The 144,179-nt window shown below is 37.4% G+C and overlaps 8 protein-coding genes and 1 pseudogene across 12 annotated transcripts; 2 read left to right on the forward strand and 7 right to left on the reverse strand.

Moving 5' to 3' along the window:
* The first annotated feature begins 6,236 nt into the window (after nt 1-6,236).
* Nucleotides 6,237-17,506, forward strand: LOC148844182 (reticulon-like protein B22). Of its 2 annotated transcripts, XM_088959277.1 has the most exons (4): nt 6,237-6,737; nt 8,364-8,505; nt 11,245-11,314; nt 17,224-17,506. In XM_088959277.1, exons 1-4 carry the CDS (start codon nt 6,556-6,558, stop codon nt 17,337-17,339), a joined length of 510 nt encoding a protein of 169 aa, XP_088815403.1. In that variant the 5' UTR covers nt 6,237-6,555; the 3' UTR covers nt 17,340-17,506. The 2 variants fall into 2 exon arrangements, with proteins under 2 accessions (XP_088815403.1, XP_088815402.1); XM_088959276.1 differs by lacking the exon at nt 8,364-8,505 and having other exon boundaries at nt 6,345-6,737.
* Nucleotides 17,507-24,720: 7,214 nt separating this feature from the next.
* Nucleotides 24,721-29,843, reverse strand: LOC148844183 (bZIP transcription factor RISBZ4-like). 3 transcript variants are annotated; one of them, XM_088958247.1, is made up of 6 exons: nt 29,423-29,843; nt 26,341-26,461; nt 25,962-26,172; nt 25,796-25,871; nt 25,555-25,680; nt 24,721-25,367 (listed from the first exon to the last, which is right to left on the reverse strand). In XM_088958247.1, the coding sequence occupies exons 1-6, from the start codon at nt 29,735-29,737 to the stop codon at nt 25,038-25,040; spliced, it is 1,179 nt and encodes a 392-aa protein (XP_088814373.1). In that variant the 5' UTR covers nt 29,738-29,843; the 3' UTR covers nt 24,721-25,037. The 3 variants fall into 3 exon arrangements, with proteins under 3 accessions (XP_088814373.1, XP_088814374.1, XP_088814372.1); XM_088958248.1 differs by having other exon boundaries at nt 25,962-26,136; nt 29,423-29,833; XM_088958246.1 differs by having other exon boundaries at nt 25,962-26,256; nt 29,423-29,823.
* Nucleotides 29,844-50,472: 20,629 nt separating this feature from the next.
* Nucleotides 50,473-52,110, forward strand: LOC148844184 (pentatricopeptide repeat-containing protein At2g29760, chloroplastic pseudogene; annotated as a pseudogene).
* A 6,546-nt stretch (nt 52,111-58,656) lies between these two features.
* LOC148844185 (F-box protein At5g07610-like) lies at nt 58,657-60,331 on the reverse strand. The gene has a single exon (XM_088957152.1). The coding sequence runs from the start codon at nt 59,896-59,898 to the stop codon at nt 58,693-58,695; it is 1,206 nt and encodes a 401-aa protein (XP_088813278.1). The 5' UTR covers nt 59,899-60,331; the 3' UTR covers nt 58,657-58,692.
* A 2,861-nt stretch (nt 60,332-63,192) lies between these two features.
* On the reverse strand, nt 63,193-63,939 carry LOC148844186 (F-box protein At5g07610-like). Its single transcript, XM_088959515.1, has one exon. The coding sequence runs from the start codon at nt 63,937-63,939 to the stop codon at nt 63,193-63,195; it is 747 nt and encodes a 248-aa protein (XP_088815641.1).
* A 27,033-nt stretch (nt 63,940-90,972) lies between these two features.
* On the reverse strand, nt 90,973-92,601 carry LOC148844187 (F-box protein At5g07610-like). The gene has a single exon (XM_088959010.1). It carries the CDS (start codon nt 92,485-92,487, stop codon nt 91,108-91,110), a length of 1,380 nt encoding a protein of 459 aa, XP_088815136.1. The 5' UTR covers nt 92,488-92,601; the 3' UTR covers nt 90,973-91,107.
* Nucleotides 92,602-95,597: 2,996 nt separating this feature from the next.
* On the reverse strand, nt 95,598-101,812 carry LOC148844188 (protein transport protein Sec61 subunit beta-like). 2 transcript variants are annotated; one of them, XM_088957738.1, is made up of 3 exons: nt 101,676-101,812; nt 97,076-97,127; nt 95,598-96,037 (listed from the first exon to the last, which is right to left on the reverse strand). In XM_088957738.1, the coding sequence occupies exon 3, from the start codon at nt 96,023-96,025 to the stop codon at nt 95,768-95,770; it is 258 nt and encodes an 85-aa protein (XP_088813864.1). In that variant the 5' UTR covers nt 96,026-96,037; nt 97,076-97,127; nt 101,676-101,812; the 3' UTR covers nt 95,598-95,767. The 2 variants fall into 2 exon arrangements, with proteins under 2 accessions (XP_088813864.1, XP_088813865.1); XM_088957739.1 differs by lacking the exon at nt 101,676-101,812 and adding an exon at nt 101,449-101,619.
* Nucleotides 101,813-112,311: 10,499 nt separating this feature from the next.
* Nucleotides 112,312-113,942, reverse strand: LOC148844189 (F-box protein At5g07610-like). The gene has a single exon (XM_088959836.1). The coding sequence runs from the start codon at nt 113,822-113,824 to the stop codon at nt 112,523-112,525; it is 1,302 nt and encodes a 433-aa protein (XP_088815962.1). The 5' UTR covers nt 113,825-113,942; the 3' UTR covers nt 112,312-112,522.
* Nucleotides 113,943-114,563: 621 nt separating this feature from the next.
* On the reverse strand, nt 114,564-126,800 carry LOC148844190 (Mitochondrial substrate carrier family protein). The gene is made up of 6 exons (XM_088958549.1): nt 126,637-126,800; nt 126,363-126,488; nt 125,656-125,750; nt 122,955-123,288; nt 115,530-115,767; nt 114,564-115,174 (listed from the first exon to the last, which is right to left on the reverse strand). The coding sequence occupies exons 1-6, from the start codon at nt 126,658-126,660 to the stop codon at nt 114,924-114,926; spliced, it is 1,068 nt and encodes a 355-aa protein (XP_088814675.1). The 5' UTR covers nt 126,661-126,800; the 3' UTR covers nt 114,564-114,923.
* Between the last annotated feature and the right edge of the window lie 17,379 nt (nt 126,801-144,179).

Genomic DNA, 144,179 nt, shown 5'->3' on the forward strand with positions numbered 1-144,179 from the left:
ATCCTTACAATATTTTGGAAATGACATGTGCGTCCCTTGTCTTCTCGCACACGACTCATTTGGTTTCTCCCTCTCTCTCTCTCTCTCTCTCTCTCTCTCTTGCTCTCTCTCTTTCTCTCGCTCCCTCCCCTTGTCTTCCCGCCATTGCCACTACTTATAGTGGCAGCTCTCTCTCTCTCTCTCCCCTATTCCCGGTTCTCTCTCTCGCTCTCGCTCTCTCTCCCCCTTTCTCTATCTCTCTCTCGCTCTCAGGGGATTGAGGGTTTTATCGTGCTCTTGGAGGCGGGTTACCGATGACTAATCCCTTGAGAGGGCTTTTAGTCCTTATGATGAGATCACCGAAAATGGTATGTGTTCATCTGTATCCTATGAACACAAATGGCTTCATCGGTGGGATCGCATGGCTTCTATTGAGAGAGCTTTAACAGTGTTCATGTGTATTTTGTTACCCTTATCTCTATTACTCTAATTGATCATCAGAAACGACAGGTGTCTCTATCTTTTTAGAGGCGTATATCTATTGATTTGGGTTCAAATCTTATGTTTCTCTCTCTCTCTCTCCCTCCCCTGTCTTCCCACCTTCGCCATTGCCCCACTTTAACATGTAACAACGGTGGTTTGGTGAATAATAATAATAATATTTTTATTTTGTTAATTATAAATTATTTTTGTTAATTATTAATTATTTTAATATTTTTTTATTAAATATTAATTATTTTTATTAAATTTATTATTTATTAATTATTTTAATATATTTATAGTCATTATTTTTAATTTTAATCATTTCATTTATTAATTAGTAATTATTAATTTATTATTTCTTATTTGTATTGTTTCAATATTATTTTGCAGTTGAAAATTATTTTTTATGAGATAATGCAAATTGATCCAAATAGTATGTTTTAGGGGTAAAATAGTAAAATAAGTAAATTTCAGATGGTAAAGGGTTGATCCAATACAAATAAACTTATGGATTCATATCCTCTAAAAAGTAGAAAAGCATCATGCATCTTTTTAGATTTCAAACACTTTTAATATCTTTTTAACTTTTCATATCTGAATTTTCAGATTTATCAAACGCCACCTAAGTCTAACTAAGAGCATTCATTCAGTTGATAAGAAAACTCAATTGATACCGAAAAGAATATAGAAAGTGAATTGGTTAGAGAGCAGGAATTTGTTGATGAAAGCCCTTAGGATTTTATGTTTATGATTTTTTCTTGATGCAGCTGGCAGGATGCTCTGATCCTCTCATTGTATAAAAATGGAATATAGAAAGAGATGTTTATTTAATGCTGCTAGTAAACATAAAATGATATCATTGAGATAATAGTAGTGTTTTCAAATCATCGTTGACCCGCCATCAACTTGGTCAGTGACCTATTGATTTGAGCAATCAAAACATTAATCCATTCGATCTAGACAATGGTTTTAGACCTTTTTTATTTTAATTATTTTTTAATTAATTTATTTTATAAATTAGAAAGGACCATCCATTTAAATCTGGTAGTGAAATCGGATCGGTTTTTAAAACCTTGTAATAGAATTTTCGTAGAAATGAATAATTAAATGTCATGTATCAGGCATCTATCAGTGCACAAAGATCAAGTTCAATGATGATCAAACACAAGGCTTGCCTTATTAAAGAGGGCAAGCCAACCATAAACCATTAAACCTTTTAATTCAGAGTTGATGAGGGTTAATTTGGCCCAACCTGTTAGCAAGCAGACACTTGGAACGATCTACTGATAGGATGATAATTCCACATTTCCTGCCGCCTCAGCCAGGCAAGTCAACTTGGGTACCTCAGGCACCTCGGCCAAGATCGAGGTCCAAGCAGCTTGTGATGGCCTGACCTGCTGAGGAGACACGTAGCCCACTTCTAGAATTTGGCCAGCTGTCTCTGACCTTCTTGGGATCATGGTGCATGCCTGCAAAGCCTCATCCTCATCTCGCTCGAATTGGGCGGACTCGATAAGGCTTATCAGCTCACATGAAGTCCATCTTCGGATGTTGAACGAACTCCTGGTAACACGGGTCAGGGATCTTGGAGGTGTTTTATAAGACCTATGACAACTCACCTATATAAGAGATTCAACCCCAATGTTACAAGGTACATGTGATTATTTCTCACTAGCTCTCTTACTTATAAGCTATCAGCTCTCTCTAAATCTCCTTCACTAACTTAAGCATCGGAGTTCATGCACCATGAGAAATGTACATAATGCCTTGAGCAATATTCTTTTGATTGGCAAAAAGGCTACAAAATAGGGGTAAGCCTCCCCCTAATTAGGTTGCTACTTGGGCTGGGTTGAAGTTAGCATTTGTCATATTTTGAGTTAATAAGCTAAACCCAAATCCAATGTAGTTGAAATTATTTAACTCGAACAACCCAATTTGCATTTGTGCCACAACCTCAAAAAGCCCCTATCCCGGTCAATCAAGACAGGATTTGATGTTGGCACTATTGTTGTTTCTATCTAAAATGTTTTGGGTTGATAAATATAAATTATTGTTTCTATCTACGTCAATACAAATTGTTATTTCTAATTCAAATATCGAAATTGACGTTTTAGATATAAGCATGAACCATCAGTTTCAATCATGCACGTTTCTATGAGAGTGACACCCATTATTAAAATGGGAATGGTCAACATAACCACTATATCATAACCATCCATTTTAAAAGGGTAGACATAAAGGTAGAATAAAGGATAGTGGCTGCTGCAACAAGGACTGAAAGTTCCTTGGCACAAGAATAAGAACATATGCAGGGGATGCTTGGTCTCCTGATTCTCCTCTCTATATATCCGGGTTAATTGTTTTAATTTTAATGAAAACCTTATTTTAAGGTAAATAAAATAAAATAAAATAAAATAAAATAAATCCAAAAGAAAGGTAAAAGTAGGCTTATTATCCCTAGTAGAACAACAAGTTGCTAAAGGGTTTTTGGAGGCCCAAGATTACAAAAAAAAAAAGAAAGAAAAGAGGTCAAAATAGGTATTACAACTTCAAACGGCTATAATTAACTTTAATCTAGACACCCGTTTCCAATGGACGAATTAAAACATAACTAATTGTTTTTTCTTTTTGTGCTTTTTCATAAGGTAATTATAATTACATAGTTATGTACAAAATTCATGTTAGTTAGTTGGAAAGGTGCATAAAGTGTGGTGGAAAGCTTATAACATTGTCAAAAGATATTAGACTCCGGTGGGCCTCATTAGAAAATAAATTTTGTAAAGGGTATCTTCATATAAGAAAAATAAAAAAGTGGGAATTTTTTTTTGTTATTTAGGTATTATAATCAAAATTTTAAAAGGCTAAAGGCATAGGCATAGTTGAGGCGTAATAGCACAAAAAGGTGAGTTGTAGTTCTCAAAAATCAAGAAAAAAATGAATTAAAGTCTACAAATGAGAAAAACAACATATAATATACCAAGTTTAATTAGGATGATGGAAGGTATAAGTATCCATAAAATAGAAGCTTATCTATGAGCAATTGTTCTAACTTTCAAGTATTAAATACAATAATAATTACAAACATTTTACATTTCATGTTTGGAAATGAAATATTTTGAAGTTATTCAAATTATCAATTTAAAATAAAGAAAACATATGAAGAATCATCCACATAATGAATATTATAAATTTATTAGGAAAAGAAATGAGACAAATAATAAACTTGGGATGTTAGAATTAAAATTTTAACAAAAAAATGTTATATTTAGAATTTTAACGAAAAAAAACAACATACCACTCGATTTATCCAAAAAAAAAGTTAATAACTTGATTGACCCTTTCCCTTTTAGACAGTAGATGGAGATTGATCAAAATACACATATGGTCCATTGACCATACTAGGGAGAACCTGCAGTTGTACAAGTTTGATTCCATTCCACCGTACTCAAAGGAATGTTCAGCCGCCCACTCAGATATTGGGTCATTGGCAAATTGAATACAAATGGGGATTGCCTTCTCAAACCTTGAAATCCCAATCGCTAGAGAAGGTGGGATTCAAATGGGCTCTTTTTATTTATGTTGGGATTATAAAGGTATAAATGAAAAATTGCTGGTAAGGCCTTAACTATTTTAGTGGAAACTTGGGATTGAATCTCATCTAAGGCTTCATTTAGATCTGATCTAAAACATTATTAGTATAAAAGTACATTGGTGATATTTTACACTGAACCATATAATAGATAAGGTCTTACATCGATTCACGATGTAAAACTCCACTCCATCCGAATGCACAAAAAACAGAATCGGAGTTGAGTTTTACATCAATCATAATTACACGCTCCTTCCAAATGCCTATAAAACCGAGCCGATGTAAATTTTAAATGGATTCTTGATTTACATCACTTCGAAATGCAGCCTAAGGTTTGGCCCCAAATGCCAAATAGTCAAGATGGTAACTTGGCATCTTTTCAAGTTCAATCCTAGGAAACCACAAGCTTTCCATCATTCCATGATGATTCTAGATCTCCTCTTGTAGGTACATAGTGCTCATTCAATCCCTCACAGAACATTCAACACCGTATTGATACCACATGGATGCATGCGATCAGCCTACAGTTAACTTTTCTTTTGCGATTAACCCGCGATGCACCACAGGCCTACAATGAACCAACAGAGCGCATCGCAGGACCACGATGAGCCCGCGGTTTACTGCACGCCCTTGATGACTCCACTCATAGCCCGAACCAAGGCAAAACCAGGCTGAACCCACGATGAGACCCGTACACGCTTAGACCCGCAATAAACCCTCAATCGAAGGAATGAACGGTAAACCCGCCAGACGGTGACGTCATTAGTTCCACGTCAATTAAGGCACGCAAGAGGTGGTAGTACACATGAGTAATGAGGGATCTTGGGTGAAAGGAATGTCGATCCTCAAGAAGATCCCCAATGAGACATGTGGCAAAACCTCAGTGGTGCACTTAATGATTGACAAACAAGTAGAATATCCCCTTTTCTAATAGGAGACAAACACCTATGTTTCCTACCTTTTATGATCTCGGGATACCCCCCATAAATATAGATCATCCTCGTAGTGAAAGTCACTTAGCAATCAAGCACCCTTTGCCTTTCACTCCCAACTCTACCACTCAAACCCAACACCCTAGCCTGAGATCTAATCCTACTCCAACTCTTGGTCTTTCTCTGTCTTTCAAAGAGACCGCTCCCCAATCTAGCCTTACCCTACCTATAGTAGAATAAAAGTTGTTCTAACACGCTCCAATGTGATTTGTATTAGCACATTTCAATCATGGTGAAAAAAAAACCCATTGGCCTACCAAGAAAATCAACTAAGACCGTGCTCCAAAAAGATTTTTTTGCTGAAAGACCGTGCTCCAAAAAGAGGTGAGAGGCTCGATTCGAGCTTATTTCAGTTAACTTTCCATATTGATACCACATGGATGCATGCGATCAGCCTACAGTTAACTTTTCTTTTGCGATTAACCCGTGATGCACCACAGGCCTACAATGAACCAACAGAGCGCATCGCAGGACCACGATGAGCCCGCGGTTTACTGCACGCCCTTGATGACTCCACTCGTAGCCCGAACCAAGGCAAACCCAGGCTGAACCCACGATGAGACCCGTACACGCTTAGACCCGCAATAAACCCTCAACCGCTGCGATGCCACGACTCGTTAAGAAACCATGTCCAGGCGCAACCTGCGCACGCAACATCGAAGGGACGAACGGTAAACCCGCCAGACGGTGACGTCATTAGTTCCACGTCAATTAAGGCACGCAAGAGGTGGTAGTACACGTGAGTAATGAGGGATCTTGGGTGAAAGGAAGGTCGATCCTCAAGAAGATCCCCAATGAAACATGTGGCAAAACCTCAATGGTGCATTTAATGAAAGTCACTTAGCAATCAAGCACCCTTTGCCTTTCACTCCCAACTCTACCACTCAAACCCAACACCCTAGCCTGAGATCTAATCCTGCTCCAACTCTTGGTCTTTCTCTATCTTTCAAAGAGACCGCTCCCCAATCTAGCCTTACCGTACCTATAGTAGAATAAAAGTTGTTCTAACACGCTCCAATGTGATTTGTATTAGCACATTTCAATCATGGTGAAAAAAAAACCCATTGGCCTACCAAGAAAATCAACTAAGACCGTGCTCCAAAAAGATTTTTTTGCTGAAAGACCGTACTCCAAAATGACATGAGAAGCTCGATTCAAGCTTATTTCAGGAAGTTAAAATTGGAACTTTGCTTGTTTTCACCTGCTCAAGTCTCTTATTTGCCTGAAAAGATACGTTTCCAACCAAACGATCTTTAAGCTGCTAAGATCGTTATGCTCATTACATCTTTCAAAAAAAATTGTCAAACAGTACCATAATGTCTTATTTGACTGTCCAGCCCGTTGAAATTGGTTTTGATTTGGACGGGTCCAACCCAAACCGGTCCATTGATATCCTATTCGGAAATCCGCCCAACGTCCGATCGGTTTCATACACTATTTACAATCAACTCCAAAGAGAGGACACGATCACACGAAGGACTGAAAGAGAGAAAGGCGAGCGGTGGAAATCGTATGGATTGCCGTTGCCGAACGGAAGTGGGGAAACCGTTGTTTCTGTTGATATGTGGGACCCTCGTCTACTATCACTGTGTCTACCGGAATTCGAGTCTCGTCTCGCTCGTCTCCGACGTCTTCATCGTCCTCCTCTGTTCTCTCGCTATTCTCGGGATGCTATTTCGACAAATGAACATATCGTATTTCCTCTCTGTTCCTTGGTTTTTCTCTTTTGCGTTTCTTTCATCTTTGTTAATTAGGGTTTTAATTGAGGCCTCAATGTCGAATTCCAGATAATGATATATGAAATTAAGGCCAAATTCTGGAGAGCTTTTCTAAATTCATTTCAATTCAAAGGGTTGGGGGAGGGGGTTAACGGCATATGGAATTTCAGTTTATCTCAATATGAGGGTCTTTGTATAAATTTATTTCGGGTTTTGGTCTTATATTAGATTGAATGCTGGTTTTTGGTTTTAATTTTGGTAAATCCTTTTCTTTGTTTCCGGAACATTTTCTAATGCTGGGTTCTTGTCTGAGGCTTAGTTTTAAGATTGAATGCTGAATTTTGGGTTTTGATTCTGCTAATCTTGGTTTCTTTGTTTTGTTAATTAAGACTAGTTTAATTCTAATTATTCCAATATTCATTGGTAATCTTAAAAGTTGGTAAATGTAAAAAACTCTTCAAGTAATCCTTTTTCACTATACAAAGGAGGGGAAAACGAATGTGGAAGTGCACAAGAGCAGCAAATATGTGTGGAGAGGAATGCTAGAATTTCTGAAGATAAGAAACAATCAAAAGAAACCTAATGAAAAGCATCTAAATCAAAGTCTTGCCTTGTATCAAAACTTTAGAAGCTTTCGCCTCTTGCTCAATAGATGATGTCATGGGGGGGTGGAACAATGATCTACTACAAGATCTTAATGATGCAATGGATTTCTATGACTTTTAACCTGATCAAACTGGACTTTGATGGCTGCAGAATTGGAAATCGGGTTCCAGGCCCAACAGGCTTGGCTTCTGTATTTAGACAGCCAAGGATGGGGGATTATTAGTAGCCATCTATTCAGGTCCTTTAGGCATTGGAGACTACATAAAAGCTGACATGGTGGTAGTTTTATGGGGATTGGAGTTGAGTGGGTCACTACACATCAGAAGTTAAATTGTGGAGGGGGATTCCAAAGTGGTGGTACAATGTCTGAAAAACTATAGTGAAACTGTGTGGCAGACTGGCAGTACAGAAATGACATGACAGAATTTAGGAAAATGGAAAAAGATTTGTCAATTGTCTACTCAGGGGCTAGAAAATCAACAGTTGTTTTGGCTCGTCCATCAGCGAAGCAATGCACCTATAGGGAGCAAATGTTTTGGGGACTTTTGTAAGATTATCTCTGATGCATTTACAAAAGCAAAAGCAAAGGGTTAGGTAGCTAGTGCCATCCTAAATTTGGGGTGCTCATTGTATATTTGCAATTCTTTTAATCATAGTCAATAAAATTTTGCCATTGCTAATTACAAATTTCAGTGGACATTTGGTTTTTTCTCATTGTGTATGTGTTAATGAGCTTTATATATATTTTGTGGTTTCTGTTTCTATACAAAAAATTTGGGTTTCTATTGTAGTTGGATACTCATGGGTTTTGAAATTATTTTGAATTTGTTGTCCAAATCTTCTAATTTAGTTACAAGAAGTTGAGATTGAACTTATTGCTTGGTTAGATTGTCAATTTTTCATTTCCATCACACTCTTTTCTGGTGGAATGTTTTTTCTACTTGATTTAAATTCTAAACTTTAAAATTCATTAGTTGTGGTGGGATTTTGTCATAGGGTACCTGTGGATCCTTTAGAGTGGCAAATCTCTCAGGATACTGCCAATAGTGTTTTTGCTTGCTTGGCTAATATGGTTGGAGCGGCTGAGTCTGTCCTGAGGGTGGCTGCAACCGGACATGACAAGAGACTGTTTTTTAAGGTCGGTATTGGTAACAAAACAAATTTTATACTTGATTCTGTGTTCACAGTGACTGTTTTTAAATGAGTTACCATCCTATATATATATATATATATATATATATATATATATATATATATATATATATTTGTTGTGAATTTTGTTATGGGCCCGGGAATAGGATCTCGTCACGGGTCGGTCCACGGGGAAAACCCTCTGTTTTCCCTTGTTCCTCCTTGCTATTGATGGACCTATCTAGGCGCCCTAGTAGTGATTTGTTCAAGAGATCACCTAACTCTCCTTTACTCTCTTTCTTGACTGAATTCAATAATGGTGTCTCCTTAAATAGGAGATTACAAGAGTCCTAATCTTAGGAGTCTCCTTGCTGAATAGGGAGACTTCCAATTCTATCTTGCTAAGGATAAGATAAGCTAATCCTAATCTGATAATAAGATAAACTAATCCTAATCTGATAACAAGATAAACTATTCCTAATCTGATAATAAGATAAACTAATCCTAATCTGATAACTTACTAACAAGATAAGATAAGAGCAATAGAATAAGATAAGAACAAGCAAGATGATCTAATCTAATCTGGCGGTGGGTCAGGTTCCTGTTGCTGCCGGCGGCGATGGTACGTCTTTCCGAGGAATGCGTCCATAACAAATTTTGATTTATTAGTACTTTGTGAACATTATGGAAGATTAACAAACTCATGCAATTCAATAAAAAAATTGATCTAATCCATATAAAATGTTTTATTTTACATACATCATTCACACTTGTTATTTTTCTGCTATTTGTTATGCTTCAACCTTATATGAAAGCTATTGTATTAGAGATAATTTTATTTGATTGAATTCGCTATGAAGGATGAACATGAATTTTCTTTTCTATACATAATTGTGTTGATTGGTTGGAAGATCCAGAGGGAGGGGGAACATATTAGTTAAGCCAAATTCTACTGGCTGAGGCAACTTTCGAAGCTTTCATTGTTTGCATTCTCTTTGCTAGAATCACATATGATACCTGTTTGATGAAAACAGTTGTGGTGGACTGTCAATGTTGGCGTGTGATGATGTCAGACGTGTCTTTTTTCAACTGAAATTCTGCATAGAAAGATAGCCTGGCCCTAGTAGACAAGATAATGGAATAGGTGGTGGAATACTAATCCTGGAGCTGTGATACCTGGACTCTTTGTTTTGCTTTCAGCATCCATGGTGAGCAGGATACAACATGGGTGTGTGTATGGAATATGTATTGGATTGATCTTCTACCTGAAGCTAAATTTTGATGCATTGGGGCTTTGGCAATATAATTGTTTAATTGGACATTTACCTGACATAAATTATTAACTGATGTGTTTAAAGAAGAAAATATTGCAAACTTGCAATTAAAAGTTGAATCCTGAATATGTACAGTGCTCAACCAAATATTCTCAATTAACCTTACGGAATGTAATCTCATTCAATCACTAATCAGATCAAGGTATTTATCTCTGATCAGCAGGGGAATATATATTTATCTCAGATCAAGGTATTTCATTCAATCACTAACCAGATCAAGCGAACAACAAAACATGAAAGAAAATAAATAATAAAGAGAAGCACCCTACAGTTTAACTAGTCAACCCCAATAAACCAATAGAGAAATGGAAAACAGCCACTTATCACTGGTTGACTATTTTGATTTATAATCTTCAAATTACAAGTTCATTTATTGCATCTTATTGTTAATACTTGCCTTTTGGATTTCAACACTGGACTTTGCATGACAAGGTTTTGGAATCTTTCTTCTTTCCCACTTAATACATTTCAAATTTTATAATACATTTGAAATGTATTATAAATTTTATAATAAGGCCATGTTTTGGAATCTTTCTTCTTTCCCACTTAATACATTTCAAGGTTTTGGAATCTTTCTTCTTTCTTCTTTCCCACTTAATACATTTCAAATTTAATAATAAGAAAAGAATGAAAGGAATGAAAGAAACAATGGAAGCTAAATATGACAGTTTTGGGCTTAGATGCTAGTGCTACAAGCATGACCTGGATGCTGCCCCCTACAATTTCCAACCTCGAAACTAATAGATGAATTATAAAATTGGTTCTGTCTTTGGATCTGGAGTTTTCTTACTTCTAAAGATGGCATAAGGGTTTTCCATTGAGATAATAGTTGTTATTGTTACCAATTGTCAAAACTTTGTTTCATCATCTCAACTGTTGGAATAGGGTGCAACTTTTTCTGCTTTCTACTTGTGGTTGATTCCCACTTTTGACTATACTTGTGTTGGATTTTCTTATAAATGGTTTGGGCTCCAGTTCAAGCAATATACAACCTTAATGGAACAAGATGCAATGAAGAAGTCACACAAACATGTATATGTATGGATATAGTTACTGTTGTGTCTAATGTATCCAGACCAAAGCACTTGAGCTTACATGATATAAATCCAAAAATGTGTAATGAATGGGTTTGATTAGTAAGTTGACCCCATATAGTTGGGATAAGGCATGGATATTGATGATGAATGGGTTTGATTAGTAAGTCCTTGAAACTTAGGTTGATCTCAGGTTGGTAAGGCTAGGACTGAAGGCTTATTTCTCAGCATTGAGATAAGATTTTTCCCTTATCTAGCATCAGATGTAATTCATGTTATAATGTGTTTTTTCTTTAATATTGTTTTTACTTTCATGGCTGAAAGGCCATGGTGGAAGACATGAGTTAGCTTGATACTTTTGTTTATATTTATTTTCAGGTGGTTATCATTCTTTACCTGCTCTCAGCTTTGGGACGATTGGCTTCAGGTGCTACAGTTGCTTATGCAGGTATCTATAAGAGTTATTTTTCTTTCTAGGCTAACTGGTGATTAGTATGCAGATTTGCTGGCTATAGAATTTCTTTTTTCCTTTTTTTGGTGTCATATTTTAAGGATGCATGTTGGTAACCCTATTTGAAGAATTTAGACTGCTTCAGGCCTGGTCCCTCAGGCTGAGCCCCTTAAAATTTTATGAAATGCTCAACGTGAGCCTGCCTAAGTTGCACTCTTATCAGATTTTTCTTCATTATGTGGTCTTCTGCTCAATGCAGTTTTAAGTCTACCATGCACTGCATATTCTCACTTCTCAGAGAATGTTTTGGATGTAAACTGGTTCAGATTACTGCTACTCTCCCTTCTAGGACTACTAACCCCATGTACTCTCATGGGCAAGCTAGATTTTTACACTAATTGTGTAATGGTTATATTGTAACTATCTTCTGTTTTCTTTTGTTCTAATAAAGATGTGCAGTTTAAGGATGCTAGTTGTGAAGATTTAGTGAGGAGAGAGGAGGAAGAGAAAGGAGAAATTTCACAGGAAAAATTTGTTGGTCATAGTCCTCTCATTAGTCTTTATACTAACAGTATAACACACATAAATTACAATATTACTTGTATTGGCATAATGACTAAAATACACTTGCAACATCAGCTCTCTCACAGTCACACTTTCCCTCAATCTAGGCATAGATGTTACACCAAACTTACATAAGTTATCTTCTAACCTGGACCATGGTATACCCTCTGTTAAACAATTAACCAGTTGACCTTCAAACTTGACAAAAAATATAACATTTCTCCACTGGCAACTCTTTCCTGAATGAAGGGCCACTTATGTGTTGGGTGCAAAGTGCAATCATGCTGTATTATGTTATTGACATTATTTATAAGTATCAGTTATTTATCAAAAATAATATTTATAACTGCCTAATTATCATAATGTAGTTTCATCTAGCCCTTAAAACTGACCACATAGTTAAAAAAATGAAAACAAACTTAGTAAAATTTTCAACCATAGCAACTCTAAAACCCCATGGGCCATTACCTTGTACTTAGCTTTAGTACTTGATTTGGCAACCATACACTGTTTTTAGCCCTCCAAGATTGCTTCCAATGAAGGTACAATGTCCATAGGTGGGTCTCTTATCATCAAGTCATCCTGCACAAAAAACATCACTGAAAAGCTTTACTTTGGGATATTCATATGAAGAACAAAGTAAACCCCTCTCTAGAATACCTTTGCTCAAATTACACAATATCCTGTTAGCTAACTCAGTGATTTAAAAGGCACATCTCAGGTGCGCCTAGGCGCACAAGCAAGGTACATTTTGGGGTATGTTCCTCGCCCAGGTCCTAGGCGCATGCCTGGTGCGCCTAGGCGTGCGCCTGATGCGCCTTGTGCCTCAGCCCAGGCGCGCCTTTTTAAAATTTTGCGCTTTTTACTCTGAGAACCCCCTATTTGCTAATGTTGTTCATTCATTCCTTGCAATAAAATATCTTCTTAAAAGGCAATGAAAGTTATAAAATCATTATTTTTCATGTGAGAAATAAAAATTCCAGACCCTACATAGACTTGTTTGGGCTTGCCTCGAGGGGCGTGGTACAAAGGCGACTCATAGAATCAAGAATGCAATATGTTTTACATCACATTCGCTACTTGAAGCAATGCAATTAAGGAAGAAAAGAGATTGTGGATTTTACATGCTTGAAAATGCTTTATATGTTTTTTTTTATTGTTAAATTTTCACTTGAATATGCTTTACATGTTATGTTTATGTATTTTAATTTTAGGTAATAGGTTTTTTAAAACATTTATTTTAAAATTTAAGTTTATATTTTTTCTTAACATTATGTTTAATATTTTTTGAAATTTTTGCATTTTTAAAATTTTTTGGCATTTTTTTTTGAATTTTCTGACTTATTTTTTTTTGATTTTTTAGCTTTTTTTTTTTTTGTAATTATGCGCCTTGCTTAAAAAGGCACGTGCTTCGCCTTGCACCTTGCGCCTCAGGCACAAATTGGCCCTTGCACTTATTTTGTGCCTTGCGCTTTTAAAACACTGAGCTAACTACACTAGCAGCATATGAAATGTCACAATTAGTGAGAAAAGGTATAGATGTTTTTTTCCACCAGCCTATGGTAAACACCTTTGTTTAGAACTACATCATCCTCATCAAACATACCTTACAATTATATTCAATAGGAGTATTAGTTGGCTTATCTTCCAACTTCTTGACATCTTTTAAAAATCAAGAACATATTTTCTTTGAGAAATAAAAATGCCCTTTCTTGACCTTGCAGCCATCTAAGATCCCCAAAATTCTTAATCTCAAGTTTAGTGGAAAGATATTACTTCATTATGGTAATCTCTAACATGTTATTTCCTATCACAATGTCATCAACATAAGCTATCAGAATGGCCACAAAGCAAGCGCCTTGTGAATGGAGTATGATTTGTATGATATTGCGTAAATTCATGAATTCAACCTTCTAAATAGCTCCTCTAAATCTGTCAAACTAGCCTTTAGGAACTATTTCAAACCAAGGTTCAAAATGTCGATACAGTCCGATAGGCCTGATGGGGCATATCAGACTTTTCAACAGGGCTCTCTATATATTTTTTTTTAGTTTTTTCTTCAAAACTGTTCGCAGGGGGGGGAGGTTCTTATAAGGCCTATCTACTCCTGAAATAGGTAAAACCCTTTTGCGAAATTTTGATCCTTGTTTCAAACCATAAATTGACTTCCTCAGACTACATACCTAGCTCTAGCTTTCAGGAATAGAGACATTGTAAATTTCTATTAAGAAATCTATTCTTCACAGGATTACAGCCATCTGATATGGAGCCCTAGAGACATGTGCAATAAAGGGACAATAGAACTAGAATAGAGTTAATTGTATCAACTAGAGCAACCATCTCTCATTCTCTTGATATATTTTCCTAATACATAAAATAAAGAGAGAAATGTTATGAAACCTTTTTTCTGAAAAATGGAAGTTGAAGATTTGAGCTTGACATGAGCATTATGAGACCTTTTTTTTTTTTTTTTCTGAAAAAGAAAAAGAAAGCACAAGTAGTTAAGAGTAAAGACTTCATTACCTCCGTCATGAAGATATATTTCCTGATAAATAAGAACTTAAGAAGTAGAGGGCTTGCCACTGATAAAACTCTTCAAGTATATGGGATTATGGGTCTTCTTATGGACTACTGTGTGGCTTAAATCAATTGGCATTGCTAAAGGTAAACAGATTTTAAATAGAATATTGTAGTTGGTTAAAGTGTTGCCAAGGCATTTTAAGGTCCAATGTCTAGATGACCTACGCAGGTAGGATAGATAACCTATTATAGTGAGAGTGAATAAGTTAGGGTCATTTAATTAGACACCCCCTATGATTTCACATATTTTTACTAAAACCTACCTTATAGTTTGCAACCACTTAACTGACCTTCCATCAGGAATAGTTTGTATTTTCGTGTGGGAATGACCATGTGACCTCTTGAATAGAAAATGTGAATGGGCATGGTCCTAGGCTTTTTAGTCCAGAAATATAACGTCTCATATCAACCTTTTAGAAACAAAATCTGGGGGCAAAATCAACATTTTTTTTCTTTTCTTTTACAGATCAAAAACATCATTTCCTACTCCAGTCAATGAAAAAAGTGATGAGTAAACTTTGGCAGATGGCTTAGCCAAGCAAGGGGTGGAGAGGGAAACTTTGTTCTGGGCACAGTTGTAAACGGTAGGTTGTTGGGGAGAGACAAGATTGTCTCTCAATGACTTTGTGTGTATCTTGTACCTTTTATATCTATCCTTTTTAACTTTTGGTATAAGTGAAGTAAAACGGTTGCAAACTGTAGGGGGTGTCTGTAAATAACCTAATAAGTAATTATACTCTCATGCATACATTGAAGGGAGCGTGTATAACACATTTTAGGTTGATACAAGGTTAACTAGACCTGAAAATGGGGATCCTAATCCCATTCCACGTGTCTTACTTTGAAGTAGGAAGTTTGTTCAAGGATCTCCTGAAATATTTTCCCTGAAAATCAGGTGTACCATGGCTATCATTTAACCATCCAGTGATTTAATTTAACATCTATGATACCTAGGTACCTGTACATTCCTACTGAACTGGTGTCGGACTGTCAGATACAATACTTATTGGATACTGCATGGATGTTTCTAGATGTACTTTATAGCATTAAAATTTTCAAAATGTGTACAAGTATTATTTTTTAACACATCATACTACAAAAAATCTGCACATATTAGCTTCATAAACTAGATCTAAAAACATGATATAAGCACATTACATGCCATCTGTTGATAAAGCTGTTATATTTACAGGCCAGCTGTCTTTTGTTCTAAACAATTAGGTATTTTGATATATATATATATATATATATATATTTGTTTTTGTTGCTTAGGCAATGCCTAGGCAGTGCCTGGCTGTCTCAAGGCCCCTGACTACACTGGCATATTAGTGGGTGATGCATGTCTGGAAGAAAAAAAAGTAGGACCTGGTCTTATTTGTAATTTCTATATGGGAAAGCCACATGATAGGATGGAATAGAATTTATTTTTACACATGCTTTTCCACGGAAGAGGAAAACATATTTTACCTTTAAAAAAAGAAAAGAAAAAACATACTTTTCCTTAGAAAAGGGGCCATTGCTTGGTGCAATGGTAAAGTCCACAGCTGACAAGCGTGAAATTACAGGCTCAAGTTTGGGAGTGGACAACTTGTGCAGAAGTTGAAAAGGTTATCTGGTCCGCCTGTCAACTTGTAAAGAAGAAAATAATAACCAGAACAAATAGAGAAGCAAGAACAAGACATTTAACAGATCTAACGTTATTTGGATAAGCAGCCTATATCCATGGGAGAGAGCAACAAAATTCCACCCTCAATAGTCAAAACAGAGTCAAAGAGAGTATAAATAGGAGAGACAACATGTTAGCCACAGCCCCATCCAAAATAGAAACATTACATCTCACTTTAAGTCACATAACCCAAACATAGCATATAAGTAAAATGGCTAAAACTACTCAAAACCAAAGACCTGCTGATGTTAACTATCTAATCTCTTGAGTTAGAACTGTTGAAAGGTTTTGAATTAGGTAAGGGGGTTGGTGGTCCTCACTTCCAGATTGCTGATGACATCTATTCTGCATAGAGGTACATGGCCCATGTCTTGTCAACCTTATGACTCTTAATCCCTTGTCCTGCTAACTTTATAACATCCTGAAATATAATTAAAGGGTATCTGGCTTGTAGACAAATTCAGGGAAAGAATAGCATTGTGTTTATTTATGTAGGAGAGCATGAGATGAAAAGATTATGTTTACACTAAGATGTAGACAAGTTAATTAGCTACTTATCTTGGGTATTGAATTGATCCTTTTTTTTCATTTCCATAGTGGGAGGGCTAGGTTCTTGTGGTTCTAGGATTTGGTATGTCTGTTCATATTTTTTGGGATGTGGACGTTATTTTCTGGTTGGCGGTTCTTCATTTTATGTACTTTTTGGCACATTACTGCTCATGAAGGGCAATCAAGCATCTCTTTTTAGGGGAGATAATTGGATAATTGGGTACTAAGAACTTTGTCTCAGCACGTTTAAATAAACCAACCTTTTGAGGGAAATGATGCATCACATGCCTTTTCATATGAAAGATGGATGATCCCCCATCAAGTGAAACAATATTCCCCTGTTAAATTCTCCATCTTTTTCATGAACCATAATGCATTTGCACTGAAGCTTTTACAAGACATGAGAGACTCCACCATTTTGTGATACTTGATGTTTTAAGCAGATTTGAATTATTTATGGCGTTTGTAATCTAGTATCAGTCTCAAACACTGTAAAACATATTTATAGGTTCAAATTCAATTTCTCACTGTATATTTGCTGGAACAGGGTTGTGCTTGTTTTGTTTGTACGTCTTTTGCCAAAGCCCCCAACCGATCAGCGCATGTGCATCTCAGTTTCGTGGGAGAAGAGATTCCACAAGTTCTGGCCAAGACATCATGTAGGCCTATTTTTTTGAGAATCGGTCATTGTAAGTAGTGGTTATATTATCATTGTTTGTATGAATACTTAGGAATAGTAACTAATTCTGGGTTGTAGCTCACCAGATTTTGAATTGTATCAGTGATCTTTCTTACCAGAAATGGACTTTGAAGAAATACTTAATGTGCAATTAAGTGTATTGCCACCGTACCATACTAGCAATGACTTGTGCGATGCATGGGCTGCTGTTTAAAAATGTATTTTTTTAAGGGAAAAAAAATGGAGGAACACCAGTTCACCAAAGTTTTAGTGGAGACATGGGATAAAATCCCACTGCCACTAGGGTTTGGGGATTAAGGAATTGGGGATGGAAAACTGTGCTTTGCATGAGATCAATAATTAAGTTTAAGAAAAATCAATTTCAAAATTGAACTGATAAAGATAATCAAAGGCTGACATAACAGTCCATGAAATAAATATACATTAAATTAATAAAAAAGAGAAAATTTTATAACTCATGGAAATAAGTACTGGTTTCCTTATACTTTTATAGAAGTTGGATCGCCCTATGTATTGGTGGGAAAATTTGCGTTTTTGACATAAGTTTGTGGTTAAGATAGGGTTCGTATTTAGGTTGGCCCCTAAATTAACCCAATCCATCTAATTTACACTATTTTATTTGAGAAAAGGGGGTTTTATTTAAGGGGAAAAGAGGGATTTAATGGGGGAGGGGGGAGGGGAGATTTTATAAACATTGAACATTAAGGAGCGAGAGAGAGAGAGAGAGAGAGAGAGAGAGAGAGAGAGAGAGAGAGAGATAAATATGGGTTTTATGAAAAACAATGAAGACCCATGATGGTTTTAACTTTGACCTTTTAGTTTTTTTTTTATTGATTTAGTTTAAAAATAAATATGTACATATGTGAAAAAGGAGATGAGGTACTTGTGAGCTTTGTGGGGAGAGAGCGGGTATATAATGAATAAAAGAAACAGTTAATAATGCAATAATGCTTTAGATCTCCTATATGAGGCAATCCAAAGGTCATTGTTACCATGATTATGCCAACTTCATTAACGGCCTGGAATCAAGGTCTAGAGTATTTATCATAAGAGTATTTGAAAAATTAATTCTAGGAAACATACGGTATGGACTTGGCAAGTGGATACAATGAAATGATTTAGGGCAAATGGGTATGTTATGAAAACTGATACAAATGCATCAACAACACTAAGCTTAAAGCTCAGATGATTGACACATAAGAAACATATAATAGTTAATGTAAAGTAATACCCTTAAATAAAATGACTTCACCAATAATACACTAATCAATATCTCAACCTTTAATTTATTAAAATCGCAATAAGACACTTTGGTAATTATTATAAATTAAGGGGAGTGGCTTGGGCATGTCTCTGAAAGATGATTGATCATTAAATGCAAAAATCCTAGAAGTAAGAGAAGGTAAAAATTCAAAATTTTTAATCAATTCTAAAGTTGAAATCTCATAACATGGGAGAATAATTTTCTCTTTTGGATCGTTTAGGTCTATTTAACCATGCAAAATCAAATCTTTGGATACGAACTAAGTAAAATGCCTGATCTATAATGTCCACGAGTGTAGAGAGATTTAAGTGGTAGTTCACACCCATGTTTTGATGCTGCTAAGAAAGATTGAAACATTTTGAAAATGGCACAACACTAGGGTTTACAACTCTAATCGATCTCCAAGATTTTCAGCAACAATGGTGATGTGTGTACCTACTTGGTTGGTTTTTCTTATTCAAAATGGTTCCAGAACAATGTTATAATGGGTGAACGATAGGTCTGGTTGAATGAGGTTCTAAATCCCTAGATAAGTCTCTCACAATGGATGGTCGACTTCAGCTATGTGGGGAGAAAGAAAACTTAACTTGACCCCCCCATGTTGATCTTCTTTCGTAGACAAGAAAGGGCTGCAAGAATTCTCTACTAATCCAAATAGTTTTGCTAAGTAATTAAGAAAAGGGTTTCTTGCAGATAAGGGCAATTTTTGCCTTGAATATCAATAAAAAATAATATTTTTATAAAATAATCAAAATAGAGTAACTTTTATTAAAAAACATTAAGAAACGACAATGACATTGTTCATTGTCTTCCTCTGCCTCTTGTTCATCCGAATACACTGTTCATGCGAGAGGCGGAGTAGGGCACATGCGCGTTCTTCTTCACAGTTACTATTCTAGAATCGCAATGACACCGTTCTCTTGAAGCTGAGCATCGCATCGGGTTTGAGGTTATCTCTCTCTTTTTGTCTCTCTGGATTCAATGTTGTTGCAGAGGTGAAGAATGAAGAGGAAAAACAGATCTTACAGCACACGTGGTGTAAAGAATGCAAGTTGGTTTCCAGATCCAAGAAGCTTCGGGTTTTCCAATTTCTGAATCAGGAAGCTTCAGCACACGACGCCATGAGAGACGGAGACTCGCTCGAGATTACCTCAAACCCGATGTGGGACTTTTGAGAAGTTAAAGCTTCCTACATCTTTATGAAACTTTTGAAGCTTTATAAGAGAGATAAGAGGCCTGAAACTTTTGAAGCTTCGGTGATATTTTTCAAAGTAATCACAGAGGCAGAGGAAGAGGAAGGGAATGAACATTGTCAAAGTATCCATTACAGGAAACTCTATAAATCATTCTCTGATCATATACTTTGATCCCAAAAAGATCTCACGAATTGGCATATCAAAGATAGACAAATCTGATATTTGCTTGATGCCAATATAAAGTCTAGTGATTAAAGTTAACATCCAATTGTTCCACCTATTAAAAAGTCTAAGAACTTATTGGGTTTTGTCCAATTCAGTGTTTTTTTTTTATTTTTTATTTTTGCAAATACTCATTCTCACACCTTAAGTCACAGCATGCACTTAGCTGAAATCCTTTACTCCACTTGCGTAGTGTGAAAGTGGCATCCTTGTCAAGATAAACTCCCAGGTTTATCCACTAGTTGTGAACATTAACTTATATTGCAATAACTATGTTGTTTCATATATAATACTAATGTGAACTGCCACGACATATGAAATGAATAAACTTTTATTCATAATAAATGTATAAATAATAGTTCAATTAGAGCTGAGGGCATACACTATCCAATAGTCTCTAACAAAGTATTCATTGATGACAATGACAAAAGTGAAAAAGTAAACTTGTTTTTCATCTTTTAAAATATATATCATCTTTATTTTATTCCATGGAAACATCTTTAATTTCTATGAAATGCTTAATTTAGAATATATCCTCTTCATTAATCTTAATTTTAGTGTCATTGTCTCTGATATTTCTAATACTTTTACCAAAATTGCAATATATATTGTCTTGATTCAATTGTCTAAAAAGCTTTTGATCATAAAGCATTCCGATTTTCTAATTTCTAGCCCACATTGTCTTCTCAACCAATACTATTTGATGAACAAGCAACGTACACCATGGGACTTCCTTTTCTAAGTTCTAAGGTCTTCCATTTTTTAAGTTCTCATGTTAGTTATTTCTTCTTTATACATATCTTAATATACTTTCCTGAAATATATTTATTTCCTAAGATTCATTAAATGAATTCTCCAGTAACCCTATCATACGATTTTTCTAATTATTCAATAAATATCAAGCGAAGATCTCCCTTTTGTTTCCTAATTAAATAAATTATTAATCTACTAAATAAGAAAAGATAGATTCTATCGTTGATCTCCTTGGTAGGGGTAGACACTAATAGAGTTTTTTGCGAGTTATTTAAGCTTGGCTCATAAAAAGCTCAATTTGGCTTGGTGTCAGAGCCTAATATATAGGTTCCTTTGCTAATTGAGTTAAGCTCAAGCCCAATGAAGTTTGATTGACTCATGAAGCTCGCAAGCCTAATCGAGCTTATATTATATATAATATCTTTATTTTTTATATGTTTAGTTTTTATTTGTTTTTTTTACATGTCTATTTTTTATTCTTTTATAAAGCTTGGCCCATTGTTGAGTTCAAGCCAAGCTGAATTCCAACATATGAGTTTTGGGTCAATTCAAATTTGAGCTCAAGTCTCTAACTCAAATTGAGCTCAAGATTTTCTACTGAACTGAGCTTGAATAGCTAAATATTTGGCTCGACTCGGCAATATTTGAACTTGTCTTGACTCGAATCCACCCCTGCTCCTTGGAAAGAACCCAAACTAGTTTTTTTTTTTTTTTGGTTTACTAATTCCATGTCTTAATTGTTGTTCAATCACCCTTTTTCAAAGCTTCATAGTTAGGCTTAGAAACTTATTATGTATCACATTTGTTCTTATATTTATATCATTACATTTTTTTCCTCTACTACTCATGAAGCATTTTCATTGCTTTTAATAATCATATTTAACAACCTATAGGGGATGTTCACTAGTAAACATGATTTTGTTTTAACTCACTTATGCATTTTCAAATATCTATTAACATACCACCAAGTCCCAATCCTACATGCAGTTTTTAAGGCTTTCTTCTCTTGAACCCCAATTCTACAAATATATCTATGGTTCTACTCTCCACAGAGCTCCTAAGATCTATAGATTTATGCCCCTAAGGACAAATAACTTATTTTTGCAATTCTTTAGAAAAATCCATATATATCTATATAAGAAAAAGTATCATAGTTCCAACGACAAAATGAAACATCTGCAACAAAATGCACAGAATCATTCTAGATTATTTCATGTTTTTGCTATGTACTTTGGGTCAAATATGTTTTTCAGAAACACAATAAGAATATAAGATGCAAATGTGTATACACTTTATGGAAATATTTGTGATATATGGAAAATATATGCCATGTGGCAAAATTTGTGAAACATGGCAAATTATATATTATGTGGCAAAATTTGTGACATATGACAAAATATATATATATATCAAGCTTGATGTCTATCGCAATGTGGCAAAATATATGTCATATGGCCTTAATTTGTGCCACATGTCACAATTATAGGTCATGTGATATTTTTGTATTCTAAATTTCAACATATGATAAACTAACATGTAGAATTTATCTTGTCCTATACTCCTATATAGTAAAGTAACATTTTGTAACCAAACATGCACTATTTATGTTTTTGCTTTCAAAATCTTGTTTTGAAAATAATATTTATCAAACTACGAAAGAACACAATAAAACACAAAACATGCTTCATGCTTTTATATTTTGAAAAAAAAAAGTAAAATCTCATCTAAACACAACCTAAATTAATTTTGGTTACTTTTAATTCAAGTTTGACTTTATTTTATTTATTTGTGAGATGTAAAATAGGAAGTAAAATGATATTTGGACAGTGTAGACAATTTGCTCCACTTCAGAAGGCAATTTGGTAACTTCACTGGATGACTTGGGCACAACGTACAGAACTGTAACGGTTGAACATTACATGTGGGCCGAGATGGTCAGACCATGAACGCCCATGTACTTAATGCAGGCTAATGGCCAACCATGTGGTAATGGTGCTGCCATTACGCCCATTACGGGCAGAGAGAGTAGACCAATATAGGAGCCGTTATAGGATCTATTACCTTCAGGTAGGGCTGCAAGTTGGGTCAGGTTAGGTCTGGTTGAGGCCAATCCTAGTCCAATCCTAAGTTCTAAACTTCAACCCTAACCTTAACCTAATCCAACCTTCAACCCGACCAATCCAATCCAACCTTCTTCCCATCCTTTACAACCTCATAAAATTTCTCGATTTTAGATCTTAACTCAACTTTCATTATATATATATATATATATATATATATATATATATATTAATCCTATGTTTCGTTAGTATTTGTTTGTTGATGTTATTTTTTTGTTCTTTTAGTATAAAATTTAGAAAAATAAGTTTTAGAAATGACTATAGTTTATTATGAATTATGACTTATGATAGCTCTTTCTTGGGCAAAAAACAATATAGAGGAGATGAAGAATAAAATTTTCAAAAAACATAAAATAATGTTATTAAGGTTTTAGACTTTCTGATTAGGATTAAGTAAAGTGATTATCTTAAAAGAAATACATGATACTATGTGGGGCTATACAAATATCATGTATCTAAACAAATCAATGTATGCAATATATTACATGCAAGTCGGGTTCGGGTTCGGGTTGGCTAAGGGGTTAACCCTAACTCAACCCGAAGTAAAGTTGGGTTCATGAATTTCAACCCTAACCCTAACCCGAACGTCAACCCAACCCAACCCAACTCAACTTTTTTGGGTTGGGTTAGGGTTGGATTTGGGTCGGGTCGGCCCAAGTTGCAACGTTACCTCCAGGACCACCACTAACAGCTCCCTCTATAAATAGGTGAACTTGCATCTCTATTATTTACCAAGTTTTTCAGCTGATCCTCTCTTCTAATACCTTGCTAACTTAACCATTGGAATTTCAACCCTCGAGACATCACCCTGAGGCCTCTAATTAGGGGTGAGCAAATGGGTAGGTTCTACCTAGAATTGAATGGAACCAACCTCGAATCGGTCTTGAACCGACCCTATCCAATCTATTAAAGGGTTGGGTCTGGTTCCAAATTCTTGGAATTAACTGAGCCCTACCTAGGCCGGTTCCAAGGTCTAGGGGTTTACCCTACCCAAACTGACCCAATGAATCAACCTTGGTTGGCCTTGGTGGAACCTACCTTGGAATCAAACTTACCTTGAAATAAACCCCAAAATACATTTGGAGATGTGAAGATTTGAACCCAAACATTTATGGTTACAAAGGCCATGGTCTCATTTGATCATATGTTTTCATTTTAATATTTGAATGTGTACATTAAGTAATGTAAAAGGTAATATCTATAAGATTTAAATTACAAGTTTTGAACCATATAATGATCATCTACACATTAAGTTAATCAATTTAATTAAAAATGATAATATAAGTTTTAAACCATATATTATATTTATTATAAAATCAAGTTTTTAAAGAACATGATTCTTTTTTTTATTTCTGAATGGGAGAGTAAAGAAAGAATAGACTCCACGGATAGACCCTAGAACTGACCCTAAAACCACCAGGTCAAAAAATTTGAAACCAACCTTCACATGATAAGTTCCGGTTCCAAAAACCTGGAACCAGCCCCTACAGGGTAGGTTCCAGGTTTTTTCCATGGAACCGAACCGAATCCACCCATACTCACCCCTACCTCTAACAACTATTTGTGATCATGGATGATATTTCCGCCATGATCTTCAAACGAATTTTAAATTTTCTCCCTGTTTGTCGAACCAAGCAGCATCAGTGTGGTCCCCACCTTATACCAAAGAAAATGTAGGTAGAACCATAGAAGGGTTACTTGTTTAGTGATGTAATTAGAAGTAAGATGGTATGGTCCCACTTTATATGAAAGAATAGAGGTAGGAGAAAGGTGGTGTAAACTTTGCACATCATGTAAAATTTGCATTTTCCTATGAGTGCAAAAGAGACAAAAATTACAAAATCTGTATCAAAGAGGAGTGCAATCATAATTACAAACAAATGGATGCAAAACTGAACTGGGTGCAAATTTTGTATCCGGTTCAGATTTACACTCCACACAAACAGACCTTAAAATGTTTTAGACAAACAAGTTACTTTCCTTTATAGTTAACTATAATTAAGTAAAGAAGAAAAGCTAAACAAAAGTCTAATAGACCCAGAAAAGCAGGTATTAGGAACTTCATGAGCAGACAAAGCACCTATAGATGGACATCACATGTGATTCTCATGGCCAAAACTCAGCCATGCAGCTGAGATGGTCACTGTCAATTTTGTTCTGTAGATGTTCCAAGCTTGTCATCCTTTGGCATGGTGGTTGGTTCCAGTTCAGTCTATTCTTGATGCTTCCATCAGTATCACCATTCCCCGATCCAAGCGCTGCTATCTCTCCGTAAGCTGTGTCTTCACCTTGGTTATCCATGCTTGCTAAGACCTCTGACGCGCGAAATAACTGGTTGGTATTAAGTAACTGTGGCGAATTGGAATGGCTTTGAAGGAGATAATTCAAACTACAAGTTAGTGAGCCTCGAGTAACAATATCTTCTGCCAATCTAACCTGTAAATTAAAAAAAAAAATGCAGTTTTGATTCCTTCAGAGAATGTTCATAAATTAGTAATGCAATGGAGCCACAGCATAATAATCAAATTTTAATGAGGCTGAGAGAAACCCCAAATGTATGGGATTGCGGATTCCTGTAACAGATGATGTAGAAAATTGTTGCATTCGGATGGTTTTTCCATACCTTCAGTCTCAAAGCTTCAATATCAGATTTAAGCACCCGATTATCAGTAGCAGCTTCCTTGAATTGTTGACTTGCATCGTTGAACTTCTTGTACAGAGTTGCATTTTGTCCTCTTAGTTGATCAAGCTGGTACAGTAGAGAAAAAGAAAATGGACTCACAGAAGAAGAAGACAGAAGAAGAAAAGTAAATTAATGAAAGTTTCCTTTGAATCTATCATCACAAGTTAGGTTTAATTAAGACCTGCAACTCAAGTTGAGCCAAATGTGCTTGCTTTTTCTCCCTCGAACGTCTAGCAGACAATCTATTTGACACTATCCTGAAACCAAATCAGAAACCTCATTGAGAAAAACTGTAATAATAAATCAAAACCTATCAGTTTTAACTCATAAACAATATTGTAATGCACCTCCTAAGGCGTTTGGAGTCAGTGATGCTGTTGCTTTGTTCACATGACCCAGCTTCTATTTCGATGTCATCCTCATCTGATTGCTCCTGTGAAGAACCACTAGCTGCTCCCCGTCCTTGGGTATCTACACTTTTGGGTTGATTTGCAGAAGCGGGGCTTCCAGCTGATGCAGTTCCTGTGTACCCAAATGTTAAACTAGATGCAGGACCACCTGTAAACAAGTAAAAACCCGAACATACCCACAACAATTGGGTCCTCAGCCAAGGATTTGGTCTTCTCTTACTGAGCACAAAGCCTTTGAAACATGTTTATGGTCTTAGATCAGATTAAGTATTTTGTAGACACAGAGTGATGTTTAATTACATCATCAATTCCTTACCGCATACAGATGACTGGGAATCCATGGTGGCTGAAATGTTTGAATACTTTGGCGTGAGATTTTGAGCCCGGAATCCGCTTTCTATTAATCCACCATAACTTATCAAGTCATTAACTGTGTCCTGCATTCAGAGACGGTGACAAAGAGTTTAAACTCTACATAAAGAATGAAGCAAGTCCTTTGTTTTGAGATACAATTTCAACACTCTTCTCATGAAGAATCGAAGTTTTCAGAATGCATCAGAGTAGAAGAATTTGGGCTGTTCAGAACAGATTGAAGGTGGAGCGAGTAAATTTATCCATGGGAGGATGGATAATCCTCCCATCTGAGTTCAGCTATACTTCTTTTTTTTGGGATCTTACAAGCTTGAAGGCTTGACATTGCATCAAAGAGGTAAAATTGAAGATTTAAAACTGTTCAAACTTCAAAACAAATTAAAGCTCAATCCAGTTCATACATCCATGGAACGATGGATGATCATAAGCCAGTGGGTGTGTAACTTGGGCCTAGTCAGGCAATTCTAGACCGAAACTAAATTATGTATGTATGTATGTATGTTTATGAACGATTTTAAGTCTAAAAGCTAAGATTTTTTGGTATAACTTTGTCACTGTATGTGTAGATTAATGCTAAAGTTGGTCAACCCTAGTTGTCTAATTCCAGCCGGTCCAATAAGAAAGGATTCTTCTAGAAAAAAAAAAAGAAGAAATTGGAGTAACCCAAGCCCACCAACCCAATATCATCGATGGGGTGATGGTCAACATTGGTCGTCTTAATTTGGTGTTCAAACCTTTTCCTTTATGACCAAAGAGACAAGTTTTCTTCACTACTAAGTTTTATGTTCGCAAACAGGTTCTTTAACTTTTAAAACCAAACAGACAAATAAACTAGAAGGATACGTGTGATGCATTCTCCAAAGTTGCTTTTCAGAGTAGAAGAATGACAAGAAAAATTCTTGCTTTTATCAGAGTTGTTTTTTCCTTCTTTACTTTCAATAGCAGAAAAAAGTGAAGACTTTAAGAAAAGTGAACTTTACCATTGTTCATAAAGTCAAGATAAAGGAGCTAACTTTTATTTTCTAGAAACCTATCGAAATACACTAATTTTTTTTTTTCATTTGCTTTTTCTTTTGATGTATGTGCTTCTCCAAGCACAAGTCAAAATTTTCCAGGATGAGCAGTGAGAATCTAAAAGAAATTGCAAATTGCTTCCTAAGCTTTGAACCATGAAAAATGCTAAAAACCTCTCAAACAGGAAACCCAAATCATAATTTTCCTTATAAACCCTAAATAAATGGAATATTGACTGAATTAGATTCATATAGGCCTTGCCCAAATGGCCAAATGGCTTGATCTTCATCTTAAAGCTAGCTCTAATGCTTAATTTATTCTTGGAAACCTTGCTATTGGACTGCTTTCTTGGAATCACAGAAATAAAATTGATTCTTAGAATCATGTTCATCAGCCCATAACACAGACATTCGAAAGTTTCCCAAATAATCAGCCGAGGAATCCAAACAATCAAAATTTATTATTGACCGTTGCTGGGTGTTTTCTTTCTTCCTTTCTTTTTGACCATATTCTCAAGTTAAATCAATGATTTTTGAACATAAAATAAGAATCCGAATATGATACCTGAAAGACATGACATTTAAAAATGTTTATAACCAATCAACTGGTATCATAAAAGTGATAACCAATCAGATAATATTTATCAAATGTCACAGGGTTTCTGATTGGTCAAAATTATTCCGGCATCATACCTTTCTAGCATCATAGATGGCTCGTGTATAGAGATATAGGGCTGTAAATATATCCATTTACCCAAAAACAAATTTGAAGCTGATCCATTTGGGAAGCAATGTGAAATCTGAATTCGATCCATTTATAATTTTTTGAATATGCATGTACCTTTGTTTCTGTTAATATAGTTGGTGTTAATTAAAGTGTATATATGCTTACTCAAAATTTATTCTTGAAATAGTGCTTCTATGGAGAGGAATTTTAACAAAAAAAAGCTTGAGCCATTAATTTAGTTCTCGTAACAGTTATTTTCAAATCATTTAACTCATAATATAAGAATATTTTAACCATTTTTTAATCTATTAATTCGTTTTATTAGCGCTTAATATACAATATCAAAATCATTTTTAATTCATTTGAATAATAATACAATGTCTGACCGATATGTTTAGATTTGAGTCATATACTAACATTAATGTATTAAATTTGAATTTCACGCTATCCAATTTCATTTATCCATTATATCTGTTTCATCCTCATATCGGGTCCGGATTTAAAAAAAAAAAAAAAAAAAAAAAGAAGAAAAGAAATTTAATAAGAAAGAAAGAAAAACGTTCCAACAAGTTCCGACGTGATCAAGTTGGAAGAGTGTTGGAACAGTTTTACCAGTATCCTATTCACATGATTACGTGGGACCAAACCAAAGCTCTAGCTGTTATTGTAAAAAGATGATGGTGAAACTGGGCCTACCGGTTACATGTACCCATGATCCTAAACTGGTAGTGGATTTCCCCCCAGCCCAACCCAAATAAAGTTGGGCTTCTAAAGCGGGCCCATGTCCACAATTGGGATATCTTATAGGTCCCACCTCCACTGCTTCCGTAGCTCACAAGGCATTCCAACTCTGTTTTCTGCTGACACAACCACGCACAAAGTTTCTGTTTGCATCATCATTACTCAATCATAGTCAGACTAATCGATCATTCCACCGACCCAACCCACGACTACTCACTACCAAATCTCAGCATAACAGAACAAATTCCAAAAAGAGAAAAAAAACTATTCACCGTCAATTGCAATGGCAGTATTCCAGCGTTGAGACTTCAGAGATTGGACATAGTTTAGCTCGGTAGCTCGCGAAACACTAAATATTTCCTAATTCATGCTCTCAGAACAGCAATTCTACGTCAGTTGGAAATTGCTTCCTTTGTGTTTGCATGGCAAAATTCAAAGCGACGAGTCCAACCCCAACCGACGTTGAAGTTTCGGTTTTATTTTATCCATGAAAATTATAGCTCAAGAAATAAGAATAACTTAAATAACTAAGTTAACTAACTTACCCGATCTCTGGATCCGAACCCCAGATCTTCGGCGGTAGCATAAACGTCGTTGAAACTATTGTCTTGCACCTGGGCTCCGGAGAAGCCGTCGGTTTCGCCAGATTTTCTCGCTCTCTGGATGTTACTCCAGTTCTCGTTCTCGCCGGTCTCCGGCGCCATTATCCGCCCCAGGAGCTCCTCCAGCTTTAGTTCCGACGCGCTTCGCTTCATGTTGCCGCCGAAGACGGAGGAATAATTCAGATTCTGTGGGCGAGTTGTGTCGCAGAAGACCAGTTCGCCGAATGTTTGTTGATCCATTGTGTGCTCGATGGCCATTTGATCGACCTAGAACTTCAAATATATTGAATTCGATTGATCGAGAGAGAGAGAGAGGAAGGCAGTTACAAGGAAAAACGGAAAAAGCAAAAGCACAGGGATTCACAAAAGAAAAGCTGACCATGAATGAACCAACGTGCTTTATTGGGTAAAATTACAATAATACCACTGAACTCTCCGTGTATTTACGCTCTATACCTGTCTTTCTTGTAGTGTTTTTTCTTCTTACGTTAGCTTCCTGCTGCAGAGGTGTTTACACGGTATTTGGCATTATACAGTATTATCATGTGCACGACATGTAGGTCCAATCTTTAAAGATTGAGTCACAGAGAATGCGACATTTTAGACACGTGTTTTGCATACAAAGAGTTTAGCTAGGACATTAAGTGGGACCCTCTGGATGGTAATCGTGCGTCATCAATAATGACACGTGGCATAACAACTAGGCACCTGAGTGCAAGTGCCAGTTTGTTATGGCCATCATGTTCATCAGGCGGCCCCATTTCTGAGGTGGGCCTGAAGATAACGTGGATCACATCTTTAAATCTTCAAATATTGAGCCAAATTTGATGGTTGTAGCTAATTGTGCTGTATGATGGGACCCAGTATTGAATCGGAAGCCGGAGATGGCAGGAATAGTGGTACTTTGGTAATTAACAGGAGTAGCAGGGCTAATCTTTGCAAACAGTAGGATAATGGAGATTGATTTAGACTCCCACCGGCGACAAAGCAGATGCCTTTGGTTCAAGACGCGAGAAAAGTAGGCCTCTCTCCGCTCTTGAGTTTCAGGCTTTTTGAGAGACTGCTTTATCTTTTCTAACTTGGCTAGTTAAATTACCAAAATGGCTCAAGTTATTACCATAGCGAAGGAACTGATGGAATCTACGGTCAATTTGTCGTCCAAAAGAGTCGATGCAGATGACGTGTACATCACTTGTACTTTTACCTACTTGATACGTGTCAATAACAATATGCAGGAATCCAAATGAGACTCACCTACCAACCAAAGGGACAGAAAAGCCTTGACTGTTTGAGAAAAAATACATTGGGATCTTTGAGAGTTATGGGCATGACACGTTATCCCATTCAATTCAATGTTTAACTAGAAAAATTTTGATTGTAAATACTATTTTACCCCGCATCCCTGACAACGTGTCGCGCAGAAAATGGTAAGTGGAGGGATAGAATTTCTACGAATTGAAATCCAATCTATGTTATAATTACATATTTGAATTGAAATTAAAAAATTTCAGTCCACATCATAAGTTTTTATGAGTTTATACAATGGATAGTGGTAAATGGAGGAATCCATTATATGTGAAGGTTTGAGACTACATTTAAAAAATAAATAAAAATAATTTCTAGAGAGAATAAACCATAAATTTCCCTAAAACTTATCATGTTGTATTCATAATCAGTGCCACTATAATAAGTTGACGTGTGGCCAAGTCAAGGAGAAGACATTCAAACTAGTTGAGGAACCAATAAGTGTTGAAGCCGAGAAGTAAGGGTGCCAATGGACTGGTTTGAGGTCCAATCTAAAATTAATTTGAACGGATTGGACGGACCAAAAAGGCATAGTGGGTTGGATCAATTCAGTTCAAAATATTTATTAGACTGTACTGGATTTGGTCTATTGGTAATAAATTTATATTGGATTTGGTTGGATTTAGCTAATATACAGTCCATTGATATAAGATAATAATATAGGTGTCAATGGACCTAATTTTGGTTAAAACCAATCTAAATTAAAATAAGTTTAAATAAATTAAACGGTTCAAACATTAAATTGAACCGATCCAAATTATTCATTGAATTAGATTGAACCTGATCCATTTGTAATGGACTCACATTGGACTGAATTGGATTGGACCAAATTCAGTCCAATCGACACCCCTACGGAGAGGTAGGGGTGTGATCGACAAGCTTGGGCCCAGAGGACAATATGTGTCGTACCCACACCGAGGGATGGATAAGTAGTGAGCAACGAATGCTCAAGCCGATGCGACGGCTTGAACTTTCCACCCTACCAAGAGAGGGAGGGATACATGGGCCACATCAGAGAATAACTCAATCCATGCCCCCAACAGGAGGTGACATGTGTCCTACAAGCTGGTAACATGGCGATTCATTGAGTGCTTATGTAAAGGTTTTTCCCCCCAAGGTAAGAGTCTCTTACACATTCTTGCACCCAAAGGTATATGACTAGTTTTAACTTTTATATGAGGTTGGCCCTAAAACTGTCCATCTAAAACCATTGATTTGGTCAATCGAACAGAATAAGGGTCCGTTTAATTCACAATAATAGTCTGTTTGGTTCTAGGAATGGCAACAGGGGGCGGGGGTCATATTTCCTGTTCCCGATCCCGATTCTAAAATTAATTTGTATCCTCATTCTCTATCTCATTCTAAAATTATTTTTCATTCCCGTTTCTAATCCTCATCAGGGATAAAAGTTATCCTCCACCCCTGATCTCCAATGGGGACAGGTTCCCTGTGAGGACCCAAATCCTCGAATTATTTTAGTTAACAGTGTATTTTGAAAAATAAATTTACTTAAAATAAATAAAAATTTTAAATTATAAATAATATAAATAAGGTCCTCGCCCAATGGGATCAAGGCGGGGTGGGGGCCTCAACCCTCATTCCCAACCTCATTGGGTCGGGGAAGTCGGATACCCATTGAAATTGGAGAAAATTGCCATACATATTTTGTTCAAACATGAATCGAATTGAGAATTGGAATTGGATAGAATGAGATTTCAATTCCAAGGGAATGCCATTCCATTAGAAATGAAAATAGGATTCCGATTTTGCTCAACCAAACAGTTGGAAATTGGGATGACCCATCATTCTGATTCCAATTCCAGACCCCTATTCCCACGAACCAAGCGGGCCTTAATTGTTGAACTTGAACTTAGGCCTTTAGCTTTGTTCAACAAACTTAAACCTAAGACCCTCCCATAGTTGTTCTCGTTGTCAACTACAGTCTTACTACCGCCATTGGTCAGCACTCATTACCTACAGTTTGGAGGCTCAAGCCATAGAGATCAGATAGAGGTACTAGCTAGCATTCATGATTCATCCCATTATTCTTAAACCTTCTTCTTGTTCTTGCTTGTTGAACATTTTCAATTTTCTTGTAGAGATTTAACATTTTCGTCTTCTTCATGCAATGTTGTAATCTTGTAGGAGCTATTTTAAGTTTTTAACTCTATCTTGGACTTCTTGGATTTGAGGTTGAACTTCCACCAATTTCTTTGTGATTGTGCTTCTATTTTACTTCTTATTAAATTATATTTCCATATTAGTTTTGAGATCTCACATCGTGAGGTATAGTCCACTTTGTTTATCTATTATAGCAGTCGATAATCCATTTGCAACCATAGAAATTAAAACTCTAAGTCCATAAAAACTTAGGGTCTCTTTGATTCGTAGTTGGAATCGGAAATTGAATAGTCCATCCTATAACCTGTTTAGTTTAGACAGGAATGGAAATGAGAATTAAAATCAGCGGGAATAAGATTTCATACCGAAGGGAGGGGCAAGGAATGGCCATTTCCTTAAACGAGGGAATGCCATTCCAGCAGGAATGGAAATAGAATTCCGATTCTGCCCAACCAAACAGTTGGAATCGAAATAGCCCATTCCGATTCCAATTCCAAACTCCTATTCCTGCGAACCAAACAGGGCCTTAGTAGAGGATCAAAGAACCCTTGGAATAAAACATCGCTACACTAACATAGGTAAGGCTATTTTCCTTCTTCATTTGATGACTTGAACAATAGTTAATGATCGATTGCATCCCTAGAAATTAAAATTCATGATCAATTGATTGACTAAAGATATCATGTCCAAAAAAACTCAATGAAAGACCGGAACCCTCGAAACAAAACCATGCAATAACAACATAACCAATATATATGAAGAAATCTTGGGAGGAATACTAAAGGCAAAATAGGAAAGTTAACATTCCTTCTTCACATAATGATAGTATATTTTTGAGGAATTAATGAGATTAGACTGTGTTTAAAACAATGTAAATGGAGTGTAAATCTTGGTTCAGGGTAAATTTGTACTCTGATTCACTTTTGCCTGTATTTGAAAACATTACATTTATGTATTGACAAATGACAGAAAACACATTTTCTAATACATATTTACATTAACAATAAAATGTAAAAGTAAATCAATAATAAAGAAGTAAATTTGCATTCAAGTGGGCTTTTGATAAAAACATGCATATGCTTTATTGGAATTCATGTTTGCATCCATTACAATTAAAAATCTGTTTGGTAAGAAGGTAAATTTGTCAATACAAAACTAACCAAACTTTACAATTTATATAGACCATTTTACACTCTACATATTTACATTCACACTTATTTGCACATTTTCCAAGCGCAGCTTTAATGGGTTAGGTTAAGTTGTTTTTTTTACTCTTATTACGCCTTATAAGATCGAATTCTAATAGGCACAGTGAGAACATATGTCCAACAGATTTGAATCAAACTTGGACATAAGGCTGAGTTTGGAAGGAGTACAAATGCGAACATATACAGCATAAATACATACAAAATAATATAAATTATAAGGTTTTGCACTCTATATATTTGCATTAATTTGTACTCCTTTCAAACTCAGCCTAATGAACTGTTTTTTTTTTTTTTTCTATCAAATCGAACTCAAAGTTCATTTGACCCATTTGAATCCCCACTAGTGCCTAAGCACCCATTTGTGAGGGCATTCAAGGTGGTGTCACTTTGTAGTCAACATGCTCTTGCACAAAGTAGAAATTTAGTTAATTTGATGTATTTGGTATGAGCATGGGAGACCGAGTTGGCTGTAAATTATCATACCACAAAATATGAGGCTCAAAGGGAAGAAAGCCAAGTTCACAAATTAAAGGAGAGAATAAAGCCAATAGAAACTCCAAAATGGCACAAGCAAGGTTGCGATACTTGGACTCCTTCATGCTGGACTTTGAGATGATCAGTTGCTTTAAGATTATTTCCTATGAAAATACAATACCTTCCTTGAAACCGACGATCATCAGGGAAACCAGCCCAATTGGCGTTAGAAAAAGCATGAAGTGACAACTTTGATGTGGGAGTAAGCAAAATATAAACATGATTAGGGGTGCTCATGCTTCGGTTGTAACCAGTTGATCAATTTGGTTAATTGTCGGTTTGGTTCGTCATTTTTTTGGTTTTTAATTTTTATAATATTTATTATAAAAATATAATATATAATAAAAATTATAAATATATAAAAATATTATATTTTAAATAATAAATAATATATCATATATTATAAATATATATTTATATATATAATGCATATTTATTAATTTATAATATATATAAAATATATATATATATACTATACATAAACATATATAAAATATATAGAAATATATGTATATTGGTTAGTTTGGTTAACCACTGGCTTTCTATATTAGTTAACCGAAATCGAACCGGTACCTTTAGTTTTTTTAAAACACTGAACTGAAACTGAACCGACTAATTTGGTTAACCGATTTTTTTATTCTTCGATTTCAGTTGATTTTTTCGATCGATTCAGTTTTTCGATTTTTTTTGCTCACCCCTAAACATGATGGTATGCTTTAGATACCACACATTTCTATTGGTACATTGTAGTGTGCAATGGTGGGTATGTGTATGAACTGGGACCCCTTATTAACTGCAAGGCACCTATAAGCTGATGAAATGGTGTGGAATCAGTGAGGGGGTCACCATTCCCATGTCACAACTAAATACCAACAACCATAAAAGTTTTAACAAGTTTAATACCTTCTAACCCTTCTTTAGTTAGAAGATCCAAGATATATTTTCTCTAAGAGAGAAATAATCCAGACTTTCTACGAGTGGCTTGAACTCCTAAGAAATAGTGTAGTGGTCCAAGGTCTTTAATTATAAAAGTGGACCCAAGTTGCAAAATCAAAAAGGAAATGATAGTGGGTTGAGGCCCTATTATGATAGTGTCATCAACATAAATTAAAACAAAGAGACATTGAGAAGAGAGGAAAGCCAGTAAAGTGTAAGAATGAAGTGAGATTTTGGTACCATGCACAAGATGCTTACTTTAGCCCATAAAGATATCACTGTAAGTGATAAACATGATGAGGAAGTTTGCCTTTCAATGAAGCCAAGAGACTGAACCATGTAGACATTTTTGTCAAGAGAGCCATGCATTATGGACGTCAAGCTGCCTCAAATCCTAACCATGTGAAATAGTTAGAGAGAACCGCATGAAGAGTAGTTGGTTTGATTATGGTACTAAATGCCTCTTGAGTCTAATCCGCTCATTGTACCTCTTGGACACAAGATTGGATTGGATCTCTCAACGGAATCATGGTTTTTAAAACTGGACTGGATCGGACGGTTGGACCGGAAAACTAGGAATTGATCAGGTGACCAATTCCGTTTTTCCCCAAAACTGGATTTTTCCCAAAAACCGTTGATTTTGGTTAGCAAACTGTTGACTCAAGCGGTTAACCATTTGAACGGTTTTGACCATTTTTTATTTTTTTTATTTTTTGTCAGAATGGGCCAACTATTCGGTTTGAATGATCAGACTATTCGACTCGGGAACCGGACCCTGACCGGTTCATTCTCTGGGTTGGTTTTAAAAACCTTCAATGGAACCATTTGGTTTTCATTTTAGATGAAAACCCCATTTAAAACTTAAACGATGCACTTAGATTGAAGAGAATACAATATCTTTATTCATGAATGATCTGATATTTGCATGTAGAGATACAGGAGTTTTAGATAAATACAAATACTGGAATGAATATCTGCTATTCTGTTGATACATAGAAGAGGAGATAAAGATAAACAATATGAGTACAAAAGGCTTATCGCAAATACAGAGGCTTATCGCAGGAAGGCTTATTGCAAGAATCATGGAGGTTGGTTGTGTGATTTTGGTGTGGTCTGACACCCCCCTGAAGTGATGCATGGGGTGAGGCAATGCATAGCTTGTTTCAGAGCTGCTAGAAACAGGGTCTGCTTAATGGCTTGGTGAAGATGTCAGCCACTTGGTCATGAGTGGAGATGTATTGAACACAAAGTGTACCTTTGGCAACTTGCTCTCAAACAAAGTGGAAGTTGATTTCGATATGCTTAGTCCTAGCATGAAAAACGGGATTGGCACTGAGGTAAGTGGCTCCAATGTTATCGTACCGCAGTGTGGGAGAGCATGAAAGATAGAAGCCAAGCTCAGGGAAGAGAGAGATAATCCAGAGAGCTTTGGAAGTTGCGAGAGCAAGACTGCGATACTTCGCTTCAGTGCTGGAGCGTGAGACAGTAGCGTGTTTGCGAGATGACCAAGAGTGGAGATTGTTGCCAAGAAAGATGCAATAACTACCTTGCAAACAACGATCATCAGGACATCCTGCCCAATCAGAGTCAGAGAAGATGTGCATGGAGGTGATGGAAGAGGGTGTAATACAAACGCCAAACTCAACGGTGGACTTAAGATAACGCAAGATGTGCTTAACAAAGGACCAGTGAGCGAAAGTAGGGGATTGCAAGTATTGGCAAGCTTTATTTAAAACAAAGGCAAAGTCAGGTCGAGTGAGAAGGAGGTATTGTAGTGCACCAACAGTACTACAATAAAGTGGAACATCTAAGAATGGGTCACCAACAGTGCGCTCAAGGAGATCTTGGGCATAGCAATGTTGATTGAGAAACAAACCATTAGGTGTCTGAATGGCTTTGATACCTAAAAAGAAGGAGAGAGAGCCAAGATCTTTGACTGCAAAGTGGGATTCCATAGCTGATATGAGATCAGTAATAGCAGAATGTGTGGATCCAGTGAGGATGATATCATCAACATATACAAGAATGTAGAGGCAGTTAGTGTCACTTCACAAGATGAAGAGAGAGGAGTCCGCTTTGTTGGCTGTAAACCCATAATCCAGAAGGAAGGAGCTGAGCTTGGAGTACCAGGCACGAGGGGCCTGTTTTAGCCCGTAGAGGGACTTTCTTAGGCGACAGACATGAGAAGGTCGAGAGTCATCAACAAATTCAGGTGGCTGGGACATGCATACTTCTTCACAGAGGTCGCCATGCAAGAAAGCATTTTGTATATCAATTTGATGCAAGGGCCAGGAGAGAGATACTGCAAGAGTGAGAAGAAGCCGAATAGTGGAGGGCTTGACAACTGGGCTGAATGTCTTAGTGAAGTCAAAACCTTCCCTTTGATGAAAGCCCTTAACAACGAGACAAGCTTTGTATCGATCAATGATACCATCTGGTTTGCGTTTGAGGTGAAAGACCCACTTATAGCCAATGACATTGCAGTGTGGAGGGGGAGATACCAGCTCCCATGTGCCATTGCGAAGAAACGCATTGTGCTCCTCAACCATGGTAGCACACCATTGTGGATCTTTGTTTGCTTGGGAGAAGCATGTAGGTTTAAAGACGGAAGTTGGAATTGGGTGGCATGTGGCAACAAGAGAGAGAAGTTTGCGAGGTTTGAAGATGTCGTCTTTGGCTCAAGTGCAGATGGGATGAGTAGAGACATGAGCAGTTACAGGTGGAGGAGGAGTTGATAAAGACAGAGAGCTCATGGATGGAGATGACAAAGAGCAGTCTGAGGATCCAGAAGAGTCATTGGATGCAATGGTGGGAGCAACAACAGAGGTGGGAGCAGGAATGTAAGGAACAATAATAGGTGGTAGGCCAATAGGCTGGGCCAGAGAAGAGTGATGTGTAGGTATTGTAGACTGGTGAGAAAAGGGAAATTTCATCTCATGATAAAGAACATGAACAATAGCGTATATGCGTCTTGAAGCCGAGTCGAGGCACCGATAGCCCTTGTGATTGGGGCCGTAACCAATAAATACACAGGGAAGAAATCTGTACTCCATCTTGTTGGACATGTAAGGTTACAAGTAAGGAAAGCAGAGGCAGCCATATACTTGCAGGAAGTGATAATCAGGTTTCTTGGAGAATAGTTGTTCATATGGAGAAACACCACCCAGTACATCGGTGAGCATCCGGTTAATGAGATGCACTACAAAGAAGAAGGCATCAAACCAATAGCATTTAGGTACATGAGAGTGAACCAATAATGTGAGTCTGGTCTCAACTATGTGACAGTGTTTGTGCTCGGCAACACCATTCTGAGATTGTGTGTGCGAACACGAGAAGCAATGTACAATGCCTTGTTGTTCAAGATAAGGAGTGAATGTACGATATTCACCACCACCATTAGACTGGAAGTATTTGATGTGAGTGCCAAAGAAATTAGCAACAAATTTCTGGAATTTGATGAAGATAGAAAATGCTTCAGATTTATTCATTATGGGGAATATCCATACATAACGACTGTAGTAATCAATAAATTCTATGTAGTAACATAAACCATGAGCAAACGGAACCGGGGAAGGCCCCCATACATCAGAAACTATTAATTCAAAAGGAGATGAATAAGAATGGAGGTTGGTGGGAAGCGTTAACCGATGGCTCTTTCCAAGAGGATAGGCAGTGCAACGTAGAGAGGAATTATTAGTGATAGAAATATTGGAAATCCGGAGCACGTCCTTGACAACTTGAAGAAGGGATGACCAAGCCTGTGGTGCCAAATATCAAGGGACTTTATTTCAGCAACTAAAGCAACTGGAGAGGAACTAGTTTGCAGGTGACAATCTGAAGCATCGAACACATATAAGCCGTCTCTACTTTCCCCTCGAAAGAGAATCTCCCCTATGATGCGATCCTTGACAACACAATAGGAAGGGTGAAATTCAAATAAAGCATTGTTGTCATGAGTAAATTGTTCTACCGAGAGAAGATTCTTATGAATATGGGGAACATGCAATATGTTACGTAAGATGAGAGGTCAAGATTTCCCATGAAAAATAGATGTACCAGTATGTGAAATATGCAGACCTTGGCTGTTACTTGTGGTAACTTGGTCAGGACCATGATACTCTGAATGTAGTTGGAGCTTTCCAAGATCAACTATAAGATGGTTGGTGGCGCCTGAGTTAGGATACCAACAATCGTTTGAAGTAGGAGCAGTAAATGCAGTGTAGGTTGTTGAAGTGGAGTTGTTAGTGGTAGGCTTGTGACTTTTGGGTTTGAATGATTGATTGAACCAATTTTTGCACCAGAATGCCGAGTGATTCCGACCACCATAGATCTGATAGGGGTTTAATGCATACTTTGATGGTTTTTTTGTTGAGATGGATGATCCTTGTCAAAAGTAGAGTTATCCAACTTGGAAGAGGGAAAATGGCTCTTATACTTGTGAGTTCTACTGGTAGTGTTAGCCGAGGGAAACAACACAGAAGTCTGAGAATGAGCTTCCATTCTGAGTTCTTGATTCAGTAACAAAGCTTGCAAGTCATCAAATGATAGCTCCTCCAACCGAGTGGTTACTGAAGTGACAAAGGCGTCGTATTCAGCACCTAGACCATTGAGTGTATAGTGAGAGAGTTCTGAGTTAGTCAAGAGTTCTCCGGTAGCAACAAGGTTTTCAGAGAGAGTCTTGACTTTCTGTAAGTAATCTGGCATGGAGCAGCCATTTTTCTTGATAAGAAGCAGTTCATTCCGAAGTTCGCTAATACGAACCTTGGAGCGAGAGGCATAAAGAGATTTGAGGGTGGTCCAGACTTCACGAGAGGACTTGCAACCGACAAGTTGGGCAATAACATTCTCAGTTAGGGATGATAGAAACCACCCCATCAGAAGTTGATCCTGTTGAACCCACGAGGAGTATGTAAGATTTTCCTCGGTGCAATTTTCCAGCAACTGAGGTGGGCACTTGTGAATGCCATTAGCGAACCCAGTAAGTTTCGCTCCATTCAGAATAGGAAGAATGTAGAATTTCCAGGGGATATAATTTTTACCATCCATTTTGATCGAGACCAGATTTGTAAGACTGTTTCTAGAGAACACTGACAATGATGGAGTTGAAGATTGGGCTATTGAGGTTGCTATAGTTGAGAAATCAGAGGCCATTGCAACACAAACAGGGGTTATCACCGACCGGATAAGTTGATGGCTCTAATACCATGAAATGATACATTTAGATTGAAGAGAATACAATATCTTTATTCATGAATGATCTGATATTTATATGTAGAGATACAAGAGTTTTAGATAAATACAAATACTAGAATGTATATTTTCTTTTCTGTTGATAGATGGAAGAGGAGATAAGGATAAACAATATGAGTACAAAAGGCTTATCGCAAATACAGAGACTTATCGCAAGAATCATGGAGGTTGGTTGTGTGATTCTGGTGTGGTCCGACAAAAACCAACAACATTTTCTATAGAAGGTGGTGGAATGAGAGTCCATGTTCCATTTTCCATGGGAGCATTATAGTTTTTTTCTCTTGCACGACACCAATTTGGGTCCTTTATAGTTTGCATTTGGAAAGTAGGTTGAGTCAATGAGTATTCAACAGGATGCTTGGGTTCCATAAGATTCATCACCTATCAATGTCTGAAGATACCATGTTTGGTATGAATTTCCATATGATGACCAATAGAAAGCAATGGTGAAGAAGTATAGGAGTCACTAGATGATGGAAAGGAACTGTCATGAGAGAACCTAGATGGTAACAGTGGAAGAGCTTGTAGTGAATTAGAAGAGACAATAGAACCATTCCTTTCCGTTCCTATTAATAATCTAACTAGCAGGAGCCCCTGCTTCGAAGGGGTTAATGGCAATCGTATTTAAGTTTTGGGAATTGACTCAGTATTTAATTTTATATGTCTATAGAAAACAAACTTCATATTTAATTTTTGGGAAGTGATTCAAAGTATAATTTAAGCAAACATATTCTCTCTAGAAATGAGAGAAAATTTAGGAATTGAAATACAAAAACATTTTGAGTAAGAACCATCAAAGGATTCAAACCCATTAAAATCTTCCTAACTGCATGCAGATAGAGGGGTGGGGAAAGTTAGCAAGGAAAGATGCATATTACTTAACCAATTATGAGGCAATTATATAAAAGTTACAGAAAACACCTAGCAAAAAAAGTAAAATGTAGGATTTGATGCATTGTTTTGTAGCCTGACCTCTGGTTATGCCTGCTTGCCTCCTCCAAAATAGATATGGAAGGATTGTGTCGAATGTCAAATGGGAGGGAGGCATGATTGTCTCTCTTTGAACCTTAAAAATTTTCACATGAGGTTTAATTTTTTGTTATTTAATTATTAAAAAATGATTTTCTTTAAAAATATGTACTACATCATTACCAATTCTAGGATACTTTCGTTGTAATTGGAAATTAATTTTTCTTGGAAGCTTAGTTGATCAAGCTACTAAAGCAATTAATGTTAGAAGCTGAAAATAAAGAAAATGGAGAAAGTACATGAAAAAAATCATTGAAAAATAGGATTTTGATTTTACAGTTAGAAATGTTGAAACTTTTAGTAGTAAGGGCTTTAAGTGCCCTCTTATGAACCATTGGTGGTATTGGAGAAGCAATAGAATCAATTTTTAGTTGACTTACAAGCATGTTCAAAGGATCCATACACATCATATGATATGTATACCTATTGATTTTTTATGTTGCCAATACACAACAAAATACAAGGAATTTGGGAATTGGGACAATTGTCAATTTTAAATAATAATAGTAGATGAGCAATAATGGCAGGAATAACGGGCTTTGATTGAAACTGAACTAATATAAGAATATATTGATACTTTGAACCATGCTTATAAACTTGAAATGTTCTAGATTTTTTCAGATGTTCAAACAACCTGGTAAAGTCTAAGGTTGACAAGCATAAGAATGTGGTTTGAGTCTATGAGTGACAATTTTTTGCACAAAATTGCCAAAGATTAGGTCCATATCAAGTCCATCTCTCCAAAGGCCCCAGATAGCTAGGACTAAAATTGGGAATCTAAATTATTTCATACATTTATCGACAATAAAATAGAAAAGGGAATCTAAATTTTGAATGCCAGATGTTGGAAACATAAAGGATAGAAAAGGAAATAAGCAAAGAGAGAAGACTGAATAAAAAATGAAGAGTAACGATTTAGTTACACCAGGGCCATTTATAACCATTATTCAGTTTTTTATGAATTGCCAGATTAAAAAATACAAACAAAACAATAAATATGATACATGGGGAAAACATATTGAAACTTGCAAGTATCAGCAGAAAATAATATTTTGATTTCATTCTTGCAAATACTTAACCCTTGATATTTAGATTAACTAAAGTCTTCTCTTTTTTTTAATAGGCACTGATTTTATTCCCTCGGGAAAAAGCATTTCCACTTTCCAATTTATGCATTTCAAATCATACTATCATTCTTTGCTACAACCAGGAAACCCATCAAGCATTGTCTTCCAAAGATCACATCAAAGTCATGGAAGTTGGTAAACAACAACAGCTGGAAGTTGAAAGACAGAAGTCCTCTGATGTAGATAATGTAGGTCAGGACTTTGATACAATGAAAAATGATTTTGTTATTTAATTAATTTTTTTTCCTTTTTTAAGTCAGTTAGTCCAAGAAGAATTTGTACCCTAAGTTGTAAGAATAGTTCAATTTTTGAATAGGCCTGAGCAAAAGAGGAAAACTAATCTAGTTTTGAATAGTTCAACCTATAAGAATAATTTTCTTACAGGTTAAAATAATTATTTTTTTCATATTATTTTTTCTCTAATAATTTCTTGGACTTTGGAAATACTCCTCCCAAAAACATAACCCAAGAAGACCCCTCCCAAAGGGAAATACTCCAGTGAAAGCTTTACATATTAGCAAAATAAAATACTGGGTTCAAAAAAATGATGACGAGGTAGACTTCTGAACTACTCATGGACTAACAGTCAAGAGTGTATAGTTGTTGTAGCCTAATGCAACACATCATCATCAGAGCTTCTCTTGGACTCAAAAACACTATAGTTCCCTTCCTTCCAAATAATCCAGCTGATTACTAGGGGAATCATACCCCACAGATCTTTACCCCTCTTGTTCAGCCCCACCAGCTTCCAAGCTTTTAGCAGATCGCACAAAATCCTTCGAAGACAGTAGCTGACATTAAGAAGATTACAGAAATGGATGAAAAGCAAAACTGTGACCCTATAATAGCGTAGACGTCCATGGGCCCATGCATGGCCCATGCACGCCTACGTAAATCTCCAAGCCCATCAAGGAAACCTAATCATCTGGATTCTTGTGGATAACTAACTAGGATAATTCCAATCCTATCTCAAGATAACAAATTAGGATAATCCTAATCCCATCTCCAGATAAGAATTATCCTAGATAAACCTAAGCTAACCCAGATAAGCTTTATCTCTTGAACTCTCATCTATGTATAGTCCCACTGTAACTCAATCTCTGTAATTACAAATAGGGTTGATTCGACCCTAGTAAATATAGGATAACCAATTCATTTCTCAGTTTATCTCTCTAGATCTCTATTATTTTTTTCTGTTTTAACTTGGTATCAGAGCCATGTCGGCAGAGACAGGCAGACATAGTAGCAGCCTGGCAACCCTCCAACAATGGCTCAACATCAAGTAGTGTGCTCCCTTCAATCTAGAATGTTACTCATTATCTTCCTATCAAACTTGGAAGTGGCAATTACTTGTTGTGGCGTGCCCAGTTCCTTCCAATCCTTCGACACCACTACCTATTGGAACTTGTAGAAGGGAAGAAGAAGCCACCACCTGAAGTTATACCCAATCTAGATGGTACAGGGATGATTTTGAACCCTGAATTCGAAAAATGGATAGACATCCATCAACTTGTGTTGAGTTGGCTGATTTCCTCTATCACTAAAGTAGTTATGGCACAAGTGGTAGGTCTGTCGACATCATCTGAGGTATGGACTTCCCTTGCTCACAATTATTCCACACACTCCCGATCTAGGGTACTACTGTTGCGAAGACAACTGCAAAATCTTAAAAGGGGTCTCTTTCTATTTCTACCTATATACAACGAGCAAAATCCATTACTGATAGTCTTTCTACAATATCTAAACCAATCCTCTAGTCAGAACTGGTACTCTACATTTTATCTGGCTTAGGGAGTATATATGAGTCAGTTGTTACAGCACTTACCAATCGACCAGATGCAACAGATCATAGTATTGTTGATATTTATGGGAGCATTTCTGAACCATGAGAGCTGGCTTGAAGACCTAGCTCTTGTGTCAGACACTTGAAGTGCGAATCTGGCAGGCGTCCCTCCTAAGAAAGCTAATTTTCAGAAGCCCCCACAATAGTTCTCTCCAAACTTCAACAACAACAGAGGTAAGGGGCGTAGACGTGGTGCTCCACAATATAATCACCAATCCGTTCAAAATCAATCACAACAATTTTTTGGAGGACGTGGAGGTAAAATTAAAGTTACTTGTCGGATCTGTAAAAAATTTGGACATAGTGCTGCAGTGTAGAAAAGAAAAATATGCTTTTGGTTTTTCTGATAATTCTTGCAATGATTCTTTTGCATTTCATGGAGGGGTAAATACACCTCAAAATTAGTATGAAAATAACTTTGATCCCAACTGGTACCCAGACTCTAGGGCTATTCATCACATGACTCCAAATCTAGATAATCTGTAGAATCGTACTGAGTATACTGGACCAAATTAAGTGAAGGCCGGCAAAGGTCAAGGTTTGAATATTCATCATACAAGATCTTCTTCTATGATTTTCAATCATCATGCTTTCTCTTTGAAAGATATCTATCATGTTCCCTCTATTTGCAATAATTTACTTTCTGTTAGTCGATTTACAAAAGATAATGATTTGTTTTTTCATTTTCACAGTGATTGTTGCTATGCGAAGGATTATACAGGGAGAATCTTACTTTGAGGGTCCAGTAGAGATGGGTTATACAGTTTTCCTGCGTCAGCCACAATCACTCCCGAAGCTCTTCTTGGAGAACATACTTCACTTTGTAGTTGGCATCATCGTCTTGGTCATGCAGCTATGCGTAATGTACGGAAAGTTATTTCAAAGTTTGGTCTTCCATTTATTAGATCCAATGGTAATGAGTCTGTTTGTGAGTCCTATCAAATGGGCAAGAGTCATAGAATGCCCTTAAAGTAGTCCAGTTCTCAGTCTAAGTGTCCATTAGATTTAATTTTTTCAGATGTATAGGGACTTATTCCTGTTAAGTCGAATAATGGATTTTCTTATTATGTTATTTTTGTGGATGATTTTTCAAAATTTTCTTGGGTGTATCCTATGGCTCAAAAATAAGATGTGTGTTATTTATATATTAAATTTAAGAGACATGTAGAGGTTCTATTCAATGCCAAAATAAAAGTATTTCAATCAAATTGGGGCAAAGAGTATCGCTCTCTTTCCCAGTACTTGGATTCGCAAGGCATCACACATCGATTGGTGTGCCCTCATACACAAACAGAACGGATTAGTTGAGAAGAAGCACAAACATGTGGTTGAATCTGCTTTATCTCTACTGGCCTCCTCCAAGCTCCCCTTCTCCTTCTGGGCTGATGTGGTAGAAACTACAGATTTTCTAATAAATTGACTACCAACAATGGTATTGCATGGTATGTCCCCTCATGAGAAACTCTTTCAGACTTCTAATGATTACTCTTTGTTGCATTGTTTTGGGTGTGCGTGCTATCCCTTTCTGTAACCCTACAATAAGAATAAGTTTTAGTTCCGGTCTCTTCAATGCATTTTTATTGGTTACAGTACCTCTCACAAAGGGTACCGGTGTCTCCATGTTAGGGGCGTATTTTTATAGCTCACCATGTGGTATTTGATGAAACTTTATTTCCAAGAATTTTTGAAGCACCATAAAGCACAACTCCTGCTTCTACAAGAACTCTCATTTCAGCACCTGCACCTCTGCCACCTACAACACCGCCAATACCTCCTTCATCGCAGGCTCCATCTGCACCAGCTTCCAGGTCTAGTTCAACGCCCTTCTCTTCAGATTTAGGACCTTTGGAGCAGTCTTCTTCTGATCGGCCACAAAGGTATCAAAGTATGCAAGACTTACTAGACTCTAGAGTGCTGGTTTCTCATCCGGCATGCACTCATTTTATGCGTACACGATCCATGGACAGGACCCTTCCTCGGTCCCAACTTGCGATGCGGTATCCAATCCCTTCTACTCTTCTCACTTTCCTACAAGACCAAGAACCAAAAAATTTTAACCAAGCTGCCAAATCGCCAAACTGGCAACTGGCTATGTAAAAGGAATATCAAGCCCTTATTAAAAATGACACTTGGTACTTGGTTCCATTCGATCCCTTCATGAACATCATTGGAACTAAGTGGATATACAAAATAAAGAAGAAGGCAGATGGAACCATTGATCACTGTAAAGCTCGTCTGGTCGCTCAGGGGTTCATCAATTGGATATTGACAATGCCTTCCTTCATGGAATTCTTGATGAAAATATTTATGTCCGTCAACCAAAAGGGTTCATTGATCCCAGATATCCGAATCATGTCTGCAAACTGAAGAAGGCTCTCTATGGCCTAAAACAAGCACCACGAGCCTGGTATTCGCGATTGAGCTCGGTCCTCAAACAGATGGGATTTTGCAACTCCACTGCTGATCCATCTCTCTTTATTCTCTCCTCCAAACAATTGACCCTGCTTCTGCTACTATATGTCAATGACATTATTTTGATTGGAAACTCTACCACTACCATTAGTGATTTTCTCAAGTCACCCTCTTCAATGTTTCTACTAAAGGACTTAGGGTCCCTACACTATTTTCTGGGGGTCGAGGTCATTTGCAAATCTGGTAGTTTGTTCCTCTCATAGCAGCGCTACATCCTAGATCTACTGCGTCGAACCAACCTTGAAGGGGCCAAACCTGCAAGCTCGCCCATCTCTATCTCTGGACGTCTCTCAAAAGATTCTAATGATCCCTTGCCTAATCCCACGAAGTATTGGAGCATTGTTGGAGCTCTACAGTATGTCACCATAACTTGTCTGGATATATCCTTTGCAGTCAAAAAATTCGGCTAGTTTCTTCACTCTCCCACTGATGAATTGGACAGCCGTCAAGCGCATACTTCGCTATCTCAAGGGCACTCTCACTCACAGTCTTCACTTTCGGGGATCTTCTTCCCGGCAATTAACTGCTTACATAGACGCCGATTGGGCCAACTATCCTGATGATCAACGATCTACAAGAGGTTATGCAGTTTATCTTGGCTCCAACCTGAATTCCTAGATCCGAGTTCAAATCTCTCGCCAACACAGTCATAGAGTTGTTATGAATTCGGTTTCTATTACGAGACATTGGCTTTCTAGCTCCTCCTCCTATTATCTAGTGCGATAATATGGGTGCTACCCACCTGGCCGCCAACCCCATTTTTCATGCTCGTATGAAACATGTGGAGATGGACTTCCATTTCTTGCATGACCTTGTCACCCAGAAGCAACTTCAAATTTGGTATATTCCAACAGCGGACCAGATCGCAGACATCTTCACCAAACAAATATCTTACTTGCATGGTAGTTTCAGAATGTATTTTCGTTTGTTTATAGAAATGAAAGAAGGTATACATTACAAAATGATCCAAACGAACAAATGTTGTAAATTAAACCATTCATAATTCTGTTGCTGAAAGATACGCTCCTGAAATGTTGTTGTAAATTGAATCAGAACTTTCTATTCTGTTCTTCTTATGCTTCTTTTGTTGCTATTACAATTCTGTTCTAAGGGATTGAAAGCTTATAAGTACTGAAAACAGTGATGGTTTGAAGGTTTGAATATGGTTCTATCATTGCATCGTGAACAAATATTGATACTTATATCATACTAGCAGCCTCCACACATGGAACCATTGGTTCAATAAAAGGGATCAATGTTCTCCTTGAATGATAATTTGCTCTCCAAATACCCAGCATCCCATCTTCTAGGCTGAGGTTTTACATTATGAATATCCAATCCTTGAATGATAAATTTTCTCACATGCTCCTACCAATATATAATATTTAGAGTTACAGGTTCATGTATTTCTCATTTGAAGACATGATTTAAACATAATATAGTACAATGCAGCTTCAATTGGATTTATATTTATTAGAATCGGCATGTTTTTATTTTGGTAAGTTAGAGAATTGATTCTAAGAAATTTGGTGATGCCAAGCGTGATTCTATTTATTGAAAAATAGAAATCAGATGATTGTCACAAACACACTTGGCAATTATCTAGATGAAAATTCTCACAGGTCCTAAATGGAATGTCTAACTTAGTTTTCATGATTTTATTCCACAAAGTGATGACCAGAAATTTTAAACCACTACAAGGCAAAAGTTATGTGGGCCTAATGCAAAATTTACCTCCAAGGCTCTAATCAAGGCAAAAAGAATTTGGAAACAAACAAGTGTTCGGGTTCATTTGGTTCCTTTGGTTCCTTTGGAATGGGAGGTTGGAGTCAACATCAAAAAGGCATATTCCAATTCTAGCCATTTGTTTGGTCGGAATTGGATTCCCCTATAGGAGGGAATGACCATTCTTGACCTCTCTCTTGGGAATAAGATTCCCATTCTAGAGTTTCTAAAAATGTAAACTCTTAATCAACAAACCCCAGAACATGGTTTTCAAAACCTGACCGGATGGTCGGATTGGAAAAATCGGGAACCAGCCAGGTGACCGGTTTCATTTTTCCCCAAAGTCAGATTTTTGTCAAAAAATGTTGATTTGGTCAACAAACCGTTGATCCAGGCGGTTGAATCGATCGAATCGTTCAATGGTTTTGGTCGTTTTTTTTAAATTTTTTATCAAAACGGGCCAATCGTTTGGTTCTAACGGTTGGACCGTTCAACCCGGGAACCTGACCCCTAACCAGTTTGTTGTCCGGATCGGTTTTAAAAACCTTGCTCCAGAGCCTTAATACACCTAACCTTAATTTTATAAAATATTATTAAAGTAATAATAATAAAATAATAAATTATTAATAAAATTATTAGTAGAATAGTAATAAAATAATAATACTATAATAAATTAATAATAAAATACTAAGATATTAATTATTAAATCAATAATAATAATAATAAGGTAATTATAAAATAATAGAACATTAATAATAAAATATTAATAAACTAACAAAAAATTGAAAAATTTCGGTTAATTCAAATTCTAGTTTCGATTGAACCAAACATATCTGAATTCGATTCTTGTTTGAACCAAACTTGCGTTGCAAATAGGCAATTTCGATACTGAGTCCAGGGAATTCAATTTCGATTCCAATTCCGATCTCGACCGCAAACCAAACAGACCGTAAATGCTGGACCCGGGGTAAATTTTACATCTGCCAACTGCAATTAAGGTAGACATTTTTGGTTGATCCGGCCCATCCTCCGGTTGAACAAAGCCGATCACCGGCTCATAGCGTTGACACCTGACAGTTGACAATCGAGTTATTACCTAAGGCGGCTAAGCCCAAAATTCAACCCACTCTTCGTCTCTTCATTCTCCGTTTCCTCTTATTTACGCGAATCTCTGGCATGCTTCTTAGTATATATATATTCTGTCGACTATTGAGAGAATTTGAACATGAAGGTCTCAAACAGGAAGCAATACCATAGATAACAAATGCTGATTCCCCCTGATTCGGTAATTGACTCGCCCTGATCTGAAATTATTTCTAATGGCTACTAGAAATGCATTACATTTCTTCCCTCCTTTCTTTTCGCCGACCATTCACAGCCCTTATCCTCAAATTCAAGTTTTCAAGCCACCAAACCATCTCTCTACTTCAATCCTGCAAATCCATGAAGGAAATGAAAGAAATCCACGCTCATATCCTCCGTACAAATCAAATCACAGACACATTTGTCGCTACTAAGATGATAGAGTATTGTGTGATGTCTGCTCGAAATATGGATTACGCTCTTCGTGTTTTTGATTGTATTGATCGACCTAATGCATACACATGGACGACCATTATCAGGGGTTTCATGGAGATCAAAATTCCCGAGAAAGCTATCGAATTCTATGGTTTAATGAGAGCGCAAGGTGTTGAGCCCAATAAATTCACCTTCGTATTTGTTCTCAAGGCTTACTCTTTAATACCCAGTTACCAGGAAGGCAGAACTGTTCATGGAAAACTCCTGAGGCTTGGACTTTGTTCTGACGTATTTCTTCATAATGCACTAATTCACATGTACTCAAAATGTGGAGATGTCAAGGCAGCATATTGTCTATTCGAAGAAGTCCCTGCTTACAATGTGGTTAACTGGAATACGATGATAAATGCTTGCTTTTCCTGTGGTGATATTGAGAATGCAAGGAGATTGTTCAATGAAATGCCAGAGAGGAATGTTGAGTCATGGAATGCATTCATTAGTGGATATTCAAAGTGTGGGCAGATCAGTGTTGCAAGATCATTGTTTGATGATATGCCTAATAGAGACTTAGTTTCATGGAGCACAATGATTTCGAGCTATGCCCAGAGTAGAAGGGCTATGGAGGCCTTGGATCTTTTCAAAGAAATGCAGCTTGCTGGTGTTAGACCTGATAGTGTTACAATGGTGAGTGTTCTCTCGGCTTGTTCTCAGGTTGGGGCACTAGACATGGGTAGATGGATCCATGCCTATGTCAGGAAGAATAAACTGATTAATGATGTTTTCTTGGGTACTTCTCTTGTAGACATGTATGCAAAGTGTGGATGCATTGACATAGCCCTTGAAGTCTTTAATGGCATGCCACATAAGAACGTATGTTCTTGGAATGCTATATTATGTGGACTAGCCATGCATGGTTATGGAAATGATGTATTAACACTATTCAAACAGATGGAACTTGCTAATGTAAGACCCAATGACATAACATTTGTAGGGATTCTGTCTGCTTGCAGTCATGTGGGTTTGGTGGATGAGGGTCGTAGGCAATTCAACCGCATGGTCAAGGAGTTCAACATTGTACCAAAAATTGAACATTATGGCTGTATGATAGATATTCTTGGTCGAGCAGGTCTCATCAATGAAGCTAAATACTTAATTAAAAATATGCCAATGGAGCCAAATATCATTATCTGGGGATCTTTTCTTACTGCTTGCAGGATCTGTGGTGATACTAGTGCTTGCAATGATGTAATTAAGCATCTGGAAGAAATAGAACCAGGAGATGGAGGGTGCTATGTACTCTTGTCGAACATATATACATCTGGGAAACAGTGGGGTGAAGCTGAGAAGATGAGGAAGATGATTAGAAATATGGGGATAGAGAAAAGGATGCCAGGGTGCAGCTCTATTGAGGTGAATAGTTTAGTACATGAGTTTCTTGTGGAGGACAAGTCACATCCGCAGTGGAGAGAGATCTATGAGGCTATAGATAGGTTAAGCACAAATCTTGAAGCCGAAGGTTATGTGCCAAATCCCTCCTTGGTCTTGTATAATATAGATGAATAACATTCCTAACCAACCAAAAGAAGCAAGAAATGAGAATGAGACAAGTTGCACCAACTTCTCTCAAACAAACTTACCTCAAAATAGATAGAAAAAGTTAACCCTGAGGGGAAAGCGGGTGTTTTTGATGCAACAAGTTTGTTTTTCTTTAATAGAAAGTATATTTCTTTCATACATTATAATTTTACTGAATTGCTGCCATGCACTGTGCAACACTTAGTATTGGCCTCACATCAGTACCCTCTTCAAGCCGATTTAGGCCCATATTGTGTGCTTTCAGAAGGGCCAGTGGCTCTGCTTTGACTGTATAGCGCTGGTTCTGAAGACTGCCACAATCTCCACATCCTGGAAGTCTTTGAGTTTCCAGTCATCAAGTTCTTATTTCATTTCTTTTCAAAGTTATCATAAGGATCATTTTGTAAATTGTAGGCCATCTTTTTCTTGACTAAAACAATTTCTTTTTCTTTTCTTGTCCTTGTGTTATCCTTTTTTCTTTTTCTGAGAGAAAGACACACCATACAGTAACATGCATGTTTCCTTTTTGATAGATAAAGGTAATTGTATCAATTAAAATAAAAACAGAGTATGCATCATTCAACTCCCCACAAAGAGGCACGAGGTGCAGCCTCTAAACTACATCATAAAGCTTACAAGTGAGCCCAAAAGAGCTGATTCCTATGTATTACTTGTTTGGCTAGGAAATCTGCCAGCCCATTTGCCAATCTTCTTTCCTATTAAACTGCGACTGAAATATTTAACATTAGCCACTTAAATCTTCTCAATGCCCCCCTGTAGGGCCAGTCTGCCATCTCTGGTTCTTTTGGCCAACCAATAACCAACTTGGAGTCACCTTCAACCATAATCGGTTTCTGCTGCCTAGATGTTGGAACATGTTTCTGAATATTTATTTATTCTTATAGGACACACCTCATTAAAGAGTTGGTAATTATGATGCTGAATTTGTTTTCTAGGAAAATCACTGTCATGAATATTTTTCTGTCACACAAACTAGATATTAATTTAGTCATGGTTTACTCTGAGCTATTTTGTTAACTGTTTAGGTTGTACTGTGGCTACTGTCGTTATAGTTTGCCTTGAGCCTAGGTTTTCTTGTTCAGTCTTTTTGAATCTTCTAGGAGCTAAGAAGGGTTTGGAAGAGACCCTCAAATTATGTGGTCATCTGGTCGGTGTCTATAGATGAGAAATTTTGATATCTTTCCATTACTCACTTAGAAAAAAGGAAAATAAGTACTGTAAATAAGATGATACGTGCATGCATGCAGCAGCCGAAGACCCGGTCAAAGTGGATAGCAGCAGAAGACCCGGTCATGTTAGCTCTTAGTTGGGATAAGCCTTATCCATTCAGTTTTAATTCTGTTAGAATAGATAAGTCTTCAATTCTGCTCCTAGATAAGTGCATTCTGTTTCCTAGATAAGTGCATTAGATAAGTCTTCAATTTCTGTTCCTAGATAAGTGCATTCTGTTTCCTAGATAAGTGCATTCTGTTTTTTTGTTGATAAGCTCCTAAGATTAAGGGGCAGTAGTTCTTATTTCTACTTCCAGTTTGTAGCACCATAAGGCTATAAATATAGCCTGAATGAATGGAGTTGGCATTGGCTTTTCTACAAACAAACTCTCTCTCTCTCTCTTCTCCTTATTCTAGATCCTTCTCCCTCTTGTTAGATAACTTGAGCGTATCATTGGTATCAGAGCTGGTTCGACCATGGACACCCGTGGAAAGACGAACGCGGAGTTCCGCAATGAGGTCAATGAAACCTTAGCACGACATGAGTCGAGCTTCGACCAAATGAACACTGTCTTGCAAGCAGTGTTAACTGAACTCCAAGCCCTTCGAGCCTCACGAACCACTCCCAATACCACTCCCGAGACCAACCCCTTCGCCCATGAAGAATCCTCACAGCCCCATACTTCCCGTTCAAGCTCCACCCATGACCACCCTCATCAACACGTCAAGCTGTCATTCCCAAAATTTAATGGGGATGATCCGAGCGGATGGATTTACAAGGCGGAGCAGTATTTTGAATTTCAAAATATTGTTCCGGACCAACAGGTGCAGCTAGCTTCCTTCCATTTGGAAGGCATCGCCTTATAGTGGCACAGGTGGTTGACCAAGCATCGTGGACCGCTCACATGGGAAGAACTCTCCAAAGCGGTGTTACAACGGTTCGGCCCCACCGACTACGAGGACCCATCAGAGGCATTAACCTGCCTAAAGCAAACCACCACTGTGACGGCTTATCAAGAAGCCTTCGAGAGGCTCTCTCACCAAGTTGACGGCCTGTCCGAGAGCTTTCTCATTGGCTGTTTCATTACAGGACTTCGTGATGACGTTCGTTTAGATGTGAAGATCAAGCAGCCTCGAACTTTGATAGAGGCGATTGGAGTGGCCCGGTTAATTGAGGAACGAAATCACTTACAGCGGAGAGCTAGCCAACCGATTCGATCCCCATCAGCCATGACAACCCAGAAGGTGTCGCCCAACCCCATGGCCGGTGTACTTGGGCCTCCACCAAGCTCGCGCGCGAACCAGGTTTCCAGTGCTCCTTCCTCAACATTCCGGCGACTCACCAACCAGGAGGCGCGAGAACGTCGTGAGAAGGGGCTGTGTTACTACTTTGATGAGAAGTTCACCTCCGGCCACCGTTGTGCACGTCCACAACTGTTCATGATTGAGGATCCGGAACCGGCGGACGCGGAGACTGTCGAATCAAAGGAGGAAAACCAAGAAGCCATCCCTGAAATCTCCTTCCACGCTATTGTAGGAGTTGAGCACCCGCAAACCATACGTGTTCTTGGGAAACTGAAAAACAAGAACGTGACCGTATTAATTGATGGCGGCAGCACCCACAACTTCATTGACCAAGCCATCGTCTCCAAGCTCGGGTTGCCAGTGAACCGAGACAAGAAATTTCAAGTTATGGTGGCCAACCGTGAAAAGATCGAGTGTATGGGGCAGTGCCGATCTCTCACCCTCGCCATTCAAGGACACCCCGTTACCGCTGACTATTATGTTCTTCCCGTCGCAGCATGCCAGTTGGTGTTGGGAGTACAGTGGCTAGAGACGCTTGGACCCGTCGAGATGGATTACAAACAACTAACCTTGACGTTCAAAAAGGAGGGACTCTCTTGCACCTTCCAAGGATTGGGACGAGCCAGCATCGAAGCCTTAACCAACAAGGAATGCAATGGGTTACAAGGTACGGGATTTTTTTTTCAAATAGTTCCTTCACATAGCAGCGGCCAACCAGGTTTTCTTCCACCCGAGATGGACCACCTTCTCACCGAATTTTCCCATGTGTTTGAGCCGCCCACAAGCCTGCCTCCTAAACGACCACATGACCACCGGATTGCATTGCTTCCCGACAAAGGACCGGTGAGTGTGAGGCCATATCGATACCCGTATTACCAGAAGACCGAAATAGAGAAGATGGTGAAGGAGCTTTTGCAGACAGGGCTGATAAGACCAAGCAATAGCCCATTCTCATCGCCGGTTTTGCTAGTGAAAAAGGCTGATGGAGCTTGGCGGTTTTGCGTGGATTACCGAGCACTGAACGAAATCACTATTAAAAACAAGTATCCCATTCCCGTGATTGATGAATTATTAGATGAGCTCTACGGTACCAAATTTTACTCCAAACTAGATCTACGGTCGGGATATCATCAGATTCGAGTGCAAGAAGAAGACGTTCCTAAAACGGCTTTCCGAACACATGAAGGGCATTACGAGTTCTTAGTGATGCCGTTCGGCTTGACGAATGCACCTGCAACTTTTCAAAGCCTCATGAATGACCTCTTCCGCCCATACCTCCGGAAATTTATTTTGGTCTTCTTCGACGACATTCTGGTTTATTCTAAATTATGGGAAGACCACCTATCTCATTTGAGAGTTGTTCTAACTGTATTATCCTCTAACAAATTATTTGCAAAAATGTCAAAATGTCAATTTGGGGTTTCGCAGGTCGAGTACTTGGGTCATGTGATTTCAGAACAAGGCGTGTCCGTTGATCCAGCCAAAATACAAGCTGTTCTCGCATGGCCTACACCGACATCAGCAAAGGGGGTCCGTGGCTTCCTCGGGTTAGCAGGATATTACCGGAAGTTCATCCGCGACTTCGGAAGCATTGCAGCTCCCTTAACCCAACTGTTGACCAAAGGGGGATTTCAATGGAACGAGGCAGCAGAGCTGGCCTTTCAGCAATTGAAGAAGGCACTCACTTCACCGCCAATCCTACGTCTACCAGATTTCTCCCAACGGTTTGTGATTGAATGCGATGCGAGTGGAACCGGGATTGGCGCCTTCCTCATCTAGCAAAACCGACCGGTGGCCTATTTCAGTGAAGCATTGAAAGGTTCAGCCTTGGCATTATCCACCTATGAGAAGGAGATGTTAGCTATTGTCAAAGCCGTTAAGAAATGGCGCCCATATCTGCTTGGGAAACCATTCACAGTCCGCACCGACCAAAAAAGTCTTAAATATTTACTCGAGCAGAGGATAACCACACCGGCACAAACGCGGTGGCTGCCAAAGATACTGGGCTACGACTATGAGATCGAGTATAAAAAAGGGGTTGAGAACCAAGGTGCGGATTCCTTGTCACGTATGGCTGAATTTCAGTTTCTTTCCATCTCTATACCACACGCAGACTGGTGGTCGACGCTACAAGAAGAGGTCAAACAAGACACCTTTTATGGGGAATTGATGAAAAAGCGACCCTCCCACAAGTTGCTTCAACGGGATGGGGTATGGTTCAAGGGGGACAAGATTTATTTGAGCCCCACCTCCACCTTGATTTCAAAGGTGGTGGCGGACTGCCACTCATCCCCTGTAGGGGGACACTTTGGGTTTCACAAGACCCTCTCTCGCATCAAGCACAGCTTCCTTTGGCCTCACATGCGTCGGACGGTGAAGGAGTTCTTGCAACAATGTGACGTATGTCAGCGCTTCAAAACAGATTGCATGAGACCAACGGGATTGCTTCAGCCATTACCAATTCCTACTCAAATGTGGATAGACATCTCCATGGACTTCATCGAAGGATTGCCTTCCTCCAATGGGTACACGGTTATCATGGTAATTGTGGATCGGTTGACAAAATATGCCCACTTCATTCCCTTAAAACACCCATTCACTGCCACCATAGTCGCGAAGGCATTTGTTGCCAACGCTGTCCGCCTACACGGAGTACCAGCATCCATTGTTAGCAACCGTGACAAGGTATTCATCAGCTCATTCTGGCAGACACTTTTTCAGATGCATGGGACGAAATTGTGTATGAGCTCCAGTTACCACCCCCAAACCGATGGGCAAACCGAAGTTGTTAACCGGACGTTGGAGCAATATCTACGGTGCTTTGCAGGTGACCAGCTGCGAAAATGGGTAGAGTGGGTTCCTTGGGCAGAATACAGCTACAACACCTCCACTCACTCTTCCACCAAAATGACACCCTTCGAAGCAGTCTACGGAATCCCACCCCCTAGTCTCCTGACCTATGTACCGGGTACAGCTCGAGTAGGGGCAGTTGACGAATACTTGCGTGACCGGGACATCATCCTACGCGAGCTACAACATAACCTCCAGGTAGCCCGGAACCGGATGAAATGTCAAGCGGACCAGCACCGACGAGAAGTCTCGTTCGTAGCAGGTGACTTCGTGTATGTGAAGCTACAGCCTTACCGGCAGACCTCGGTGGCGTTTCGGCGTTCCATGAAGCTCGCCCCACGTTATTTTGGGCCGTACCCAATCATTGAGAAGATTGGTCCAGTAGCCTACCGCTTAGCCTTGCCCCCCGGCTCTCAAATCCACAATGTGTTTCATGTCAGTTTGCTGCGGAAGCACTTGGGACCCATCACCCCTACTTCCACTCAGCTTCCTCCAATCTCGGATACTTCGACCATCCTACCCCAACCGGAAGCAATCCTGGATCGCCGTATTATTCACAAGGGCAAATACTGCCCAAAATCCGAAGTCTTGGTCAAATGGATTGGGGCGCCAGCTGAGGATGCAACCTGGGAGAATGAATGGCGCTTCAGAAAAGCTTATCCCGACTTCCTTGCGGACAAGGGTCCTTCAGGGGGGGAGGAGAATGATACGTGCATGCATGCAGCAGCCGAAGACCCGGTCAAAGTGGATAGCAGCAGAAGACCTGGTCATGTTAGCTCTTAGTTGGGATAAGCCTTATCCATTCAGTTTTAATTCTGTTAGAATAGATAAGTCTTCAATTCTGCTCCTAGATAAGTGCATTCTGTTTCCTAGATAAGTGCATTAGATAAGTCTTCAATTTCTGTTCCTAGATAAGTGCATTCTGTTTCCTAGATAAGTGCATTCTGTTTTTTTGTTGATAAGCTCCTAAGATTAAGGGGCAGTAGTTCCTATTTCTACTCCCAGTTTGTAGCACCATAAGGCTATAAATATAGCCTGAATGAATGGAGTTGGCATTGGCTTTTCTTCAAACAAACTCTCTCTCTCTCTCTTCTCCTTATTCTAGATCCTTCTCCCTCTTGTTAGATAACTTAAGCGTATCATAAGATAGATCATAACACAGTAAAACACTAACTTATGGATATCAAACGCAAGAGAGGGTCTCAACATACGGATACGAATCTGATCCATCATATGCCAACAAGTCCCCCAACGTGGGTGATAGATCATGAAGCTTCTTGTAGGTATTGTCCTGAACATTATACAAAATGACCTCATCAATTATGCGTAGCACCATGCAGGACTCCTCTTCTCTTCCCCGAACAAGACACAGTATAGAGAATGCATAAGAGATGAAGGATTCTCCCTCCAGGACCATATTTGGATAAATGATTGTGAATGCATCAAGTTCCACTCTGTATTTGACAAGCCATTGGGAGTAATCTCTCTCCATCTCAAACACATCAAAATGTGTAGTACAAGGAGCATTATATCCATCCATTTCAATGAGGTGCAGATGGCCTTGGGACTCCCCAAAGTACCTACATCTCTTTGTATCCCACTTCTCGGGTAGTGGAGGCATTGGCATTGTCTGCAAGCATTCCTGATCAACGTTGAAGTACAGGGAAGCTTCTCCAAAGCTGTACCAGTTGATTGCTCCATTCCAGAAAACCGCCTTGTCAAATTCCAAACCAAGTGGCGCACTGAAAGATCCTTTAGAGAGTCTCCATGGGCCAGTCTCTGAAGTGTATATCTCTATTTGATAGCTCTCACTGTTTGTATCAGATTTAGAAACGCAGACAGCTTTGTAGTGAGGTGATTTCTGTGGATCAAAAGCTAAGTGTATGCAAAACACACTAATGCCCTTGGGTTGGGGAAGCGTGGTGTATTGCTTGGTCACAGGGTTATAGATGTAATAATTGTGCTTACCTCTGTTCCGTCTGAAGCTTCTGCAACAAAGGAGACCATTGCAAGATTGCTTGAGATCAATAGCTTCATGGTCGTCAGAAAACATGAGAAACTTGAATGGGGCCATAGTCGGTTTCCCATCAAGGGAAATGAAATCAAAATTTGGTTTTTCTGGTGGTAAGGATATTAAGGATATTCTCAAGAACAATCCAGAGACAGAACTTGGATTCCGGAGGCAGTGGTTGTGAGTGAACCGTGGATTGGATATTAGAGAGAGCCATTGCTTGGACACAGACTTGAATCTAACAAGGGATTTTACTGGGAGGCGCAGGAGTATCTCAGACAAGAGGTCGTTGCTGTTTGTGATTACGGCTGATGAGTGCTGTGCTCCAGTGCTGCTGGAATTCTGATCACCAGTCCGGCGGAGCTTACAAGAAATCATCCTTGAAACCTTTCTGTTATGAGAAGCCTCAAACTCAAGCTCAATTTATGGTTAATACATTGTGGGGTGTGCATAGCAAGCTTTGACAGTGGAGAAGAGGTCCTGGTGTATGCTGCAAGCTTTGACTTTGAGTTGATAAAGGATTGAAGGTACATAACTAAATATTAAACTATGACAATAGTGCTATGGACTGGGCTTGGATTAATCCGGGGTAAGCCCAATCCAGCCCAAACCAAGCTGCTGGATTATTAATTGATTAAGGAACCCATCAGGCAGAAGGTAGCATATAAACTGGCCTAACTTGCAAACCAAGCAAATGGCATGTGGATATAATATAGTGTACTAGATCTGAATTGCATGTTGATGATCAAATTGTGTACATGTTGCACCCATGTTGATGAAGGTACAAATTAAAAGGGTCGTTGGGGTGGGCATTTCGAACCATTTCTACCTGAAACAACGTTTTGGGCTGAGCAATACAAGTTGGTGAGAAATACAATTAGGAGGGCAATGTTTACAATCATAGATAATTTCTGCTTAGATCACGAGTCCCCAAGAATGGATGCCAAGGTTGTGCAAATTTGCACTCCTGTCTGGTTTTGCTCGCCTTTGGTAAGGTGTTAATATACATTGTAAATCGATGTAAAACTCTGTTCAAGTTATTACAACCATAATTGATGTAATGTTATCATTGGTTCTTTGGATGTTTCTCACCAGAGATTTGAAGACGATACAATGACCACTGTGTCTGTCTTCCCTGTCGTCGGAAACCAAGGTACATTCAGTAATCCTACCTAAAAAAACATTTCAAAACTTTGTCGGAACTGTGTCCATATCAGCTATGAACGCTGATTCTCTTTCTTTTGCCTCAAGTAACATCTCTAATGCCATAGATAATCTCCATACCCATGGATAATCTCTGGTTAATATCATTGGCAATGGCCCTGCAGCTCACGCTACTGCCATCTATGCCTCTCGAGCTGTGCTCAAACCCATCCTCTTCAAAGGATGGATGGCCAACAACATATCACCTGGAGGTCAGGCCACTACCACCTCTGGTGCCGAGAACTTCCTCCGTTTCCTTGAAGGGAGGTCATGGATTGCTGTTGAAACCAATCCCTTCGATTCGACATGGAAATCTTCAATGAAACTTGGAAGAAGGTTGGTTTCTCTACCAATCCTTTCAAGGTTTTCACTGACTCTAAGGCCGTCTTCGCCAATTCTATTATCAGCATCACCGGTGCCGTCGCTAAGCGATTGAAGTTTCCCGATCCAGTGATGGAGAAGGGTGGTTTTGAAATCATGGGATATCAGCTTGAACTAATTAAAAGCAGACTACCCTGTTGCAGGGTCAAGCTGGGGGAGACATAGATGACAACGACCAATGGTCATTGCATCTGTTTTTCCTTTTTACTTTCATTCATGGTATATCAACCAAACACATGTAAAAATTGTATTGTCCATTTACCTTGTTGTAACCAAATTGGATGAATGTAAATGGCACAATGATCCGGTCCCCATTTTACACTCTCCTAAATCGGTGGTGACATAATTCCAGGTGTGAAAGTGTATGCACACTGCAGACAAGTACAGTCTTAGCCACTAAGCTATGTTTGGTGTGAAAGAGAAGGTAAGGAAACCCATACAAGATTTGTAAAGGTTTCTCTACCTTTCCATTCCTTTACCTACTTTTTCCTTCAAACCAAACACAGCCTAATGAATGATTTATCTTTAATGATACCACATACACTTAGGCTCACTTGTATTTGTATTGATTGTTTCTCAATGAAACTCAATTGACGCCTATTTTAAAACAAAGCCTTGAGCTACCTTCAGTTGGAGCTCTATGGTGTTAACTTTTCCAACACCACCAGCCCAGTAATTGTGAATCCGGATCTGCTCCCCAAACCAACCCTACAGCACATTGCAGCCATGTATTGAAAATATCTCCCTATGAATGATTACATACTTAGTACAGGAGATGTTCTCAATGTAAGGCTGTAATGTGTTGTGGGGTTGGGCTGGGGAGTGCTTTGTGGGAAGCATATCCGAGTTCTGGTGGTTATGTTTTCAAGAATTCATATATCCATAATTGCAAACCACCATCTAATACTAGTATTGTGGGTTTTTGAATAGGGGTATACGGGGTCTTGGGACAGGTAAATTCAATAGGGTCCTAACCTTTGGCATTATTTTATACGCTCTCATGGAACCCAGATTCTCATGCTTGCCAGCCCGAGACTTCACCATTACATCAAGTAATGGCCCCTATGTTTAGATAATGACTGATAGCCCAGACATTAGTCACATTCCTAAGTAGACACTCAATGTGTGTGTTGACGCCTATCCCACAACTGTGCTATTTATTTGGCAATCCAGGGAGAAACAAGATATATCGTTCATAATATATAGTATTGTTGTCAACTAAGATGTTAATAAAAGTAAATATTCGAGAAAGGAAGCATAGGGTTTTCAAAATTTTTCATTAAATCCATGGTGTGCTTTTCTTCACTCTTTCTTCCTTCTTTTAAAAAGACAAAATTATTCTCAATAAGACCATCCTTTCCACTATCGGTCACATAAGTATTAGAAGCTTAACTTCCTGGCCCGCTTTTAGATGGGTTGGGCTTCCACTGAGCCCAGCAGATTTAACGCCTAATATATATTATATACAAATCAAAATGGGCAGATCCTGGTTTGTGCTGATCCAATCCAACCCTTCCACTTCCAAGTTCCAACCAGCGATATTATTTTGCACATAATATTTTACTCCAACTTCTTTTGGTGTAAAGCATATCTAATTAGGCCCATTTATCTATTCCCTCCTGAGTCTGGCCCGAAATGTACCAAACCTGGCCTGGTATTTGCAGCCTGTAAAATTGATAATTTGATTCCAAGGGTCTTGTCCATGTTGTAGGCTTTGATAATTTGATTTCACCCTCCTTGGAGGAATGATAATGGGCCAGGCTTACTTAAATTTAGCCAGGTAAGCCTAGCCCAACCCAAATATCGAAGCAGTAAATTGTGATCAAACATCAAAGCAAAAGGGATTTGGATATTTCAAAAGTGGATTGGATTCCACTAAGTCCAGCAATGCAAATCACAAGATATTAGTGGAAACCATGTGTTCAGTTCAGGATTAAAGCGATTTGCTTTCTGGGATTCCTTAGCAAATTGCAGGCACTCAGAGAAACTCAACCAGCAGATAATATATGAAAACAGTCAAAATGGAAATGGATAAAAGAATATATTTAAAGCGAGGAGGATCTGAATCTGAATATGAAACACAGATGATCAAACAACAGACATGGTCTCCATATATTGATGCGCAGAATACCAGAAATATTTTATCCTACTAGTGATACTTTGATGATTAACATTTAACCTCGTTAAACAAGCACTCCTACCAGGAATGTTAATTCGATTAACAGTTAAACTCGTGAATCTCTGTTTCTTAAGATCATAACTGTAGATGCTATCGGGTACATACATCACAAGCGATGACTGCTCTTCTTCTTCCTCTCCCTGAACAAGATGCAGTATAGAGACGCACTTATGGCGTCTATTGAGATTGACTCTGTATTTCAAAAACCACCCGGAGTAGTCCTTTTCTATCTCAAACACATCTAGGCACCTAACCTGAGAATCATCACCATCACCATCACCATGGATAGGCTGCTCAGAACTGGTCACTATAAGATGTAAATGGTTCCGGGACTCCCCAAAGTAGAGATACTCCCCCTTTCTCGACCCTTGAGGCATGGTGGGCGTCTCTATCAAACACTCTCGATCAACATCAAAACACAGTAAAGTGTCCGGCCGGCAAATCCAGTGCATTGCACCGTTCCAGAAGACGCCGGGACCAAAACCCATACCATCTGAAGTGAAGGGCTCTCCGGAGAGTCTCCACTGCCTTGTCTCCGACGAGTACATCTCAATCTGCCAGCCATCACCCTCAGAAGATTCAGAGCCAATAATAAACACAACTTTGTAGTGAGCAGATCTGCGGGGGTCAAAGGCTACGCTTACAGAAAACGCCATTTTATGACTGGGCTGGGGTGGAAGTAGTCTAAACTGATTCATGGCTGGGTTATAGATGTAGTAGGAGTCCTTGCAACATAGAAAGAGACCATTGCAAGAATGCTCAACTTCAATCCCCAGAACAGAAGAGAAATCCATCAAGGGGGTGGAAGTAGGATTGTTGCTGTTAAACGGAACAAATTCTAGTCCAGAGGCTTTCGAGGTTCCAAAAAGAGCAGTCCCGAGATAGAGGTGGGGTGTCGACGGAAGAATTCAGAAATGAAAAGGGGGTCGGAGATGAGAGAGTGCCATCGTTTGGAGACAGGCTTGGCTCGAAGAACATCTGTCATGGGCAGACGTGAAAGGATATCAGTCATGAGGTCCTGACTATCGGAAACCATATCCCAGGATAAGGGCTGCTGCTGTTGAGGTTCGACTGGTTCTTGGTTGTCGGCAATGGGGTCGTCGTCCCTGGTAAGCATAGCTGAGAAAGAGTGCGGAGGCGGTTCTAAACCTCATCGTCGTCGGAGCTTGGGTAATAATTGCAGCACCTTTTGAAGCAAGCCATGAATCCTTCCTTAATTCTTTTGTTTTAATGGTGAAGGTGCATTACAAGGGGTAGAGTTAGTACAAGAGCTTCTGTTCTGTGTTCTGCTTCAAAGAATTTAAGGTCTGATTGAGGGTGCATATCCTTTACAAAATGAACCCACCTACTCACTGAAGTGCTCTCTTTTCAGCTAATTAAAGAAAAAGTGTTCTCATCTCGGTTAAACTAGGTTTGTATTATTCACTTTTCTTTCCCTCTAAGCTTCGTATCTGTGTTAAAAAATTTGTCCGCTCTGAAGTGATGGAATCATGGAAGTTAGAACAGATAATTAAGGGCCCATTTGGTGCGTCTTGTCGCACGGACTTTCGGCTGTTTACAAGTTGGGAAGAACGATTTTCAGTCTACTCTCGTTTGGCAAATAGAAGATCTAGCCCCCAAAAGACAGTGTGCCAAAAATATGTGAGAAGCCCATTTCGGGACTCGCATATTTTTTGTTTTAACCTCACACGGAAAGATGCGGACAGACGCACATCTGCCAAACTGTCTTCACACAACCCTACATCCTCACAAACTTCCATTTTTCCGAGAAAAGATTAAAGCACTAACAAAACAAAGAAACAAACTATTCAATACAAAAGGGCTAACCCAAGAAACAGAATCTTCAACAGAACACTCATAGTTACTGAGACAATCTATGGGCTGCCCTATTCATTGTGATGAAGCGCGATCCGGCCGGTCTTAACTGTCAACGACCTTGCTTCTGAACTGGGTAGCAAGGAACCTGAAACGGAGGACACGAGGAAGCTCTGAGGGGAACCCGGTGTAGCGGCTCCGAAGCTCAAGTTAGAATCCTTCAAAAGCAAGATAACACCAGATAGCGCAAAGTTTGCATACCTTGTTTGTTGGAGGCAGGGGGCTCTTATAATCATTTTGTGCACTCGCTCCGAGGCCCTTGTCAAGTCGGGTACGATTACCCTTGCGCTTGTCAATTCGGCCGTCGTCCTTTTTGCTGGGACAGAACCGTCACTACCTAACCGTCTCTCTAACTGGAGATGGCGGTGGCAGGTGGCCGTTTAGAGTGCGGCCGCCAAGCATCAGATCCCAAGTCAGTCAGGTGCGACGCCCTCGGGCACGGACTTCCTCAGTGTCAGGCATGGTACGACTTGTTTGGTTTTGGTGCCCAAAGGTGATGCGGAGTGGTGAGCGAGGCAAAGTCTTGAGTTCGGAGGTATCTATAGGGCAGGTCAGTTCGGCGAGGTGTATCCCGAACCGTTACAAGGCATGCCAGTTCGGCGAGGTATACCCCGAGCTGTTACAAGGTTGGCCAGTTCGGCGAGGTATATCCCGAGCTGTTTATAAGGTTGGCCAGTTCGGCGAGGTATACCCCGAGCTGTTACAAGGTTGGCCAGTTCGGCGAGGTATATCACGAGCTGTTATAAGGTTGGCCAGTTCGGCGAGGTATATCCCGAGCTGTTACAAGGTTGGCCAGTTCGGATTACTCTGGTTTTGGGCCAAGGGTGAGTTTGGGCCCCCCGTAGGGAGTTCGGTCTGCTGGTGTCCCCTTGTTCACGCCTAGGCTTGGCCCTTTTGCCGAGCTGTTGTTTCTGCCACGTGTTGCATAACTGTGAGGTCGAGCCAAATCTTCCTTCATCAATTGCCCCCACTCCTCGTGCCAAGGGTCTTGCCCTGGTGCGGGGAGTTTCTCGAGGTAGTAGGTGGATTTGTCCCGTCCTTCGAATCTTGACTGCACGAGTTGCTTTTGCCAGGGTTCTTCGGTTTCCGAGAAGGCTGGAAACGTGCCTACTCATAAATGCTGATGGTTGTGACAGCGCGCGTTTTAAATTTCAAAATTTTGCGCCGCTGGGGCGTGACAGCGGGTCATTCAAACTTGAAAAAAGCGTGCCACTGTTGTACGTGTGCGGGCGGCTGTCAGGGAGATGTGCAGCAGTTAGTTTCAGAAAGACGTGTGTCGGCGCGACGTCGGTTTCAAGAAGGCGGACGCTGACGTTTCCCTCTTTTTGGAAAGACGTGCGCCAATCACGTCTCAACCTTATGGGACGTGCGGTCAGCGCAAACGTGGGCCGTCGGATTGTCTTTGATCTGCATGGTCGGTTCTTGGTTACTGTAGCTATAAATAGTGGGGGACCCCAGTCGATTTGTCACTTCTGCGGTTTGTTTACTGAGCTCGCGTCCAACTTTTTTCCAGCTCGCGTCAAGGCTGGTTACATAGCCTTCAAGGTTCTTTGGCTTGTTCCCATCTCCAGAGCCTTCAAAACTTTCCTCTGGTGAGTACCTTCCTGAATCCACATTTTCCTCAATGTTTAGCTTTGATAGCTCAGACGAATCTTCAAGTAGGGCTGACGTAGGTTCTACCAACCGAGCCATATCCCCCGACTGCCTCAGTGATCCTGAGGTGGAACTTGAGGACTATGAACCAGTAGGCCGAGCCGCTTCGGGCAGTTTGGCGTCTACCTCTCGCCGACGTCGGATGCTAGACAGGTTTGGTCCCTCGACCATGACGCCTGAGGGGCTTCAATCTATACTTATGTTTTACAATCTTCTTGGGGGGTATACGTATTTTATTCCTTCGGGTAGCTTTCCTTGGGAGCACGATCCTGATGAGATCGTGATTTTCTGAGAGCAGCTCGCTGCGGGGTTGCGACTTCCTTTCCACCCCCTTCTCATCGAAGTCATAAACCACTTCGGTGTCACCATTGGCCAACTTCATCTGAACTCTATTCGGAACCTGGTGGGGACAGTTTCCCTTTTTTGCGAGCAGAATTTCCCCTTAGACTTAGAGATATTCTCCTCCATCTTGATGCTCAAGAGACAGGCGGGTTCTCTTCCTGGGGGAAGACAGGCGTATTACCTTTCTCCTCGCCAGGGCTTTAAGCTTCTGCACGATTTTCCTAATAAGGTCCCGGCGTGGAAGCGGGACTACTTCGGTGTGCGAAGTGCACAAGGATGGCCCTTTCAGACCGGGTGGGGTGAGGCCGCTCCTGATTCAGGTGTTACTCTCGATAAAGAGACGGTGAAGGGCCTCCGGCAATGGGCACAACAAGGTTTAAAGTGCCATCACTACTTAACGGAGGCCAAACTTATTGCGGCTGGCCTGAGTTTGGGTAGGTTTCTAGCTATGCGGTTTCTTGCTTGCTTTGTTCCTTCATTTTTTCTGATGTCGAACTCGTTTCTGCATGTGTGATGGACGTGGAGAGAACTCGTGGGGGGCGTCTGTTCCAAGGTATGAAGAGGAGGAAGCGGGTCACCAAGCGAACTTGTACCGAGCTGCCCCTGGATGAGGAGCCCCAAGTTCCAGACCACACGCTGGAGGATCTACCCAGGGAGCCCAAGGTGACTCCACCGATGCATGAAATTGCCGGGGCGCTTTACGCTGAGACCACTCATACGGGCGCTCCTGCATACTCAAGTGCTCCTGCTCACTCTGGGTCAGCTCATGCGTGGGCTGGGCCCTCGGGTTCGGGAGCTCAAGGGGAGTTCAAGAGCGTGTTGACGCCAAACTACGCTCTTCAGAAGAGTAGGGAGGCTACTTTCCCTGAGGAGATCACGGCGTGGACCGATCTTCCTTTGAATCAGGTCGCCTGTCGCGCTGTAACACATGCTATGGTGGTAAGTTAGATTTTGTCTGCCTTTTTCATTTTCTGTTGCTTTTGCTGTTTTTGCTCACTTGTTTCTTTTGGTAGGTGAATTCTTCGATTCATGCCTTAGTAGCCCAAGTGGAGAGGAGCTCGCGACAGGCACGAGCTGTTGAGGCTGCCGCCCATGCTGCCGAAGAGGCTTTCCGTGCTGCAGAGGCGAATACCCGAGCTACTGAGGCGACTGCTTATGCTTCCGAAGAGGCTGCTCGTGTCGCAATGGCTAGGCAGGCAAGGTCTCAGCGTGATGCCGAGGCCATGGGGGTAGTTGTCAAGCACATGGCGAACTTGAAGTTGGATTTGCAGCATCAAGTCGAATATCTTCAGGAGGACATCAGGGAGAGAACACAGATTTTTTCCCAAGGCATTGAAGATGCCAAGAAGAAGGCCGTTGAAGACTACATTGCCTCTCCGCGTTTTGACGATTTGATGGTGGATTCTTACAGGAGGGGGTTTAAACTGAGCAGGTAGATGATCCGGAACACGTACCCCGACCTCGATGTTAGTGCCATATCCACTTCGCATATAACTCAGGAGATGGCCAGTGCTGTCGATAGTGAGCCAGACTCTGAAGGAGAGGCAGGGCCTTCGGGTGTTGTTGAAGTGCCTTCTGATGGCGAAGAAGTAGCTCCGGGCATGTAACAACTTTTTTTTTTTTTTGCAAGTCCCTTCAGATGGCCAATGTACTCCTATTTCTTGCAACGGAATAGATAATCTTTTTGCCCGTGTTCATTTTCCAAGAACTGATTCTTTGTCAAACTGAATACGCCACTTTCTTGTCCGGGTTATTATACTTCCGCGACCTGTTTTGCCGCGAAGGCTTTTGCAGCGAACTGATTTTTTGCCGAGCTGATAATATGCCTGACTTTTCTTTGCTTGTTTACGCCGAGGTTCCTCTCGGTTCTGCATCATGGCCCATAGGACCTGATTTCGTCCACTTCGCTTGGCGGTTTATAGGTAGTATCGCCTTAAGTTCACGATGTTCCACACTCGAGGTACTTGTTTGCCTTCCAAGGTTTCGAGTTCGTATGCCCCCCCGAGCGCTCTCTTTACTTTATAGGGCCCTTCCCAATTTGGTCCAAGTTTGCCCACGCCGGGTTCGGGCACCATAATCATACGAAGGACCAGGTCGCCGACTCGGAAGCTTCGTTGCTTTACTCTGGCATTGTAGTAGCGAGCTACCTGCTACTGGTATGCCGCTGTCCGGATGTGCGCGGGGTCCCTTACCTCGTCCAATAGGTCAAGGTTGGTACATAACTCGTCTCCGTTTGTCCGATCGTCGTATGTTTCTAGTCGCAATGTTGGTACTTCGATTTCCGTCGGGATCACTGCTTCAGTGCCGTAGGTGAGATTGAAGGGGGTTTCTCCCGTGGCGATTTTTTCTGTAGTTCGGTGAGCCCATAAGACACTTGGTAGCTCTTCAGCCCACAATCCTTTAGCTTGATCCAGACGTGCTTTCAGTCCGCACAGGATGGCTTTGTTCATTACTTCCGTCTGACCATTTGCCTGGGGTTGCGCGACTGATGTGAAGTTTTGCCGAATCCCCATGTTCTGGCACCACTTTGGAACTTGATATCCTCGAACTTCTTGCCGTTGGAAATTAGTACCCGAGGTAACCCGAAGCGACATACTATGTTCTTCCAAAAGAAGTTCTGTATGTTTTGGGCCGTAACAGTTGCCAGAGGTTCGGCTTCTATCCACTTCGTAAAGTAATCTACTGCAACAACTAGGAATTTTCTTCCACCTGTTGCTGGTGGGAATGGCCCCAGGAGGTCGATGCCCCATTGTGCAAAGGGCCACGGGTTGGCGAGGTATTTGAGGTCGGAGGCAGGTTAATGGTGGATATTGGCGTGCTTCTGACACTTGTCGCATTTTCTGACGAGCTCAATAACTTCTGCCTTCATCGTTGGCCAGTAGTATCTTTGTCGAAGTGCTTTTTGTGTGAGTGCTCTGCCCCCCAAGTGTCTGCCGCACAGGCCTTCATGAGTGTCGCGGAGTACGAACTTGGCTTCGGCAGGTCGCAGGCAACGCAAGTAGGGGAGCGTGTAGGATCGTCGGTATAACCATTCGTCTATTATGACGTATTTGGCTGCCTGGCGCTGTCTCTCTTGGCCGCATTGCGTTCTGCAGGGAGGGTTCCATCTATCAAGAAGCTCGCGAGTGGGTCGATTCAGCTTGGCTCTGCTTCCAGGATGGGAGCGACCTCCTCTGCCCCCCCGAAAATACTAGGCCGAGGTAAGTCCTCTATGAACACGGTTCTCATGTTGTTGTGACTTGTGCTGGCTAATCGGGACAGAGCGTCGGCCTTAGTGTTTTCTGACCTCGGGATTTGCCTGATGAAGTGTGACTGGAAGTTGAGCAGGGCCTCTTTTACTTTCGCCAAATATGCGATCATGGAGAGCTTGCGTGCTTCATACTCGTCCGTAACTTGGTTGACCACAAGCTGGGAATTGCTGCAGATGACCAAGTGCTTTGCCTTTACCTCTCACGCTAGGTCCAGCCCAGCTATCAGTGCTTCGTACTCTGCCTCGTTGTTGGATGCTGCGAACTCAAAGCGTAGTGCGTATTCTAATTTTGTGCCGCCCGGGCCGCATAAGACTATTCCAGCCCCGCTGCCTTGCTGGTTCGAGGAACCATCCACGTGAAGGATCCAGGGCTCCTCATCCCAGTTTGCGTTTCGCCTGACCAGGAGAGATGCCACACTGGCTGCTACTTCACAGGGTTCAGACTCTATTGGCTCGGGAGCTCCGGGTTCGCCCGAACTGGGGACCTCGGGCTCGACCTGTAGGGCTTCATGGCTGAAAGTGCACTCGGCGATAAAATCTGCCAAAGCTTGGGCCTTAATAGCAGTTTTTGGCTTGTACTGGAGGTTGTACTCGCTAAGTTCGATGGCCCATTTCGTCAGCCGACCGGAAACCTCGGGTTTGAGTATGACTTGTCTCAGAGGTTTGTCAGTCAGGACGATGACGGTGTGAGCCTGGAAGTATGGGCGGAGTTTCCGAGCTGCTGTCACCAGTGCGTATGCTAGCTTTTCTATCTGCAGGTACCTTGTCTCTGCTCCCTACAAAATTTTACTAACATAATAGATGGGTCGCTGGACCCGGTCTATTTCTTTTATTAGTACAGAACTAACCACCTCATCGCTTGCCGAGAGGTACAGTTCTAAGACCTCGCCCACCTCGGGCCGGGCTAAGGTTGACACATTAGCGAGGTAACCTTTTAACTCGTCAAACGCGAGCTGGTAGTCCTGGGTCCATTCGAACCCTTTGCCTTTGATTGCTTTGAAGAAAGGTAGGCAGCGGTCTGCTGATTTCGACATGAAGCGGCTTAGAGCGGCTATGCGGCCGTTTAGCCTCTGAACTTCTTTTACTTTCCGAGGTGGTCTCATATCTAGAATGGCTTTTATCTTGTCCGGGTTGGCCTCAATATCATGCCGATTAACAATGTAGTCTAGGAATTTGCCCGAGGTGACGCCGAAGACACATTTGTTGGGGTTCAATTTCATGCTAAACTGATGCAGGATTTGGAAGACAGAATCTAAGTCTTGTATTAATTCTTGTGAAAATTGTGTCTTGACGACCATGTCGTCTACATAGCACTCTATCTTTGTGCCAATCAGGGGCCGAAACAGCCTATTTACAAGTCTTTGGAAGGTCGCCCCGGCATTTTTTAATCCGAAGGGCATGACCTTGTAGCAATATAGGCCGAACTCGGTTATGAAGCTGGTTTTTTCCTCATCGGATGGGTTCATCCAAATTTGGTTGTTGCCCGAGTAGGCGTCCAGGAAGCTTAGCAACTCATGTCCCGAGGTCGCGTCCACTAGGCGATCAATTCTAGGGAGGGGGAAGCAATCTTTCGGGCAAGCTCGGTTCAGGTCGGTGTTGTCGACGCACATGCGCCACTTGCTGTTCGTCTTTTTTACCAGCATCGGGTTGGCCACCCAGCTCGGGTAATGGACTTCCCTTATGAAGTTTGCTACGAGGAGCTTCTCGACCTCCTCGTCGACCGCCCTCCAGCGCTCTGGGGCTAAGTTGCATTTCTTCTGTCTAACGGGTCAGACTACAGGGTCAGTACTAAGTTTGTGAGTTATCAGGCCGGGGCTAATGCCGGGCATGTCAGCCACGGAACAGGCAAAAATATCTAAATTTTGAAGTAAAAAACTCACCAGTTTGGTTCGTAGGGGTTCCTCGACGGAAGCTCTGATTTGAAGTGTGCGAGCTGGGTCCGTAGCCGAAGTCAGGATCGCGACCGTTTCCTCTGTGGGCGAAGATCGTTCCTCACCCTGCTCCGTAGGCCGCTCTAGTTCGAGGTCGTCGGCCGCCTTGGTTTTTCCCTTCAGGGCGGCAACATAACACTTGCAGGACTCGAGCTGGTCGCCCCGTGCTACCCCTACACCGAAGTCCGAAGGGAACTTCATGGCCAAATAGTAGGTGGAGACCACCGCTCGTAGGATATGCATGATCAGCCGCCCTATTATGGCATTGTATAGGGAGGGGGTCACGACCACCAGGAAATCATGGTTGAGTCTGACCGCACAAGGCCATGTGCCGACTTCCACAGGTACTGTTATTTTTCCGAGGGGCCTGACTTCCTCTCCGCTGAAACCCACCAGGGGAGTGTTCGCGGGCTTCAACTCGCTCCTCTGTAATTGTAGCCGACCAAACGCTGATTTAAAGAGGATGTCCGCTGTGCTGCCCGAATCTACGAGTACGCGTCTGACCTCGAAGTCGCTGATCCTTAGTTTAATGACAAGCGCGTCATCATGGGGGTAGCGGACCCCTCGCGTGTCGTCCTCCGTGAAGAAGATTGGTTCTTCGGTCTTTGGTCTTTTTGGGGGGTTCCGTTCCTCGAGGGCCGCTTCGCAAACTGAAGTCCGGGCCGCTGCCGAGGTACACCCTGCTACCACCGAACCTCCCACAATCACGTGGATGGTTCCCCAAACTGGCCTCTCTTCCGGAGGCTGTCGCTGCAACGGTTCGGCAGGTCTACTGCTAGACTCGGGGGCATCCTTTTCGTGCTCCCCTTGCCGACCTGCCTTATTGTTATTATTGTTGTGTTGTACAAAGTTTCTCAAGTATCCGCGACGGATGAGCCCTTCTATCTCGTCCCGGAGTTTATTACACTGCTCGGTACTATGACCATGGTCTCTATGGAAACTACAATACAAATTCTTATTTCTCTCGTTCGGATTTCCCTTTAGGCGAGGTGGCCACTTCACGTACGGGGCGTCCTTGATTGTCATTAAGATCTCGGTCCACTTTGTGTTTAATGGCATGTAATCTGTCCGAATTGCTAGGGGAGCTTGGAACGACAAGTTCGGCTTCGGCTCCCGGGCCAGGTTTTTTCTGTCGACCAGGTTGGAGAGATCTCCTTCCCTCTTTCTTTTCTCGTTCCCTCCTTCGGTTTGTTGGTTGATTTCTTCCTTTGTCCTCATGAACTTGTCTGTGAGCTTGAGGAATTCGGCCACAGTTGCGGGCTGGTTAGCCACCATGTGCCTTGAATTCTTTGTGCGTTACCCCTCTTTTGGCCGCCATGAGCTGCATTGCAGGGTCCAACCGCGATATCTACAAGCATGCTTCGTTGAATCACTTGATGTAGCCCCGGATAGATTCTCCTTCCCTTTGGACTACTCCGAAGATGCTTTCCTCTATTATGGGGCACTGTTGGCTGATGACAAAGTGTGCGATGAAGACCTGCACGAACTGGGCCCAACACTTTATCGACCCAGGGGCTAGGTTCCTGTACCAAGTGCGGGCTACCCCCCTGAGGGTGGTGGTGAAGGCCATGCACATGCACGATTCGCTGGCCCTGGCGAGGTGCATTTGGGACTGGAAAGCGTCAACGTGGTCGTTGGGGTCGAAGGACCCATCGTACTTGTCTAGAGGTGGGAGCTTGAAATTTCTGGATAAGGGGACTGCCAGGAGTTCTGATGCGAGGGGGGAAGGAACCGAGAGAATCGGGGCAGCTCCTACCTCGTTTGAGCTCGTCTCTTTGCCTCTGAGCTCTGACGAGACACAGGTGGCGGTTTGGCGACTTCGCCGGCGCCTTCGTTGTTGAGTGGGCCTTGTACTGGCGCTGCTGGCCTCCGTGTTACCAAGCTCGATGGGCCCGGAATGCTGGTAGTCTGCCGCCAAGGCGCCGAATCGATTTTCTGTGAGCGGGAACTTGGGCTTGGAGCGCCGAGGTGCCGATCTCGTGGGCGAGGTTCCCGACCCCCTTACGAGTTGCGAGGCGGGGATGATATTTTTCTCTCTTCGGCCTGGGGACGAGGCCTGGCTATTACGGGGGTTCTGGGGCCGGGAGGCCTTTCCCTGGTGGGGGCATCCATCCTGCGGGGAGGCCTTGACCGGCCTTGGAGCGGGGTGGCGAGGTGGAAGTAGTGGTTGGTTCAGTGGCAGTTAGGGGAACTGCTGTTGATAGTGATACTGGGAGATGTTGTGCAGCACTTGGTGCTGGTGAAGCTGGTGCTGCTGGAACTGTTGCATTTGGGCTTGCATTGCTCGCATGCACTGCATCAAGTCGTCCAACCGGTTTTGGTTGGCTGCTAGGGGGACAGCAGTTGGTTCAGTAAAGGTTGTCTCAATAGGGGGAGGAAAGGGGATGCTTGTGGTAGGAAGGTTTACGGGCGCCACTGCTTGTGGCGTGTTCAAGCTGGGGATCCCATCCACTGAAAGGGGGATGGTGAACTGTCCAATGCACACTACGGGGACTTGAAGTTGTTCCCCAGTTGTGTTTGTCTCCGTGCCACGTCCGGCGTTGCTGGAGGAGGCCATGAGTGTTGGGTTTTTTTAAGAAAAGGGGTTATGGAAGTTTGGAGGGAGGCTTTTTGAAGCGTTCCCACAGATGGTTCCAATTGATGAAGCGCGATCCGGCCAGTCTTAGCTGTCAACGACCTTGCTTCTGAACTGGGTAGCAGGGAACCTGAAACGGTGGAGACGAGGAAGCTCCGGGGGGAACCCGATGTAGCGGCTCCGAAGCTCAAGTTAGAATCCTTCAAAAGCAAGATAACACCAGATAACGCAAAGTTTGCATACATTGTTTGTTGGGGGCAGGGGGCTCTTATAATCACTTCGCGCACTCGCTCCGAGGCCCTTGTCAGGTCGGGTACGATTACCCTTGCGCTTGTCAATTCGGACGTCGTCCTTTCTACTGGGACAGAACCGTCACTGCCTAACCGTCTCTCTAACTGGAGATGGCGGTGTCAGTGGAGATGGCAGGTGGCCGTTTAGAGTGTGGCCGCCAAGCGTTAGATCCCAAGTCAGTCAGGTGCGGTGCCCTCAGGCACGGACTTCCTCAGTGTCAGGCATGGTATGACTTGTTTGGTTTTGGTGCCCAAAGGTGATGTGGAGTGGTGAGCGAGGCGAAGTCTTGAGTTCGGAGGTATCTATAGGGCAGGTCAGTTCGACGAGGTGTATCCCGAACCATTACAAGGCATGCCAGTTCGGCGAGGTATACCCCGAGATGTTACAAGGTTGGCCAGTTCGGCGAGGTATATCCCAAGCTGTTTATAAGGTTGGCCAGTTCGGCGAGGTATACCCCGAGCTGTTACAAGGTTCGCCAGTTCGGCGAGGTATATCCCGAGATGTTATAAGGTTGGCCAGTTCGGCGAGGTATATCCCGAGCTGTTACAAGGTTGGCCAGTTCGGATTACTCTGGTTTTGGGCCAAGGGTGAGTTCGGGCCCCTCGTAGGGAGTTCGGTCCGCTGGTGTCCCCTTGTTCACGCCTAGGCTTGGCCCTTTTTCCGAGCTGTTGTTTCTGCCACGTGTCGCATAACTGTGAGGTCGGGCCAAATTTTCCTTCATCACATTGTTTTAGAAATAAACCTAAACTGATCAACATTAAAAAATTGCTTCAAAAAATTAAATTTATCAACGATAGGAAATTCCAACATTGGGGATCACCCCACTATCGCACTTAATAATGACATCAAAAGGATCTAACAGAGGAAGAATTGAGTTCAAGTTATCTACACTCACAGCCCGCTGATTACTATCCAAATCTAAACAACCAAAACCATTCAGCTCTAAGAAAATTCTCCAAACAGCATTTTAAACCCAGTGGACAGATCCATAAATGTTCTTAAAGATCAAATCATTCCTAGTAACCCACACAAAAAATAGAGCAATAGCAATCCAACATAGCACATTATTTGTTTCAGGAATAGAATGGGAAAAAGTTACATATTTCTAATAAGAATTCTGCAAATGAGTTAAATAGGAAAGTTAAAATCCTAAGTCCATATGGAGAAGCAAAAAGGACAACTTTAACAAAAGGACAATAACAAATTAGATGAAGAATAGATTCTTGGCTTGAATATTGTACAATATATAAAATAATGGTTCAGACTTTATTATCTTGATGTAAAACGTATAATGCTTGGAGAATTTATATTTAAGAAGAGATAGAGGTTCGAGAAAGATAACAAGGAAGGATAATGCATGCAACATGGGTCCCATGATAATACTCCCCCTCAAGTTGGAGAGAACAGGCAGGGCACTCCCCGCCTCACGGGGACCCCGATCCCTGTCTTGTGGGATCCTCACTAATATATGTATATATGTATGCATACATTTATATATGTATATATCTATACATGTATCTATATATTAATACTTTTAAAATATTGTTGAATATGTTTGAATCTTTTCTAATATGGTTGTAATTTTCAATTATTTTATTTTTATTTTTTAAATAAAATAAAAAACAAAAACAAAATGGTTAACATTATAAAAAATCATGGGGAGTGGGGATCCTCATAGGGATGGGAATCCCCATGGGGACGGGGATGGGGATAAGATTGTCCCTGTTAGCGGGGACGGGGATAGAGAGACGCTCCCTGTCCCCGCCCCACCCCATTGTCATTCCTAAACAAATTGGACTGAACTTTCTCGCGAACAAGGTGACAATCAATCTCGATGTGCTTCGTCCTCTCATGGAAGATGGGATTGCAGGCAATGGATATGACAGTCTTGTTATTGCAAAAAAGTCAAGCAAACGATGGAGTAATGCTGAGATCTATCAGTAAGTAGTGTAGCCATTAGATTTAATAAGTGACACTAGCCATAGAGGATAATCGGCTTCAGGGGAGGAATGGGGAAAAATTGCCTACTTCTTTTAACTTCTAGGTGACGAGGCTATCACTAATGTAAACACAAAAACCTGTAATGGGGTGTTGAGTGGAAGCACAACCGCCTCAATCTTTGCCTCAATAAGCATGCAACGTAAGAGAACTTTGAGAGGAGAGAAGAACGCCAAGACCAAGGGAGCTTTTGATGTAATGGACCCAAAGCACAACAATCCAATGAACTTGATGGGGCTTGCTCAAAAACAGGCTTAGAAAATTGATGGAGTAGACGATATCCATCCGAGTGATGGTCAAGTACTGCAAACGACCAATCAAGCGTATGTACTTGGACGGATCAGACATAAATGGCCCATCGTCTCTGCCAAGTTTATTGTTCTATTCCATGTGAAAGTCGACTAGTTTGGCAACGAGAAGCCCTACATCAAAGATGATGTCCACTGCGTATTTATGCTGATTGAGAAAACTATCATGCTTTGAGCAAGCAACTTCAATGCCTAAAAAATACTTTAGAGAGCTGAAATCCTTGAGATGAAACTTGGAGTCAACTTGGCGACAGTAGTGAGATCATTACCATCAATTAAAATGTCATCAATATATACTAAAATTGTTGTGAAGGAAGTGCTAGAATGTAGAACGAACAAGGAATAATCAACCTTCGATTGAATAAAGCCAGCTTCTAAGAGAGCATTAGAGAACTTAGAGAACTAATTTCATGAAGCCTGTTTTAGGCCATATAAAGATTTGTGGAGAGGGAAAACTTTGTTCTCCCCCTAAGTGGTGAAACCTGGTGGGAGTTGCATGTACACCTCTTCATCGAGGTTTCCATGTAAAAAGGTGTTATTGGCATCCAGTTGAGATGGACCAGCCTTTGATGGTGGCAATGGATAAAAGGCAACGCACAGTTCCCATTTTGTCCACTAGGGAAAAAGTCTCATGATAGTTGATCCCTTTAGATTGTGTGAAGCCTTTGGCTATGAGTCGGGCTTTATAACGCTCGATAAAGTTGTTAGAATTGTACTTAATCTTGTAAACTCACTTGCAGCCAATGGCATGTTTGTCGGGGGCAAGTCTATGATGGTCCAAGTGGGGTTATCCTCTAGGGCCTTAATTTCCTTGGCCATGGCATCCTACCAATTAAACCTAATCATGGGCCAAGTAGCCCGACGGGCCAGCCCAGCTTGGCCCGATCTAAGTCGGACTTGGACAGGATTTCAGGCCTGTGGTATCAGTTTCAGGCCTGACCTTTTTTTCTCGTTGGGCTTCGGGCTTTCTCAAAAAATCCCTACCCGAGTTCGGATAAAAATTAAAAAAAAATGTTTTTTCCAAATTTCTAGTCGGCCCCGGGTTCGGGCTTGAACTTTGGCCTTTATATGAGGGTTGGGCTCGGGCTCAAGTCCTAGGCTCGATGGTCAGGCTAGGCTTGGCCTTGGGCTTGAACATATTCTATTAATTTAGAGGCAAAGCCCGGCTTGTAAACAGGTCTATTGCCAATTAGGGTCTTGAACGACAATCGAGAAGGTGGAAGGTTTAGTATGAGTGGTAAGTGAACTAAGTAGTGCAAGATGAGAGGGTGAAATGCAATGATAAAGAGAGTGATGAGAGATGTATGTAGGCTTTCATGGAGCCAATAGTGATTGAGCCGAGTAGCAATAGTTCTATAGATAACATGGGGGTTGTCGTTCCCTTGTAGAGTAGTGGCTAGGCACTGGTGGGGGAGTGGGGTTGGTGACAGGGCTGTCAGAAGAGAAGGGTGGAGTTAAGGTCATCCAGTGAGGGTCATGAAGGGTTGGTTCGATATGCACCAGAGGGGTGGAGGGTTCAATGATTTTGGCAACAGGCCAAGAGAGGATAGGTGATGAAGTAGGAGGGAGAGAGGTCGATGAGAATGGGAAGACATCCTCATGAAAGCCAACGTCCCTACTGGTGAAAACGGTGCGATCAAGGAGATCATAGAGTTTGTATGCTTTTTGACCATGAAGGTAGCCAACACGGGGGTCGAATTTTTCAGTTGAAAGGTGGCCAATGGAAGCGTAGTAGAGAAAGCTAACAACATGGAGGTGATCAACTGAAGGTAAGCAAGTGATGGTGTTTGCGCTCTACGACCCCATTTTGCTAAGGAGTGGAGACGTACCTATGATATTGGAGGATCCTATGGGATGTGAGGAACTATTGCATGGGCATGGGCTGCGAGAAAATTTCCCTATCATTATCCGTGCCAATGGATTGGATGGCATAACCAAATTGAGTGCGCATGCAATTAAAAATACATTCAAAATATTTGTGTTTCGGATTTAAATTGCATGAGAAATATCCAAGTGGAGCGAGTGTAATCATCAACAATGGAAAGAAAATAGCGTGCATCAGAAAAGAAGGATTCACTAGGGAATGTGCACCCAATAAAGACGACGGTAACTTATGTCAGAAAAATGATAGAGTTTGCCAAATTGCTTACCTAGTCCAATCATTGTCGTGGTCGAAAGGTCTTGGTACAAACAATGGTTAGCATAGAAAGTGATACAGCAATTCAGGGCTTTGATTAGTTTACTGATGGAAAGCAAATTAAAATTAAAACTAGGTAAATAAAGCACATACAAAAGAGATATATTTGTTCAAAGTAGCTAAGCCAATGGAGGTAACAGTCGTCATGCTACCATCTGGGAGTCTGATGGGGGTGGCGTTGATTTGTGTTGGCGGGTTTCGTGCTAGTTTTTGCTATGAGTGCAACACTGTTAGCCAATATGGTTGATTGTGAGTGAATCATGCAATGAATTTCATCTTGTAGGACAAGAGAGTAAGATTTCCCAACGGAGGGAAGAGGGTCCATCAATAAAATCTAGTGCCTCACGCCTGAATAGGTGTCATTGAGACCCATGAGAAGCTACGTTAAATGTTACTATTGTAGATGTGTCCTATATTAATTTTTTGGATGCTGAACATGAGCAAGCTGATGATGGAGAATAATTAGATAATTCATCCCAATGGCCTTTTAGTATTGTAATGTGTTGTGACGGAGAGGTTGTGTTGTTGGAGAGTGCCCATGGCTTGCTTTAATTGATAGAACCATGTTAATGACTCACGACCATTGAGTAAGAAGGGGGTCGATTGAGTTAAGTTGTTTGGTGGAACCATCAATGAATCCCATTTTGTTTTCCGTAGAGAGCCATTATCATGACTCGATGCCAAGTCATGTAATTTTCTCTCATGAGTACGGATGTAACTAGGATGCTCTCTAGGTTATCTAAGTGATGGAGGTAGTATGGACTATTGACATCGTCAAAAGTGACGTCGGTCGTGATGGAGGCTGAGGTATCAGAATAAGAAGTTGCTCTGATACCTTGTAAAATAATTATTCTGACTTTATTATCTTGATGAAAAGCATACAATGTTTGGAGAATTTATATACAAGAAGAGATTGAGGTTATAGATAGAGATTACAACAACTAATTAGATTAGCAAGAGTTTGGGTTATCCATGTAGAGGATAATGCATGGTGGGGAAGGATAATGCATGCAATGTGGGTTCCATGGTAATACAATCAGCCAATCTAGTTTTTGTGTAAATGAAATTTCTAAGCAAGCCCATGAGAAAATTCTGAATTTCAAAGCCATCTTTAATTTCCTAACCTTTCTAATTAATTTTAACAAGTTGTCATCCAAAGATAAATTCAATCACTTCTAGGGTTGAAAGTAGAAACTCTTAATTGAAAATAATCCATAAGATGCCCCCAACCAGATGAAAATATCATGAGTTTCTAGCCTGAAAATAATCTATCCGAACAAATGCTCAAGTTTACTATCTCAATCTCCTTCAGAATTTCTCGTCAAATCTTTAATCACTAAACATTGATTGGTCTTATACGGAGGACCAATAGGAGGATGTAATTTAAAAACCATAAAAAATACAAGGATAATTCTAGATATTAACATGAGAATCTTTACACACTTAGACACCTAGATATAGCAAAAGGATCCGCAAATATTTATATAGATCTCTCCAAATTGGGGAGGCAAAGGTAGTTATTCTGCTTGGAAGAATTTCATCATTTTTGAGATATTTATTCCTTAGGAGTTTCACCCATAAATAATTTGACTCCTTAATATATCTCCAAGCCAATTTACAAAGCAAAGCTTTATTTCAGAAGTTTAGCTATTTAAAACCTAGACCACCTTCTTTCCTAGGAACAAAAAGGAATAACCAACTTACCAATTTAGCCCCAATTTATTTATTTTTAGAGCCCCTCCACCTAAATTTCCTTTGGGTTTGCTCAACCTTTTTAAGGCTTTGCTTAAAAAATTTAGTCACAGTCATACAACACAAAGGAATAGTTTTTAAATTTGACTAAATCAAAGTTCTTCTCTCAGCATAGGATAAACACGATGCTTCCCACTAGGCTAATCTACTTTTCATCTTATCTAAAATGAACTCTAAAGATTCATGTTTCTATTTTCTCCATAAAATAGGAACTCCAAGATATTTATAGACCTTGGGAAGGGGGAACATCTTCATTTGTCATCTTAACACCTTTTGACCTTTAGTTGGAATATTATTACTAAACCAACCAAGATTTCTGAAAATTGATTTTTAATCTAGATTATTTTTTAAATTCCCTTATCGTAACCTCAATAAAGTCAAAAATCCTCTCTATTAGCTTTCCTAAAAAGTAATACATCTTCAAAAAACAAAAGATGTGATATTTCAAAGGCCTCTCCAGCCATTTTAACTCCCTTAAGTTTCCTTTCATTACTAGCTTTAAGAATCAACCAAGTTAACCCCTCTATGGATATAACAAACAAATAGTTAGGCATTGGGTCCACTAACCTAGTGGCACCAAAATGACCTTCTGCCACTCCATTAATCAAAACAAAGAAATTCATAGTTTACAATACCCTAATTCTTTCAAACTTTACAATAAGTAATCCCATTCTAGAGTGTCATATGCTTTTGAAATATCTATCTTAACAATCATAATACTTCTCCAAAATGCTTTTTTCTTGGCATAATGCAAGATTTCATGAACTTACCTTCTTGGGACAAAAGCACTTTGAATAGGAGAAATACATTTTTGGAGCAATGTTTCATTCTATTGGCCAAAAGCTTAGTAATAATTTTATATAGAACATTACATAAACTTATTGGTTGAAAACCCTTAACCGTACAAGGCTCCATGAACCAACAAGTTTTGATTTATTCTACTAACAATTTTTTTATTCTAAAAAAAAAGTCACAAACAAAATAAAAAAGATTATGTCCCATGTCCTTCCAAAATATTTGGTAAAACAAAGTTGGGATACCATTAAGCCTAGGATCTTTTAAAGCTCCTAGAAAAAATGATCACCTCCTTAACTCCTCCACAATAAGTGTTTTAAGCAGAGAAATATTATCTTCTACCATAATTACTTGCTCAAAATATGAGGAAACTCTATGGCATATTCTCTTTCAGACCTAAAAAGTTTTTCAAAGTGATTCACAAATAACAAATATATTCTTTCATAATCAATGATCCATTCCCCTTCCTTAATTCGATCTAATCTAGTCATTATGTAGCAACTAGCAAAACTTCCTACCCCCTAGATTCCATTTATCTCTAATTAGCTTCCAACAATCCTCTTCATATAGTCAAGCCTCAATGAAATGAAAAGGTTTTGGTTTATCATCAACTTCTAAGTTAATAACAAGAACAAGAGGTATATGATCCGAGCCCTATCTTGGACAAAGGAAAAAACATATAGAGTCAAATAGTTCCAAGCAATTCATTGAAACAAAAATTAGATCAAGTTTCATTTCCAATATGCCTAAACTTCTTTAACTAGTACTCCAAGTATTTGACCCTCCACATACATTTATCTCATTAAGATGGCATGAATTAACAAAATAAAAAAGCACATTTTATAAATTTCTTCTGCAACAATGCTAACATGTTATGATCCTCTAATTCATTAGATTGAATAGAAAAATCAACATTAAAACCACCTAGACAAATCAAGGGTGTATTACGAGTCACATGTTGCCTCATAACATCATGAAAATGCTCCCAAAAAATGATATGTGCACGAATTATGTGGTAGTGGCAACATGAGACTTGGTCAAGTTTGTTTCTTTAGTCTGTTAGTATCTTTGAATATCTTTTAGCCAGTAGTAGATAAGCTTAGTTTGTTTTAGTAGATAAGCCCCAGGGGTGAGCAGTTCCTATTTTATTTCCTAGTTTGTAGCATTGTTGTTACACAGTAAGGCTATAAATATAGCCTGAAGGAGTGAATAAAAATCATCAGCATTTTCTGCCGTAGAATTCTTTCTTTCTCCCTCTCTCTGATCCTCTTCTCCTTTACTTAAATTCAGTCATATCAAAAAATTAATTTTTTCTGCTTATATGTTCCTACATGCAAAAAAACAAATTAACTATTTCTTAGTTGTAAGATACAATTCTATTGAAACTAAAATATACCTAGTTGATGAAGACAAAATATCCACAAGAAGATTTTCCTTGCAAAATAAAGATAATCCTCCTACTCTTCCTTGAAATTAAACAAAAAAATAATTAGGATATTGCAATTTACTAGCAACCAACAAAATTTTTTCATTTGAAACCTTGCTTCATATAGAGAAACAAAATCTAGCATTTTAAATTTAAAAAAGCAATTTAAGTTTTGAAAGAAAAACTTTCTTGCCACTCCATGATATTTCCAAGAGGAAAATGATAAGCACTTATTTATTCAAATGAGATGAGAGATTAGGATTACCCAATAGTTATTCATCTTGATTGCTCTCCAGATGAAATATTGATTGCTTTGACCTTGCCTACTCCCTACCTAAGCTCCTTAATTATGATTCTTTTATTACCTATGGAAGCAACTACACATTTATGAACTATTTCCTCAACCATCTCAGGGTTCTTTCCTTGTTCCATAAAGCCCCTTCATCAATGGAACTCAATGCCCCTGATTTATAGGTAGAATGAAACTCGCCATCATAGTCCATCTTGAGTTGTTTAGATCCATGAACTAACCTTAATTAGTAAATCCATACTCGATCTTTGAATCCCCATCACATTAGAGTTTGGGTTAAGTCATGGCCTAAAAAAAAAAGAAAAAAAAAAAAAGAAGAAATCAAACCCAAAGTAGTTTGATTTAGCATCTCTAGAATTCTGCTAGCTTGAGAAAGTAAGTACTCATGATTAGGACCTTCGACCCTATTAGGCCTAGGATTTGTCCAAGTCTTACTGGCCAAAATTTGTGGTTGTGCCACCTCACTTGTTGTCATTTCTTCATTGCTACTTGTTGCTGCCAAGGAGCTTTCTACCACCCAACTCTTGCTATCACCTCCACTTACTCCACCATAACAAGAATCCGAAGAAGCTCTATTTCCTTGACTTAATCTTCTCTATTCCTCGATAGAGTCCTTAAAGTTTGGAGGATGTTATTCCTCCCCAGATTGGTTGAAGTTGCATGGCGCATCTATGGAAACCATGTCTTAGACATCCACACATATAACAAATTCTTAGGAGGTTTTCATAATAATAAACCACCTAGATATGAGGAGCAACAAAACTTCAAACTTTATTAAGAGGTCAATCAATGTCTACGATCACATTTAATCTAATAATTGCACCATTTAACTTAAAACCTAGGCATGCGAGTAATGAAGCTCCAATTCCTTGAGCAACATTCTCTCTTACTAACTCAAATGGAATTTTATAGACTTGAATCCAAACTACAACCTGATTCAAACTCACTGCCTTTGGGTTCTTAATTCCTACCAATTTGGCACTTAGCCAAGATCAACCATTGATCATAAATAACCCATGGACATTATTTCTAACATTATCATAATCCTATTGATATTGAAACCTAAATCGATAATAACCATGACTAAGTGATTAGACTAAAAGAATGTTTTCGTTCAATCCCTAACTAGTGTAAACCCTATTAGTAATATCTTGAAGTGTGATGAATGTTCTAAGGAGCATTCTTCCTATTAAACACAGCCTATGGATGGATACTTCTAACCTCCTTCATTATTGAGCTACTAAAATCAAATAAATCTATATCTTGATCGTCATTTTTCTGATAAGTATAAGAAAAAATTTTATTAAAACTAAGGAGAGAATACAAAAAGGAGATCAGTCCAAAGAGATCAAGGTGGCAATGAAAAATTTCCACCCACCCTCTATCATAATGACTAACCACAAACTGCCTTAAGACCAAGAAAACTTCCATCTAAAGAAAAAAACAAAAAACCAAAAACCAAGCTTACCTATCCATGAACCACTTACTTGCAATGAGAAACAAGAAGGCTATAACTAAACTGATCTCCTCCATACCACCCCTACCTCTTCCCCTGGTTGACTTTGCCATCCTCATATCTATTTTGATAGAAGTATCCACATAAAAGTCCGCCAACCTTCTCAATTTCCTACTTCCTGGTAATCCTCTAAACTTGAAATTTTCATTAGCCTCATCAAGAGAAACATTTCTCTCTTATAGTCACCTTCTTCATTGCTCCATTGTCTCTCTTTCCCTCTCTTTTTGTGCCTCTCGCTCGAAGCTTCTCTTACTCCACTCTCCCATCCCAAAAAAAAAAGCCATACATCTTAGCCACCTAAATTTTTCTATGAGTTTTTCCACTGGCCTTGTACTTGATACCCTCCCCTCTTTTGAGGTTGACACTTCTTGAATACTCGGGAGTTCAGGCGAAACATAATTGCCTGACTCAATTTCTTCAAGCCTTCTTCTTTGTGTCACTTCAACTAAAGCCTCTAAGTTGCCACTTTCTAAAATTGGTGCTAAACTTTGTCTTAAATCCCCTTCCCTAGCCAACTCCATTGCGTACTAGACCCTCCTTTCCACATCTCTCTTGCAAATCACCTTCAAGCTTGCCTTTTTTATTAGAGTCACATGCATTTTAGCTCTTCTAGGGATGCACCCACCTTTAATTGGACCCAAATGAACGAATTTGAGATAAGCATCTTCATGCCCTCTATAGATGAATCCTGTCTCACCGAAACATCTCTACTCAAGATGGCTTGAATGGGATGCAAGCACCTTCCATTTTTCCCTCCCTGCCAACTCATCAACTCTCCCCAACCCCATCGAAGAAAATTTTGAAATTGAATCCGAAAGTTGCATCTCCACCTAGTTTTTGAGCTCCTAACCTAGGTTGTCGGTACCAATTGCAACTCCGCCTCCACTTAAGGGGCAAACCAAGCTCCATCGGAAGAAATCCTTACTGGTCTTCTCATCTGCCTTTCGCCTCCCCCCCCCTCTCCCCTTTTTTAATTGTTTTAATGACAAGAGCGAAGATGATCCAAGGTTCACAAGAATCTCTCCATCTGGAACTTATCTTATAGGTGTTGAAGCTTCCCCAACCTCTAATCTCACCAATTTAAAGCTTTGTCACACACCCTCAAAGAGAGAAAGTGGGTCCCTTGAGCCATTCTCACAACATAGATCTCCCTTGCCACCTCCAGAGTAAGTAATTTAGGGAAATCTCCGACAGCATGTGCCCAAACCATCAACCCCAAAGAATCAATCCTTGACCATGCATGGAGGGGTATCATAAAACATCTAACATTCTACTATCTCGCCTCTTGCAGTCTAGATCCTTTCTCCATCTCCATGTTCCATTGAATCAATTGCAATGACTTTCCATTAAAGTGAATGGAAAGTGAAAATTACCTCTTTTCAGCACTCTCAGGGCCTCCATATCATAAGCTAAAAAGAACAAAAGATGCTCCCTTGTCACAAGTGACTCCTACACCACACCAACATGCACCTTTCGTCGTGCCCTCAGCATGCCTTTGGAGTGTCATTGTGTATGTCATGGGTGGGCTATCTATGTATTTTGTATGGGGGAACGCTAATGACATTATTGTAATTACCTAGTATAATTTTTCACCATTTTGATGTTTCTTTCTATCATTCTCCCAAAAGCTTAACTTACTCTTTGAGGGGAGGTAGGTAGTTGAGTGGTGCCAATACTATGTAAAGATTAAGAACGAGGTCCCCTCGACACAAACTTGTGTGCTTGTGCTTCCCAACATTTAATGCAATACAAAGTGCTAACTAATTTGTGTGCCTTCTTGTTGCCTTTATGTGTTATTGCTTGCATTCGTAGGCTCACTCGACCTAATCGAGTGCCACATAAGACCTTATCAACTAGCCCTGTGACAGTTGGTATCAGAGCAGGTTGCTCTTCAATGCATCACAATCCTTGCACAAGGACACTAGCGATGGTGCAATGAAGCACAATAGGGAAGTCATGGACGAGATACAACTTGGGCTTGCCTACGTTTATGAGACCAATCAACCACTAGGCGATGAAGCCATTGTAGAGAAAGCCTTGAAGGGCCACACATCCAAATTGAGTGAGCATTACAAGTCGGTTAACAAGCTTGTTTCCTTCGACACATGCCACCCCTCGTTGCAAGGTGATAGTTGGGAAGATGCGTGATTGAGTGGAAGAGATCCACCTTAACGTGGAAACCATCAAGAGCTCCATGATGGAGCTAGAAGCCCACTTGAACAAGGTCCAAGATGTCTTGAATGGCACCCTCAAGGATATCCTTGGCACATCATCCCGACAAGAAGGGAGTTCATCTCGAACCAACATCCAAGACCAAGTTGATGAGATGGGAGCTTAATGGTCGACATGGAAGAGAGTCATGCCTACACCCACAGTCGTTCAAGCACAATTAGAAGACATCAAGAGAGAGTGGGTGACCATGAAAGTTGCCATAGCCGCCCCTGCTGACCTCCAAGCATAACTGAATGACATGAGAGGAGATAAGGCACTCCCAAAGAGAGCAATGGCCAGCACTCCTAGCCCCTCCACAATACTATCCCTTTCTCATGTGAAGATTCGGGAGTTCATACCTTATGCTAGCTCCCAAGATGCTCAAGAACTTGACAACTTCTTGTGGAAAATAGAGCAAGAAGATAGATAGATAGATAGATAGATATAGATAGATAGATAGATATATAAATAGATGGGCTGTTTTGAAGCTTTATACGTTAGCGTTAGCATTGATGAGGGGTGATTTGGCCTGACCTACTAAACAGTAAACACGTGGGTGCGACCTGCTAATTGGACTGTGACTCAGCATTTCCTACTATCTCAGTGCCACCTGCCACTTCGGTGGGCCAAGCCACCTTGGGTGTCTCGGACACCTCGGCAAGGACCGAGGTCTGAGTAGCTCGGGGTCGCCCAACTTATCGAGGTGACACATACCAGACTTATAGAAGCATGCCAATTGTCTACAAGCTCTTTGGGATCACGCCACACGACCGACAGGACTTATCCTCATCCCGCCCGGATCGAACAGACACGATGGGCCTTATCGACTAACACGTTATCCACCTCCCAGGGCAGAATAGACTCCTAACAATGCTGGCCGAAGATCTCGGAGGTGTTTCATGAAACCCACGGCAACTCATCTATATAAGGGCACCAGCCCCCAGAACCTAGGCACGCGCAATTATTGCTTACTAGCTCTCATACTCTCAAGTTTTCATTTCGCATACAGCCAGTTACTTACTTAAGCATCAAAGTGACCACGTCGGGTTTGCCACCCGGGTTCTCTGATCCTTCTTATCTTGCAGTTCGACCAACCAACTATTTAACTGACGTCCGAGCTTCCATACACTTAGGAGCGACCAAATCGTGCACCATCAAGCATGAATATGGGGGAAAAAGAACAAGTGTTCGTTTTATTTACAATTGGAATTGAAATCAAAATTCTTTGAAATCAGAATCAGTAAAATATATTTTCTTAACCTATTTTGTTCAGACATGAATCGGAATGAGAATTAAAATAAGTTTGAATAGGATTTGATTCCCAAGGAGAGGGGAAACAACGACCATTCCCTCGGAGAATGCCATTACACCAATAATGAAAATGGGATTCCTCTATTCCCATGAACTAAATGAGCCGGCCCTAACTGTAATCGGTATTCTTTTAATTAAAAAGACAAACAGCTTGAAATTTGAAAACAGGGGCAGACTGCCTTTTTTTTCCAAACTGCCAAGCTTTGCAGTCATAGATTTCTAATTCATCTCTTCTTTCGACGAATCCTTAATCTGAAGTGGATCAGTCTTGGATCTTTGATGTGGGATCATCTAACTCGTCCTTGTATTCAACAGTTATTTTTTATTTATTTCAGTAAACTATATCTTATAAATTTACCTTTTGTTTCTGATGGCTTAATTCATCTTGGTTCTTGCCTTCTTTCAGCAACCAACCAAAATATGGACCTGAGCCTAATACAGTTTGCCCATAAATTGGAATAGATTTGCTCCTCAGATATAAGGCATCCTATATGAAGTTGGGGTTATACAATAAAGCAACCAACACTGTCGAAACTAAAAGTCCAATGGAGAGCACACTGATCTGTCATCAACTGCAGGGTCATCTTCATTCTGTCTTTTGGATTTTTTGACTTGGTGGATAGGGTTGCTTCTGTTAATTCCTTTGATGTGGTTCTCAAGGAATTGCTTTCTCAATTTTCTTTTTTTTTTGTATGGTTTTGATGCATGTCAGTGCTTGCCGACTTTTGTTTCATTTCTCATTGATGTCTTTGTTCATGTTAAACATGGAGCTCCTGTTTCACCACCTGCTTTACATGTGCCACCCATGTAACTTTTTAGGTCCACGGGCTGGCACGGCACGACACGACCGAGCGGGCCGTGCCACCCATGAACCTGCTTTTGGTTCTTTGTAATGGTTAAGCTGGAACAAAGACATCAATGAGAATGTATTTTACTATTGAAAACAATATATTAAATCTTGATTGTTTTTAAAATTTCAATATTTTTTATATTAATGAGGACAAGTTATTTTTCACTTCAAATATGTCGGCTTCAATGAATTTTAATTCTTGATTTTATTTTTCACTACTGAATATGCTATTAATTATAGTCAAGATTTATTACACATGCCCAATCATCTACATTAGCAACTGGGTTAAATAAGGGCGAGCTTGGAATCAGAAGAGTTTTGCCCCATCATCTACTTGATTGGTCAAAACTTTTTTTCGGATATCATAATTTGAAAAAGTGTGGGGATGTTTCAGTATTTAGGAGGTTTAAGTTTTTTACCCAATCTTTCCTGTGTCATAGTCGAAGCCTTTTATAAAACTATCTCACACACTTGGATTAATTATAATAGATGGATGGCGTACCAATTGACAGTCTTCTGCTCGTGCCTCGTGGTTAGCATGAGCCCCGTTCCCCTACGTTTATATTCTAATTCCAGGCCTCTCTATTCTCATGAACTAAATGGGCCCTAGATGTCCTGTACTCTATTTGATGTGAGATGTGATACACTTTCAATGAAATTCAATGACTTGTTCCACTCTCACATGTGCAGATTAGGTTTAGTGGTAAGGTTTGGGCCGTTAGCCTCCAACCCGTATCGTTAAATACAATCTGCACATGTGAGATGGAAAGGCATATAGAGTTGGGAACGTCATTGAATTTCATTTGAAAACAGGGGCCAGATTTTTTCCAAACTGCCAAGCTTTGCACCCATAGATTTCTAATCCATCTCTTCTTTCGACGAGTCCTTAATATGAAGTGGATCACTCTTTGATCTTTGATGTGGGATCATCTAATCGGTCCTTCTATCCAACAGTTATTTTTTATTTATTTCAGTAGTACAAGTATTAAGTAGGAGATTAATTATTGATCCGTTGGAAAATGTTATGAATTATTCCGGATTTATATATTGAAAGTTGAAACCTACATCTGGGAAATCATTTACCCCTGACATTCAATTTAAGGATACGCATTTTATAATTTTACTTCTTATTAAAACCCAAATTATGCAAAAATAAATGAAAATTAAACCTCAAAACAACAGGTTTCATTAGTCTATCTATAAGGCAGACGACTCCATCAAGAATTAAGATGATCAAATACAAGACAGGGTCTCAATGTATGGATGAATGTCATCCCAGAAGTATCGCAGTACAGAATCCTTAGCAGGGTCTGAAGAAACACGTAGCAACTGGGTGCTCTTATCCTTGAGACTGTAAGAAATGACCTTACCAGGTACATGCAGCACAAGCCAGGATTCTTCTTCTTCTTCTTCTTCTTCTTCTTCTTCTTCTTCTTCTTCTCCTCCTCCTCCTCCTCCTCCTCGAATTAGATTCAATACAGAGTACTGATAAAAGGGTACGGGTATTGGGAAAAACCTTGTATCTATCTGATGACCAGGAGCGAATGGAAGTATCTCTGGAAATTCATATATTAGAGCATCGAGATCCACCTGGTATTTCACAAACCACCCAGAATAGTCCTTCTCCATCTCTAACACAGCGAAGGAGGTAGTCTCGGGGCCAAACGCTTGATGCCTGACATTGGCCACGATAAGATGCAAATGACCTTGGGATTCTCCAAAGTACAGATAGCCCCTTCTATTCAGAGCTTGAGTTAGCTGCGGCAATGGTGGCATCGTTCTCAGACACTCTCGCTCAACATCAAAGCATAGGAAAGTATCCGGCTGACGGATCCAGTGCATTGCACCATTCCAGAAGACCCCAGGAGTGAACTCCTTACCATATAAATTGAACGGCTCTCCACAGAGTCTCCAGTGCCCGGTTTCAGAGGAGTAGAGCTCGATCTGAAAGCTGAGAAGATAAGAAAATTCAGGGTTTAAAATTAGGACGACTTTGTAGTGAGGTGATCTACAGGGATCGAAAGCTATGCTCGCAGAAGACACCATTCCCACAGAAGGCCGGAGTGGAAGTGTTCTGTGTTGCTTCGTGGCTGGGTTATGGACGTGATAAGGGACTAACCCACTCAACGTTCCGATTCTACCAGAGCACAGAAGTAGGCCATTGCAGGAATGCAGTACTTCAACAGCTACAGGATCATGAAGATGTGTGAAGGGGATGTCAGCTGCAATATTCCCGTCAAGAAGAACAAAGTCAAGTTGTGGATAAATGGCTCTAGAGAGTCCAGTAGGAAAGAAGAACCCAGAGACAGAAATGGGGTTTCGACGGTTGTATTCGTGAATGAAGAGGGGATGGGAGATGAGAGAGAGCCATTGTTTGGAGACTGACTTGAATCTGAGAAGACATTTGATGGGAAGATGTAAGAGGATCTCAGAGACAAGGTCTTCACTGTTGGCAATAATGGTAGTTGATGAGCTACTTGTGTGATCAGATTGCTCTTGCCTGTTGGCATGCATGGAAATCACACTCATAGCTAATGTCTCCTGTTGAGGTTCTGCTACATCTTCGTCGTCGTCGTCTCTACCAGTCCAGAAGATAAACTTAAACCAGGCCATACTCAAGACATATCAAAGGACAGAGATCACTGAGTTACAAGGATTAAGGCTATATAGGGAGGAATAGAGGCTTCTCTTTAATCCTCTAGAACTAGAACAATTTTAAGCACGTTGGTGGTGCAAGAATCTCATGCTTTCAACCATTTCACCAAATCAATCAACGATAAAGGAAAAAAGAAAGAGAAAGAGCAAAAAAAGTTCTCTTTCCGCCACGGGAGGGCTGCAGGTTCACCTTTATAAGTTGGCACTTTTCCTTTCATCCGTGGCCGTGACCCACTTTCCTTGAGCTTCCTTCTCAGTAAGAATCTTCCGTTATTGCATTCTGCCACCTCCTCCATTTCTCCTATTGACTTCTTTACACGCAAAAGCTGAAGTTTGCTTTGAAAAACAATAGGCCAAGTGTCTTCCAGCTGAAGATGTTAGCTTTGTGACATGGGAAACTTTTTGAGTTAATTAAGATACATTAAAGGGGAAGCAAATAAAAAATAGTTTAATACTGTAATGCCAAGTATTTTACAGTTTGGTGAATCGAATATAGATTGATTACCTTGTCCAAATTAAATCAATGGCAGACCTGCTCTCGGGCTTTGCAATTCGTCGGACCAACCAAATAGATGAATTAATTAGCTAAATCAGCCAAGAAACATTAGATGGTTGCATCCACTCTGTCAAATCATATATATTTCTTAGTTACCCCTGACCACTTGTAATTTAATTTGGCAAAATGTCGAAGCTTTTTGAATTTTTTAGCTAGCTTCAAAAAACTGTAAATTAAACCCATGGTTTTTGAACTGCCGATGATCTGGACGGTCGGACCGTTCTGCCTGGGAATCATTCAGGCAATCAATTTTGTTTTATCTCAAAGTCGGTCCCTTGTCAAAAGTCATTGAATCGATTAATAATCCATTAATTCGAACAGTCAAATCATTAATCATTGACCCGTTCAACAGTTTTTAGCTTTTTTATTTTTAATTTTTTATTTTTGTTGTCAGAACAAACCGCCCGTTCGAACAGTCAAATCATTATAAAGGATTTATTTCATTGTAGTTTTATGTTTTTAAAGGAGCATGGATCAATTAAAGAAAAACAATGATGATTCCAGTACCAGCAATTGACTAATTTTAGATACCAAAGGAAAAACCAGAATCTATTCCCTTGTGCTCATTTAGGGGTGAATTGAGTTGCAACTAGGCAGGCGCAATTTTTGTCCACACCAAAAGGTAGGAGCAACAGAAGTCCAATGCATCTCAATCTGGCGCAGTTAGGCCCATCAATGATGCCCAAAAATTCAGTGCTTGATCTGATGGATTTGGATGATGTGTTATGCAATTGAATCAGATTTGAATTTTGCAATTTGCATCCAATTAATAATCAGATCAGATTCAGATTTGGTTCCATGATCCTATTAAAATCTGAATCCAATTATATTGTAATATTTATTGATTTTAATATATAAATTTTCTATAATTATATTTAACATTATAAAAAGTATACTTTTATATATTGTATTATATATGAATTTATATAGATAATAAATTCAGTATGTTACAAGTACATTAATTTATTATATATATATAAGTAAAAAGTAATTAACTTTTAATTTGTTTGTATTTTAAAATATTAAAGCGAAATTAAATTAAATATAAACCTGACTGAGTCCTTTAGATTCCGAATTCGAATACAATGGAATTTTGGATCAGATTTAAATACAAATTTTCAATTGGATTCGGATTTTACTGAACCCCATCCAATTGCAGCCCTAGGCCCAGCCTAACCCAAATTATGGGTTTGGAATTTTGGGCTTCATTATGAACCTGGGCCTTGAAAATCAAGTTTGATGTCAGCTTGGTCCGAGGCCTCGCGTAGCTAAAACCTGGGCTGATCTAACCTGAGTCCACCCGCCTTCTATAATATATCCATCTACAATTATGCATTATTGTGGATATTTTTTTTTTTCTTTCTGAAAGCTAGAATTATGTATCTGTAAGTACAGACATTCCATGTAATTATACTTCAAGATATAAACAGTTAGAATATGACATTCAGCCTAAGCCTCGAATGCACATACTCCCTCCAAATCAATTAATCAAATACTAGCTAAGGGGGGGATGAGTGGACGTTGATACAATCGATTGCGGGATTGTTTAGTTTTTGCTCTTGTCCTCTTTGTTTTCTTTCTTTCGTCACTACCATGCATAGAATCCAACCAGGAACAAATAAAAATTGTAATACAATATTGATATTCCCTGTCCATTGACTTCCCGGATAACTAGGTAGCTGTGGCTGTGGCTGTGGCTGGTTTAAGTAGAAAGTGTACTGCTTTTGCGCCCCGATATTCATTGCTTTTATGTATTTTATTCATTAAGCTCGGTTTGGAAGGAGCACAAATACAAACATATCAATTATGTGACAAAAGCACAAAATTCGAACCCCAGAAGAGAACAAAAAATTGTTAAAATTCCCAAGTCCATAAATTAGTAATAGATCATATTACACTCCATACACTAAAGCAAAAGTTTTATTTGATTGCTTAGCTATGACCATGAGACAATACAAATATGGAGAGATGGAAAGAAGGCATAGCCTCTGAGATTTTTATCAAACACAGGAGGTGCATTTTATTTTTGCTCTCAGTTGAGACGGAGATTCCGAGAAAACAATAACCGTTGAAGGCCCCGTATTCAATTTCATGAGAAATAACCTTACCGGGTATATTTAACACAAGTCACAAGTCATGAATAAATTCTCTTCTCCGGGAATGAGTTCTGAGAGAATAATGATCAACCCAACCCAGAGTGACCAACTAAGTGGGCCACGGAGGGGAAGAGTAAAGAGTGTGGTAGACTCCATTTATTTCCTTTTACTAGCATGCATTTCTTAACTGTTATAAGTGGATATTTTTTGAACAGTTACAAGTGGGCAGTTTCGGGCAATTTTTGGAGTGAGAGTAAAGGACATATATGCCATTTTTTATGCTCATTGTATGTTACTTAGATAAGGGGTAAAAATGACTAATGAAAAATCCAGAAAATGGAACTATTCACGGTAGTATAGATTTGTTGATGTAATAGTTTAAATTCATAAATAATATAAATATATTGCTCTACCTCTACGCTGACAACCTTGAGTATTTATTTGTCAATATATAACCTGAAGGAACACCAAAATGGTAATACAGAACTAAGAAACAAAAAAAAAAAAAACCCTGCGGATCCATTGTTCATGGGGAAAAGGCTTAATATCGGAAGTCACTACATCTGTTGCTGCTAAGTTTCACTTTCTAAGACCTCCCAGCCTCTCTAGGCACCAAATACAACTTACCTACGACATGCAAAATTGCAACAAAAGCTATGAATCCAATGCTCATGACAAGCACCACGTTCGGAGAAATCTTAAGCCCTGGTGCATCGTCTGTGTAGAATTGGAGCATGGTGCCACTTGCTCCTCCGGCAGTCCCACCAGAGGTTGTCCTTCTCCTTCGCAAGCTGGCAGCTGCTGCTGCACTTCCCCTTGGAGGAGCTGCACCGTTTGCAACCATTTCTGTTCAGACCTATTTCAAATAGGAAAGAGAAAATGTGAGGATCAGAAATGAAAAATAAAACGGAAAGTGGTTTCTAGTATTCATAACCAAAACTTTCTCAGTAGCAAAAACAGATTTAGCTAAATCAAAATTAAATAGATTTAAACCAAAACTAATGCAATTTGAACATGAAATGCAAAAGGATGCATAAATGAGAATAAACAATACAGTGGTTTTATATCATCTATGGGTTTAAAAGAAAGAAGTGAGGTGTAGACCTCAAAAAAAAATGTCACGAATATAAACCGTAAACACATAAAAACAACAATTCACCAATTTCCCCTTGTAATCCTACAGTTCAACTGTTAGACTGGTGATCTACCATGAAGTGAATAAGAATGCAGGGCAATTTAGAATAGCTAAGGTCAAATGAATAAGAACGTGCAAATCACCACTGGTAGAGTGGTGGTCTGAACAGTGTTTTCTGTTGGTCAACAGGTTCAAAATCAACCCAGATTTAAATATAGAACAGGGACAATAAAACACCAAACCAATTTAGAAATCCAAACAGAGATGTAAAGTAACACTCATATGGTATAGAAGTGAATATGCTATCAACCTACAAACTCTAAATGACATAGACTGCATTTAGAGAAATGATTTAATACATGCAAAGATGACGTACTAAATTATATAGGTGCAAGCATTTATGGTGATAAATCAAAAGCTATGCTTAATGATTTAAACAGAGAGATGTTCAAGGCTTTTGCTGAGTACAAATTCATCTGCAATAAGCAAATCAGCATGATGTTAATGTGAAATGAATAACAACATGCAAATCAAAATAAAGCACAGTGGTGACAAGTTATATCAAACTGTACAAATGAAAATTATCTTCCCAAACTGAGCCTTACAATCAAGCAAAATGTTATTAAGGAATTTTCTCTACAACTTGTAAAGTCAAATTGGGTATGAAAAAACGGTAAATCCCTTTAAAAAGAGATACATGCACACAGTAAAAAGAGAACTATTTCAACATATAAGCATATAAGTTGATTAATTGCTTACCGAATGAGAATAATGAATGTGATGGGTGGAAATGTGATATTTGAACTACTTCCTGTCATACAGAGATAAGAGGAAAAGTAAATCAGTGTATAAGAAAAATACACTCTAAATGCATACAATGATAAAAATCTCAGCAGCATTATTCAAACATGTTAATCAATTCAAAACGATTTCCTCAGTCATCTACATAGAAGAATAAAAGTTACGATTGGAAGGATATCAAGGTTATATTAATGTATAGAAATCTATATGTTAGATATATCTCCAATCTTATTCTGATAACAAAAAGAGAACAAAACAAACATTATATTCAATTTTACACATCCTCTAAAGGAAATCCCCAAATGGTGTGTCTTAAATTTGAGAAAAACCAAATATGATATAAGAAGAAACATAGAACACAAGATCATATCCCCATATGAACAAGCGAAAGAAATGGAAAGAAGTCTATCAAATAAACCTCTGTACTGATACAAGAAAAATGCATCCCAAGAATCAGATGTTACTCAAAAATGAGTCAACTGAAAAAATACACCCACTTCAGATCAATTTCTAACAAGGCCGCTTGAAAAAAAAAAAGAAAAGTACAACAGCTGCAATCAGGTTTAGCTAAATCCTAGGAGATGAAAAGACAACCTAAAATTAAAATTTCACTAAAAAGTAAAAACTAAATTTCAAGAACAAAAATAACAAAATTTAGAGATAAAATCATTCACGAAGTACAATAATACAATATGCAGTCCATTCTGCTAAAACCAAAGACTAGCAAACCTATTATTGAACGCTAGAGCATCGTCAAAGCAGAAAAGGAAAAACAAACCCATCAATTCAATCTATACATCATTTTATAAGACAGCATGCAACAAAACACAAGTACAATATAAACAAAAGCAGGCAAATAAACAATAAATGAATCCACTAAAAAGAGTATCCAACTATTGAATACAAGTTTTTAATTAATATCTCCCTTTAACTCATTTCTCTTCCCACATAAAACCCTGATTCTGTCGCTCCTTTGTCAGAGTCTTCAGCTTCTGCACAATCTTTGTATACACATCCTAAACCCAATCAACTTCCTAATTTAAAATCTATCCTTACCTACTCTTCCACATTCCACCCCGCACGAGTCAACATGTTATCCTCTATTAAACTCTACTCCCACATATGATCTTCCAAACAGATCCAGATATTAGCTATCACTTTGGCTAATTCCTCGGCTAGGAATGACATTAGGAGGTTTAAGTTGCATTAGGGCTTGTATCTCCCAGAATGGTTTCTTCTCACTGTTCTTTTGGTTTTGTAGAAGTTTGTGGTTTGCTTCCCCTCTGCTATGGTGCTCATAGAGTCATAGCCTTACATGGAGCACTATTAATTATTGTACTCCTTTTCATTATTGCAGTTTTAGTCACTGACCAAAACCAAAAATAAAATAAAATTCACTACTCCTACATGAAATAGTTCCTAAAATTAGGTATCTCCAACCCAATTCTTGAGCCGTAAGTTTCACATTTTAAAGAATTTAGGGTCCATTACTTGGCACAATGGTAAACACTTGGGCTCACAAGTGTGAGAATACAAGTTAGAGAATAGAATAGCCACTTAGTGCCCCTCCCAAGACCCCAGCTAAATGTTGCATGGGCACAAAAAACAAGAAATTTATCTTTTCTACTTAGTAACATTTTATTAGGAAAAAAATAGACTGATCACATACATTAACTATACATTTATGGTCCGTATGATTGCAGAGGAAGAATGGGATGAGAAAGGAAAATTTATTCTCATTGTGGCATCCTATGTTTGGTTGCTAAGACCAATTATCCTGCAAAATTTGTTTCCCAGTGTTTGATTGCTGACAAAATTTTGCTGGATGCTTGATTTCATTCCCCTTTGATAAATCTATACATTAACTAACTCCACAATACAAACTCAAAAACCTTGAATATTACTTGCCACATGGCATGCTGACATGGAAAACCTAAAAACTCTTAACAAATAAGATTTTTAGATTAAGGAGCCATTAGGTTCGGTTAGTTGGCTTTGAACTAAGAACTGATTTATCCAGCCACAGATTTATAAAATATATAGAATTTCCATCCACATTCGGATCTGCTTTCATACCAAATAGCATAGGCACAAGAGGGTGAAAATTCTAGAATAACAAATAGAAATTTAACATTTCCTCTCAAATCTACTGCAATGCCCAAATAATTCAAATAAAAAGTAGAGAAAAGAAAAAAAAAAGATGGAATAAGCCCACTTTTCAAAGGAAAAAAAAAACAAAAAGAAACATAATCTACAAAGCATCATTCATGACTGAAAATAGCCTCATCAAAGAGTTTACAGGTTCTCAAACTCCCTAACCATAAAAAGCAAAGAACAAATGGAACAAACTCACTACTTGAAGTAAATGTACTCTACAAAGCATTATTCACAGTTGAAAATAGCTCCATGTAAGAGTTTACAAGTACTCAAGTTCCATGGTCAAAAAAGAAAAGAACAATATGAACATATAAAGCTATAGGTTAGAACATTAAGAAGAATAAAAAATTCTTTGGAGAAACTTTCCAAGTAAAGGGTGGTAAATTAAATTGCTACCACGAACTGCTTCTTTGTTTATAGACTCAAAAAACGATTGAGAAGCTGAATGATACATATAGTCAAAGGAAAGGGTTTCTAATGGATTAGGTAGATGGGCTAGCCTAAACTGAATTCTGAGGTGTCCGCACAACTTGTCTGGTATATATTACCTATTCTTTTACAAATTAATAAAGACGTTGCTGCGTTAAAGATAAAGAAAATGTTACAAATGTTGAAGAATGAAAAATGTCTGCTCATCCAAGTTAGGAAGGATAAGAGGCTGGTTTGAGGTTCAAAATCATTTGCACCTTTTGACATTTTAGATAATACAATCTTTCTATCCTGCGTGCCTGCCCAAAATAGAAATGATCCTTGAAATATGGTCTGGATGATAAAGCCTGATTATTAGACAGGGTTATCTCCTGTTTGTATCTTAAGCAACCACTATGTATTTGAATCTCTGTGGGATCGGGTGGAAGAAACCAACCAACTTTTACAAGTTGACCATTTTGAAATGTACAAATGTAAAACACGTCTTACTTTCAGTCCCATAACAGGGAACCATGTCTACTGAAATAAAGAAAAATATGGAGAGAATAAGGTATTTCAGATCAGAAAAAGTGAAGGGTAGGATACTTTTGAGTGGTTAATTCAGTGGAAGATCATCCACATTTAACAAGAAATATGCTAGCCATTGGAATATTTTGAAGCAGTCTACAGTCCTACATGACTATACCCAAGCATGAAAGAATATTTTAAGTGCCCAGAATATTTTAACTTTTAAACAAGAAAGATGAACCTAAGAATACAGATGAGGAGAGAGGCTAATGTATTTGCTGATTATTTAGCAAAGAAAATGGTAAATAGGGGTCAATTGTACTGGGACAAAAAGGGAATAAAATCCCCTCGACTCTCCATAATCTCCATATTTTTGGAGCCAATATATCCCCCTCAGAGTTAGGCATTGAAGATAATCCTTAGTTTCAGCAATGCACAAACTGTGGGAAGTAGGATTAGTGTTTCACAATAATCATAATTTATAGACTTTCAACCAATCTTCTCTACTATTTATTTTCTCTTCTTGCACATGTTTTTCCTCTCATTTGAATTCTATTGAAAAAAGAAATATATCTCTTTCATTCTCTATCTAGGAAATAACATATGAAGAACCTATCAAATCCCCAATCCTATTTGGCAACGCCAAATGTTGTATCAGCAGGGGGGGGGGGGCTTCACAATAAAACGAAATTATTTGAAATCCTTGGCCATCCAGACAGAATTTCAATTTGTCCATATTTTTGTGAGGAATTATGATCATCCATTGACTTCTAATAGAATTCCTATTAACCCACCAAGAATAAACAGAATAACCCAGATAATACAATGTAAACAAAGTTTCAACCCGAAAAACCTAGTCATACAGAAGAAGAATCATCACATCCTGAATAAATATTTTCACCAAAAAGATCAAAACATGCAGAAAACAAATCTCTCCAAATCCAAGACCCTATGGAACCAGATAGGTCTACGGGCCTGAAAACAATCGAATTGGAGGCTAACAAGGAACAAAACTGCCAAATCAGGAATGGATTAAGCAAAATGAGGAACATGGGAACAACCGATATACATAAAGCACCATGTCAGAGATCACTGATTACAAAATAATAGAAAGAGAGAGAGATCTAAAAGCGAAGTCAAATCGGGATGTTTGTCTCTTTCAGATGTAAAGATATAGATGCAGATCAACCAATTCTCAGATTCAAATATTTGAAATGGAAATTGCTAAGACCACTTACTATCCCTCCCTCAGATCCGTTCTATCTGATCAAAACAGAGATTTAATCCAAAATTCTTAGGACAACCTGTATTTATCGATTCACAACACAAATCGACCTCCTTTTTATTTGTGTACGATAACAAAACAACTCCGATCGACAGAAAAGAAACAGATACGGATGTGTGTGTGTGTGTATGAGAGAGAGAGAGAGAGAGAGAGGAAGAATTAAGTTCGCCGTGCAGTTACCTGAGATCTCGTCTCCGCAGTAGTAATCCCTATTGGCGCATAAGCGTTTCTTCAGCGTCGCGATATATGAATACGCGTGAGCCGGGGAGGGGGGTATTGCAACAAGAGTCGTCGTTCGTGTCCTATTTCGAAGAGTATCTGTTCAACTGGCTACACAGATGTCGTCTACTCAGCCTATTGACCACGTCATGCTTCCTGGCGTGGCTTGTTTGGAACCAATCGTTACTTTCCACGTGGAATTTCTGCTCTTCCACGTCACATGCAGCAAGTATCTTGTATCAAATAGAGTATTTATTTTGCTAAGGGATATTTTCTAAAACTCACCATCACTTTTCAGCAAATCATCTAAAACTCATTATAACTTTTCACCATTTCTCTTAAATTCATCGTAATTTTCTAAAATGTAACTCACCTTTCATTAAAGCACCGTTAATATTAACTAACAGAAGTTGATTGTTTTTTTTTTTGAAAAATGATAATATATTAACACCAACTAGTCTATTAAACGTCAAGTTAATGACATGGTGAGTTTTAGACATTTTGAAAAGTTACGATGAGTTTAAGAGAAATGTTTTAAATTCATGACGAGTTTTAGACAATTTCCCTTTGATAAATTACAAATATGTGAATAGGGTTTCTAAGATTAACAATTAGCCACCCCAAGTTTCTAAATTTACTCTGCACCACATTTTTTTGGTTACATAAAATTACTCTACACTCAAGCTTATTTGATTTACATCCTACTGTGGCCAAAGCCCTAAGTTGGCTGCATGTATGTATGTATCTCATGGTTTTTGCAATTCCCAAACCAATACCACTCGTTAATGGGTTAATTCAATTAGTTTTCTGATTTGTTGGTATATAAATATATATAATGTGTATCAAGGTTTTAAAAAACAACCCAAAATCGGGAATGTATCATTCTAACCACCAGTTTCTGAGTCAATGGTTCAACCATCTAATTTGAAATGATCCTTCCCAAGTTAAAAATTAAAAATAAAAAAATGGCCAAAACCGTTGAATGGGTCGTTTGACCACCCGGGTTAGTGGGTTGTTAACCAAATCAATGGTTTTTGGCCAAGAACTGGATTTGAGGTGAAATGAAATGGTTCTGGCAACCAGTTTCCCGGCCAAATGGTCTGATCATCGAGTCAATAATGGTTTGAAAACCATGATGCCTATATATTTATATGTAATATAAAAATAAAAAATTGATATATATTAAAAATATATAATATATATAAGTCAATTCAGTTAACCACATTTTTTATTTAATTTTTCGGTTTTATATAAGTACTTCTGCCTGCATGTACAAAAACAAACGGTTTTTTATAAGTACCTCTATATATATAAGTACCAATACTCTTCATGTACAAAAACAAACAGTTTTGATTTGAGTCTTTTGACAGATAATCAGCAACCATGTCTATGGCCAAGAGATTAGGAGACCACATCTCTGCCCCACAACGTCCCACCCCACAATGCCTCACATCCCCGCCGTGTATTGGGAATATCTCCCGATGATGATATCAGAATCAATAATGACATCATCAGATGTGCTATAGGGCATTATGGGGGTAGAGAAGTGAACTCATAGATCAGATGTGCAACCATTAATGTCCATGATTATAACCTTGGAATAAGATGGTAAACTATCAAATTAGCCAGGCCTCTCTAGCCAAAGCTTCACAATTCCCCATTTCATCCCTTCAGGGCCATGAAGAGTGACTAGTGTAGGCCCAACTGAAGTTGCAAGGGCTCAAATTCTAGCACCTCCTGAGTCTTTGATAATATTACCAAAGCCACCTGAGTTAAGTTAGGGATCAGTCAATGTCCAAGCACCAGAAACCTTAAGAGGAGGTGAGCTTTGTCTATGAATAGATAGGAGAGGCACATATAGTAGGAGGCCTTCATACCCCAACCAGCAAAAAGGATCCTAGTGTTGAGATCATTCAGAACCTTCTACTTTATCCCCTAAAATCTAGCCAAAATGGATCCTCTAAATTGAACCACATGCTCCATTGAGTGGAAGTTGTTTTCAAAACACTACCAATTCATTTTAGTCCATAAATGAAAATGACATTGACTCAACCAAACCACATGCTCAAACCATCATTTGATTATCACAGATACCTCTACTTCCCTGAGGTAATTTCTATGAAGCTGGAATGTTATGATACTAGAAGAACTTTGACCAATCAGAACTCACCCATGAATTTTGATGAATTATAGTTGATTGGTTACCACTTTTATGATACTAATTGATTGGTTATTAGCCTCTTAGGTATCATGTCATTTTAATATCATAGTCAAACTCATTTGTAAAATAGAATGTTATTACATGATATATTAAAATTTTTATGATGATAATTTTCTCATCGCCAATAATACAATATCCCCGAGTGCTTTCAATAAAAATTCAAAAAGAAAACAAACTTTTTAATAAAATAGTTGTAATTCCAATTATGTTATATGGAACAAAGTGTTAAGCATTTAAGAAAAAATGCCCAAAAAATTAATGTGGCAAAAATGCATATGCTCAAATGTATGGATAGAGAGCCAAATAAGGTTATAAAATGAAGTCATTGGAAGAAACCTAGGATTAGCTCAAATATATAAATAGTAAAGTGAGAGAAAGTAGAGTAATAAGATGGTTTGATCACATGTATAGTAGTCCATCCATAGCACCCATAAGAGAACCTAGATTTCCTACTCACTTTTTCTGCCTACACTTTACCCACCGTGAATTGCAACCCGGAAATCCAGTTTTCCCTTAAGAAGGGATTCATTGCAAGTTGAAGGAGCGAGAAAGGGATAGGGTCAGAACCAAAGACATTGATTTAAGTAGTAAGAAATTATTTAAGCACTCATAATTTAACAATGGACATGGCATTAAACAGAATATAATATGACTTACACCCCATTTTGTATCCTTTTGAGACCTTTATTGCCTAGTCTCAGTTATAGGTCATTCCTTGGCCTAGACAATCTTGGCCACTATTGCTTGGATTGGTCCAAACCAATATAGACTTGCCTTCCAACAAACCAAGAATTATGTATAAGTACTATAAAAAATATCAATAATATTTAAATGAAAACAAAATTCCCAAATCATTAATAGCTTGTGGTGACTGAGTCAAATCTCCACAAAATAGGTATAAATCAACAATATTGATGATTTGTTTGATTGCCATTCCATGTGATAACTCAATTTTATAAGCATTTAGCTCAGTTTTCTTTAAGATGTATCAAGGACCAATATTCTTATACTTAAGCTTGTAATAGGTATCCATTGAAACATTTTCCTTAGATAAGCCATAACCAAATCTCCTTAAAATTCTAGTTGTCAATGTTGAACATTACAATTTCTTATTTGTATCATTCATTCGCTCCATAGAGATTGGCTCTAACTTTCTCTTGAATTTCATGTATGTGATTGCCAAGCTCTTTAGGTTCCATATTACTTCTCCCTGGGTTGGAAATAGATATTCTATCTAAGACATAACTTGAATTTCTTCCATACACCATTTCAAATGGGGTCTTTTGAGTAAATTAACATTTGGAATTATTGTATGCGAATTTGGCATTAAACATGATAAAGTCTCATGGGAAGGGCAATCGCTTTCTAAACATCAATATAAACCATTAAGAGAATAGTTTACAACTTCAATATATTTGGCCATCAATTTGTAGATGACATGTATTTAAAATTAGAGTTGAATGCCCATGAGTTTCTGTAAACTATATCAAAAATAACATATGAATTGCATATCTTTATTAGATGTAATGTTCATATTTGCAACTAGGGGTGGATTCGAGTGGAGCCAAATTGAATATCTAGTTATTCGAGCTCAACTTGTCAATAAACCATGCTTATACAATGTAACCTTTTTTTTTTCTTTTAGACAAACCAAGGGGGTGCGCTGTAGTGTAGATTAGAAATTGGGTAGTGTCATCACACCCCCTTAGGTATTCTATAAGGTGTAGTACAATTCACTCCACATACTGCATTTTGATTCCATGTATTTCACTTACAACATGTAAGATAATTTATGTTATTAACATGTTCAAAAAAGCATAATACAATAGAGAAAACATAACACAAAATAGAGGTTTAACTTGTTCAATTAATAGGAGTTCAACAAGCTCAAATAAACATAAAAAAGGATAAAAATAGTTTAGTAGCAAACAAATAAACAAATTCTTATCAACAACAACAATAGTCATTGCAATGGCGAGTGATGGTGAGCTTCTTCTCAATGATGGAGTAGCAACAGAAAGCCTTGAGGACCAAGAGAGATATGTTACAACATTGTAACAATATGATAATCTTAGGGTAAAATGGAGATGAACCACTTACAGTGGCAGTTCAGTATAGAAATGGTTGGATTAGCAATGGCGAGTAATGTGAGATCAATTAACGATGATGGGATAATAGTGGAAAACCTTGAAAGTAAATAAGAGATATATTGCAATAGTAAAATAATGGGATAGCTTTTAGGGTAAAACACACCCTATGAAGCATGGGATCACTCATAGTAAGAATCCACAGTAGCATTAATCAATCCATGAGAAAAACCTGTTGATGATAAATTGTATTGTGTGTGGATCAATCCATGAGATAATGTGGATCAGTCTAAACCACAAGCCAACTGAACACCCTAACAAGTCGTAGAGTGTTCCCAAACAGGATATATTGTGGTTAGATCATGACACCAAACACCCCCCAAATAGCTAAAACACAACAAAGGTAATATAATATAACAATAAATTCTCTCTTTAAGACAAAGGATAATGTAATTTATAGTGGTGATAATCTATACTACTATTAAAAGTGTGAATGAGAGTGTGAAACTTTTGTTTGACTTTTGGATTTAGTCCCTCTCTAATTGTGATGGCACAAAATGTGATTGGAATTACTACATTTATCCTCATTCAATTCTCTTTCATTAAGTTTTATATTTAGAATATTAATTCTCATTCTTTCATTGAATCATATATTAATTAAAAATAAGTGTAAAAATGAATAATTATCTAAAACTTACCATGACACTTTTGTACTTCTCTTAAACTCACCATTGTTTTTTAAAAGCTCCAAAGATCCCCTTGTCAATGAGATTTGTTGTCCAAAACTCACATTCCATTAAGGTTTCTGTTAAATCACTATTAGTGATCATTAATGGAACTTGTCCATGTAAGCATTCAAGTATCTTACATTATCAAACTAACCTTGAATGATCAATCAACCTTATTAAATATTTTTGTGATAAAATTGCCCCCGACTATTGTGTGGTTGGTAAGGGCCCAGGCTCAAGTCAAGGGTAATTTTTTCATGAGAATATGTAATAAGATTGATTGGTTATTTAGGGATAGATTGATTGTGTAAAATACTTGAATGCTTATGTTAACAACTTCTAATAATGATCACTAACAATGATCCAACGAGATATTCTTAACGGAAGATGAATTTTGGACAATAAAATTCATTGACAATGTGATCTTTGGAGGTTTTGAAGAGTCATGGTGAGTTTAAGAGGAATGCAAAATTGTCATTGACTCATTGTGAGTTTTAGATAATATCTTTTCTTTTTATTGACTACAGAAATAAAATACAAATTTAAAACCAACACAAAAATAGAGTTGTTTTCCTTTTTGGTGGTGAGTCAACAATTCAACCTTTTTGGATCAATGTGTAAAAAATGCAAAAAATTTACATTTATAACAACAACAACAACAACAATAATAAAATATGAAAACACACAAAAGTATAAAAAGTACAAAAGAAATTGTAGAAAACACTTGGGCACATTTATAATATCATATATCATTATATTAAACAAAAATAAGTGTGGCAAATAAGAATAATTTTAATAGACAAATAAATATAAAAACTGTACAAAAACATATTGATTATTATTATCACCATCATCAAAGTTTGCCATGTGAAAAGCACACACACACTTACTAGTACATTAAAGCCATTAAAATACAATGGCTAAAGTAGTGAGGTTTAAGATCATGTGGAGAAAGTCACCAAACAAGGAATTGTGAAGACCGACAAGTTCCTTTGAACAACACTTTGAAGAAGGTGTCAAATAATGAGACAATGGATTTCTAGGTGAATTTGGCAATGCTGGTTAAAAGTGCACCTCTTTAGGTGTCTGTGTACAAGTATCATATTTCTTGTTCCATGTTTTGTTGGGCAAGTAACAAGGTATTTGTTGTAATTTGAATTTTACAAGCCATTATTTACCAACATTTCTTGTTTTTGGTAAATGGGATCAGAGGGCCTCTAATGGTAACTACCTTGTTAGAAAAGTTCCATGGTGTTGGAGAGAACCGAATTGAGATAATTGTTAGTAATTTGAAATAACTTGTAAAGAAAAGGAGATATTGTTCTTCATATTGTTGGATAGGAAGCTCTTGCTACCTTATATTAGATATTGGAATCTTCTATCATTCTACAATTGCATCTTAGGCAAATTAGTTTTGTTTGTAAAACTCTCTGATGCATTAGAGCTAGTTTTTCATCGTACACCAATGTAGATATTGGTTCTATTTTCTTGTTTTTAATTTTGTGCTACAAACTAGTAGTTGTTGATTTTTCTATTCTTTTTAATTAATTCATGGAAAATTAGAAGTCAAAACAATTTTAAGTGGGACCCACCTAAGTAGGTAGGTCTTAAGCAGGACAAGGGTTTTAAAGTGGGATCCATCAGATTTTTTTTAACTTGAGCAGTGCCACATAAACATGCCTTATTATTTTATTTGTTCTCTAATAGAACCATTAGCAACATCTCTAATGTTGTTTGTTTTTGCCTTATAGTGTTCTTTTCGACATATTTTGAGGATGAAAATGGCCCTTAAAATTTTTTAGGGTCTAAAGTGTTTTTTACTATGGTTAGTTGATTTTTATTATTTTTAAATGGAATATAAATGGACTATAATTTTTACGACATTTTATTCAATGTTTTCAGCCAGTCATTGACTTGGATGATTGAATCGTTCAAATTGTGACATGACTTATTTATAGTTCCAGATTTCTGAAAACCCACTATTTTATCAAAAAACATTGATTTGGTCAAAACTTGTTCAACTTGGGCAATGGAACTAGTAACCCTTTTGACCCAGTCATTGGGTCATTGGGTTACACGGGTTACAATATACAATGTGTCAAAAACTTTTGAATGACTTAACTTTATGCTAGGTTGTCATATTGGAGTGATTTTTCATTTTATTTTTGATAGCTTTCCACAATCTTTGAAACCCCACTAAACGAAAAATATTCAAATTTTGCCTCAAATTTCAATTTTCAGTCTTTTATTTTGAAAAAATTAAAACTAAAATAAAAAGTACATTTAGAAATATTATACACACACACACACATGTACAGATGGATAATGTGCTACAGTTTAACTTGTTCGACTCACACAATTGAGTCATTAACCTATTACCTAGAGGCAAAAACTATTCAGCCTCTATGCTAGTTTTTAAAATACTAGTTTTATTTGTTGATTGAAGTAAGTAATATTTATTCTGAAAAAAAATACTTGATTAATTAACTTAAAAATGAACTATTTAAACAGAAGTGGATTATTTACCCTAATAATATAATAAATAATTAATACAATTAATCATTGAATATTTCTATTTCAGTACATTTAATTTTTATTAAAAATTATATATAGATCACTTTCATTTCTAGTGCAGCGTTTCACATATTTGATTTGACTAGCAGGCCCGTGCAATGCACGGAATTGGACTTGAAACTTATTCTTCTATGGAACTACACAACCCGGGGGTAGGGATAGCAATTTTCTCCATCCCCGCTAAGTACCCAGCCTCCCCGATTAGGTGGGGATGGGATGGAGATTGTCTTAGTAGGGATAGGATGGGGATGGAATTAATAAGAATGCCTAATTGGGGACAAGGAGTGAAGTCCACTTCTCGCCCCAACCCTGATTATATATTAAATATGTGTATATATATTATATTAAATATTGAATAATAATTATGTTATTTATATATCATAAAAAATTTAAAATATTATTTGCATTTTTATTTTTCCTTTACTTTAAATAAATACCTTTATAATAATAAACTTTTAATTGAAAATTTCAATGATTCAGGTGGTAGTTATAAATGTAGTATCCAATACATATGGAAATTATAAAAATTTTCCAATTATTTTTATAATTTAAGTTTCACTAGATCAACAAAAAATCACTAATTCTTTCTCAAAAATTATAGTAAATATCAAAATTACTTAAATATAAAAAATAAATTTATATTTATTGAAATTAATTTTCCAATAAAAATTTACTAAAAATTTGTAATTATTGTTTGGCAATATCATTAAATATTGGTAAATTGACCAAAATTACTAAAAATATCAATAACTACTTATTTCTAAAAATTACTGATAATTTTTAATTATTAAAATTTTATTTATTAAAATTTTAATTATTAAAATTTTAATTAATTATTAATTTTTTAGTAATTATTGATTTCAATAAATAATTTTCAAAAAAATCTGAAATTAAATTACCAAAATCAGTAATTTTTAGATAGTAATTAAAATTTTTAATTTACCAAAATTACAAAAAATTATAGTTTAGGTATTGATATTTACTAAATAATATTCAATGATATCAGTAATTATTGAAAATATAAAAATATTTTACAAATTAATTTAACTGCCCAAATTAATTTAATTAATTAATTTACCCATGTTTTTGGTTTTTAGATGGCTTATAATATAGATTAAGAGGTGTTTTAGGAGGAATTTTAGATGGGAGAGATTGTTTAAGAGAAATTTTAGGAGGGGGTTGAGCCGATTGGCAACATGAGAGAGAGAGAGAGAGAGTTGGAGTGGAACTCTAGTAAAGAAGAGAGGACTGCCATGTGGCAATATGGATTAAGAGGTGTTTTAGGAAGAATTTTAGGTGGGAGAGATAGTTTAGGATAAATTTTAGGAGGAGGTTAGTTAAGTGATTGAGAACATGAGAGAGAGGGAGAGATTTGGAGTGGGACTCTAGTGTAGAAGAAAGGGCTCCCACGTGGCTACATGGAAGGGCTAGGAAGGGGTAATGAAGAAAGGAGAGAGAGGAGAGAAGAGAGAAGAGAGAAGGGGGAATGGGAGAAGGAAAGGGCTGCTGAGGTGGGGCCTAATCACTTTATAAATTATATATTATTAAGACATATATCATATTTCTATTTATTTAATATTATCGGGTTGGTCTTATTTGGAAAAGCCAGAGCCATAACAAAACTGATCTTATTGACAAAAGGTAGGCTCAGTTTGGAAGGAGTACAAATGCAAATATGTACAAAATATAAGGCTTTGCACTCTACAAATTTGTATTTGCACTGCTTCCAAACTGAGCCTAAAGAGTTTAATGCATTAACATTTATGAATAATTTCCATATCTGATTGGTTGCTTTCTTGTTGCAAACCCAGTTTGGTATATCATTCTCTTACTTCCTAAGCATATCTGAACTCAAATGCATTATATGATCCCGTCCTGTAATGGTGTCAAAGTTGAAATTTCTCTATGTTGCATGGAACTTAAAAAATGGATGTTTGTATACATGTCAAGTCCCAAGGAAATTTTGAATTAATGTTATTAACTTTCGGTACATCATCATACTAACAATGTCCTAACAATCTAATAGAAAAGTTTCAATAGAGGGAGATGCCATCCCGTGACTTTATTGTTATGTTCATAGAAACCAGGGTTCAATATTTTAAGATGCACACTTTTTTTTTTGTCTTTTTTCTATTAATGCTTTAAATATAGAATTTAATGAGAGAGAGTGGGAGTTAATGCCTTAAATATGAGATTTAATTAGGGAAAATGGGTATTTTAGTAAAAAAAATCAGAAGCCATATGAGCTATTCAGACTTTCATAATAGTAGATATAGATATAGATATATATTTAATTATATAGATATTGATAGATTGGTTTTAAATTTCCAAAACTACCCCTATTATGTTTCAATTGATTACACCCATTACCAACACAATTGGAGTGGCACCCAACTCGTCCCCTTGATCTTAATTATTAATTAATTAATTTTCATTAAAACTTAACAAATTAATAATTTATGTACTTATTCATTTATTAATAGCTAATTTAATAAATAATGTATTAGTTACTAGTATTTTGTTATTTATTTATTTATTTATTATTAATATATCAACTTTTAGTATATTTCTTATTTCTTAACCATTTTCTAATAATCAATATTCACAAACATTCTCCTTCTTAAAGGCAAATTAAAATTTTCAACTATTGTTCTATGGAATCTAATTAATCTAACATTCAGAAATATTCTATACATTCGAGTGTCAGATAAAGTGGGTCCTAAGACTACTTACTAGAGATAGTTTTTTGTGGAGAGCCCCATCCCATATCCAACTCTAAAAGCTGCATATGTATCTCGTTAGTTGATCGAATGGATAATTAAATGATTTCAGAAGTTAATTATTGGGCTCTAGTATTGATTTCGGAAGATTGGATGGCCATGCTGAAACCTTCTCCAAGTGATGAATTAGTGTACACTAATAATGAGATTAGTATGAATATTTTCCATGCAGATCTAAACTGTAATTATGTGATCAAAATCACAAAATTCATCAAACCCCAATGTCAACAAAAATAAATAAATAAACTCCAGATGCAGTGAAGCATAAATAAACAAGAAATTACTGCTATTCCAAACAACAATAAAGATTGAAGTACCCTTGATATCCCTTGATAATGAGATTCTCGCAACCTCACAAACAGGCATAAAACTGGAGAATTGGGTTATGGGAAATGCTCTAAAGATGCTTTCAATATCTTCATACATAACAGATGCTTTCAATGTACTGATATGTAGAAGACCACCAGAATTTCAGTGGCCGTGAATTCTGAATGGGTTCAGGGACAATACGTAACTTTCTTAAGGCTATATCTTTAAGATTATATGAAAAGACCTCATGATCACCAATTGTGTGTATCACAAGCGATAAATCTTCTTCTTCTTCTTCATCTCCTTCTCCCCGAACAAGGTGCAATATAGAGAAACATATGTCTAGATGGATTGGAGCAATTGGTACATCAGAATCGACCTGATATTTCAAAACCCATCCAGAGCAATCTGTCTCCATCTCAAATATATGAAAGCACGTAGTCTGTGGTTCATCCAAAGGCCGATCGAAGTCTGTCCCAATAAGATACAAATGGCCTTGGGACTCCCCAATGTAGAGATACATCCTATGCCTATATTCCCTATCAATAGATATCAGAGGCATCGATGGCATTCTTCTGAAAAACTCTCTCTCAACGTCAAAGCTTAGAGAGGACCCCTCCGTGGAGATCCAGTGCATTGCACCATTCCACAAGACCCCACGATCGAATTTCATACCGAGGGAAGTGAAAGGTTCTCCACAGATCTGTCTCCATTGTTTTATCTCCGAATAGTAGATCTCAATCTGCCAATGCCAGCCATCGTTGCTGCTGATGCAGATGGCCTTGTAGTGGGGTGATTTGCAAGGATCAAAGGCTATGTTCACGAAGGAGTGCACAACTCCACCTCCAAGCGTGGGCGGAAGTTTTCTGTACTGCTTCGTCGTTGGGTTGCAGATGTAATAGGTGAAGTACAAGTAGTCAGTACACCTTCTCCTGCTACGACAGCATATGAGACCATTGCAAGAGTGCGTAACTTCAAGACCTACAGAGTCTTCAACAAAGCTTAGATCTCTGATGGGGATGTCATCATTTGAGTTATTCCTGTCCAGGAAAACGAAGTAGAGCTCTGAGCTATGGACTCTTTTAAAGAACAATGCAGAGACGACATTGGTGGTACGATTGCGCAGGTTGACAAAAAAAGGATCAGAGATGAGAGAGAGCCATCGTTTGCAGACAGACTTAATCCTAAGAAGAGATTTGATGGGTAAGTGTAAGAAGATATTGGTTATGAGGTCATCACTGTCAGCAACAATCGCAGCTGACGACGATGTCTGCTCGAGTTCTTCGTCCTCAAGGTCTGCTTCCTTGTTAGCACCAAGCATGGTTGACAGCGTCCGATCAGGCTCTTCGCCATTAAGGGTACTGGTCACAAGGTCTTCTTCCAGCTTGTTGGTAAGCTGGGCTAAGGACATCTGCTCAGGTTCTTCATCATCAAGAAGGTTTCTGCTTGCTCAGGCTGTTTCTCCATTACAGATTCCAGCTACGAAACCTTCAATATTATTTTCCGACGATGACGATCAGGCTCTTCTAGTTCTTGGCTGGGATCATGTTCGGAGTTTTTACCAGTCCAACAGATTTTAAAGCAATACATCCTCGGCATCAAAGATCCGATTGCCTAGCCACGTTACAAGGAGGAAGGATATATTAATAGTGGCTTATTACAAGGGAGACAGTTAGTGTTAGTATTTTGTTTGTTGTCTTAGGATGAGTGTGGCATGTTCTCTCTTGATTGGTTGCTCTGCCAGGTGAGTAAGATTTTGTCTTCACCTGGCTCGTGCAGGCCCCATATGTATAGGATGTGAGCTCCATGTGGGCCCTATATCTACACAACAATAGCTTGTTCACTCTTGACAGGTCGCCTATAGCTAGCTCGGTGCAGGCCCCTTAAGGGTGCAACTATGGACCCGCTTGTGACAATTGCATTGACTACTTTCTTTTGTCTTGTGACCTAACTATCCGCTATGGACCCGCTTAGTTAACCCAAGTATTTAAAAGGGTGAGTGACAACAAGAAAATGAAAATAAAAAATAAGGGCAAAACCAGGTTTTTGAAAATTTAAGCAGATCACACAGGTTCTGACGGTCAACTAATGCAAGGGCACTTTCAGTAGATTTGTGAAGTAGGTTTTGAATTCCATGGATACTTTTAGTATTTGGCAAATAGTTGAAGTAACTAACCCTTAATTGAAACAATGGAGACAAGAAAATATTCAAAAAAAAAAAGGAAAATTTTTAACCAAAGCATGTCTTGGAAATAATAGCATCTTTGCAAGATACAGAAACAAGTTGGTATAAACGAAGATTTCTTCTTCCCCTTTGCCCTCAACCAAGCCAAGGAAGCTGGCCTTGCAAAAAACATTGGCCAGTCAATCCAAATAAGGCTGTTTCCAAGATTTCAGCATCCGGATGTAGGCGAAGGACAAGATCCAGTTAGACATTTATGCGCATAGACCTCGGCTGCCCTTGCCCTGCAATAATAATGGTGGTTATCTATGGGGGGTGATCCTTGGCATTATAGGTAACGCCTCTCAGCAAGCAATATATCCTTCCATGCTTCATAAAACATCCAAGTGATGCCAGAGTTGGGCATGACTTTCAAACAGCTAGCAGCCCACCCTCTGTAAAGCCCCAGGAATCCTTCCTCACGGATGACTTCGGACAGTGCTGCTGCCATGTCGGGTGGGCACTTCCCTTGTAGTGCTCCGACCATTAACCGTTTCCTAGCCACCTCCAATGGAAAACTGATTGTGCTTGCAGTAAGCCCTACAACAGACATAAGCCAAAATGAATTTTGTTTGATGGACAAAGAAGCACCCCCTTACATCATTTAATTTGTTAATGGAACAAACCAGCAAAGGACAAAGATTGATAATATAAGATTTTGTTTCCAAATAGGTTTTTATAATTTCATGGATGTTAATTTAATATATTGATATTTGGGTCTTCCTAAGAGGAAATTCCATTTACAGAAGGCCCAATCAGCACATGTAATACTACCAAAGGGATACTCTGTCTTGCATTTCCTGTGAATATTCAGAAGCAGCTTCTTTTCCTTGCACTAGGAGAAAAACAGAGCAATATCTTGAGTAATAAATGATAATTAAAATCAAGTTCTTACCAGACAGAGCTCCAACCATAAGCATCTCCGCACGACTTAATGATTTTTTCTTCTTTGCCTCGCAATAAGATTTCTTCATTGTATCATACATGAAATAGTAACAAGTGCTATATGGGAGCATGCCGATTAACGTAGGTGCAATTCCAGAATAAAGTGCTCCAATCCCACCTTCCTTGTAGAGATTTTTAAGGCCAAGGGAGAAATTGGGGTATGCCTCAGGATTTACAGTCAACCGATCCTGTAACAAACAAAGATTTTTAAGTTTCATTTCTTTACTTTCCAGTGTAATTGTCTATGCCAGTCCGTGATTTTTCTAATACATAACGACAACTATCAAGGCCTACAGAAACAATGGGTAATCAACTAAGTATGAAAGCAGCTGAAAGAAATACAAGAGAGCAGTGATAATCAGCATGAAAGTTGAAAGGCCTGCACTGATGCAGAATATAAAGGACCTACACTGGTGGGTGTCTTATTGGACCTCAGTTTGATGGTCAAAACTTGCACATTTGGCTTGATTGGTATGACTACAAAGGTTATCTGTACTTGTCCCACCAAGATGGCATGTTTTTGAAAGGAACTAATCAAATCACAGCAAGAATCAACGACATATATAGTTCTAAGTTGATTATGGAAAATGGCTACTTTTAGGGTCATTTGCATCTTCTGATATAGACATTAATTTACGTATTTATTAGTCGGAGTCCTATTTGTTTTAGAGTTTGTCAATGGTTGATTATTCAACAAACAATATAACTATGTTGAGTACAATTTGTATTTACTGTGTATACTAATTCTTGGACTTAAAAGTTGTAGCAAATTACTATATTTTTGGATTAGAATTTATCTTGGATTTATTTTGGAGTCCTGTGGGCATAGTACCATTAACATTAGATATTCAAGGCAGAAACAAAGAGAGAATGGTCGGGGGCATATCCTGTCATCATAAGAAAATATGAAACCATTACTATGACCCATCCCCAAAAAGAAACAAGAAAGTTCAAGGGAACCAAAGAATTCTGAGAAAGGTAAGCATTTCAAATCTAGCTTTAGATCCTTATAGTTAATTTCACTCTTGGCATATAAAATACCTAAAAGTAATATGCTGTGAAAAGCAACAATTTGGTCTCCTTTCCTGTAACATGTCACAATAATTAAAAACCAACAACTTTGTCTCCTTTTCAAGGGAATAGGGCCCAACCAAATAGATCTGTTGCGCAAAACCTAGAAGTATAAATTCAAATGGCACACAAAAATGAAATGAAAACAGAGATAAAAAGGATCAAGAGAAAAGTAATTCAAAGAAAGGAGAGACAATGTTTGGTCAACTTTGCCATCCCTAAGAGTTCTTCAAAGACCAAAATTCCAAGTTATACCCCTTCTTCCCCTGTAAGAAGCTAAAACGGCAGCTCATTTTTAAAATTGGAAATACAATAGGTAGAAAGGAAGCACTCTTTCATGTTCATACCTCACCAAGAATCTTCCCAAAATCTTACCTTTACACCACAACCAACATCAAACATAATACACCAAAGGAACTGAGGTTGCAATTCCATGATAAACTTCCAAGAAGTGAAAGAAGTTCCAGAAATCAACACCCAGCATGCCACCATTGCTAGCTAAACCATGAATAACTGTAATTATCTTGTGCCACAAAATATCCACCTCCAAGGGAAATCTCCACAACCACTTCCCTTTTATTGTTACAAGCCATGGTTTGCATATCGGCAATAAGGTGGCAATATGTTATTTTTTGAGAATCTTTATGTGCTAATATTTTTGCAAGTTAAACAGAAATTTCATTAGATGGAACTATACAGAAAGTTAAGAGGAATCTTTTTTTCCTAATATCTCTGCTATATTTTGCCGATATGTTGGTAATATTTCAGATTTCATTGATAAATTTAGAATATTATTTTTCAAAAGAATAGAATATTATTAAAAGCCTTTCCATATTTCAATAAAATTATCATATTAAAAAAAAAAAACATTTCCAAAGGCCTATTATTTTGATATGATTCACTTACTAAGTCACAATAATTCAAAAGTAGAAGAAAAACACATATAACCTCAAAAAAGTACTCTCAAATTAATTAAAACATATAGTAACTAACAAAGACAAAGGTCAAAATGGCGAGTGACATATTTGATGAAGAGAAGATGGCTTAAAGATTAAAAGGGAGACAAAAAGAGAAAGATGCCTACTGAAATCTCTTAGGCTATGTTTGGTTTGAAGGAAAAGGTAGGGAAAGGAAGGGAAACCTTTACAAGCCTTGTATAGGTTTTCCTGTCTTTCCCTTCCTTTCCCTACTTTTTCCTACAAACCAAACAAAGCCTTAATTTTCACCTATTTGATTTATACAGTTCTTTGCTAAGGTTTTTTGAGCCTTAAATGTCCTATTATACTTCTTCTAATGCTTACTTCAAGGTTTATTGACTAATTCCACGTTTCTAGAAAACATTCCTGGTTTTTTTAGATTTTCCAAATATCTAAGCAAAATTAGTGAAACATCTCGAAATTTCTCCTACTCTACATGGTGAAATATCCACTGATATCGAAATTGCAAACCATGTTATAAACTATATCCCAATTAAACAAGGTGGTCTCCTAGCTTCCAAAGAAATCTCTCCTTACTTTTCCAAATCCATTTGCCAAACTCTGAATGGAAAGAAGAAATACACAGGGAGATTAGAAAAAGGCAGATTTAATAAGAGTAATTCTTCCCCCAGTAGAAAGGATTGATTGTTTCCCAAGTTGTGAACTTCTCAACAACCAGATCACAAAAAGAAGTGACCCTTGGATTACCCCCAAGAGACTACCCTAGTTATCTAATTAGCCAATATGAGACAACACAACCTTTCTCTCAAAGCAAGAAATCTATACTTTTAAGTTTATAGCTCCATCTTCTCACAAAAGAGTAAAGTGCCATCAAAAAATAGCAAGAAAGTACAGTGTTTTAAAAGATGTGGGAGGCATACACATGGAGGCACCCCCAAAATGCCCTTAGGTGTATGCCTCATATACCTTTTGCAGGGGGCACACTAGACTAGAGGCATACGCCTCATGCACACCTCATACAAAAAGGTACAAAGAAAGAATAAATAAATAAATAAAAAGAAAAGAAAGTAAAGGAAAAGAAAGGGAAGGGAAAGAACTCGCTTGCTTCGTTTTGCTTGCCTCCACTTTGACATGACCCTCTTCAACTAGTGTTATGCATCTTCATTCTTCTTAGTATAAGACATCATTCACTAAAAACAAAATGAAAATCACCTTTCCTCTTCTTCCTCATCCCCCTTTCATATGCTCAAGAAGCCTATGCCTCTTACATTTTGAACACGCCTAATGCCTCGCATCACGCCTCCACATTTTAAAACATCGAGTAATAATAGCATTGTTTCTCCCAAATCTCCCACATTTTAAAACAAGGCACATTTTTTTATCAGCAACAGGAAAATCTTTTATTAATTAGAAGTAAGATTTACAATAATATGAGTAGCCTCGACTACCCCATGATCTCAAGACAAAAAGACACTTTCTTACAATTACAAATGAGCCCAAAAACAATTCCCTCTATTGACCCCTTGCTTGGCAAAATGATCAGCTAAGCTGTTAGTTGATCTAGGGACCCACTGCAACATCACCTGCATGTCTTCTGAAAATCTTTTAAATTTCTTAACCTCATTCCTGAAATACCATGGAACTTTGTCATTATCTTTCAACCAGCTTATGATCACCTTTGAATCTCCTTCATCACCAACTTCCCAATCCAAATCTCCCATGCCTTTTGAGCCCCAAATACAGCTGCCTTCAGTTCTGCACCGGTGGAGTCCCCTTGCCCTATAGACCCAGAATACAGAAACACCAATTTTCCTTCGCAGCTTCTTATTACTCCTCCCATTCCAGCAGCACCCGGATTGCCAAGACAGCTTCCACCATAATTCAATTTAAAAAAATTCACCCACTGGTGGATCCCATTTTAACATTTGTTTCTTCTTTGCTGAAGATGATGCAGCAATTGTACCCCACCGTCTGATAATGTCATCAAAAGTGAAGTCAAGACACAGGTTTGTTGTCTTCACCTAATGTGTCACCTTTACCATTATGATTTCAATCAGAACCTCTTTGCTTCTTTTTTTTCTCCTCAAAGATTTTCTTGTTTCTTTCTTCCCACAACGTCCAGACCATTTCAGCTCTTGTGCACTTCCGAAGTAATCTTCCTCTCTTCCTTGGCCAGCTGAAAGTTGAGGGATCAAACAATCTATACAAAGCACAACTATCAACATAATAATGAGTAAGCTCAGGACCTTTTCCAAGAGGTTAGAAAGGAAGGGAAATAAAGGGTTTCCTTTATTTCTTGTTGTTTCTTCTTCCCTACCTGCTTTCTTCACTCCTTGCTATTTCTTGTCATTTTCTCCTTTGTTTTTCTAATTACAGACTCGCTACTGATCCATAATCTACCTCCCATGGAAGAAAGACCCATGGTTTTGTGATATAAGAGAGGGGAGGCCCTTCCTTAGGCAAGTAGCTATCACCTTAGCCACAATATTATATATGCTATTCACCAGGCTGATTGGTAAGTCACCAAGGCAATGTGGATACACTTTTTGGGGGGCAAGGAAAATAAAGGTTGCATTCATACCAGCATTTATTTTTCCTCTAGCATAAATTCTTCAAATGTCTCCAAAAGGCCTAAAGTGACATTCAAAACATCCCACCTCCTATACTATAACACTTGTTTCCCCTGCAGAGAAAAATCTTGTCTCTACCTCTACGTAAAGGCCATTACCCAATGTTGATTCCAAGTATCTGGTCTTAGGAGGGGTAGATTGGGCATGGTCCTAACTTTTGGCCTTTTTAGGGACAAGGTGGCCAGTATCAAACTCAAACCTGCATTCTTATGCTTGCCAGCCCAAGATTTTACCATCACATCAAGTAATGGCCCCATGACTTCACCACTATGTATTGTTTAAAAATAACGGGATGCTGGGAAGCAAAAGTGTGATACCACTTTTAAGCATCACTAAAAACAAACTTCTAACTAGGGTCCAGCTTAGAAATTGCACCAAAAAGTGTCAACAAAAGTATTTCATCTAATAAACTAGAACATGAAATTTTCTCATCTATAAAACTAAGGAACTTTTCTCTAGTTGGAGCACAAATCTGTTTCATGCCACTAAACAGCCAAAGTCTTTATATGATGCTGCATACATGGAAAGAAAAGAAAGGAAATACTTTTTTTGGTAAAACAAAAAAAAAAAAGGAAATATTGTCTGTTAAGGAAGTGAACCATCTCGAGCAACCAAAATGCCATATTTTTGTTAGAGCTTCCTGGAACTGCATATATCCAGAAGCATGCAAGTGCTGGCTTTACCTGTGAAGGACGTGTGTCAAAGGTCAGTTCCACCTGAGATTATTAGAGCTTTCTGTTGGGAAATTTTTTACTCTAGTATCAAAGTTCAAAACTTAAGAGACTTTGCAGCCGAGAAGAACTAACTGGAGCATTTCCCCACATATCGGTTTCCTCTGTCTTGCAAATGGGCAAGCTACTTACCATTTTAATGGGAAAAGGAGGTCTAGAAGTGCGCAAGCATTGAAAGCATTACAGTCAAGGTGATACATTAGGTCAAAGCATTGAAAATCTTTGACAATATGCTTTGGAGGACCTTTCTAAAGGTCAGCTATGGCTAGCAGAATCCTCTAGCACTACAAATTGCACTTCTTCATTTTGGATCCCTCCAGCATAAAATCAGAGTAAACCAAACTTTGATGAGAGCAGTTTGGATAAACTGGGACCTTCCAGCATAAGAGGAACATTTAAAGATGGTAATGGATTAATACTAACTTTATATTCTGGATCAATTGGACATAGGGATGCCACGAGAGAGAGATAACAGCTGTAATCAAGGACTAACACTAGAAAAAAGCACCGAACTTCAATAAATTAATAGCAGATGGGTAATCCCAAAGTATTACTAAGTTGGCTAAGGAACAATGGGCAAGCACACATGACAACATCAGAATGCTATGAAAAAAAATACAAGGGTTAGGGAGGTAAGAATAAGCCAATGCAACTGGGTCCATAAATCAGTAAACTGTATGGTTGATGAATCGGTAATACGAGGTTAACAGATCTCAGCCTTTTTTTAATCTTTGGGAGCTGGAGCTGATGGACAATTAGTTTTAAAGTAACTGTCAAATCACAAAAGGAAGGGCTTGAGACAACAGGGGTTGGCCAATACTTCTAAGGTATTGTATATACCATATTCTTTTGCACATCTAATAAAATGTTTATTTACCCATCAGAAACTAGTGTGACGAGGAGTCAGGGGAACCCAATGACAACGTTTTTTGTGGAAGTGAAGAAACGGTAATTAAGAGAAAAAAAAAGATGCACGAGATCTGAAAGTAATGGTAATCAAATAAGGACACAAGACCAGACATCTTACTCAATCCAACAAGCATATCACCCATACAGGCAGCAGTTGAGAATTCAATGTTCTCATTTTGCATGAAGAAATCTAACATCTAAGTAAAGAGTAATGTTATAGGACCAACACTGGACAATAATAAGGAAACTAGAACCAAGCAACAAATTCTGATCCAAACATTCTAAAATTCCACCATCTCCACAGAAAGATCAGGCTATGGAGACCTCCCCCCACCTATCTGTTGTCATTCTATAGGAAATTACAAAAGCTCTTACTGGTGTGTGATGTGCACATAGGTTTACTAGTCAAGTATTTGGAGAAAAAATCTAAACAATGCAAAAATCTATTTTTTCATTCCCCAAGGATCAATACCACAATTTATTAATGATCAAAAGGGACAGAAGAATACAATTCTCATTCCATAAGATGGAGACTGGAGAGAGAGAGACCAAGATATTTAACAAGAAAACTGAAAGCACCAAAGGAAAAACAGAAAATCTGAAAGCAGCGTACATCGCCAGCCTTTCTAACCACCTCAAGGAAGGCCCCAGCACGAACATAAATCAGAATGCAATGCACTATAGGTAGTTCTTCTATTTAAAACTAAAAGCCTTGGATTGCTAATATTACTTTGGGAGTCCGAGTCTGCATAAAATGGAACAAAGAATTGTCATTGGCTGGTGGATTGAACACAAACACATGGCCTTTTCAGAAGATCCCTGATCTGATGGATGGTTTGTAGCAGTAACATCACCCTCCACATGATAGAAACAGGGAAAGCTGCCTGGGAAAGAACTACAATTTACTCATGTGTGTGTGTCCATATATGGATACAAATTACAAGAAACAAATAAATAGTCATCAACACAAACAATGATACATATGTTGTTTTTATTGTCTACAAGAAAGAACAAAAAACAACAGAAATGCTGCTTTTTATTCTACAATTTTAATTTTTCATAATACAAGCAATGACTATAACATAAATTCCATTACCTTCAACACTTCAAGAGGATGGCAGACAAGTGTGCTCGTTATTCCTGCAGCTGCACCACCAATAGCAACTGGGGAGATCCATGAGAATGAGAGATCCAAATTAACATTCCCAATCTTCAATTTTTGGTTTCCATTCTGTTTACATTTCTCTTGCACTGATGTCATGGTTCGCTTGACACATTCAAATGTGCCCAGTTCAATTGCTTGAGTTGGGATTATACGGAGCATGTTAATGGTGTTGCCTGCCCACAACCCTTGCCAACCTTGCTTCTCAATGACCTCAATGAAGCTACCAGCAATACTTCTTGATCCAACACCAACCACCATCCTCGTCCTGCAAATTTGGCAATAATTAGGGCTTCAATACTCTTTGCAGTGTGATAGATTTCCCATTATTTTAGACACCTAGAATCAACCATGGAATCTATTGAACATTCTTCCAGATTACATGTTTTGACTTAGAGAAATATATGAAAACATCCCTGGTATATCTTAAGAATTCCGCTTGATTAATATTTATGTGATCTGCCTTTCTCTTAACTCTTTAATAATTGGCTAGTGGATTCATTGAGGAGAAAAGAAGGAAAAGTGCAAAGGAAAGACCAATCAGGCAACCAACAAATTGAAGGAAAAACAGCAGAAAGTAATGGAAGAGGTGAAGAGGGAATGCCTACAACAGTGAACCTGCAATCTTGGCAAGTTCCACCTTCTCACCCTTCCCCTGCTTTGTCAAGCCATTTACAGAAGAGAAAACCAAGAAGCCATCGGTCAATCATCCACTCAGACAATCATATCAAAGTGTGGACATTTTGAGTAAGCTTGGCCATCCAGCTAAGTTCCAGGGTTAATAGAAAATATTCTAAAATTTCCCTGTTCATTTTAGTTTTTACAGAAGATATAGCAATCCAAATATTTGTTAGAGAACACAATTTAGTGAACAATGTTTTGAAGAAACTTAGACATTAAACCCCTTAAATGGTACCTTATGACAGTAAGTATTTATGTTTATGTTTGCTTATATGGATAAAGTATTGGAAAGGGAGATAAAGGAAGACCAAAAAATATTACATGAGACTTCCTATTCCACAATCCCAAAACAAGGAAATAGGCTGTATAAAAATGTTAAAAAGGAAAAAAGAAAAGAAATCTGACAATGTGTTATGGCATCCCAATCTGCACAAGTGAGCAAAAAAGAAAGCCCTTCCACTCTCTACAAGAACACAGTAGTAGAAGAGCTGCTTCATAACTTTAGGAATAATGATCTGGATTTTCTGTGCTAAAAGCCAACTTATTCCCATAAATTCTATGATTCTTCTATTCTCAAATAAGCCAACTGGAAGCATAGGGAAAGCAGCTTTCTTAACCAGCATGGAGGATTGGAAAGTGAGGCCAAGAAAAAAGTAATCAAGTAGTCACAGGAAATGTAATTTCCAAGTGAAGAAAAGAAACTGTGGTTTCCAATTTTAGTAATTTTTTTCTGTCTTCATCAGAAAGCAAGCTAGTTTGGTTAAACCACCACAATTAGCACAAAAAAAAATAACAGTTAATAGTACAGAATTAGGAGATTCACGGTACTGAAGTTTAAACAGAAAATATTTAGTGTTAGGAGAATGGAAGAAAATAGGACTTTAGAGAATTCAAGAGCTAGAGTCAGAGCAATAACTCAAAACTACAATAGAATAAAAGTAATTGTAAATATAACAAGAAACTCAACAAAAAGGGGATGAAATAGAGGAGTTATGTTATATAGGTCTTAAGCCCTTGACTTCAACAAGTTTCTAACATCATATATTTACATATGGAAAGACATTAAAAAACACTAGAACTCCGAAAAATATTCCAAAAAAAGAAATAACTTTACAGCCCATCATGTTCACATGAAACTTTAGAAAATAAAATCATTTCTAAAATCACTCATATCAAAAAGAAAATCCTAAAGCTCTTAAGCTCCTATTTCAAAAATCAAATAACTGAAAAATAAAATATCTCATCATATTCCCAAGTGTTGTCTGTTAGTGGATAGACAATATAATAAGTTTTTCCATTGGTATACATACTTCCCTACAATTTCATCTAACAAACTAAGCCAAATTAAGAAAAGGTTGGCATAAACAAAGAAATAAAGACATTTGCATGGCACAAGAAGGATACAATATAGACATGCAGGACTAATTTGATAAGTGAAATAGAACATAATGCGGGGCCAGCACTTTGATGTCTCAACTTTCAATTTCAGTTTAGAATTTAAGTCTGTAAAAATGAGAGACAATACTTTGGGACTGCATAGCTTGTGAATTAACAAGAATGATTCCATAATGGTTCAAATAAAGCACAAACAATGAGATTCTTGTTGAGGCAACACATCAGCTAGCATAAACCAGTCTGGGTAATTTTCAGAGGATGTCATTAATCAGAATGCTTCTATTCATTATCTTGTTGACTGAAGAAACTATATTGATCTGGAAGATAAAAAAACAAAGCAGCCAGTGAAGGCAAGTGTTTTGTCGTCAGCAACTAAGGCAAACAAAGACAGATCAATCCTAAGATAAAAGATACACATCTAAAGATCAGTCGGACATTTTTGTCTCTTCTTTTAATCAACATTAAGAAGGTGAGAAGAAGTATCACATGTGCTATCTTCCCCCTTGGATTATGGTAAACAAGGACCAGAAAAGAAGAAGAAGAAGGACAGTGAAGCCACCTGATTGTTTCTAGAGGAGCAAGAACAGCTTTAGCCATGGCACCCGCTAAAGCCCCACTTAGAAACTCCCCAACTTCTCTAATCCTTAAGAAATTCTGCATCACATAAAAGATTACATAAGGACCGTGGGAACAATATAATATTTTCTTTCCTTTTCAAAAAATAAAGTATTCCAAGAATTGCCAGAAATCTTAAAAATCCCCAAGCAGCGTGTTCTTCCAGTTCCATTGGTCGTTTTACAATACAAAGACCCACAGTAAACAAACGCTAATTGCTCAGAATCATCAAATTTTCCACCTTCAGTCCTTATCAATCAAACCGTCAGATCATAACCAAGAATAAAAAACAAAATCAACATGAAATAACATGCTTAATAAAATCTAAGATTCGTAAATAAATGACAGAAAAATGGCAATATATTGAAAGAAGAAAATCAATAGAGCATACAAGCATACAGCCTATATTAAAATCAAAAGGCAAAAATTAATTTGAAAAAAAAAAATGAAAATTAGTTTCAAAACCAAATAAACTAATAAAAACTTTCGAACATATTAGACAAAATCATCATAAAACAAAATGAAAATCCTCGAAAGGTCAAGTTTTTAAGAATCAAAACCACCCTCCTACTTCGATTACTCAACTTCAACCATAACAGAAATCATAAAAAAGTAAGAAAATTTGTTTAAAACATAAAAAAAGGAACTCACTTTAAGGGCTTGTCCAACATCCGGAACTTGAAACCGCAGCTCGAAACTGCCCTCTTTTTCGAGCTCGACCTCCTTGGGAACCATCATCACTCCATAAACATCTCCTAATACGCAGTAACTCGTCTTCTGCGGTTCCGATTTGAACGCCATTAATCGTTAGAAAAAGCAAATAAAAATTCAGTGAAAAAGAAATCAAAACAAGAACTCCAACTGAAGAATGATTCAAGTCAAGCTCAAATGTTATATGAATTACAAAGACATGGATTTCACGTGCCTGCGTCGAAGATTTTTTGATCATTGTCGGATGTTGAAATTTTTTTTCTTTTTCTTTAATTTTCAGGCTTCAGAGAAAAAACAGACAGAAGAAGGAGCTCGGGAGGGAGGGACGTCCGTTTCAGGGGGTTTTCAAACGAAAAAAAAAATATATGCGATTGAATTAATAGGAATTATAAAAGAAAAGAAAAAATATAAACGTAAATTACTATAATATCCCTGAGTTAGATATCATAAAACGGAAAAGGATTAACCTGAAACGAAAATACTCGAGTCGCAGCGAAGGGACAGATGTAGAAAGACTATTAGGTCACAGCGGGATAACGGCTAGAAGATTAGCAGCAGGAACCCCCTGGAAAAACCGAAAAAGGTTGCAAGAAAAGGTAGGAGTGGGACCATCGGTTGACTGAGAACAAGCTTAACCCCTGTGGCTGTGACCATGGTTATTGGCTTTCTCCTGTGACAACCAATCACAGACCAACGATTGAGCTGGGGGGGTGGGGTCTGGGTTCTGGTGTTAGTGTTAAACTGTTATTAAGCGGTATCGAGCGTATTGGCTTTGTAGGAGATCCGAACTCCAATCAGCCAAAACTTTTTGCGATCAGAGAGGGAGATGGACGTGAGGAGTGGTGGGACCTGCATTATTTTTGGATGGAATTGGTGGGACCTACATGGCAGGTTTGACAGTTTTGCCGATCATAGATAATGGGGATCTGATTTCTGAGCCCTGCAATGAAATTCGTGAACAACTATCAGAGTATTTATTACCCTATCTACTAAGAAAACCCTATCATAGTATTTTAGACTTTTGGGTCTTTTTTAAACTCTTTTAACTTTGAAAATCAGTTCTTGTAATTATATATTATTTTATTTTTTAATGATATTCTCAAAAAGATAAATAAAAATTAAAGAATGACTATTCATTACACCCTAAGAATTCTTAGCCCGTGGGTGATGCCACTGTACAGGTAGGTATTGGTGTTTTAGGGTGAGAGTATTTACATTTTGAACTGTGTGGAGTTGTAGTAGAATTCAGAATGCGGCAGTGAGGTGTAATGTAGTTTTCGAAGTGGCCACTTGCATCACAGATCGGGGACAAAAATGGCTCTTTTAAATCTTTAGGGTCCAAAATGTTTTTTTTGCAAGGTTCAAGGGCGGCTAGAGTCAAAAATCATTTTAATATTCTTTTAAAATTCAAGAAAAAATCAGACAAACCAGGGATGATCACACCTACAACATCAACAATCATCAAAATTTCAAGCCCATTAGGAGGAATAGAAAATTCCCTACAGCAATTGCTAGTAACCCAAGCCACATCTATTAGCCTCCCTCTAGCAGTACATGTGATTTTATAGGAGCTAAAGTGGTTGAACTAAATAACTTTTTCTGGTATAAAACTGAATAACTTAATACTCTATTTTTAAGGCTTCGATGATGAGAAGGATAGTGAATAATATATATGGTTATATAAAGTTTATAATTAATAAATTTAATATTTATATTTATGTAAACTTATTTCATCTTTATGAGTTAAAGTGATTAACTTTTTTATTTTTTTATTTTGATAATCTATACTACCCATAAAAGAGCGAATGTCTCTTTTTTTGAAATTTTCATTGGACATTTTCTACCCCTTATCTAAGCAACATACAACGGGCATAAAGAGGGCATATATGTCATTTATTCTTACTCAAAAAATTGTCCACTTATAACAGTTTAAGAAACTACCCACTTATAATTGTTAAAAACTGCCCATGAATTATAAATAGTTTTGTCTTAGAGATATTGTCACGTGCAAATGCACATACGTGTTTACTAGTATATATAGTATATCAACTAGCATGTGTCGTTTGCCCATTAAGAATCTCACAAGTGACAACTTGTTATAGCTTATTCATTGTTTCTCAACCCATTGTTGATCCTGTTGGTTGGACCACTAACCCAATCTGAATCCTAATCCTAATTTGGGTTAACTTCTAACCCACCATATTACAAAAACTATTGTTTTGATCAACAATTTGACAACTCATGAACGGTTGAACCTTTGATCCATTTAGTGGGTTATCAGTTTTCTGTTTTTTGTTTTTTGTCTTTTGTCTTTTGTCTTTTGTTTTTTATTTTTTTAATTGATGGAATCAATTGGTGGCCCATTGGCTCATAGGGGAAATTGTTCAATCTCTAAGCCAGGGGTTTAAAAAATTGAGCTTGTTCACTAGATGAAGCACTTTGATTCAGCCGCTTTACTGTTAATTATCAAATGGCTTCTTAAACCTACATCATACAAATAGTTATAGAGCCTACTTGAAATAACACTATGGTGCAAATGTATGGCATAATATGATTTTTAAGCATATAAAATATGTAGTTACATGTTCAAATATAACAACATATGACAATTGAAGAACTATAATCTTCCCTTCAAGTCAATGGTCAACAAGATGAGAGCTTGTCCATCCATATTATATTGGGATGATAAGGACCATAGTTGGACCTGTATATTATCTAAGCAAGAAACAACTAGAATTCTTTTACAAAAGTTGTGTTTTGAAGCAAATCTATATTATACCTATACTGCTATTAAAAGTATGAATGAGATTGTGAAACTTTTTCTTTTTAACCAAAACAATGTTGTTATTAAATGTATTCCCTCTCTAATTATAAGGGCGTAAGATGTAATTAGAACTATTACTTTTGACCTCATTTAATTCCTTCTCATTAAGTCTTATATTTGAGGTGTTAAGTCTTACTGTCTCAATAAATCCTATATTTAAGGTGTTTTTCCCACCATAAATTCTATTAATTAGATATACACATTCAATACATTTAACAACATAAAACTCATGCTTTCTAAAACCAAGTCAAGCTTATGGAACTTGTCTTGTTGACTAAAATATCCCTATTTTTGAATTTGGTCCCTCTATTATTGCAAGGTTAGAAAATGTAATTTGAACTACTACTTCTTACCTCATTCAATTCTCTCTCATTAAGTCTTATACACTTAAATATACCTTGTTACTCTTTTACCTTCATTTTCTTTTAAATTTTCAAAAAGAACCAAAGAGAAGACAAGCCTATTTTCTTAGTGTATATATGGTTTATAATTTTCATCATTTAGAAATCTTTCTATTCTTACTATTATGTTGTGATTGTGAGTAATAAAAGCCTAATTTGAGAAAAATGTAAAGAGAATAATTCTTCTTATATATTATATATCAATATTATTGTTTAAGCTAGTTTTCAAGTTTACCTGGTTTGAACAATTGAAGTGGTATTCTCTTTTGGGAAAACATGTAACTAGATATAAAACCTTAAGTTTCAAATTAATGGTTGTTAGGCTCATTGTATCATGAATAGTTGGGTTTTGGGGTTCACCGAGGTGGTGGGCATCTCATGATTCACCTAGGCATAGCAAATTTCCCCATTTCCCCGATCCTTGTGGGGATCCCCGCCTAGGGATGGGGATGATTTTTCCCCCACAAGATGGGGATGGGGAAATTTTCATCTCTATTAACGAGGACGAGGATAGCACTCCCCACCCTGTGGGGACCCGATCCCTGCCCTATGGGATCCCCGCTAATATGTATGTATACATGGTCTCCAAAACCAAATCGGACCGAACTGTCGGGTTGAAAAAAACCGAGAGTCAATCAAGTGACTGGTTCCATTTTTCCCCAAAATCAAATTTTTGCCAAAAAACATTGATTTGGTCATCAAATTGCTGATCCAGGCGGTTTAACTATTCAAACCATTTTGATCGTTTTTAAAATTTTTAATTTTTTTTTTGTCAAAATGGGTGGACCATTGAGCTTGAATGGTCGGACCATTTGACCTGGGAATTGGACCCCTGACCGGTTCGTTGTTTGGGTCAATTTTAAAAACCGTGTATGTATATATGTACACATATGTCTATATATTAACATTTTTTAAAATATTGCTGAATATGTTTCAATCTTTTTTAATAGGATTGTAAGTTTTAATTAGTTTATTTTTTAAATAAAATAAAAAACAAAAAAACAAAATGGTTGACATTATAAAAAATCACTAGGAGTGGGGATCCCCACGAGAATGGGGATAACCTTGTCCCCATTAGCGGGGACGGGAATGGGGAGAGGCTCCCCATCCCTGCCCAGCCCCACTACCATTCCTAGGTTCACTGGTTGAACAGTTATATTTACTCACCATTCAGTCGAACTCAAGGTAGTATATTATATGGGTGTATCATAATGATAGCTGCACCTAGGTTTTGTTTGGAAACATGACAAAACAAACTCATGTAAGTAGCCTAATTGAGTGTGATTGCTCCATTGTAGATAAGCATAATTTTAGATTTTCAAAATAAGGACTCATCTATTAAAGAACATAGAAGGGTAAAGAACATGAAGAGTATGTTTAAGTCTAATGTGCTCAGCCCACAAGGTATATTTAAGTCCATTCTAAACTCAGGGTATGTTGAAGTCAATTTTTCAAAACTTAGGCTATATTTAAGTCTTTTACTCTATTTTTTATCACTAATAAAATTTATTAATTAAATCTAGATCCAGTACTTTTAAGTTTTAACAATACAAAACCCATATTCTTAAAATTAAACCAAAAACAAAACCACTCTTCTATCTAGGTTGTAGGGGTGTAATTCAACTATTTGGTTCAAATGGGTGATGAACAAAAATTGTTTTTTAATGATGATGGAAATAGAATATAAAATTTAAAACCAATTGAAAATGAAATTATTTTCTTGTTTGCTGGTAGGTCAACAATTCAACATTTTGGGATGAATGTATCAAATATGCTTGTTAATGATACTTAAAAATTTGAGGCATAATTTGATATACAATATGATTATCTCAAATTTGGATGATTTATTTAAAAAACCGGATTGGATTCGGATTTTACTCCATCCAATTTGATTAAAATCCAAATCTGAATATATTATAATATTTATTGATTTTAATATATACATTTTATATAACTATATTTAAAATATAAAAAAATATATTTTATATTATATATATATATATATATATATATATATTTAGTATGTTGTATTTACATTAATTTATTATATATAAAAGTTGAAAAGTAATTAACTTTTTAATTTTTTATGGATAAAATTTGAATCCAAATCTACTTGGATTCGAATAAAAAAATATATTTTATATTATATATATATAAATTTAGTATGTTGTATTTACATTAATTTATTATATATAAAAGTTGAAAAGTAATTAACTTTTTAATTTTTTTACAGATAAAATCTGAATCCAAATCTACTTGGATTCGAATTCAGATTCTAGATCTTCAAAACCTATTGGATTTCAAATGGAATTTGGATGTGAGCTTTCACTAATTGGATCAGATTCGGATTCTTTTGAATTCAATCAGAATCTGATCCGATTATAGCCCTAGTGTCAATCCTTGGGAACATCTTTAATATTCTATATTCTACATTCATCATATTAAGCAAAAACAAGCTTGACAAAAATGAATTATTTTTATATACATAAAAATATTAAAAATATAAAAAGGTTGGACACATTATTATTATTATTATTATTATTATTATTATTATTATTATTATTATTATCATTATTATCATTATTATCATTATTATTATTATTCTTATTACTACTACTACTACTACCACTACTACTACTACTACTACTACTACTATTATTATTATTATTATTATTATTATTATTATTATTATTATTATTATTATTATTATTATTATTATTATTATTATTATTTTCTATTATCATCATCATCATAATGCACATTTGTTAGTACTTAATGACTATGTCTTCTATTTAAACTCTTTTTTTTTTATGGTATCATCTATTTAATCTCCTTGAAAGTTCTGAAAAATGATACATGGAAATTTAGAAGTTATGTAAACATCTAATAATGATAGTTTGTGGTAAAACACATCCTATAGTTTCATGAATTTACTAAAACCTACCCTATAGTTTGTGTTTTATTAAAATATCCCCTATAGTTTGCTTAATTGGCCTTCCATTAGATAAAAGTGGAAAATGATAGTTTTTGAACCTAACATCCATTCAAATAAAAAAGAAAATAAAAATGAAAATGCCATTTTCCCCTTGATATGACATGAACAACCACTTTATTTGACTCTATTTGGTCATTTTATTTTCTATACAATAAGCGTTAGGGATATTTTGGAATAAACAACCATGGTCCAATGCCCTTAAACATTTTTCACTCTGTTTAGATTATCGTGTTACTATTTTTAGATGGCAAAACAAATAGCTCTAAATGAAAGGCCAATTAAGTAAATAGATTGCCAAATAGAAGCGGTTTTTTAGTAAAATGAAAGCTATGGGGTAGGCTTAAGAAAATTTTTGAAACTATGGGGGTGTTCTAATAAATGAACTAGGTAAATCAATGTGTCAATTTTGAGTGTTATCCACATGTGGCATGAGTGAAATGGTCAATGTTCCAATGCACCCGTATCATCATATTGGCCAATATGACAACTCCTTCAGAAAAACGATCATATATGAACCAACACTTTGGAAATACAATATGAAGAGAAATTCTTTTATTGTACCAAAACTTAATCTTTTTTCATCAAGGGGGCATTCTTTTTTTAGATTTTGAGAGGGGGGGAAGTTGGTCAATGGGATTTTGATTCCCATTGACTAAGAAGCCCATGTTCTTTTTTCAGATTTATGTGGGGACTAGAGAAAGTTTATTTTCTCTTAAGTGGGTAAATAACATTCCCACCTAGGGGAAAGTTGCTAATCTTAAATGGGACAAAAATGCCCCTTTTAATAATGATTATTTTATGGCTAAAATGGTCATTGCCTTATTTACCTAAAAAATAAAATAACATGGGTAAATCCACATACCCAAATAAACAGCTAAACAAAAAGCGAATGGGGCATAGTTGCTATTATCTTTAGATTTACTCCATTTTCTCCAATTAACTTCTATAATTATGACATTCAAATTTCTATCATTAAGTCCTATTCTCTCTCTCTCTCTCTCTCTCTCTCTCTCTCTCTCTCTCTCTCTCTCTCTCTTATTAATACTAAATTGAACTTTCCTATTATTCTCTCCTATCATTTACTATATTGAACTTCCCTAATATATTCTTACCCTAGCCCCATAAATCCTGTTTTTCCATTTTTTTCTGTTAAATGTTATATCCATCATTAAATTATTAGCACTCAAATAATTTCTTATTACTTTCATGCAAGTCATTTTAGTTTTCCCCTAGCTCTTCTAGCCCCTTCAACTTTTAATAGATTGCTTTTAACAATAAGTGTTGTAGATGGTCTTCTATGCATAGGACCAAACCATCTCAATCTACATATTTTCTCTCATTTTATCACCTATTAGGGTTATTCAAGTTTTTTTGTATAACCATTTTGAACTTTGTCCTTTCTAGTTTTACCACTTATCCATACAACACCCTACTCAAGTTTCAAACATGTTTTGTTCAACACCTTGCTCCATACAACACAATTGGCCATAAAATTATTTTGAACATTATTTTTAGCTGAAATGGTGTTTGACTTCTACATAAGACTCTGAATGCATCCCTCTATTTTTACCCATCCTACTCTAAATATATGGGTCACATCTTTTCTGATATCTTCTTTATTATGAATTATTAAACTAGATAATAGAAGATCGCATTGAATTATCTCTTAGTCTCCAATTGTAAGTATACCTTGATTTGCACTCCTATTATTGATAAATTCACATTTAACATGTTCATCCTTATTTGAAAATCCTTTGTTTCTAATGCAATTGAACATGAAACAAATCGGCCACCATCATAAGGGATTTTAATTACTTTTACTTGTCATAATTATACCAGTTATAAGTTTTAGCCTATAAACATTTTCTCCTCTTAGTGCATGTTAGTCAGAACCCAAAAAAAAATAATTATAAAAATGTATATATCTATAAATATTAACAATAATTATATTGATTTACCATGAACGGGGATATACTATCAGTTTTTATCATCTACTATGTATGCTCCAATGGTTCATTGTTCACAAGAATTATTAAAGTATATACTTTTTAAGGATATATATCTTATTTGTGGTCATATAAGATTTAAACCAGTATTATTTATGTATTTTTTGGGATTTATTTGAGATTTCCTAGCAATTCTCCATGAGACCATATCCATGTGCGTCCAAACTATATTTTGATATCTTAAAATTATCTGGCCAATACTCTTTCCATTTTCAATACTTTGAATGGTATCGATTAAAAAAAACTTGGTTATAGGTCAGTTCCTATATGAGATCCATCAAATAATCAATTTTTTTATTAGAAGATATAGAAAAAGAAAGAGAACAATAAAAATGCCAAGCACAAGCGCCTAAAGTTACCTAAAAGTCATAGATGGTTTTTTGTCCCAAACCCCAAGCAAAGTAGTTGTTATACCATTTTGTGTCCCATAAATTGTTAATTTTCCTTTCAAATGCTGGACAAAACATGTTTCTGGGTAAACGGTATCCGGAAATTCGAATTCAAATGGGAGATTTGATTTAAACAAATTGAATTTGAATGATTCGAATGGAATAAACGGTTGAATTTGAATACATACTGATTCGATTCGATAATATTCGAATTCGATAATAGATCTTATAATATAAATATATTATATTTTAATTTGACTGTTGTAGTATACTTTTTATACACACAACCCAAAGCGTTATTTGTATTACTTATTATCAATGATTAAAGTATCAGTATCAGTATCAGCTATCCTATCGAACAACTTGGATATGGATATGGATACGAATGTGCTTGAGAAACACATGGATACAGACGAAAAATATGAAAATATGCTTGGATATGCTATGGAAATGCATATAAATTCAATAATTATATTAATAACTTCAAGTTTAGTGTCAATATAAATATAAATAATATATAAATACATAGGAATTGTATATTTTAATGATATATCTGAATAAATATATTATTATTGATATAACAGGATGCATAGATATTATACAATTGCATTGATATATAATGCATCAATTTTTTTTTTATTAAAATCCAAGGCACAAAAAATATGCATCCATTATATTTTAATTATTATATCAATTCTTTTTATTTTACTATTTCAATTTTTAACATCAACTAAAAATTAATTTGCAAATGTTTAGTAAATAATATTCACTTTTGTAAACAATAAATTTGTTTATATAAAATGTAAATGAAATTTTGGAGATGCATATAAAATTCATTAATTTTAATTACAAAAACAATTATTCATTATTAATATTTTTATTTTTATGATTTTTTTGAAATAAATTTATTTTTTATTTAAATGTAGATTAGTGGATTTGATAGACTCAATTTATATTATATTCTCAAATATTTTATAAACAATATTTTGTCTTTGTAATAATAAATACATCGCTATCTACTACAAATTGATATATTAATTAATAATTGATAAAATAGTTAGTGTAATTTATCAAATCTACATAAATAATCTTAAGTATTAAAATAATTATTCTATAATAATATTTTTATTTGTATAAATATTGAAATTAAAAATCATTTATATATGTGGATTTGTTAAATTATTTGTTTTATTGATTTTTAAAATAATAATTTTCAATATTATTCTTTTTAATTAGTACTTGGAGTTATTGAATATGCTATTTGTTTAGATTAAATGTAATAATTAATTTTAATAAAAGATAATTTGTTTCATTTGTTACCATGAAATGCAAGGTGGCTTGATTGTTAATACCATTGTGCTCTTGGATGTTGCAGGCTTTAGTTTCAAGGATTGAATCACGTTAATACCATTTTTCCAAGCGAAGGCTATGAAACAATTTTTTGTGCGATACGCAAGTTCGATACATCTCTGTATCAGTGCGTATCGGTCGATACGCTATGATGCGCGCCGATACAGTGGTGTATCAGACCGATTTGCATGACTGATATGATATAGTATCAGTCATGGCGTATCTCGTATCTTCCCTTGGTGATACCAATACGATACACTCGATACGGGACGTATTGTGTCGATATTTTATCGATATACCAAAAGCCTTTCAATTTCTTCTCCCCTCTTTCTCCTCCCTCTCAATCTCGTGAGCTCTCACACTCAATTAAAAGTTTTTTCTGCAACACCATTCCTTTTGGCATGCAAGATGAAAATGTTTAGAGAGAAAGTAAGGAGAATCGACTTCTATCAAAGATGAAAGACGAAATGGCTTTTGAAGATTAAACTTCAACTTCTGTCGATTAGAACTATTATCCAAAATTTCTTGCTCTTCCTTTGTTCTCTCTCTACTTTTCTATCTCCCGTTTCTTCTTTCTTCTGGATTATGGGTTTTTTTTTGTCTATTTTCATTCTTGTCTTAAATTTTTTTTGAGGTTTTTTTTTTTTTGCATTATTAAAAAGTGATGATTTTATTTTTTGAGTTTTTTTTTTATATTATTAGCATGCGATAGCTGTTTCTCCTCTTTGGTTTTTAGATTTACAATTTTCTATGCAAAATTGGTTATAATCGAATATTCGGCATTTGAATCAAAATCAAATCCGGTTCGGATTTCTAAATATCCGAGGGATTTCAAATTGAATTCAAATCACTTATGATGTAATCAGAATCAAATTTGAACATGGCCTGATTCGATTTGAATTCACTCCATTTATAGACCTATTTCTGGGATAGGTTGGACTGTCATAGGTATTTCAATTCAGCCTCTGAATATGTGTCAGGTGTATGATCCAGCACATTAGAGACTTGCCAAGTGGTATAAGATTTTTAAAGTTTTAATATAACACTAGCAGAGACCGTGTGATGTACGAACTTTGTTAAGCAAACATTAAATCTATATCTATCTATCTATACTACTTATAAAAGTGTGAATAAGGAGGTATTGGCTTTTGGAAATTTTCTTTACTGAAATACCCCTCCTCTTGAATTTAGTTCATCTCCATTGCAAGGGTAGAAAATGTAATTAAAAAAATTACCATTAAGTACATTCTATTACCTCTCATTAAGTCTCACATTTAAGTCATTAAATAAATCACATTCTCTCATTGAATCTAACATTTATACTTTTGTTTATCATCATTAAATTCCACTAATAAATCCATACGCAATAATTATTAATAGAATGAAATTGTATATTTTTAAAATAAACCTAAAAATGAAATCATATTTTCCATCTAAGTCGTGGGTAAGTACTTCAATCATTTGGGTCAAATGGATAATTTCATGATGTCATAAATAAATAATACAAATTTAGAAATATAAAAAATATAAAAATATAGAAAAAAGAAATTTTGAAAAAAATTGGGCACATTTCTATTATTGCCTTTTGGAGTTTTTCTTTATTGAAATACCCCTCCTCTTGAATTTAGTTCATCTCCATTAAAAGGGCAGAAAATGTAATTAAAAGAAAACCATTCAATTACCTCTCATTAAATCCAATATTTATACTTTTGTTTATCATCATTAAATTCCACTAATAAACCCATACACAATAATTATTAATAGAATAAAATTTTATATTTTTAAAATAAACCTAGAAATGAAATCATATTTTTCATCTAGGTGGTGGGTAAGTAGTTCAACCATTTGGGTCAAATGGATAATTTCATGATGTCATAAATGAATAATACAAATTTAGAAATACAAAAAAATACTTTTTTTTAATCATCATTAAATTCCATTAATAAATCCATACACAATAATTATTAATAGAATGAAATTTTATATTTTTAAAATAAACCTAGAAATGAAATCATATTTTCCATCTACGTCTTGAGTAAGTAGTTCAACCATTTGAGTCAAATGAATAATTTCATAATGTCATAAATAAATAATACAAATTTAGAAATATAAAAAAAAAACAACAAATATAAAAAAAGAAATTTTGAAAAAATGGACATGTTTCTATTATTATATATTTGTCATATTAAAAAATAAGTATGATAAAATAGACATAATTTTATTAATGATGGACATCAAATATACAACTTAAAACCAATGGGAAATTAAACCGTCTTCCTATCCAAGGGATGGGTTAGTGGCTTAACCTTTTAGGTCAGATAGGTTAACCCACGATGTATAATTAAAAATAAATTTTTTAAAATGGAATAGTACAAAAAAATATGAAACAATTTTGGGCACATCTATAATATTATCTACTAATAATATTGATGTTGCTCAATCTGAGGTGGTGCACGAACTAAGGTCGCAGTCAGATAGTCCTTGCCAACAAGGCAGGGCCGAGGTGGAAGGACTGAACCACATTCCTAGATCTGCAATCAAGAAAGGTTGTTAGAGGCCCGAGGAGCTATCCCTAGGTAGATACTCCGACGCTCAAGTCAGTGGAGGATAGCAAGGAATCAGGCTGAGCAATGGGAGAAAAGTGTCGATTCAAGTAGAGTAACAGTGTGGAAGCTAGAAGTTGGAATTCCTTACCTTAAGCGGGAGGTGCTTCTTTATAGCCAAAGGTCCGTGTCCTTGTTGGATGAGGCTTCCGAGGTTGTCGGGATGAGGTTAATCGCTAAGGTCTTCAGGATGAGACCTCATCCTCAGTGGGGTCGTCCCCATCTATACGATGGTCTCCTGTCTTGATTGCATTTATCCATATGACATGGTGCTGACGTGGCCGAGGAGATAAGGTGGGCTGTAGAGTCAAGCTGGGTCGTGGAGGGAGGCACGACGCCGACGTAGTCGTGGTGATTGGGTGGCCACATGGTGTCCGGAGCCAGCTCGACCATAACCCGAACAAATATAAACAAAAAATGTTTGATAAATAATAATTATTTTATCAATGATATAAATGAAATGCAAAATTGAGAACTAGTTTGAAAATGAAACTATTTCTATATCTAGATGGTAGGTAAGTCTCAAATGGGTCAACCTATGATGTCATAACTAAGTAACGAATATTAAATACATACATACATACATACATACATACATACATACATACATAACTAATAAACGTGTGCGTGTATTTGCACGTGGTAGTATCTCTAAAACAACTATTTATAATTTATGGTCACTTTTTATAATTCATTTATCCAAAAATTAATTAAGGTATTAAGTGGGTAGTTTCTGAACAATTATAATTCATGGTTCCAACACCCTAACAGTTTTTGAACGGTTATAAGTGGGCAGTTTCTGAAGTGAGTAAAGGACATATATGCCCTCTTTATACTTATTGTATGCCTAGACAAAAGGGTAAAAACATCCTATGAAAATTCCAGAAAGAAGGGGCATTGCTCTTCTATTGTTATATATGTATCATATTAAACGAATATAAATGTGAAAATAATAATTACTTTTGTCAATGATGAAAATGGAATGCATGATTAGAAATCAACCAAAAAAAGAAAAATGGTTTTTCCATCCAAGTGGTGGGTTAGTGATTAAACTATCCATGTCAAATGGATGTTATTATTAAATAATAAAATACATAAAATTTTAGAAAAAGTATAAATTTATCAATAATTTTGGGTACACTCTATAATATTAAATATTCATCATATAAAAAAGTGTGATTAATGAGAATTAATCATTAGCTAGGTCAAATGATTCAATAATTTAATTAGCTAGGTCAGCGTAGGCAAGTAGTTTTGGTAGGGATGCAAACGGATCATATCATATTTGAATTAGGGTATTCAAATCTGATATGATCCAAAGATTCAATCGGATCTCACAAATATTCATTCGAATCTGAATCCAATCAAGATGTCGGATATTTGAATATGAAATGATCCGATTTATTTTTTTTTAAGTAATAATTATTTAAATATAAAAGAAAAATATAACAGTTGAAATAAGAAAACAAAAAATATAAGTATTTTTTCAACTATTTCCATAAAAAAAAGTTACAAAAATGCAATATAAATAACATATTTATAAATAAAAAATAAATAACATATTATATATATAATATATAAATAATTGATTTGATCACAATATTAAAAAACCAACATCCAAACTATATATTGGAATTGCATTTCCTCTTGGTAAATAAATAATTTTATTATCTCATAAATGAAATAATAAAAATAAAAAATATAGAATTTTTTATAAATTAAATAGAAAAATTTGAACATGCATTAATATTATATATTCTCATATCAAAGAAAAATATGTTTGAAAAGTAAGAATTATTATTAAAAAAGATAGAAATGGCTAAAATACAAAGAAAAAATGAATTAATGTCTTAATCATAGTCCATTTTCCTGGTTAAATAGGTTAATGGTTAAATTAGTAATGTCATTTGGTTGCTAACTATCATCATCATCATCATCATTTGATATTGCCACGTGCAACAGATGTACACTTTTACTACTAATAGAAATACATAAGAGTAGGCAATTGTTTTATAATTTAATTTTTAAATAATTAATATTTATTTATATTTTACATACTATTTTTAATAAATTTGTTGCAATACAAAAATAACAATAATTAATTTCCTGTAGAGATATTCATCAAACTAATGAAACTAACCAAGCAAATCACCCAACTTGCCCTGAGTTGGTCACTTTCTAGTATTTCTTGTCAGCTTTAGTTCAGCAATTTCTCAATCCGACCAAGTCAGGTTAGATTTGGTTTCACCATTTGTAAACCAACCCAATAATAAATATATATTAATACTTTATATTTTAAATATAAATTTTTAATACATGAAAATAGAAAAATTCCCATATTTCTTACTCTAAAATATTTTATATTGTAAACTTACATTTTTAAATTTATTCTTTTAAAAATATCATTGTATTTTTTAAATATAACTTAATTTTTTAAGCTTAAATCTTTTGAACTGGCCAATCAAACTAAAAACTGGCCCAAATTGATACCATTGTTTTCAACTCGCCATTTACCCAATCAGTTGAACCAATTAAGCCATCACTCATACTTAATTCTAGGTCTAATTCTATTGAAACCCACCCTTCAATCAAAAACCGTTGACTTGGTAAAAGACCACCTAACTTGGAGGGTTCAACTATTGGCCCATTCGACTTGGTCACTAGGTTACAGGTTGCATACTTAATGCATGTGAAAACTTTCGGAGGCCATAACTTTTGCATTTCGATGTCCGATTGAGGTGATATTTTCTATTTTGATTTTGGGTAAGTTTTCAAGATCTATGCATCCTAATGTGTCGTGGGTGCCTTACCCCACTATTTTTGTGAAAAAACCCTTTTTTGTCCTCAAATTGCAATTTTTACCATTTTTATAAACAAAAAATTGAATTAAAAATATAAATAAAATATAAAATAATACATATATTATATGTAAAACATAATTATACACTATTTATTCATAAAATATGTATTTGCACACTTATATATGTATATGCACATTTATATGTATATAAATATATAGAGTGATGACGTGGAATAGTCTAACTTGTTCGACCAAGATGGTTGAACCGGTTTTCAATAATGCTTGGTTAGTTTCAAGTGACCAAATCCCCAACCCAACCATGCATATCAGTTTGACCGGCCAAGCAATCTATAACCGAATTAAACCACCAAGTGAACACTCCTAATTTCATCCCAATTGATAGTCTAATCTCTAACAAATAACAATAGTTTAATCTCAAATAATTATTGAAAAATATAGTGAAATACAATAAATAATTAATAAAGCCTCAATACCACGAAATGATTTAATCTACTTTCACTATTTCAATAATATTTAAAAAAATTCAATTATTTATATTTTATATTCTTATTATTGAATATTATTAAATCTATTATAATTAATTTTGTGTCTTTGATAAATTTTAAAAGTTATTATATAATTTCATTATTTAATATATATTTTACAATAATGTTAAAAATATGATTCAATGTTACATTTTTTTTATTTTAAAACATTTAAAAATTTATTATTTATAATATTACTTAGTGATTTTTTAAATATTTATATTTTATATTCTTATTATCAAATATTATTATATCCATTATAATTATTATCATGTTTACAAATTTTTAAGGTTATTATATAATTTATTTATTTAACATATTTTATTTATTTTAAAATAATATTTAAAAAATGGTTTAGTTATTATTATTTTAGTATTTAAAATTAGTTATTTATAATAATATTTATCTATTTAAATAATATCATTATTTATTCATTTCAATATTACCTATTTATTGAATCTCATAATGCATACAATTATTACATAATTTCTTTACTTTAACTATTTAAAATTTAGTTATGTTAAATACTTTGTTATTTAAAATATTTATTTATTTAAATATTTAAATAAAATTTTTACTTTTTAATTTTATTTTAAAGTTATTACATAATATTAAATATTTTGCTATATAATATATAGATATTTTTAATATTTTGTTATTTATAATATTCAGTTATTGAAAATTTTAAATAATATTTTTAATTTTAGATTCTTATTATTTGAATAATATTGAAATCGAATAATTTGTAAAATTTTAATTTGTATTGTTAGTACGTAATTTCATTATAAATTTCATAAAAGTATAACATTATTAATAATCTGAATATTATTAAATCTATGATAATTTTTTTTGTGTTTTTCATAAGTTATTACATAATTTTATTATAATATTTAAATAATCCTTAGTTTTGTTTTAATTCAAGCTTTCTTTTGATATATATATAGATTAAGTGTGTGTTTGGTTGTGTTTACATTTATTCGATGGGCGTTTATCAGAAAAATGTTTATTTGATAAAAGCTCACTTACATTTTTTTTTTGGTTAGGTTTATTTTGGGCGTTCCAAGAAACGCCCCTTTATAACTCAGCACAATAAACATTTTTTCACTTCTTATTGTTTGGTGGCACGTTTCAAGAAACAACCATATGGATGTTTTAGTGTGACACTTTCACTTTGATGCATAGGATCCATTAATCACTCCAATGGTCCAAATTACATGTGCTTGTATTTAAAGGCCAATTTTTAGATCCAACGGTGGATATATGATGTAATGCTCTCTCTCTCTCCCCCCAAATTACATGTGCTTGAATTAATCCTTCGATCTCTATTTTCATCTCTGTAAAAATACATAAAGGAGGAAAGACTCATTTTCACCTTTGTTCTGCATTCCCATGCATTCTCTAAATTGTAGCATGTACCAATAATCACAACACAAGCATTATGGCCTCTGTAGCTAGTTATGATTGGATTTGATATTTAAATTGAAATCAGTTTCATTGGTTTTGTATCATGTGTTTGGATGATCAAAACTCGGTGGAAGTATTAGTAGAGAAATCCATGAATTACGAGGATCACGAGCATCTTCAACGGACATTGGAATGGAACTCAGAATTACAAGGGCTTGAATTCTCTTAGAGGAGAAGACAATGTTGGATATGATAGTGATGAACTTTGGCCTCCATGATGATTTCCACTAGAGGAACACTAGAAGGTTCATAGAAATGAGGTAAGTACATGATGGGGTTTTGGGGGGACGTGATTGAACCGACGCAACAAAGAGGGAATTGAATTGACTGGCACTGGAGTCCCTTTCGAATACAGAGCCATTGAAGATATAAATGTTGAA

This window comes from Nelumbo lutea, chromosome 8 (genome assembly GCF_056320005.1).
Source record: "Nelumbo lutea isolate HS-2025 chromosome 8, American lotus-T2T, whole genome shotgun sequence".
NCBI lineage: Eukaryota > Viridiplantae > Streptophyta > Magnoliopsida > Proteales > Nelumbonaceae > Nelumbo > Nelumbo lutea.

What these genes read in the sequence shown, in the direction of transcription:
- LOC148844190 (XM_088958549.1), bottom strand. Translation starts at nt 126,660, where the DNA reads ATGATCAAAAAATCTTCGACGCAG. An exon ending in ATGTTGGACAAGCCCTTAAA is followed by an intron (nt 125,751 to 126,362) that starts GTGAGTTCCTTT and finishes TATGTGATGCAG; the next exon opens with AATTTCTTAAGGATTAGAGA. An exon ending in TATGGTTGGAGCTCTGTCTG is followed by an intron (nt 115,175 to 115,529) that starts GTAAGAACTTGA and finishes TGTCTGTTGTAG; the next exon opens with GGCTTACTGCAAGCACAATC.
- LOC148844182 (XM_088959276.1), top strand. Translation starts at nt 6,360, where the DNA reads ATGTCTTATTTGACTGTCCAGCCCGTTGAAATTGGTTTTGATTTGGAC. An exon ending in TTTCGACAAATGAACATATC is followed by an intron (nt 6,738 to 11,244) that starts GTATTTCCTCTC and finishes ATTTATTTTCAG; the next exon opens with GTGGTTATCATTCTTTACCT. An exon ending in TGCTACAGTTGCTTATGCAG is followed by an intron (nt 11,315 to 17,223) that starts GTATCTATAAGA and finishes TTGCTGGAACAG; the next exon opens with GGTTGTGCTTGTTTTGTTTG.
- LOC148844186 (XM_088959515.1), bottom strand. Translation starts at nt 63,939, where the DNA reads ATGGCGTTTTCTGTAAGCGTAGCCTTTGACCCCCGCAGATCTGCTCAC.
- LOC148844188 (XM_088957738.1), bottom strand. Translation starts at nt 96,025, where the DNA reads ATGGTTGCAAACGGTGCAGCTCCTCCAAGGGGAAGTGCAGCAGCAGCT.
- LOC148844187 (XM_088959010.1), bottom strand. Translation starts at nt 92,487, where the DNA reads ATGGCCTGGTTTAAGTTTATCTTCTGGACTGGTAGAGACGACGACGAC.
- LOC148844183 (XM_088958246.1), bottom strand. Translation starts at nt 29,737, where the DNA reads ATGGCCATCGAGCACACAATGGATCAACAAACATTCGGCGAACTGGTC. An exon ending in TTCCCAGTCATCTGTATGCG is followed by an intron (nt 26,257 to 26,340) that starts GTAAGGAATTGA and finishes CATGTTTCAAAG; the next exon opens with GCTTTGTGCTCAGTAAGAGA. An exon ending in TTGAAGCTTTGAGACTGAAG is followed by an intron (nt 25,368 to 25,554) that starts GTATGGAAAAAC and finishes TTTAATTTACAG; the next exon opens with GTTAGATTGGCAGAAGATAT.
- LOC148844185 (XM_088957152.1), bottom strand. Translation starts at nt 59,898, where the DNA reads ATGATTTCTTGTAAGCTCCGCCGGACTGGTGATCAGAATTCCAGCAGC.
- LOC148844189 (XM_088959836.1), bottom strand. Translation starts at nt 113,824, where the DNA reads ATGTCCTTAGCCCAGCTTACCAACAAGCTGGAAGAAGACCTTGTGACC.